The 144,179-nt window shown below is 30.7% G+C and overlaps 8 protein-coding genes, 1 long non-coding RNA gene and 1 other non-coding gene across 11 annotated transcripts; 6 read left to right on the forward strand and 4 right to left on the reverse strand.

Annotated features, from left to right (window-relative positions):
* The first annotated feature begins 9,622 nt into the window (after positions 1-9,622).
* On the forward strand, positions 9,623-12,051 carry LOC107616179 (putative N-acetyltransferase HLS1-like). Its single transcript, XM_016318176.3, has 2 exons — positions 9,623-10,130; positions 10,827-12,051. The coding sequence occupies exons 1-2, from the start codon at positions 9,957-9,959 to the stop codon at positions 11,850-11,852; spliced, it is 1,200 nt and encodes a 399-aa protein (XP_016173662.1). The 5' UTR covers positions 9,623-9,956; the 3' UTR covers positions 11,853-12,051.
* Positions 12,052-46,350: 34,299 nt separating this feature from the next.
* On the forward strand, positions 46,351-49,140 carry LOC107644676 (zinc transporter 6, chloroplastic). Its single transcript, XM_016348600.3, has 2 exons — positions 46,351-47,157; positions 48,726-49,140. The coding sequence occupies exons 1-2, from the start codon at positions 46,474-46,476 to the stop codon at positions 49,038-49,040; spliced, it is 999 nt and encodes a 332-aa protein (XP_016204086.2). The 5' UTR covers positions 46,351-46,473; the 3' UTR covers positions 49,041-49,140.
* A 5,303-nt stretch (positions 49,141-54,443) lies between these two features.
* On the forward strand, positions 54,444-54,517 carry TRNAI-UAU (transfer RNA isoleucine (anticodon UAU)). The gene has a single exon. It is a non-coding gene; the product is annotated as a tRNA-Ile (tRNA).
* A 12,848-nt stretch (positions 54,518-67,365) lies between these two features.
* On the forward strand, positions 67,366-67,785 carry LOC148575584 (uncharacterized). The gene has a single exon (XM_088502340.1). The coding sequence runs from the start codon at positions 67,366-67,368 to the stop codon at positions 67,783-67,785; it is 420 nt and encodes a 139-aa protein (XP_088358466.1).
* A 4,324-nt stretch (positions 67,786-72,109) lies between these two features.
* On the reverse strand, positions 72,110-73,408 carry LOC107605126 (uncharacterized). The gene has a single exon (XM_016306923.3). It carries the CDS (start codon positions 73,067-73,069, stop codon positions 72,164-72,166), a length of 906 nt encoding a protein of 301 aa, XP_016162409.1. The 5' UTR covers positions 73,070-73,408; the 3' UTR covers positions 72,110-72,163.
* A 7,116-nt stretch (positions 73,409-80,524) lies between these two features.
* On the reverse strand, positions 80,525-90,095 carry LOC107605209 (6-phosphofructo-2-kinase/fructose-2,6-bisphosphatase). Of its 2 annotated transcripts, none has more exons than XM_016307114.3 (22): positions 89,519-90,095; positions 88,693-88,988; positions 87,850-88,032; positions 87,411-87,620; positions 87,225-87,320; positions 86,885-86,983; positions 86,749-86,778; positions 86,070-86,123; positions 85,010-85,063; positions 84,852-84,929; positions 84,683-84,774; positions 84,535-84,592; positions 84,377-84,451; positions 83,745-83,792; positions 83,252-83,349; positions 82,943-83,018; positions 82,253-82,315; positions 82,053-82,144; positions 81,832-81,900; positions 81,651-81,714; positions 81,455-81,520; positions 80,525-80,850 (listed from the first exon to the last, which is right to left on the reverse strand). In XM_016307114.3, exons 1-22 carry the CDS (start codon positions 89,802-89,804, stop codon positions 80,773-80,775), a joined length of 2,265 nt encoding a protein of 754 aa, XP_016162600.1. In that variant the 5' UTR covers positions 89,805-90,095; the 3' UTR covers positions 80,525-80,772. The 2 variants fall into 2 exon arrangements, with proteins under 2 accessions (XP_016162600.1, XP_016162522.1); XM_016307036.3 differs by having other exon boundaries at positions 81,832-81,903.
* Positions 90,096-94,395: 4,300 nt separating this feature from the next.
* On the forward strand, positions 94,396-95,244 carry LOC107644693 (uncharacterized). Its single transcript, XM_016348624.1, has 2 exons — positions 94,396-94,884; positions 94,978-95,244. The coding sequence occupies exons 1-2, from the start codon at positions 94,396-94,398 to the stop codon at positions 95,242-95,244; spliced, it is 756 nt and encodes a 251-aa protein (XP_016204110.1).
* An 11,380-nt stretch (positions 95,245-106,624) lies between these two features.
* On the forward strand, positions 106,625-107,525 carry LOC107616188 (uncharacterized). The gene is made up of 2 exons (XM_088503277.1): positions 106,625-106,688; positions 106,812-107,525. The coding sequence occupies exons 1-2, from the start codon at positions 106,625-106,627 to the stop codon at positions 107,306-107,308; spliced, it is 561 nt and encodes a 186-aa protein (XP_088359403.1). The 3' UTR covers positions 107,309-107,525.
* A 517-nt stretch (positions 107,526-108,042) lies between these two features.
* Positions 108,043-112,554, reverse strand: LOC107644702 (potassium transporter 1). Its single transcript, XM_016348633.3, has 9 exons — positions 112,382-112,554; positions 111,540-111,783; positions 111,024-111,269; positions 110,877-110,927; positions 110,522-110,782; positions 110,272-110,324; positions 110,071-110,185; positions 109,553-109,807; positions 108,043-109,129 (listed from the first exon to the last, which is right to left on the reverse strand). The coding sequence occupies exons 1-9, from the start codon at positions 112,424-112,426 to the stop codon at positions 108,168-108,170; spliced, it is 2,232 nt and encodes a 743-aa protein (XP_016204119.1). The 5' UTR covers positions 112,427-112,554; the 3' UTR covers positions 108,043-108,167.
* Positions 112,555-119,435: 6,881 nt separating this feature from the next.
* On the reverse strand, positions 119,436-130,890 carry LOC110269007 (uncharacterized). The gene is made up of 2 exons (XR_002357858.2): positions 130,680-130,890; positions 119,436-119,833 (listed from the first exon to the last, which is right to left on the reverse strand). It is a non-coding gene; the product is annotated as an uncharacterized LOC110269007 (long non-coding RNA).
* Positions 130,891-144,179: the final 13,289 nt, after the last annotated feature.

The following is a 144,179-nucleotide window of genomic DNA, read 5'->3' on the forward strand; positions in this document are numbered from 1 at the left end:
AGTATTGAATAATCCTTGTGGATGTACTTAATTATTTTTTCTTTGGCTAGCATGCACACATCCTTTTACGACTTACACCAGTACATACTATGTACCTATCTTAGTGTAATTTAATCTATTTAATCACTTGTCGATTAAATAATTAAAGAACTAATAGGGCTTGTTAAATATGGTTAATTCATGATTAGATTCTCCTTTTGGTTTGTGTAAGGTATTTAATGCCCTGCCGACTTGTACGGATGAGTGCGGTGATTGCAAATTTTGAGTGGGTCACTTTGTAGTTTCTGTACTTTTTATTTCGATCACAATCATGCATGTCAAATATTTTATTCAATAAATATATTATAAATAATTTTTAATAAAAATATAAATTTAACATACGGTGAATATTACAGTGCCTAAAATATTTTAAGTATTTTATTTTTATTTTATACATTTTATTTTTTATTTATAAAAATAAATTAGACACCACAATAAAAGATACTATAAAATTCACCTTAACATATAATTTTTAAATTTTTTTATAGATTAAATATGTTATCGTAAGAACTAATTTTTTATTTCTTAATCAACTTTTAAAATACCTTTTTACAGTTTTTAATAAAAAGACTATATTAACAAAGATAATTACATTAATAAAATAAATCAAAACCTTAAGTGTCCACTTGTCTTAAATCAATTTTGTTTTATATTTGTCCAACTTATTTACATGTTAATCGTAGTATATACTAATTTTTTTATAAAATTTATCTAACACACGATTTAGCAACAAAACTTATGAAACTCACCTACTAAATCGTAGTAAAACCTAACTAAAGGCCACGATTTAGTATGAATTTATTAGTCCAAAAATCCAAAAACCGAATTAGCTTGGAGGCGAACAACATAATACATTAATACCCTTTCACTTTCCATAATTATATATACAAAGGAAAGGCTAATACGAAACAAATCCCACGATTTAGCTGGAAAGATATATAATAAAAGGTTTATTCTGTTGATCTCTTTTAATTTTATTAAATTTTTAATTATATATATATATATATATACCCCAATTTTCATTTTGGTCCTCGAAAGATAAAGTTAATCGAAATCGTCATCGAAAGATACACGATTAGTCACGTTAGTCCTTCCGTCAGTTGGATGATGACGTGTCACGTTAAGTGCCACGTGGCATATGATGACGTGGGGGCTAATGCCACGTGTTACAAGATAATTGGTTGACGTGTCAGCTCAGTGACACTTGGCATGCCACGTGTCAGGTCAGTGACACGTGGCATGCCACGTGGCACTTGACGTGTAAAATAGTTATTTATAATCAAAATAGTCCTTGAAAGTTTAGACGTTAGTCATTTTCATCCCTAAAATTTTAAAAATTAATTAAATTAGTCCTTATATAATTTTTTTATTTTTTCTTGATAATATTAAATTTAAAATATTTTTTGATACTACTAATTTTAATAGAAATGTAATTGACAATAAAAAAATTAGTAATTGTATCTTTTTTCTTAAAAATTTTTTCAATAAAATTATCTCTTTCCTTTAATTCTTGTCAAAATCTCTCTTATTCTTTTCTATTCTAAAACATTTTTCTTACATTATTACATTTTGCTGGAATATATATATATACTCAAAATTGAAATGTATGTATTTGTTAACCTAAACAAAGTTATATGCTCAAAATCAAAATTTATGTATGTTAACCTAAACAAAGTTAATAAAAATTTATACATCTTTTTTTTTTTATTATGGTATTACTTTCATTTAGGTTAACATACATAAATTTTGATTTTAAGCATATAACTTTGTTTAGGTTAACAAATACCTACATTTCAATTTTGAGTGTATATATATATATTCCAGCAAAATGTAATAATGTAAGAAAAAGATTTTAGAATAGAAAAGAATAAGAGAGATTTTGACAAGAATTAAAGGAGAGAGATAATTTTATTGAAAAAATTTTTAAGAAGAAAAGATACAATTACTAATTTTTTGATTCTCAATTACATTTCTATTAAAATTAGTAGTATCAAAAAATATTTTAAATTTAATATTATCAAGAAAAAATAAAAAAAATTATATAAGGACTAATTTGATTAATTTTTAAAATTTCAGGGATGAAAATGACTTACGTCTAAACTTTTAAGGACTATTTTGATTATAAATAACTTGTTTACATGTCAAGTGACATGTGGCATGACACATCAACCAAGCATCTTGTGATACGTGGCATTAGCCCTCCACGTCATCATATGCCACGTGGCACTTAACGTGACACGTCATTATCCAACTGACGGAAGGACTAACGTGACCAATCGTATATCTTTTGAGGACGATTTCGATTAACTTTATCTTTCGAAGACCAAAATGGAGATCGAGATATCTTTCAGGGACGATTTTAGCTATTTACTCTATATATATATATCAATTATATTTTTATATTATTTTTAATTTTGTAATTAGATCTTTTTAATGTTAAAAATATTAAAATTAATAAAATATTTTTTAAAAAATATGTGGTCAAATATCTAATTAAGTTTTTAATTATGAATACATATCTTTAATTTGCGAAGAAATATTAAGTGAATTTTAACATTTTTTATACTAAAAGAAACCTAATTATAAAATTAAAAATAATGTAGAGACTCAATTAAAATATATATATATAAGAATCTAATTACAAATTTAGTAAAACTATAAAGAACAAAATAATTAAACCATAATAAAATCATATGAAGGCATGATTTAGTATTCATCTCCAAAGAATTGAAGAAGACAACCACAACCACGAGAGAAAGAGAGCAAGGGTGTCCATGAGAAAATAGAGAAGAAAACAACGTGATGGATTATGCAGATCAATTGGTTAGATGATATTCCGCACGTGATGGAATTCATAAATGAAGAGGTTTGTCAAATATTTTCTTTTTTCCATTTTTTTACATTTCATTAGGTTCATAGAACAAATTAGATTATACTATATCTGTTGATAATGATGTTCTAATTTAGGACCGGGAGTTTATGTTAGATTATTAACAGAGTATATATGATTGATTGTGATTATAACTTAGGTTGAGAGATATAAAGTTGTTATCAATATAAATTGTGTCAATGAAACATGTGAAATTACTTTAAACATGCTAATGTGAATTAGGTATTATATGTTTGTAACTGATTTATTTCTTTTAGTTTTGTTGCAAGGTTGTATAATTTTATAAAATATTTTATTAAACTTATTGAATATTTTGTAGGTGTACATGTTCTAAATATAAAAATTTTATTTTTTTTTGTCAATAACTTATTGTATTTTTTATTTGAGAAGGAAACAAAAGGGTAATGTTAGGTAGACAAAAAAAAAATAGTCAAAACTTGCCTTATTTAGCATTAATTAATTATTGCAATAATTAATGAATGATAAATAAGATAAATTATGACTATTTTTTGCTGATTTTTTTTTATTACCAAACATTTCCGAAAACAAAAATATGTCTTTACATGATTACATCATTCTTTACCTTCAAATGACTGGATTAACCATGTTGCTAGGCTTAATATAACTACATCCTAGTAGTGCATTATTTGGATCCCAATGTCTTGACAATTCAATCTCTCTAAACTTGAACAATTGCCCAATGTCTTGATTTAATTGCTCATGGGAAGAGATGGAGTTTGGTCACTGATTATACCACACACTTTCATAAATCAAAGTATTGGTAGGATTACATGTCACTATATCCATCCAACCCCCAACCTAATCCGATACGAGAAAGTATTTCTAGCATGATTTCCTCATTCCTCTCTCAAGGTTCCGAGGAAATCTAATTATGAACAATTTTTTCGTCGAGATAATTGTTCAATTGAATGAAGATTGAAAGATTTCTAGCAAAATCAAGAGAAAAGACAGAAGAATGAAAACTAGTATTGATCCATTAAATAACAATAGAGCTCTTTGACCCAATGAAAAGATTTAATTGTTCATTGCTCTATTCTAACAGAAAAGAAAGAAATTGCAGAAAAATAAAGATGAAGATTAAGAATTAAAAAACTAAAATTGAAACTTCAAAGTTCATAAATGAAAATTACAAACTGAAACTAAACTACTACTAAGGAAGAAAAGAAAAGAAAAGGAAAAAAAGTGTATGAGGGGAGGGGTCCGAAGACCCACTCCCAGTGGTGTGTGCCAGGGGATGTGTTTGTGCTGATTCTGGACTCCCCCTCCAATCCAGAATGAATTCAAATGCAGAAGTTGAGGCCTTTATATAGGCTTACAAACTGAAATGAAAGAGCAGATTACAATTGAATTAAAATTCCTAATCTAGATGCTTCTTGTGCCTTGGATTGAGTGATATTGATGGGCTCAGCTTGCTTGAAAAGTGAATGCACGATCAGGGCCTTTAGTGATGTTGCCAATGTTAAAAATTGCTCCCAGACCTTTTTCAGCGTTTAAATCAACGTTGGCATGCAAACGTTCACTCCAACGCTCTTCCTCGTGTGCGCACGCACAAGGCAGTGTGCGTGTGCATACTGGCAAGAGAAAGTCTAGGGGGCCAGCACTTTTGTTAAAATTTGACCAGCACTTAACCATCAAAGAAAAAATGATTAATCCTACAGCATTAGATCTCATCTCACACCATTGAAAATATTGATGATGGCTAATTGATGGCTAAACATCACAAATTCTGCTGGCCCCCTAGCACTCTTCCACTGGCAAAATTTCCTTTTGTGCGTACGCACACTCACTTGTGCGTATGCACACTAGCAAAAATGTCCAATGCTAGCGTTTGTTGTGAGCGTTGGAGGCAGCGTTGGTGGGCTAACGTTCTTCCCACGCGTGCGGGTAGGCGACGCGCACGCGTGGCTTGTCAATTCTTCACATTTGACGCGTACGCGTAGTTGACGCGTACGCGTGGCTTGTCAATTTGTCCCTTCTGATGCGTACGCGTGGGTGACGCGTACGCGTGGCTACCAATTTTTCCATGCATCTTGTCGAGCATGTTGGAGGTAACGTTGCCAAACCAACGTTTCCTCCAACGTTGTTTCTTCATTTTTTCCATACCAGCGTTGGTTCATTGCCAACGTTCACCAACGTTGACACCAACGTTAGTTCTCCCTCCTTGCTTTTCTCTGCTTCTCTACTTCTACTTTGCCTATCATCAAACAAATAAGTGTATCAAAGTAATATACAAGACAATCTTTACTATACTGAGTGTGCTAATAATGCTCAAAATCATAACTTCATTTAGTGTGATCTATTTCATCATATTTACCCTGTATATTAACTAAAATTCACCTATGCTTGAGAGTTTGTTTCATGCAGAAATTTTTCATGCTTTTGCTCATTTATCAACAAAATTTGTATAAAAACTAAACTAAAATCTACTGAAATAACAACTAAAAACAGGCAATGATGCACCCGCATCACCCTCACGGCGAATTTGGGAAAGTATTTAGACGTGCCTTTAATACATGAGAAGTGAAATCAACAACATTTCCAGTTCATCCTTGACTGTATGCAAGCCAAGCTTTCTAGCTGGAATAAAAAATCTCTATCCCTTGCGGGGAGATGCACCCTTATCCAATCGGTGCTATCAACCATACTTAGCTATTGCATGCAAACTATGAAGATTCCTATGACAGTTTGTGCAAAAATGAACAAAATCTGTAGGAATTTCCTTTGGAGAAGTAGCGATGTAGAAAGAAAGGTTCTCCTCCTAAATTGGGAGAAAATCTGCAAATCGAAAGAGGAGGGTGGTATAAGAATACGAAGGCTGCAGGAGACAAATCAATTATTCCTTATGAAGTTAGCATGGGGGTTAATCCATAAAAGAGATGTCCTGTGGGGTTCAGGTGATGAGAGTAAAATATGGGAGAGGAGACAACACCATTTTAAAAATTTACAAGAAGGCCAGCAACTCAAATGTCTAGATTGGAATAACTAATGTCTGAGAGAAATTCCAAAAAAACCTTATTTGGAGGATAGGCGATAGGAAGAGCATCTCCTTTTGGGACGATCACTGGATCTCAGGAGTTCGGAAGCTTAGGGATCTAGCCACGTGTAACTTTGACGAGGCAAAGTTTGGAGAAAAGGTGAGTGACTATGTTAATATCCAAGGAATTTGGAATTGGGCTAAGCTTAGCCAGATCCTGTCTCAGAACATCTTAGAACATATAAGAATTTTAAAATTCTTCAACCCAAACATTTGTGCAGATACAGTAAAATGGCTATCAGCAGCAAATGACAATTTTTCTATTAAATCAACTTATGAAGTGTACTTTACAAAAAAAGAAAATAACAACTTATTGCTTTGAAAAATTAAATTACTTTAATGTTTAAAAGTCTTCAGTTGACTCCTTACACATAAAGTTCTGTTAACCAATAATAAGAGAAAATTTAAAAATTTCACAGAAAATGACGACTATCCAAAATACTGCAAAAAGGAAGAGACTTTGTTTCGTATACGTGCTTTTTTTTTTTCTTGTTTACCACTTAAAATTTTATATAATCATATTAGCTTATATTTAGGGATGGAGGCTAGTGTTGGAGAAGAGACAATAACCCCTCAAACTAAAAATTTTAAGGTATAAAGATTATTAATTTTTATATTAATTTTTTATTTTAATTTTTTAAATTATATTTTTATATTAATCCCTTCTTAAAAATGATTTTAGCTCCGCCACTCGTTTATATATATAATTAATGAATATTTATATGATAAATATCTCAAATAACTGATTACATAATGAATGATGGGTTATTAATAATGGTTTTTTCTACCGAAATGCTATTGTTTTAAAAATTATTTATTAAATTATCTTTTCTTTTTTTTTTTTATCACAGTGGCAACTTTTTTTTTTCATTTTTCGACTGAGTTTTATTGCACACTGATAATATCAGCATACGGATTTATACCTATTTAAAAATTCTACATGGAGTAGAATTCATGGAGGGACTTGAGATATAACGAACAGTTTGATTATCATCATACCAAGCTGTTTCTTATTATATTTAACACTTTTTTAAATATATTATATAACCATATATTATATTTTTTAATTAAATATATAAAAATTAAAATATTCAATTACATATTATTTTATATTTACTTATTTTTCATTTTATATTTATTCTTTTTAAATTAATTATATTTAATTGTATGAATTTATTAAAATGGACATTTTTTAATTTATAAAAAATAAAAAATACTTTTCAATTAAATATTCTTTGTATATTTATTTAATTTTTATTTTATATTCACTTTTTTTAAGTTAATTATTTTTTAGTTATACAAAATTATTAAAATAAACATTAAATTTTATTAAATATCTATAGAAAGTAAATAAAATTACTTTTATTAATCACAAAATATTTACTTTTTTAGTATACAGATATTTAATAAAATTTAATATTTATTTTAATAATTTTGTACAATTAAAAAATAATTAATTTAAAAAAGAGTAAATATAAAATAAAAAAATTATATAAATAAATAAAAGTTAATATTTAATTAAATATTTTAGATTATATATTAATTAAGAAATATAATATATGATTATGTAATTCATTAAAAAAAAGACATAATATATAATAAGAAGTAGCCTGGCCTAGTAGTAGTCAAGCTATTCTCCATCCCTTAAATTTTTTATTCGAATCCTACCATCACAGTCAACAACTGAAAAAAAAAATGGTTGTGTTGCCACAGTGGCAAAAAAAATATCTAAGTAATATATTGAGAAAATACTACTCTCTTTTCTTCCGATATATTAAAATGACACTTCTCTCTCCTCTATTTATAAAATGTATATTTCTTAATCTATTTTAAATTTTTTTGTGTTAACTAATGTTAATTTTATCTATTTTTAAGAAAAAATAAATTTTTTTTACAAAAAATACCATTTAACAAAAATTTTATTTTTTGTTATTAAATTTTGCTTAGCAAAATACTCTTTAATAAATTTTTTTTTTATTAATTAAATTGTATTTTTATAAAATATTTTTTTTAAAATTAATAATTAAATTATTTTTTTCTAAAATATCTTTCAATAATTTTTTAATTATTAAATTATAATTTTATCAAAATTTTTATTAACAATTATTTTTATATTTTATTATTAATTTTTCGATATCAATATATATTATTTTAACATTAAATAAAAAAACTTCACTATTGTTAATATGTATAATAATTAATATATATTTATATTAAAAAATAATCTTATTAAGATTTTTTATTTAATATTAAAATAATATATATTGATATCGAAATATTAATAGTAAAATATAAAAAGAATTGTTAACAAAAATTTTAGTAAAATTATAATTTAATAATTAAAAATTATTGAAGGGTATCTTAGAAAAAAATTAATTATTAAATTTTTTAAAAAATATTTTGATAAAAATACAATTTAATCAATAAAAAATAATTTATTAAAAAGTATTTTGGTAAGCAAAATTTAATGATAAAAAATAAAATTTTTGCTAAAGGATATTTTTATAAAAAATATTTTATTTTTCTTGAAAAATGAATAAAGTTAATATTAATTAATACAAAAAATTTAAAATGAATTAAAGAGGAAGTTTTTAAAAATTATAAGGGAGGGGAATATACATTTTATAAATAGAGGGGAATGGAGTGTCATTTTAGTATCTCGCAGGAGAGGGGAATGATATTTTCTCTAATATATTTAAAAGAATAATAATTTAATAAACGATTATATTATGTATACAATAAAATCAGTCGCTAAAATCAATCACTAGTATAAAATACATATTAAAATATTAATACACATTAAAAATAAATTAAATCACATATATATTTAAATACAAATATATTAATAGCTGATTTTGGTGTATGTTGTTTAGTAAATAATTTTGAAAGGATAATAATTCAGTAAAAAAACTTTAATAATGATCATAAAAGAAAAGACAAAAAAGAATGATAGGTAAATAGATAATAAAATAAAGGTATAATTTTGTTAATAATATTCTAAAAACATTTACTATTATCATTAAAATTATAATTTTCATAAATTAAAATTCTGAGTTTCTAACATATATATATATATATAATATTCCCGTACTCTACTTCAATTCACAACTTAAATTCTGGTATAAATGGTTTCGTTATATATTAGTATAAAAAAAATTAAAATTCAATTTTTGTTAATTACTTTTAGAAAAAGAAAAAATTTAGCATAAAAATCAAAAAATTCTTAAACATTAATTACTATAACTACTATATGAAAAATTAATTTATATATAACTATATACTATGAATAAGTATATTTTGTAATAATTTTTTAATATATTTTTAAAATTATCCCACATATACTTATTTATAATAATTATAAAAAAATTACTCATAAATTTATTATTCATATAGCATTTGTGATTAACTACTCTCTAACAAAATATATATATATATATATATTTTGAAAGAGTGGGAACAGAGAGAAAAAGACAAGGGAAAAAAAAAACACACACACATTCTATATATTATTAATCTAACTTTTGTCTACTATTATTATTCAAGCCTAGGTTATGATTCTGATAAAGAACATTCTCAAGTTACAATCTCTTTCCTTTTCTCTCTTTCTCTTCCTATTTCTGTTTCTATTTCTTTTCTTTTTTTTTTTTCTCTCTCCTCCCACCTCTCCATATAAATCATTATCACAATGAAAGTGTAGTATGCCAAACCATATTCTTCTTACTATCTAGCTAGTACATCTTGGCTTCACTCACTCACTCACTCATTCATTTGCTTGTGAAGCTTCTCTATATCTATCATCATTTCTATAGCTTTGAGAGTTAATAGTTTTCTCCTTTCACTTTTATCATCATCTATCACACATATAAATTAAATATATTGTTATTCAACTACTACTACTACTATATTAGAACCTTATCTTATTATTCTCCTCCTTACTATTCACAACTATAGTTCTTTCTTCTTATTTAATATATGGAAGAATTAAAGTTGAGAATAAGAAAGTATGAGGTTGAATCTGATGGAGCTAAAGTTGAAGAACTTGAGAGAAGATGTGAGGTAGGGCCTTCAGAAAGGGTCTTCCTCTTTACAGACACTATGGGTGACCCTATTTGTAGGATCAGGAACAGTCCCATGTACATCATGCTGGTATTGATCATATTCCATTTTATATAATAAATTAAACTATATATATACTATATAATTACTAATTAACACTACCATGTATATAATATACACCACTATAATAATTAATAATTACTTCATATGTTTTAAATTCAATTATACCCCTTTTCTTTTCTTTCTTTGCATGTATCATTCCAATTCAATTTATATCTTGTTTTTTTATCATCATGTTATCCTATATAGAATATATTGTTATTGTTATTCTACAATATCATCATTATTATATAATAAATTTATATTATTTATTTTATTCCATCTTTTTTTTATACATTATTCATGTTCTAATTCAATATTTTTTTTAGTTTTGTGTTTCTTTCTTCACCTTCTTTGATAATTATTTTATTCTATATTATAAAAAGTATTTCAAGTGTTGTAGTAATTTTAATTATTAACCTCAATTATAATATATATAATTAAAATCAATAGTTAAAATTACTAAAACATCCAAAATATTGAAATACTCAAAATATTTTTTATACGGTGATGAGTATATATGTAGTACTCAATACCATATAATATACCAATACATATACAAATTATTTCATATGGTTTTAGACTTTTAGACTTAGTTTGTTTTTAATACATGATTTATTTTAATTCGATTTTTTTTTATTCATGTCATATCCACTGCTAACTATAGTAATTAATTTTTGGTGTTAGGTAGCAGAAATGGACAAAGAATTAGTTGGAGTGATTCAAGGATCAATAAAAGTGGTAACAATTCATAACCACCCTCCAAAAGATTTGGCTAAGGTTGGTTATATTTTAGGCCTAAGGGTTTCACCAAACCATAGAAGAAGAGGGATTGGATCAAGCCTAGTGGTGAGGCTAGAAGAATGGTTCAATTCCAATGATGTTGACTATGCATACATGGCCACAGAGAAAGACAACATTGCCTCAAAAAGGATCTTCATGGAAAAGTTCACTTACACCAAGTTTAGGACACCATCAATATTAGTCAACCCTGTGAACCACTACGATCTCCAAATCTCATCCAACATTGAAATTTCAAGAGTCAAGATTGAACAAGCTGAGTACCTCTATAGAAGGTTCATGAGTTCCTTTGAGTTCTTCCCCAATGACATAGATAACATTTTAAGAAACAAATTAAGTTTGGGAACATTTGTGGCCAACTTCAAAGAAGATCATTTTTGGGGTGATTTTGGGTCAAATGGGCATCAGGTACCAAACTCTTGGGCCATGCTTAGTGTATGGAATAGTGGTGAAATATTCAAAATGAGGCTTGGAAAAGCAACTTTTAGTTGCTTGTTATACACAAAGAGTTGGTGCTTGATTGATAAGATTTTCCCATGTTTGAAATTGCCTACTTTGCCCGATTTCTTTAACCCTTTTGGATTCTATTTCATGCATGGTGTGTACCATGAAGGTCCATTCTCAGGTAAATTAGTAAGGGCTTTGTGCCAATTTGTGCATAACATGGCCTCAAAGTCAAAGGATGAGAATTGCAAGATCATTGTGACTGAGGTTGGAGGGGGGAAGGATAATAATAACAATGAGCTCAACCATTATATTCCACATTGGAAGTTGCTCTCTTGTCCTGAGGATTTGTGGTGCATAAAGGTTTTGAAAAATCATCAAGGGACTACAACAACAACAAACACTTTCCATGAGTTAACCAAATCCCCACCAAGAAGAGCACTTTTTGTAGACCCAAGAGAAGTTTAAATTAAAGTGTTATCTCAAAAGATAAGTCTATGATAAAAAAAAAGGAGTATAATAAAAGGGGTGGAGTAGGGGACCAGAACCAAAAAAACCCTACAAAATATTTTGACCATAAGCTTTTTCTTTCTTGTTTTGTTAAGTAATTTAATAAAACCTTTTGTTGAGGTATTAAAGAGAGAAAATTTTAATTAGTTGAAATAAAAAATGTTATCTCTCCTGTAAAAAAAATAGGGTATCATTGCTTTTCATTTATGTTTTATATTTTTAGAATTATATTTTATAAAAAAAAAAGAATTTTATTAATTTTTGTTTTCAATTAAAATTTCTTTAAAAATTTATTAAAATATATGTATAAATACTAAAAATAATAAAAATAAAAATTAATCAAAATCTAAAATTCATATATTTTAAAAAATGTTAATTTCTTCAAAATGAGTCGTACAGATTAAAAATAGAAATATGAACTTAATATTTTCTTCAAAGTTGCAAAAAATAACTTTTTTTTATTCTCTTTCATATTTCATAGGTTGATTTTTTTTATTTTTTCTATGCAAAAAGTAATGTGTTTTTTCTGTTGCGGATAGTTGTTTTTGCTTTAGTAAGTTGCGAAAAATAGACCAACTTATATTCTTATACATTATTTTAGACTTCTAATTTAATAAATTATACTACCTAAAGAGTTATTTAATAATTAATTTATGCTAATAAATTTTTTTTCATTTTTTTTCTTTTGTTTAGCAGCTTTGTTTGCATAAGAAACAAAACACACCCAATACCTCATCATGTGTTATTGTTGGGTTGGGATATGATGATATCCATCTTTAAGTGCTCAAGTTCTTTTCATATCTGTGACACAAAATCTAAAAAGATATCCATAATTAGGTGCCACCCTTTGGTGTCCTTTGTATTCTGCAACTCTTTTGAGTTATGAGGCCTCCCTCATATGACTCTGACTAATCATTAATGCATTGTTTGTGGTCCTCCCTTTGTCCCTTCCCTTCTCACTCAGCTAAACTTGACCCCTTTCCTTTGTCCCATCGCATCGATATATGTTTTCCTTTCTCATCTCTTCTTCCCTAACATGTTATCTCTGCAACAAAGACCACAGACAATTTAATTTCAGAGTTTTCTTCCTAAATAAATTAAAAAATTAATTATTTTTAAAAAAAAATAAAAACTATTTACTAAAATACTTTTTTTCTGGGAATCAAGTGAGTATATTCCGATGAAATATTTTTTGAAATAAATTTTAAAAAATAATCATTTGTCAAAACAAATTTTTTATTTTTATTTTTTTTGTTGGAGTAAGTTCTCCTACTATATCGATAAATTTGTAGATTTTGTTAAAGTTTGTCTGACGAACTTCATTAAAATTAGTAGGCAAATTTGCTCCTATTTCATACAATTTAGATCGTATTAATATATATTTTTTTAATTTAAAATTAATAGATATAATTTATATTAATAATTTAATTTAATTTAATAAAATAAACATAATTTTATTATTGTATTCGTATGATTAATTATGTTTATTCGGTTTCAAAAAATTAATTATTTATAATCGATAATTTTATATTAAAAATAATGTACTCGTATTATTTTTAAACTAAAAAATTATAAATAAAAACACTCTTATTATTTTAAAATTTTTTATTTATATAAACGTACTCATCTTATTTTTTGTATTATTTTTTTAAGAGGGACTTCGGGCATCAAATATGACTTTTAAGTATTTCAACAAAAAAATATAAATATATATAATCCTTCAAATTAATAACATATATGTAATTTTTTATATATATATATATACTCTAATGATCATTCATCGTTACAATGTATTGGAGTTTTTTATCATTTCAATTGATCTTTGTGAAAGAACGATACCTAGTGGTAGTATAAGCACAAATATCAAAAGAATGATGATTAATCTGAAGGTGGCATGGTCGAAGGTAGCATGGAGGGTTCAAACCCGGATCCAAATGTGCTGCCAGACAAGTTATTGCAAGCAGATTTAAAAAAGCATGAGAGGTCTGTTATTGGAGGAGATCCAATACCTCATTCTTATCAAATTAATACTATCTCTGATAGTAATAGAGGTAGAACTTGAAGATATACTTGATATAAGAAAGAAAAAATGAATTAGGGCAACTCATGACTCGCAACCGCACAACAATGATCCTGTTTACTTGGTCTCTTTAAATTTGGATACAATGAATTAAGAGTATTTTTGTTAGAACAAATAAGTTTATAGTTCAGATAATTTATATTAAATGATAAAAAATATAAATTTTATATAATGCGAAAGCATACCTATTGTATTTATAAAAGTGACTGAAAAGTTATTTCGGTTTTTTTTTTTATCAAAATCTTCTGTATTCTTTACATGACCAAATTATAACTCTTCTAGTAGAAAAAGAACTACGGGCGACTTTGATATATATGTTGGGAACTAAAATCTGAAGTTACTATTTTATATTTGAACGTGGTACCCATTAAACTCTAAATGCCAAATAATGGTTTTATTCTCATTTAATTTCAGATAAAAAATAATAATAACTTATTCAATTTACCATTTTATGATAATAAATGATATCACTGTTATAGAAGTCATTTAATGTGAAATAGCTTAATTTGTGATTATAGTTGATATATCTATTATTTATAAATAGATTAGAAAGTTAATTATTTCCTAAAATCTCCTATTTGTGTTATGCATATATATTTTTCTGAGATAATTAGATCTTACGAACTTTATGTGTGCATTTAAATATTATTTCGCTGATTACTTTAATAATCTGGTTCGTCTCATATATCAGTCACGGAATTACTGCAACTATTATCACATTAGTGCTATGACCGAACCACAATAGTCATCATACTAATATACTTAATGATATAGATCAAATTTGGATGAGTAACATAAAAATTACATACAAAGTGATCTTGTGCATGTCTATTTTCAATTGGTCTAACTTTAAAATTTGATTGAGATCATACAGAAAATAAGTATTGCAAAATAAATATTATAAATAACATGAAATAAATCTAACTTAATTTTGCAGAAAGATATTTTAATATATGACATAAAACTTATAGCATAAAATAAACTCCCAATGAATTAAAGCATCACATATATTGACATCTATTTAAGTAGTGTGCTTATGAAAGATTTTAAGGATCAATCTTTTAGTTGATGAGCTCTGCTAGCATATATTTATTACTATATGTTCTATAAAAATCTATTTTTTTTTAACTATCTCCTTAACAACCAAAAAATTGATGTTTATATGCTTCGATTTTGTCGTATTCTTATTGTTGTTAGAGTAAAATACTACTGACTTATTCTTATAAAATATCTTCAATGCCCTTCACTGTCATTTACTATAAGAAGTTTAGTGACAAAGTTTTGCAACCATATACCATGTATGGATGCTTCAAAGCAAGCAACATACTTTGTCTCCATTGTTGAAGAAGTTACAAGAGTTAGACTTTCATGCAATAGCTCCTCCAACCAACATTAAGATATAGCTTGAAATAAAGCGTCAATTATCTTGGTATGCCGCAAAATTTTGGATCTCAGATAAATAAGCATGTAATCCTTTGTTATTTTTAGATAACACATTGTAAATTTAATAGAGGTCCAATTATCCATGACAGGATTGCTAAGTATTTGTCTAACACTCCTACTATGAATGATATATCAAGTGCAGACTTAAGCATACATTAAACTCCTTAATAGTAACAGAATTTACCCACCATTCACAGGTGCATGACTTATATAGTTTTAGAATAAACAAAAGTAAGAATCACACCTTTACACTCCAAGTGGCTTCTTCATGTGTCTTACCTTATTGCAGAAGAAAGAGGTTGAAGTTTGATCCGTTCTTAGCATTTTTCTGCTAAGGAAGGTGCATTCGCAATAGTACTACGCTTTCCCTCTTCTTCTTACACATAGTGAGATATAAGCTCTTTTAAGGATTAAGTGTTGTTATAACTCACTTTAACTTGTCCAGAGTGCGGAAAAGAGAGATAAAAATGAAATATACTAGTAAATAATCCTCAAACAACTCTGATTTTAGTACTTTCAATTTGAAAGTAAGATGAGATTTTTTTATAATGTACTTCCTTGTATTCTCTTTACCTTTTATGCCTCTGCCTTTTTATTCTTAGCAAAGAATTTTTTTAACATTTTAAAAAAAATTTGGCATCTTTATTCTCAATAATTAAGTCCCAAAATACCTCAGAAATAAAGCATTTCATAATCATAATGCTCATTCGATTAGATCTCTCTCACTTCTCTATTTTAACTTTATTGAAAATTTCTACCATGAAAGTGAATTTTTTCTCAACTATATCCAAATTCATACAATTAAGGAAAATTTTTATGATATCCTTCTAAACTTTAAAGTTTGTACCATTTTGTATAGGTGTAACATCCTACCACACGGAGTTTTATGCTTAAGTCGTAAAATAGAGGTGGTGTGATATTACGACCTCTAAGATAAAACATATATAAGTATAATAATCAAAAGAATGTAGTATACTAGGAACCTTGAAGAATAGGTAAAACAAAAGCGCAAAATTAAAAGCGCAAGATTAAGGATTTCTTGCGTACGAAGAAAGCTAAGGTTCATAAACATATATCTATAGAAAGCAAAAGTAGAGGGTCAAGAGTATAAAATAACAAGTTCCTAACTCAACCTGCAAAGCTAAGACTGGTCGGAGAATATTTACATATATAAATATTAATCAATCTATTTCTCATATACAATTTTTTGTATATAATGATTTTACATAAATATAAAAAAATAACAAATAATAACTTAATAAAACCTAATAAAAAATTAATATATAAAATATACGTTATTTAAAAATAACTCTTAAAAAACAAATAAAATTTATTATTTATATATAAACTTTTATGTGTATATTTCATTGAATATCAAACTAAAAAAAAAAAGCAAGATTATGGGACAACCCACGCGAAGCGCGGGGAACACACTAGTGTGTGTGTATATATATATATATATCAAACCCATAACCTAGAATATACAGAAGACGTACAAAAGGCATTCTAGTTCTCCATACTTCTCTAAGAGGTACAAAATAAAACAAGCCATAAGGAGAGTTCTATACATATGGTCATATATAAACAGTATACAAAATAATGTCCCAAATATCCACTTCGCTACAAAACTCCAGATACTTAGCGAGGTGCCTCTCGACCTGCATCTGAAAAACACAAATATTCGTATGGAATGAGAATCGGGGGCTCTCAGCATGGTAAAGGTGCCACACACATAAGATATAAGGTCCTGGGAAAGTCGAAGGTAATGCTAGAATGCCGACACTCAGATTATAAAGTTTAAAGGACTAAACCAGAAACCATAAACGGGTGGTTCTTTAAGGATTCCTAAACTTAACCAAACCTAACTAAAACCCTTAATCTATATGCCTTTCTTCCGTTCCTCTAACTCCGGTGAAATTGCATAGACAAACAAGCAGACAATGACAAACACAGGTAGAATACAAATAATACAAATAGCAAGTATAACAATTAGTATATTAAAATCACTTAGGCATTTTCAATTAATGCACAAGCAAGCAATTCAAACAATATGCATATGATGTATGCCTGTCCTATGGCTGATGAGTCTCATTTGTCGGTTATAAAGCCAACCCGACAAGTCCGGTTGCTAAACCTTGGACTGTCCCCCGACGCGCATCCCCAAGAGTCTATGCATAGCTTTTTCTCATATATAAAATTTCTCAATGGGGGTATCCTTCCCGAAAATTTATAAGTGCCTGGTCACCCTTACGTCATAGGGTCAACAGAGTATCGAGTCTCAACCTGGAACACATGGTAGCAAGCCATGGTACTTTACCCAAAAAAACTCGTATCTCAGATAAAATTTAGTGCATAAGCCGCCTAAACATTCATAACCATTCATAATCATTGCACAACCATTCATCATAGCCATTGCATCACATATACTTCATGCATTCACATTTTCCATATATAAATCATCAATTTCCAACCTTACTTCACCCCAAGATACCTCATTTTTCCTAGCTTCATCCATTACTAGGCCTACTACTAAGATCTAGGGTTAAAAGAGTGAAAATAGAGGTTTAGAGGTTCGAAATTGGGTTTTAAAACACAAAAATTCACTTTGCTGAAAACTGGGGTCACATGTACGCGTGGGCGTGCATTTTTGCTTCCTCGCGTACACAAGCACCTTGCTCGCGTACGCGAGATGCCCAACCCGAAAAGGTTAGCCGCGTCGCGTGCAGGTGGTCGCGTACGCAACCCCTCAAAAACCACTACTCGCGTACGCCAGCACCCTGCTCACGTACGCAAGATGCCCAACCCGAAGAGGTTGGTCGCATCACGTAGTGGTCGCGTACGCAAGCAAGCTTTGCAGAATGGCAAAAATGATGAATGCTGCAGAATTTTTAGCTTTGGACTCTAAGGTTTCGACGCGCATAATTTTTTCGTTTTAAAATTTTTTCATCCGTTCTTTGAACGGCGTAAACTTCACGGACCCAATTTTCATATGAAATAAGTTTAAAATAATTTGGGAGTCCGGAAGTCGAGTTATAGCTCACCGAAGTTCGGCCAAAAATCGAATTTTTACAAAAATTCATAAACCTTTATTTTCACCAAATCAAACCCAATTCCAACATTCTATACTCATAATTATCACCAAAACATGCCATTTACAGTACTATAACCCCACATTTTACCACAATCAATCATACCTCAATTTTTACATACATTTTCTTCCAACATTTTCAATCATAACATCAAAATTATTAATCTTCACATATCCACAACTAACATTCTCATTTACCACCATCAAAGTCATCATTCATTAATCCTCTTACCACATCAAATATACTCATATAATAAAATCATTGAATCTATCATGCATTATCAATTCAACATACCATGTCAACTATACTACCAATCAATCTCCAAAATTCATAATCCAACTTATCCTATGGTCATCTAACCTAAGTTCTCACAAGACATTATATATTAAATACGAGAAACCTAAACCATATCTTGACCGATTTCCTCGTATAACCCAAGGACACCACCAAAAGGCACAAAACCCAGCCTCAAGGATCTAAAGCAATGACACCCAAAGCTCCACCAAGACTCTAATGTTGACAATCAAGCTCCAAAATATATATATATATATATACACCTAATACACATTACCACATATGTATACCCAAAATTCAATACCCAAACACACAAAATCAATGAATTAACTAGGGTTCTAGGATTCTCACCTTACAAAGTACCAATGAAGCAAGATTGAACGTTTTCCTCAAGTTAATCGGATCCTATAACATAAAAGAACCAAAATCTCAACACACACTCATATAATTTTTGAAAATTTGGGGAAAGTGAGCCTGAGAATAAGAATAAAGGTTCCTTACCAAATTATACACCGGGCATTGAAGAGCTCGTCACTGCGGATGAGTGACCGTAAACGGTGCGACGATCGGAACTCGGAGTGAAGAGTTATGGCAAGTTGATTAAGTGTGGCTGGGTTGGATTGGGCATCGGGCCCAATACGGGCTCGGTTTGTCTGGTTCGGCCCATTTTACCTAATCTTGGATCAAATTTTTTAAAATTAGTGTCAAAATTCTTATTTTAATTAGCTTTACCTCATTAAACTATAAAATTCACATTTTTAATTTCTTTTATTAAAAATTAATTATTAATTAATTATTTGCTAAATTTACGGAATTTACAATAAGAATGCTACTAATTTGTACAGAAATATTAGTAGATGAAACCGTAACAATTGGATTAGAATAGAAAAAATATACATTAAACATTAGTTAAAAATGGAAAAAAAAGTCTATATTGAGATTTTTAAAACAACATTAATTTTTAATCTTTTGATATAAAAATTAACTATAAGTGATATTCTCATTACAGTAATTAAATATTGTCAATAATTTTTGTCACATATTAAACCTTTCTTTAGATCGACTAAATGCACATTAAAAACTTAAATTTTATAACCTATTTATTATCGCATATATTTTTTATTCATTAACTAAATAATAATCTTTTTTGAGTCGATTATTAATTATATAATTAATAAAAAATAAATAAAAGAGTACATTACTTATTATTTTATCAAGCAATAAATTTTTTTGGGTCGACTATTATTTGCATAAATAATTAACATTAATTCACTCTTAATTTTCTATTATAAAAAAATAATTATGCGTATATATAACTTGGTCAAATATAAATTTTTTTTAGTTGATTAATATTTGTATAAATTATACAAACAACAACAAAGCCTTGTCCCACTAAGTGGGGTCGGCTACATGAATCAAACGACGCCATTATGCTCTGTCATGTATCATGTCTACAGAGAGACCGTTTACATGTAGGTCTTGTTTGACCACCTCATGGATGGTCTTCTTAGGTCTTCCTCCCTTTCGCCCTTTGTTCATCTTCCATCTCATCCACCCTCCTAACTGGATGTTCTATCGGTCTTCTTCTCACATGTCCAAACCACCTGAAACGCGATTCAACCATCTTTTCCACAATTGGTGCAACTCCAACTTTCTCCCTTATATCTTCATTCCTTATTTTATCCAATCGCGTATGACCACTCATCCATCTCAACATCTTCATCTCTGCCACACTCAGCTTATGTTCGTGCTCCCCTTTAGCCGCCCAACACTTCGTACCATACAACATAGCCGGTCTTATAGCGATGCGATAGAATTTACCTTTAAGTTTTAAAGGCACTTTTTTGTCGCATATAAAACCAGATGCACTCCGCCATTTTGACCAACCTGCTTGGATCCTATGATTTACATCCTGTTCAATCTCTCCATTGTCCTGTATAAATTATACAAACAATAATTTTTATATTTTAAAACATAATTAATTTTATATTAAATTAATAGCACACAAAACTAAATTCGAGACCATTGTGATTCAATAGTACCAAACATTACTCAATTAATATATTAATTGTGTTGCTTGACACGGCAAAAAGCTGAACAATGGATCAAGAAAAAGGAATTACCACTTGTTAGAACAAAAAAAATCCAGTACGTGCAGTATATTGCTTGAATTAAAATATTCTTAAACCTTGATAATTTTTAGTGACTTAAATATGGATGGTTCTAATATCACTTGTTAGAATAAATAATTTTATAATTTTAGATTATTGATATTAAATTATTAAAAATATATCATATATAATATGAAAGTATATTTTTATATTCATAAAAGTAATTGAAGAGTTATTTTAATTTTTTTCAACTAAAATTTTTTATATTTTTAATAGGATTAAATCACAATTTTTTTGATGGAAAAAGAACTATAGAAGCGATTTTGATATGTTAGGACCAAAATCTTAAAATTATTATTTATATTTGAGTGTGACACTCATTAAATTCTAAATACTAAATTATAAATTAAAAATAATAATGACTTATTCAATTAAACAATGAGATCACTACTATTATATAAATTATTTAATGTAAAACAACTTTAATTTCTGATTATAATTGATATATGTATTGTTCATAAATATAATTTTTTCAATCAAGAAGGAACATAAGATGATCTAACAAATAAATTCAAGATCAGTCAACAATTTGAGAATAAGAAAATTATTCTCATTGCAGTTAATATATATAACATCAGAAAGACCATAGAGTATAAGATATTATAGAGTAACCGTCTGAAATATTTGGTACAAAACACTCAATTTAGAATGGACTGCTAGTGAAAGATATGTGTGGCCTATCAACGCAAATAGAAAAATTGAAAAATGAGAAGATATATTGGCCTTGTTCTTGTCTCTCAGACCTTAATGGAGCAAGACCATCGATGGTTCGACTCCAAATTCATAACTCAGACGGTATTTACAATGATCACAGCAGATTTGACCATCAGTATAAAAATTCTGCAAAGATTTATTGAGAATCACTTTAGATACAAAGCATCTTATAAAAAGATTTGACTTACAAAAAAAATGAATAATTACTAAAATCTATGAAGATGGAAATGACTATTCATACAATGAGCTTTTGAGATGATCGTTTAAATAGAAATGTATTTTATTCGATATGTGTTTTTATATTCTCTGTAGTTTTAAGTGTAGTTTAAAATGAGATTATGTTTAAACCTATATTATATGTTAGGTATTTGGGTGCAACTTATAATTCAACTGTATTACAGTAATAAAGACAGTGTTATGTTTTATCTGATATTTTAGACTATTTCATTTTGTGTTAAAATTTTCAAGCACTATCGATAATTTCATCATATATATCCATTGAAAATGGATATTACTATTCTATTTTAATAATGTACCTTTTTTTATGAATTCATACAAATATATTATATAAAAAAATAAAAATATTATATGCATACTAAAATAAACTATCAAAATTAGTTATAAATATTTATGAATAAATACATGTGTAATTTAATTTATTTTTAATATATATTTTATATTTATCGTGTATTTTACATTGATAACTAATTTTAATAAACACCTAATATAGTTGATAAAAAAATCATGTGTAATCATATAAAGTGATATCATAAAAAATAGAAGTGACAATATTATTTTTCATGTTATAAATATTTAAAAATTGTTTCTTATAAGGGATAAGTATTGTTTTGGTCTCTAACGTTGAGGGTCAGAATCAAAATCGTCCCTCATCTAATTTTCGATTTAGAATCATCCTTAATGTTACATTTCATTTTAAAATCGTCCTTTTTAATAAATTTTTTGTAAATGACAAAATTACCCTTTTTTATAAATAGTTCTTTTAAATAAAAATATATAAAATTAAAAAAAAAAGACACGAAGGGGGAGAGGAAACACGGGGGGAAAGGGAAAGGACGCGGTGTGGGGGTGGGGGGAAGGAAAAGGGGAAAGGGAGAGGAGGAAGGGGAAGGGGGGAGGGAGACGGCGCCGGCAAAGCTTGGAGCTGCCGTCGCCGTCGCCGTCGCGAGTCAGGGAGAGAGCCTCGGCTTCTGCACCGCTGCGTTCTCGCCACTGCTCCTTGCCGCCTTGCCGCTTCTGCTTCTTGCTTCGATCTCTGTTTCTGCTTCGTCTTCTGCTTCTTCTGGGTTTGCTTGAGTGCTTCTGCTTCTGCATCTTCTGCTTCATTTTCTACTTTCTGCCTCTGTTTGAGTGCTTCTGCTTTTGCTTCTTCTGGGTTCTGCATCTTCTGGGTTCTTCTTCCTTTTCATTATTGTATGTTGATTTGTTGAATCTGGATTTGAATAATGAATTTGTTCATCATAATCCCTAATTTCCTAATATAGTTTTGTTGGTTTTGTTCTTATTATGATTTTTTGATTTCTACTTCTGCTTCTTGGTTTTGTGCTTGAGTTTTTGCATCTCTTTTGTATTGATTTTTTATGCTTTCTGCTTCTGCTTGTTCTTCTTCATCGATCTGCTTCTTCTTCTTTTGCATCTGCTTCTTCTGCATCTGTTTTGCTTCTGCTTGTGCTGATTTTTTCTGCTTTCTGCTTCTGCTTGGGTTGATTTAATTATTGAATTTGTTGAATTTGTGTTGATTTATTGAATTTTTTATTCTTTGATATGTTGAATTTGATTTCATTGATGTTGTTATTTTTGGTGTTGGCGTTGGTGTTGGTGTTGGTGGAGGTAAAGGTATTGGTAGTGGTGGGGGTATTTTTGTCCAAAAAATTTAAATGGACGATTTTAATCTAAAAAAAGCCTTAAGGATGATTTTAAATCGACAATTACGATGAAAACGATTTCGATTCTGACCCTCAACATTAGGAATCAAAACAGTAATTATCCCTTTCTTATAATAAGAAAATCACAAAACATCATGTATAATGCATATATTTTGTAAAGTTTAGTGAAAATGATTAATTAATTACTTTTACTCTTACTAACATGGAACTTTACAATTCACTTTCTAAACATTTATCTTAAGATACTGTCTGTTTTGACACCTTAGAACTCATAATTTTATTATTGATATAGGGACAAAAATCACTCAAGTATTAAAATACATGCACAATTATTTTTATAAGACATGTTTCATTCTCTTTTATAACTAATATGAAACTTTATATTATATTACTATACAAATGTGTATGCTGATGAGCTAGGTTGTCTTAATCATAAATACATAATAAGAGGAGTGCTAGGGGTCAGCAATTTTTGTGATTTATAGTCATTAAATAGTCATTAATGATGATTTTAATGGTATAAAATTGGTGTGAGATTTTATCCAATGGCTCACTTTTTTTTATTGGTTACATGCTGACCAAAATTTGATAAAGTTACTTGCCCCTAGACTTTTCCTACATAATAATTAATTTAAAGGTAAAGTATATTTTTTATCTTTGAAGTTTTACAAAAGTTTAAAAAATATCCCTAAATTTTATTTTATTTCAATTTTGTCCCAAAAATTTTCGATTTACATCAAATATACCTCTGACAGCTAATTTTTCAAAAAATTTAAGAACAATTCAACAACAATTTCATAAGAACAACCCTCAATACAAGCAAATCAAGCATAATTTTCATGCATTATTGTTAGATTGGTCTTAAATTTTTTTGAAAATTTAGCCGTCGAGGATATATTTGATGCAAATCGAAAACTTTTAGGACAAAATTGAAACAAAATAAAATTTAGGGGTATTTTTAAAATTTTTATTAAACTTTAGAGACAAAAAGTATACTTTACCCTTAATTTAATAGTTAATTTTTTATATATACATAAATTTTTTAAAGATGAATATGTAATGAATTTTTTATTTTAAATATTATATTTTTAAAATTTCGATATGTTATTTGACATCATAGCATTAGTTTTGACTCACCGCAATGGCGCAATACCAAAATTTAAAAAATTAAAAAATAATATTATATTTAATAAATTAATTATTAAATTAGTTATTATATATTTATATAAAAAATATATTATTTTATATATTTTAATATATATATTTTATACAGTTAATTAATTTAATGATTTATTTTTTTTACACGTAATATAATTAAAAAAAATTGTAACATCACAAATATTAGCCACAAGAGAGTTTGTTAGCCGTCAAGATAGACGATGCTTACTTATTAATTAGTTAATTTCGTTAATAAATGTACATGAATATGAACTCCGACCCTTCTATAACTAAACGGTGAAGACTTCATGAATTTAACGAATTAATAAATTAAAATTTATATAATAATACTAAAAAATTAATACAACAACAACCACAACAACAACAACAAAGCTTTGACCCACTAAGTGGGATCGGCTACATGAATCAAATAACGTCATTGTGCTCTGTCATGTATCATGTCTACAGAGAGACCGTTTACATGTAAATCTCGTTTGACCACCTCATGGATGGTCTTCTTAGGTCTTCCTCTACCTTTCACCCCTTGTCCATCTTCCATCTCATCCACCCTCCTGACTGGATGTTCTGTCGGTCTTCTTTTCACATGTCCAAACCACCTGAGATGCGATTCAACCATCTTTTTCACAATGGGTGCTACTCCAACTCTCTCCCTTATATCTTCGTTCCTTATTTTATCTAATCGCGTATGACCACTCATTCATCTCAACATCTTCATCTCTGGCACACTCAACTTATATTCGTGCTCTCCTTTAGCCGCCCAACACTCTGTACCATAAAGCATAGCCGGTCTTATAGCGGTGCGATAGAATTTACCTTTAAGTTTTAAAGGCATTTTTTTGTCGCATATAAAACCAGATGCACTCCACCATTTTGACCAACCTGCTTGGATCCTATGATTTACATCCTGTTCAATCTCTCCATTATCCTGTATGATGCACCCAAGATATTTAAAACTTTTAACTTTTCGTAGGATGTTTTCTCCAATCTTCACCTCTGTACTAGGGTTTTTCCTTCTCAGACTGAACTTACATTCCATATATTCTGTCTTGCTACGGCTTATGCGCAGGCCATACACTTCTGGAGCTTCTCTCCATAACTCCAACTTCTTATTTAGGTCTTCCCTTGACTCTCCCATAAGGACGATATCATCGGCAAAAAGCATGCACCATGGCACAGGCTCTTGGATGTGCTCTGTGAGTACTTCCAAGACTAATGTGAAAAGGAATGGACTTAAGGATGATCCCTGGTGTAATCCTATACCAATAGAAAATTCTTCTGTCACACCACCTTGAGTCTTCACACTAGTTGTGGCCCCATCATACATGTCTTTAATTGCACGAATATATGCGATCCTTACTCTACTCTTTTCTAAAACCTTCTATAAGACCTCTCTTGGTACTCTATCATATGCTTTTTCCAAATCAATAAACACCATGTGTAAATCCCTTTTATTACTACGATACCTCTCCATCATCCTTCTTAATAGGTATATCGCTTCAGTGGTAGACTTGTCTGGCATAAATCCAAATTGGTTCTCTGTTACTTGTGTCTCTTTTCTCAACCTCCGTTCTATCACCCTTTCCCATAACTTCATGGTATGACTCATAAGCTTGATCCCTCTATAGTTTCCGCAACTTTGTATATCCCCCTTATTCTTGTAGATAGGTACCAAGGTGCTCTTTCTCCACTCATCAGGCATCTTCTTTGACCTTAAAATCTCATTAAAAAACTTGGTTAACCAGTTGATACCTTTTTTCCCAAGACCCTTCCAAACCTCAATCGGGATATTATCAGGTCCTACTGCCCTGCCATTTTCTATCTACTTTAGAGCCTCTTTTACCTCGAAGTCTCTAATCCTTCGACAGTAGTCAAAGTTTTGATCTTCTTCCCTTGTGCATAACCGACCAAGGCTCGGAAGAGTCTTCTGTCCCTCATTGAATAACTCGTAGAAGTAGCTCTTCCACCTTTCATTAATCTTCTCCTCTTGAGCCAACACCTCTCCATCCTTATCCTTTATGCACTTAACCTGATCCAAATCTCTCGTTCTTCTTTCATGACTCTTTACGATTCTATATATACCTTTTTCTCCTTCTTTCGTGCCCAAAGACTGGTAGAGACCCTCATATGCTATTGTTCTTGCTTCACTTATAGCCAATTTTGTCTCTTTCTTAGCCGCCTTATATTTTTCCTAGTTATCTGCGTTGCGGCATAAAGACCACTCTTTAAAGCACTCCCTTTTTATCTTTATCTTTTCTTGTACACTCGCATTCCACCATCAGGACTCCTTGTCTCTTGGCCCTATTCCTTTAGATTCACCAAAGCTTTCTTTTGTTGTTCTTCTAATAACTTCTGCCATCTCCCTCCACATCTCTTCCGCGCTTCCATTCCCATCCCACTTTGCCTCTTCTCCTACCCGTCTTAGGAAGCTTCTTTATTCCTCACCTTTCATCCGCCACCACCTCGTCATTGGGTTCTTCGTATGATGTCTTTTCCTCAACTTTTGCTCAACGCGAAAATCTATGACGAGCACCCTATGTTGTATTGTCAAACTCTCTCCCGGGATAACTTTACAATTAATGCAAGATTTCTGGTCGACTCTCCTCAACAAGAAGAAGTCGATTTGAGAGCTTGTCATGCCACTTTTATAGGTTATAAGATGTTCGTCCCTCTTTTTAAAACATGTATTTGCGATGAGAATATCAAAGGTTGAGGAAAAGTCCAAAATAGTTTTACCCTCGGCATTGATCACTCTGAAACTATGGCCTCTGTGAATACTCCCATATCCAGTCACTTCTCTCCCAACATGGCCATTTAAATCTCCTCCTAAAAAAATCTTATCTCCCAAAGGTATGTCTTGAACCGAACTCTCTAGATCTTCCCAAAATCTTATCTTGTGTTGTTCGTTCGAACCCACTTGCGGTGCATAGGAGCTAATCACATGGAAAGCACCTCCCTCCACCACAAGTTTGATAGAGATGATCCGATCTCCCACCCTCTTGACATCCACTACGTCCTTCTTCCACTGCTTATCCACAATTATTCCAACCATATTCCTATTCTTCACCTTTCCTGTATACCAAAGTTTGAAACCAGAAGTATCCAACTCCCTAGCCTTCGCACCAACCCACTTTATTTTTTGTAGGCACATAATGTTAATCTTCCTCCTTTTCATGGTGTCCACCACCTCCATGGACTTTCCTGTTAGAGTGCCTATGTTCCATGTCCCAAATCTCAACATTCTGTCACTCCGACCTTTACCTTTTACTTTGTGAACTAGCTTATTTACCCTCGTCCGTTTCGCGAGAACCCTTACTCATTTAACACTACATCCGGGCACCGATGCAGCGGTTCTTGCTCATTTGACACCGTACTCGAGCCATACAGCGCGTTGCTTCCGGGCAATGACCTAGCTTTAGCGCAATAATGTCTTTGATTCATGTCATGGGGATTCGACTATATTTTTATGTTGGTTGTCGAAGACCTAACACAACCCTCCTCCTTTATTCAGGCTTGAGACCGACTATGTACCGCAAGTGTAACATAGGCGGAGTTAATACTAAAAAATTAATATTATATAATAATCAATTTTAGTCAATATTATATTAAATTACCAAATAAGTTTAGTATAAATACTATTAAATATAAATTTTTATTGAGTTTAAATTTCGAATATTTATTTTAATGATTATTCTTATTTTTAATAAAATTTTATTTTTTTATATTAAATGTTGACTATAATATTAATCGCGCAATATTAATTCCTAAATTCTTCTCAAATTGATATGAAGATAAAAATAACATTATTATTATTTAGACATTTACTTTCAAAGAATGCTGCACTTATTTGTCGTCTTGTTGATAATAATTTGCTGTATGTATTTTTCTAAAAACAAAGAAACATGTCAATATGATTTTTAAAATAGGACAAGAAAGTTTGACCCCCTTGACATACATATGAGCAGGCAGATCGAGAAAGACTAGTTTTGATTTCAGAGATTTTTCAAACCCCAATGCCATGCATGGTCCTTCCTCTTTTGTCTTCAAACACCATAGGGAGCTGAGACTCAGAGAGTAGTGTACTCATGATCAAATAAACTATAAAACCAACCATAGATAGGTGGAGACCACCTATTATTTTTGTAATGGTAGATAATATAGAGAGCATTTGATTTAGAATCGTGATAGATATATCTATCTGACCTTGAAAATGAAGTGTCTCTCTCAAACTAAGGGTGTTGAGTTGAGAGAGCAAACGTTGTATACTTGCATTTTTTCAGTCTTCAAAGATATTAGTTATAAAAGAAATAATAAAAAAATATATTTATGGCAGAATTAACTACATAGTGAATTGAATACCATTACGGTTAATGTTGCAAGTGTGAAGAATGTATGAAGTTAGTCTCACATCAAAGAAAGCAAAAAAGAGTGAAGAGATTATAAAATGAGAGATTCATAAACTTATTACTACCTTAAGATTTTAAGGAGTATTTAAGGTGGAGTATCGGCCCAACAATTACAATACTAGTAAAAGATTTAAAAATTATTTACAAAAGATATTATTTAGTTGTAAAAGAAATAATAAAAAATATACAGAAGAAGATAGCTAAGTGTTCTTTGGATTTATTTCGAATAATTACCAATAATCATTACTTAATTACCAATAATCATTACTCAAGTTGTGCTAGATAGCAACAGTTATGAGACGGGATAGCGAGAATTTAAAATTGCTGCAAAATAATCAACTTGGGTTGGTCGAGTAGTCAGCTCACTCGTCTGCTTAAATAAGTGTCGGGGGTTCAAATCCCGCCTTGTGCATGCAGCAACCCATTGCCCAACGGCAAACCCTTAAATAAAGTTCAGATTCGCGACGAATTAGTCCTTGACTTATCGAATTAGGAGATACCGTGGAAAACAAAAAAAAATTGCTGCAAAATATTTAGTAGCACTTTGCTAACCGCTCCAATATTGGAGTCACAAAATGGTTAACGGCAGTTTTAATAAACAACTGAAATAACTGTAGTAAAATAGAATTTTACTAAGAATCCCTTTGCAGAGGTTTGCACCACCGTATTATTTTTATTTTAAATTGTTTATAAATAGTGGCAGCTTTAGATCGTCACATAACCCATTCCTTAATTATAATAGTTGCTATATTCGATTATTACTATTATTGGATTTATTGTGATTATTATATGTTACAATATTTATTATGGATTATAATTATAATTTAGGTTGTGGTCAAATTACATCACATCACATCACAATTTTCATGGTGTATGTAAATTACAACATAAATACTGAAATGAAACTTGAATAGAACTTCGTACGATAAAAGACACGTTTCTTTTTCATTACATTGAACTTGAAAGACAGGTAGAGGACTGTAGCCTACTAGTGTTCATGGTCGGACGGGTCAAGTATAAGTAGATCTGAATTTGACTTTAAAATTTATTTTGACCAAATTTAAAAGTAATTTAAAATAAATCGAATTAAATTGAATTGATCCGATATAAAATTAGTATATATAAATTTGTAAATTTTATATATTAAAATAATAAAATTTTATTTTTAAAAAACAAATTTAACGAATACTATATCATATTTATATTAAAATAAATTATTTTAAAATAAAATAATATCATATAATATAAAAAATATTGATTGAAGTATAAAAAATTAAAAATATAATATAATATTATTAATATATTTTTTATTGTAAAAAAAATTTGAAACAGACGAGTGACTTGAAGCATAAATACAAACTAAATCCAAAAATAATATTAGATAAAAATAATAAATTTAAATTTGATAGAATATATCTCAGATTTGGATTACAGTTTGCAAATCAGAGTTTGCATAAAATTGATTTTGTAAAATTGATTTTGATGATAAGTTAGTTTGGGTTAACGTGATTTATGTTTGGTAATCTTTGTATTAAAATTGATTATAGTAAAATAAATGTTGTTTGGATTATACTACTCAAAATCACTTTTAGATGAAAAATTACTAAAATAGACATCAATTTTATATACCTGCAAAATCAGAATACTATAAAAAATATTTATCATATAAATAAAATAAATATAATAAAAAATAAAAATATAAAAGAGTACTATAAATTTTATAATGTCACACAAAAAGAAAATATTCTATAATTTTTTTTAGTATCGTCAGTACTCTTTAATTTAGTATTATTTTAGACTATAAATTTTTATTATTTATGACTCTATTGTTACTTATAATTAATTTTTTATTTATTTTGTCATTTTTTATAGGATCATAATATATATTATTCAAAATTTTGATAATAAACGTAGTATATAATAATTACAATTACAAATTTTATAAATTCAGAATAAAAAATAAAAAAAATTAATACAAAACAAAAATAGAGTACATCAAAGAATAGAAAAAAAATTATACAGATAAGAAATAATAAAAATTCCATAAAACCAACAACATATATCATATGAACAAAAAAAATATCATAAAACGTAAATAAAATTCATATGAATAAAATCAAATAAAAATAAAAAAATTTCAATTTGTTAGTGATTGAAATAAATCTGAACGATTTTGATGAAAAAAATGGAACTAAAAAATTATGAAGAAGTAAGAAGAACTATAAAGAATGACTGTGAAGATAATAGTTACTAGTATCATTCTTATAGAAGAAAATGAAGGGTATGGTTGGTAAAAAAGAAATATTTGAGCTTCTCCTAAACGTGAAACGTAAAACGTGAAACGCAGAAGCTACAAATTTGAGCTTCTTCTAAACGTGGGTTCAGAGGCAGAATCAATTCTGCGTTCACAAAGATAAAAATTGCCAAACATCAAAGTGAAACTTTCAAGAAGCTCAAACGGGCTTCTCCCCTCCCCAACATGTTTGCCAAACACACCTATAATTGCGTTAGGACCACTTAGATTAGTAATCAGTATACTATATATGACATTTAGCTGCCTAATTAGTGTGGGTTTAAGGCTTGGAATAAACACTTAAATTAATTTCTACAAATTTTAGATCGAATATTTTAATTTAAAATAAATTATTATTTAAAATTTTTAAAAAGTTATTAGATAAATTAATCTTTTTATTATTTTAAAAGTAATTAGTTTTATGATAATATATTTTGAACTTTTTTATTTATTTTATAATAAAATTTATTAAAAAAATTATTTTTTAACATATATATTAAAAATTTAATTTAAATTATATATACATTTTATTATTAAAATTAATTACTAGAATTATTAAAATACTTGAAATACTAACACATTTTTATTAAAAACTTTCCTTATTATATAATGGCTCAACTTGTAAAATATAGAGGAATTAAAATCAATAAATTATGCATTGCCGCCACGGTAAGGGAAAACAAAATAATCATAAACTAAATATATTGATTAATTTTACAGTAAATATCAAATTTGATATTTAAAGAATTTTAGAATTTTTGCTTTTTAGGAATTCTTGACATTTATTTTTATTAGACAAAATTATTTCTGTGTCACTTTTAATCAAATTTTTTATATTTATATTGATTAAATAAGTATTTAATAAATTTTATTATTTTAGATTAAAAATATCATTATAAAATAAATTTTAGTCCTCTTTTAAAATAATAGAGAGACTAGTTAGGGATGTCAATGGGGCAGGGTGGGGGCGGGGGATGCCTCCCTGCTCCCCATCCCCGCTCCCATTCCCCGCCGTGGGAGAATATTGCTCCCCATCCCCATCCCCATCCCCATTTCCCACGGGAACCCTATTCTCCATCTACATAATAGTTCTAACTAATTATTAATTTCCATATGAATAGAGCTGCAAGTATCTATCTTATACAAAAACTGCAAGATTTTATACAAAAAGTCTAAATGACACGATGGTGACTTCTTTCGAAATAACGCAATGGGGGGCGCAACGATGAGTCAAATGAAAAAGCAGTGGACGAGGTGGGAGATGCGGCAATAGAGAGGAGAATGGACACGACGGCAGAGTTACGAAAAGGAACGCCGTAAATAGAAATTACGACGCGGTAAGGGTGATGGCATGGTGAGGTGTGACGATGCGGTGAGAAGGGTGACGAGGGGGTGGCTGCAGAGAGGTTGGATGGAGTATGGACAGTCTTAGGGATCTCTGAATTGAAGAAGGGTTATGCAAATAAAGATTAGGAGGTTTTGGGTTTCTGTATATATATGTGTGTGTGAGAAATGACTAAAAAACATATATAAGAAATAAACTATTAAGGATAATTCAAGGAATTTATAAATTTCGGGGAATAGCGGGGACGGGGCGGGGATCCCCGCTCGGATCCCTGCGCCTGCTTCGGGGGAATTTTGTCCCCCATCCCCATCCCCACGGAAAAAATTCTCCACAATCGGATCCCCATTCGGGGCAGTCCCCACAGGGATCCCGGCGTCTCGAGAAATTTTGCCATCCCTAAGACTAGTACAACTTGTGAGAATAATTTTTAAAAATTTTAGAGAATAAAAATTTATTAGAAACCAAAATATCTCATCTAAAATTTTTTGAGAAACAATTTTAATATTTATTCTTAATTTTGTTATTGTTGTATTTTTAATTATATAATAATCTTCATATGTTGTCATCTCAAAAAAACTATTAGGTCATCTCTTCGTTAGGAACGAATTTTGTAGTCTTCTAAAAATTAAGACATTATTTTTAGGTTATAATATTTTAATTTTTAAAGATAATTATTTTTAAATTTTATTCTTCTTGAATAGTAACAAAAATAAACTACTAAAATGATATTTAAAAAATTTTACCATTAATAAAAATAACTTTGAGACCACGTTTGTTTTATATTCAAGTCTATCAAAAGACATGAACACGATAGCATGTATTTATTGTTTGGTTGTTGAGATACAAATTTTTTAAGAATAGAATGACACGTAAAGTTACGTTTGATTAGTGTATACCAAGAGACAAAGATAATGAGACATAAATTTAAAAGACATAGACACAAAATATATATGTACATGTTTTATGTTTGGCAAAGTAAATATACAAGATACAGAAAACACTAAAAAATCTATAATACCCTCATCGTTTATCTTCATTACCACCACCTAAATTTTTCATCTATCATCACCTATTTTTTTCATGACCAAAAATAAATAATTCAAATAATAAAAAATTTTAATAATTTCAACAACAAATTCATCCATTAATAACAGTAGAAACTCTATTTAATAATTAATTCAACAACTCTTAATTAAAAAAAGAGAAAAAACTGAAATAAATATGGCAGAAGAGAGGTAGCAATGACGAACTCGAAGAGAAAAAGAGATAGAAGCGACAGTGGCGGACTCGAAGACGAATGAAGGGAGAGAGGCAGCAGTGGTAGACTCGAAGAGGGAGAGAAAAAAAGACAGATCTGGAGGCAACAACGGTAGAGGCGACGACGACAATGATAAAATAGCCATAGAACAAAGAAAAAGAGAAAGAGAAAAGAGTGGAGAAAGAGAGGCGGCGGTTGTTTAGGTGGCAGAAATGGAGGAAAAGAAGTGACATATAGTGGTGGTTTGGGTGGGAGGGAGGAAAAGAAGAGAAGATCTGACGGAGGTGGTTTGGAATGGTGGTAGGAAGAGAGGTGAGAAATAGAAAAAAAGAGGAAGAAGGTCTTTCTGATGGCAGAAGAAAGAAGAAGATCTGAAAGGGTATAATTGAAAAATAAATTTAAAAAAGATTGTGTCTATGTCTAAAGTTTGTGTTCCACCTCCTACTACAGTATACAAATTTTATGTATTTGTGTGCTTCCGTGTCTACCCGTGTCCATACAAAATTTATGTTTCAACAAACAAACAATGAACATGTACTATTGTGTCTATGTTTCCGTGTATGTGTCTTACTAACTAAATGCTACCTAAGTAAAGACAAAATACATGTATTTAATGTATCTAAGACAGAATTTTTTACACTTTTATTCTTAATCATAATCTTGTCCTTAACTCCATCTTCCTTCTCGCTTATCTTTCTCCCTTTCGCTTTTCCTCTTTCAGATGCTCAACTTTACCCTCCCCTCTCCTTCTTCTTCCCTCCACCATTGCCCTTTTTTCCCTCTTCCGCTTTCTTTCTCCAATGTGGTCTCTTCTTCCTTTTTTTATCTCTTCTTTTTGTGTGTTATGTCTCCTTTCTCTGCCTTTTGACCTTTGCCCCTACCATGGTTCTTTCTACTTCGTGTTGCGTCGGGTCGTATTTTCCTTGATCAATGCATTGCCTCATATCTACCATAGCTTCTACTTCATATCAAGTATGTCTTCATTTCTTAGGTAGCTAGTTTCATATTCTGTCTTTCTCCCTATCTCTATCTATTTCCCTATCTTTCTCTCTCAATTTGCCTCCTCATCCACCTCTCTTACACGTTGTTGTCTTTCGTCTATCTCTAATGCCTCTATTTATCATCGCATCTTTTTCCTCTGGTTCTTTGCTTTCTTTTAAAGAAAAAGTGAAAACGAAATGATATATTTAATTTTTATTTTTGTAAATTTTGATTGATATTTGTTTGATCTTCTATTTTTGTTTGAACGAATTTTTTTTATCAGTTTAAGAGTTGTTAATAGTGGTACAAAAGTGGTAGTGTTGGTTGTTTGATTGGTTGTAGAGTAGTGCTGGTAGTGGGGTGATTTGTAATAGGAAAAGTCTAAAGGAACAACATTCCCACTAAACAGCAAAAATAACACCAACTAATAATTAGTAATTTTAATTTTTTTAAATTAAAATTTGAATAATTAACATTAAATACATTTTGAAAATAAGGATTAGCAAAACACCCATCCCATAATCAGGTTTTCTCCCTTCTCCGTCAACAACCACAAACCCTTTCCCCTACACCCACACCGCGCCCCACAACCCCCTCCCGGCCGGACACTCGTGAAACATCGCATGCATTCTGGCTCCCTCATGCGTCAGTAGCTGCCGCACGCATTTGTGTTTCGTCGTGCCTCCATCGTGCCACTGCGGACAGCCCAGCTTCGTCCTCCATCACGTCGTGGGGACTGTCTCTGCCCTCTATTGCTGCTGTTGTATCATCGGGCTTCACGTCGCTGCTGCAGGGATAAGTCGCGCCTATGACACGATCGTGCCATCCCTCGCATTGTTGTCCTCCATCGTGTCCCTCGCTGCCATCGGTCTTCTTCTTTTTCTCCTTCCGCGACGCAAGCGCTCTCCACCTTCCATCAATCACGTTGCACAGCCTCACGAATTTTTTCTTTTTATTGTACATGGATGTTTCTTTTAAGTTCGATGGATGTTACTTTTTATTGTACATTGTTGATGTTTCGTTTTATTGTACATGGATGTTTTGTTTTTATTGTACATAGATGTTTCTTTTAAGTTCGATAGATGTTACTTTTTATTGTACATGGATTTTTTTATTGTGGCACTAAGGTTCGGTGGCCGGCGACGTTGGGCGTAATAGGAGAGGGGAGAGTGGAGTGGCTGCGGTGAAAATAGGGTAATAGAAAAGGAGAAAGGTGTAATTGGGAGTAAGGATGGATAATTGTGGTGTAGCTCATTATTTACGTTGTTTATATTTTTCGTTATCTATTTAGTAGAACCGTTTGTAGTAAGGACAATATTGATTTTTTTTATAAGATAGTGATATGTGTTTCTATTTTGTGTTTAAATATTATACTAGTTGAAAAAAATGTGTCTTATTATGTTTATATTTTGAATGTCTATATTTCTGTGTATATTTTAAACCATACATAAATCAAACACAAAGTAAAAGATGCGAAAAACAAAAAAAAATCTTAAAATAATTTATAAAATATATGAAAATAATAAGTTTGAAAAAGATTAAAAGTTTGGAAATTTGTAGTATCAAAATATAAATAGAAGTACAAGAAAAGATGTTATAGTGAAAATTTATATTAAAGGGAAAACAAACAAAAAATTTCTTCTACTCAATGGCTAGTAACTAAAATCATGTTGGAAATAGATGACATTTGAGTATAATGATGAGTTTGGGGGTCCCAAAATCACATTTAGAATGGACAATAACACAAGACAATTAGTTGCCAATCAAATGTAATAATAGCCTAACCGATCTCACTTATGCTTCAATCTGACACAGATTGTGGTGCCTCATCATCATTCATGGATCACATACTGTCTACTCTCTTCTTTTTCCTAATTTGAATAATAATAATAATAATAATAATAAGAAGAATGTCATGTGATCATAATTATTAATTAGAGTACTTGTTTAAATTATCAAAATTTAGAGATAAAATTTCCTTTCTTGTCCAAAAAAACACAAAACAAAACAAAACAAAGATTGGACCGGCTCAAATAAAATTGCCTCATTTGAAGAAAAGAGATAGCTTACATTAAAAAAAAAAAAAAAAAAAAGAACAAGACTAGATCGATTAGGTATACGTTGATTAGCCCACTAGAAAAGATAAGACACCGTTCACAAAGTCTTTATATTAGTAACAAAAATCAATGTCTTAATACCTAATGCATTAAAAATTATAGCATTTTTTTATATGAACATTTTATTTTAATAATATGAGAAAATGACAAATAGGTCCTTAACCTTTTGGTCCGCGAACATTTAAATCCCCAACGATTTGAAAATATATTTAAGTCTCTGACCTTTTCAAAACCTGGACACATGGATCCTTCTGTTCACCTGGGTTTAGCAGACTCAACGAAAAAATCAAACATGACTTCCGTTGTACTGGCCTGGCCGATATACGGATGCACACGTGGAGAATTTTTAAAATGGGACAAATTAGATTCAGGGATCGATATGTCCAGATTTTGAGAAAGTCAGGGACTTAAATATATTTTCAAATTCTCAAGGATATAAATGTCTACAGGCCAAAATGTCAATAACCTATTTGTCCTTTTCTCTAATAATATCAACAAGTGCTCTTAAAAAAATTGGCTTGGGGGTTGTGGGAATTACTCCTTTGTTTCTTTAATAGTGAATGGGCTAGCCTACCAGTCCAGTACACTTGTGTTACAAACTCTAAGACTATTGAACCAAAGTAAATTAGGCATATATTTGAGTGTATTTGGAATGGGCTAAGCATAAGAAACCAAACTAACTAAACAAAAAAAAAATATAGAATGCCATCAAATTAAAAAGAATAATATTTATGTATAAAAATATAATTTTTTCAAAAAAAGTTATTTTTTTTATATTTTATTATTTTAAATTGATTAACTGCTAAAAAATCAAACGGATTTGATCGATTAACATTATTTGATTGACTTTCCTATTTTTAACTGATTCATTGCTAATCAATCTTTATTTTGAATGAGTCACCAAAAACAAATCTTTATTTTGAATCAAACCGATTTAGTGAACAGTTTTCGATTAACTGGACCAGGTTCCAATCCTGTTATGAGAACAAAAAACGTTTCACGCGTTACCAAGGTGAAATTGTCAAGGTTTACTTTGATTTAATCAATAGTTTGGAATTTTAATTTTTAGAATTAAAAAAAAGTTAATTATTCTGCCTGTTGTTATAATTTTACCGAATCTGTAATTAGATTTTTATATATTTTTTTAATTGAATCTCTATACTATTATTTTTTTTCAATTACATTCCTATTGATGTTAAGCTTTTAAAAAACCTTAGTGAAGTGTGAATTTACTTATTTACCCATACCCTACACTTATAATTTCCACCACTACAAGAAAATAAGCTTTTTGTCACGCTTTTAAAGTGTTTCGAAAAGTGCAAAAAAGCGTACCAATAGCTTTTCGCTACGCTTTTTGAGATATCGGCATGCTTTTGAAAGGGTCACATCCGCCAGCGTGCCGGTTGCTCTATCGCCACGCTTTTGTGGATCTATCGGCACGCTTTTTTGTTGGCACGCTTTCATCTCTTGACACGCTTAAAAAGCGTGGCCATAGATCTTAACCTATAGCTACGCTTGAGAAGCGTACCAAAAAGTGTACATATCGCCACGTTTTTAAAGCGTTCCAGAATGTTTGTTTTAGGTACTCTTTAAAAACGTGCCAATAGATGAAGATATGGATACATTTTTAAAACGTGCCGGTTGCCTAGCTATAGCCACGTTTATTAAGCGTGCCTGTTGAACCCAACATTAAGATATAGCCACCTTTTTTAAGCATGGCCATAAGTTTGGTCAGAAATTCCTTTTTTAATTAATCTTCCTAATATTTCGTACAAAATCCATATATAATTTTAAAATCATAGACCAAAATAATTATGTATATTAAACTAATCCAACATATACATAAACTTCCCCATAAAAAAAAAGACATATATATAAAACTTGTCACCACAAAAGTAGACTTTGAAGATAAAGTACCAAAAAGTAAAGTCATAACAAGTAAATAAAAATTGCAATTCCAACAAGTGTCATATATCTACTTCTTTTATAACTTGGTTACAAAATATCAAATTTCATGAGTAGTGTGATCATCCATTATGAGCTCCATTGTTTTTACCACTGCTCTGCAGAATTTTAAATAATCTTGTGTTAATGCATATTATAATGGCTACTTTAATTAAATCCAACAAATCCAATTCCAAATCCAAATTGATTAAAAATGAAAATGGTAAGGCAACTTTAATTAGGTCTCGCAATAATGCCTATTCAACCATTAGAACAAAAAAACAAATCAAAAAACAAATTTGTGACTCACTCAATTTCAATATGACTGCATCAGTGAATTACATACAAACAGATGTAGTAGTAATTGCATTTAACTGAGTTGCTATGGCTAACACAGATTTCAGACCCTACATAGTACTTACTCTACAAAGTAAAATACAAATAAGGATAAGGTATTCTTTGCAATTTGCAAATCAGCAAACTGTAATACTAGTATACAGAGTCTTCAATATTCAAAGAGGCAAATGCACTCAAGTGAAGGTAAATTTTAATACAATTGGACGTGGTGTTGATAAAGCAAACTAAAAGCAAAGTGTATGTCTTTGAATAACTTAAATTTTGTTGCAGTCTCAAACTAAAAGAAGTGAGAACTCACAGCTTAGAGCAGAAAATGAGAAGCTTAGAGCAGATAACATGAGGTTGGATCCTCATTCATCGAACTCTACCCTTCTTTTAGATCGAGGTTGTAACTTAAATATGCCTGAAAAAAATCTGCACACTGTAAGAATACTAGAACAAACATAATTGACATGATATTAAAAATTAAATCTAATACGGGTAAACCTTTTTTGAAAAGGAATGAAATGAAATATTAGAAAGACATGATCCTTCTCGGTGGTACATGCAGAAGCAGTAGTAACCTTAATTAGTAGTTATTAACCAAAATCAAACCTAATTTGACTCGTTGATTACACTAGTTAGGCAAAGAGAAAGAATAAAAAAAAAATAGAAACAGACAAATTAAAGGGGTTAAAAAAAGTTAGAAATGAAGAGGTAGCATTAGCGTGGAGCAGTGTTGATGATCATGATCATCATAATCAGATTAAACACAAAAAAGTTCTGAAATCTGCACACATCTGAGCTACAAAAGACTGTGATCTGTGATAACAAGACTGAAATCAGATTAAACGGGTGTATTCTATTATTTTCTAAACACTAATTTTGACTTTATGGTTAGATAGTGAATGTAACCCAAAAAATAAAGTAGTTTTTTCTGAAGAGCTGCTGGTACTGCTAGAATGCATATCATAACTAAGAATGCCATGGTAGATTATTAATAAAGCCAAAAGTGGACCAAAAATGTATAATAGCTAAATCATATAAGTAGATTTTCTAAAGTCACAACAATTTTTCTCTGTTGTCAGGGATTGTTTTAAAATTCAATACTTGTAACAGTAATTATTCAAGCTCATACTCAGAAAAAATAAATAATAATAATAAAGGGAAAAAAAGAACACACAGATGCACACACACTCTGACACCGTAGTTTCTCCCACTTTAACTGTAAAAATCATATTTGCTAACTCGAATTCCTGAGTAACACAGCTTCTTTCATCACTAGAAGTCTAGAACCCAATAAGCCATATACAAAAACTAAGGCCCGTTTTGTATTTCACTCAGCAGGATTACCTGATAACACATTTGACTCAATGCACAACTCAACCTACAATCAACAAAACCCTTTTCTGACAACTTAATACAGAATATGTATTTTATCTCCTAGTTGATAATATATAAGTTAATAAAAGTCATTCTTTGTAATTTGAATTAGAGCATCTCACCATCACCATAAACATGTAACAATAAACCACCCTAACAATTCATTCTTCGTAGTTACTGAATCATATAACCATTCCTTCCACTATACAAAACCACGTGCATCTTGGTCACATACACCTTACAAGCAATACCATCCATTTTCATTGCAAATTAAGCCATATCAATATTCTCTTTGTTGATCAATCTTCTTCAAACACAACCCATACCCATTTCATAAGGGGGTGTTTGGCAACCAGTAGGGGTGGGTAGGGTAGGGTAGGGTTTGGAGCCAACCCTAATCCTACCCGCAGGTTGAGATTTTTATATAAACTCAACCCTACCCTACCCGCGGGTTGATAATATCTCAACCCTAACCCTACCCGCTCTTAACCCGCGGGTACCCGACCCTACCTGCAGGTTACAAAAAAAAAACAACATTATTATATAACTTGATGATAATTTAAAATAGAACTGACTTTTATGTAAAAAAACTTTATTAAATTATCAATTAATGATCTTCTTTTAATGACTAAGGATTTTTTGCATTTAATAAGAGGTCTTTGGTTCAACATCCACTTAAAACATATTTTTATATAAGTATATAACATATGCATATATAGAGTGCGGGTTGGTCGGGTAGGGTTAAGGCTCAACCCGCACCCTACCCGACACACACGAGAACCCTACCCGCACCCTACCCTACTCGCTGCGGATCGGGTTGGCAACCCTACCCGACCGGGTGGGGTCGGATTGGGTACCCGCGAGTAGGGTACATGTTGCCACCCCTAGCAACCAGAACCCAGCTAGCTAGGTACATTGTGGCTTTGCTCTTTCTAAATTATTGTTTAGTAACGTTACAAATGAATGGAGCTAGTTTTCATTTGAAACAATTTAAGCCTACAACTAGTTCTTACAACAAACCAATTTCTCTCTAATATATTTTACCTCTTTATGCTACCTCCATCAACCATTGACTCCACACCACCAAATAACCAACACTGTTCATTGTCGGTAACCATTGATCATAATAATTTTGAATGAGTTTGAAGTTTTGGAATCAAACACCATATAACAAAGAAACCGGTTCAATTTTAACCTGCCTAACGTAACCAATTCCATCCGCACCTAATTAGTTCTCAAAGTTGCCAAACACTGCACTCTCGACCAAATTACCTCATCACATAGACATATCAAGTTTTATTTAATAAAACTACATTTCCATCCACACTTATTCGGGTCTTGAAGCAACAAAACCCAATTGAAACCAGATTCAGTTACACAAAAACCCTACTTCTATCCACAAGATATTTCTGCAATCACAAGAAACTCCTAAACTACAAACCATCACAATTCACTCTGCAAAATTACATGATCACGCATACCACATTTACAAGAACAAAAAGCATATAAATAAATAAACAAAATAAAAACCAAAACCAACATGAAGCAACGGAACCCTGGCCTCTTCAAACCTTAACATAATTTATATGTAATTACCCACCACACCATATTACTACAGAAATAGGAATATTGAATTCTTGACAGCAGTACCTTGTGAATGCCGTTAGATCGGAGGATGAGGACGGAGGCAGAGGCGGTGCTACCGACGAAGAGAGAAGCGACGGCAAAGGCCTTGACAGGTGAGCAAAACCGCGAAAGAGAGGCGAGCAGAACAGCAAGAAGGATGACAAGCAAAATAGCAAGAGGAATGGCGAGTTAGCTAACACAATGACGAACCTGGTTGCGATCTTGAGCGCGAAGGGTGGCGACGGTGAGATAGATGGCAGCATGATGGAGGTTAGGATTTTCTGAACCTTTCAAGGAAAAGCCATTCAAAACCCTTTCAAAGCAGCGTCGAGGAAGACAATGACTACTGACGGTGACGGCAAGCTCGAGGAAGACCACCGTAATGAACGATGAAGATGACGATGAAGGCGATAAAAGCTGGGTGTGATGAAGGGCAGTGATGAAGATGACGACAAAGGCAATGAAGGCTGGGTGCAATGAAGATGAACGATGTACGAAGGCGGGGGGCGAAAGAGAAGAGGAAGATGACGACGTGGTTTAGGGTTTAAAAGTGAATTTTAGGGTTAAAAGTGAATTTGGTAACAATGTAAAACTAGTTTATCACTTTTAGGGTTAAACTTGAAATCTTAGGAAAAAAAAAAAAGTAAAGTGTGGAAAAAAATAGGTGGAAAACTAAATTTTAGGGGAGGGAACTCTATCGGTACGTTTTTGTACAGTGCCAGATTAAACACAGGATAGCCACGCTTTTCAAGCGTGCTGGTTTTCCTCTATGGCCACGCTTTTTAAGCGTGGCCAAATATCAAATCAGTGGCACCCTCGTAAAAGCGTGCCGATTTCTCTCTATGGGTACGCTTTTCAAGCGTGGCAAAAAAAAGCGTGGCCAAATCACAAATAAGTGGCCACCCTCACAAAACCGTGGCCATAGACCACTTTTGGGCACGCTTTAAAAGCGTGGCAAGAAAAAACTATGCCGACAGGCCATTTTTCTTGTAGTGCACCCTCACCACCTTTCACCACTCCCTCCACTTCATTTACCATCTCCTCACCCTCCTTGCTCCTTCGTCACCACCCTTCAAATATCAACATGTTTCCCTAATCAGTTAAGTCCCTATTGTTATTCTGTAATCAACACAAATTCAAAATAGCATAATCAAAAATAGAATTTTTACCATAACATAATCAGTTAATTATAAGCAAAATAATTACAAACAAAATACATAATCAGAACTTATAATCAGTACAATCAAATTAAGAAAAAATAGAAACAGAATGAAGCAGAAGTAGCAGAATGAAGCAAAAGTAGAATAAATGAATAAATAGTTATACGAATTCCTCTTCGGCAACAACTGATTCATATAAAAAAAAAATCATCAACAAAATTACAATTAATAATTTCTGATCCAAAATTAACAATTCAATTATACAAATTCCAAATTCTAGATTCAGCAACAAAACCATGACAAATTTAAATCACAACAACAATTCCAGATCTGCAATTGGAGCTTCTGATTTAGGAACCGACCTACCTGAATGCGGAACACGAACTCTGAACGCTGGCAATCTTACGTGATGGGGAACAAAACCGGCTGAAGAAGACGACGATGTCCACAATGGCAGAACCACCCAACGCGATAATGGCGCACAATACATAGCCATAAATGGCGCCGTCATGAAGGGAAAGGTGGAGACGAAGGTGCGCAAGATAGCTAGTATGTGTGGCGATAGCAAGCGGTGGAGAGAGAGAGAGAGAGAGAGAGAGAGAGAGAGAGAGAGAGAGAGAGAGAGAGAGAGAGAGAGAGAGAGAGAGAGAGAGAGAGAGAGAGAGAGAGAGAGCACCCAGCGGCCCTCACGACAATTGTTTCTGCATCTTTGTCACTGAACCACTACCAGCTTTATACTTGTCACCGCTGGTCCACCGCTTGCGTCTGCTTTCCATAAATCTTCTTATCTCTGTTGGTTCTGCTCAGATCTGCAAAATTTTTTGTCAGTGTGTGTTTATCGTCGACTTCTTCAGACTCTGTAAAACGGGTAAAGTGGACTATTGGAAAGAGCGGAAGTGAGAGCGGGATGAGAGAGGAAGGGCAAAACACAGTGAGGCGACAGATTTGTTACTTGTGAGAGGAAAAAACAGGTTAGAAGCTAGAAAGAGTGAAGGTTTGAAGAAAGGTAAGGGTTTTCACACCCAGCAGCAGAGCTCAACAAAAATGCAGAAAGATCTGGAGTTTCTGAGTCTGGAGAGAATGATGTTTTTGAAATTTAGAAAATATTGAAGTGTTCTAGATTAAATTTTTTATCTTTAACTTTAGAATATTCGTTTTTTAAACAGAATATTCTGTTATCTCAGGCTTTTGTTTTATGGTAAAAATTTAATTAAAAAAAATAATATAGAGACTTAACTAAAAAAAAAGTATTGAAACTCAATTAAAAATTTAATAAAACCGTTCTTTCATTTTTTTTTTCATAGAACTTTCAGTGAGGTCTAACAAACTCAACTTTATGGAAATGAGATGGTGGATATAAGCATAGAACAGCACTAAGAGATCTAAAAAAGATGAAAGAACAGTACAATCTTAATATTTATGGGTTTCAGACGCAGCACACCTTAACCATACACCAATAGAAAATATGCTTTGTGCATGGCCACGTAAAGTTATGTGATTTGTGTCTACACAGAAGATATTACATGATGAAAAATAATACATTTGAAAGAGAGAGAAAAAATTCAAAATTTAACGGTAAATTAAGTGTAAAATAATATGTTAATTTTTACCTTCACTTATTATTACATAATTCACCTCTCATCAAATAGTAATGATATATATTGGAAAAACAATGCACATTCTATACTTTTAAAAAAAAATTGACAGTCAGAAAATTTGTTAAGGTTAGGTAGTAAAAATGTAAAATATTATTAGAAAACTTCCAATTTTTGAAGAGAGATTTGAGGAGAATCAAAATGATGTAACTTATAAAGATAGACACGAAATTGAAAAATTAATTAGACATGATTTTGTTTAAACTACTAAAGATCCGTACGAGTTATTACTAAGAGAAATATTAAAAAATTAGCCAAATTTATTGTTTATTGTCGATAGTTAGTTATCAATATTTAAAAATGAGAATAAAATATATTATTAAATTATTAAATTAAAAAAATTGAGTTAATAATTAAAAATAATGACAAAAAATAATAAATTATGCTGAAGCTCTAATATTTCTCTATTACTAATTGTTTCTAGCAAATTTTTTGTGAAAATAAAATGTAACTCGGTGTGTAAAATAAAAAGGTATACAATTAACATCTAACAAACGAACAAATAAATGTTATAACGTACGCATTTTAAAAAGACGTTAAAAATATCTTTTCATGAATATATTTGTTTGGTTATATTTTATAAGTGTGATTTATAAAAAATATAATAATTTAAAGAGAATAATAATATTTTTAAATAAAGATAATATTTTTATATCAAAATAATTATAAAATTTTTATTAGAGTATTAACTACATTATAAAATACAAAGATGTTAACACTTAATATAGAGAAAAAAATTTTTATTAAAATTAATTATAAAAATTAACCATCATATATTTATACACATAAATAATTACCTTAATTTTAATGTATATATATTTTAATATATACTTAACATCGTTAGAAGAAAATGAAATAATACAAGTAATATTCTTAGAATGAAATATTAAAAAGAAAAAAGTGAAATTTTAAGAGAAATGTTAAAATATTATTAGAATTTATTTTTTTGTTATTATTTAATTATTAATATTTAAAAATATGAGATAAAATATATTATTAAATTACTAAACTAAAAATATTAAACTAAAGAAATTAAGTTAGATAGCTAATAACTAACCTTAAAACTAGACTCTAGCGCCTAATCAGTCATCACTAACTAACCCACGCTTTTTAAGTGTCCCAAACACTTGAAACTCTCAAACTAAACTTAGAACAGAACACAAACACACAAACTACTTTCCTCTCTCTATCATCCTCCGATCCCATGTCGGCAGCGGCGGCGTGTGCAACTGCTGCAGATGCGGCTCGAGCCGCTACGTGTCGTGACAGCACAGCCGCAGCACACCTAAAATTCATTTCCATATTCACCATCTTCGTCACCAGCATGGTAGGGATGTCATCCCCGGTGCTGATGACACGTTTCTTTAAAGCTAATCGATCACTCTATGACAAAGCTCTTGTTATTATCAAGTGCTTCGCGGCCGGGGTCATCCTTGCCACTTCATTAGTCCACGTTATGCCTGATGCATTCGACGCGCTAGCTGACTGCCACGTAGCATCCAAGCATCCGTGGAAGGATTTTCCTTTCGCGGGCTTTGTGACGTTAGTTGGCGCCATCCTGGCACTCTTGGTTGACGTGGCAGCCAGCTCGCACATGGAGCATCACGTGAGCTATAAGGCTTTGGAGGGAGAAGAGGGGAAGGAGTTAGTTGGAGACAGTTACGACGGTTATGATGACGTGGAGAGAGTTGGGGTGGAAGAGGAAGTGGCGAGATTGAAACAGAGGTTGGTGTCTCAAGTGTTGGAAATTGGGATAATATTTCATTCGGTGATAATTGGAGTGACAATGGGAATGTCTCAGAATGTTTGCACAATAAGGCCACTCGTTGCTGCTTTGGCTTTTCATCAGATCTTTGAAGGAATGGGTCTTGGTGGCTGTGTTGCTCAGGTTAGTGTTGTGCTCTTATTGTTAGAAGTTTTTTCACATCAATCATATTTGAATAATTTCCCTTTCCAATACAAAAAGTATAGGTAACTAACAACATTTTTGAATAATATGTAAACAATATGAATTAATAGAGTTAAAAGAGTAAATTAATCTTAAATTTAATTAATAGCATTAAATTAGGATGTTGTGTATTTTTATTTGATTGGTGGTTGTTCATGTTGTTCAAGATGGTTATTGTTTACCTAGCACTCCCCTTTACAATAAACTACTGGTTTGGGCATCAAATGATTTTGGTGATGATAATATAGCTTTTGTAAAAAAGAAAGGCACGCAATTGTAAATTTTTAAAGAGTTTAATTTTAATATATTCATAATGTAAAATATTTTATATAATTATTTAATTACATCTATTTTTTTATATTATCATTTATATGATTAGTGTAAAAGTTAATTATTTTTATTAATATATTGTTATATAATTAGATGTACGTGTAAAACTGTTTTATATTGATAATTTATGAGATTTATTTTTAAAAATCATAAAAATTTAAGAAGTTTTACAAAATGTGATTGATTTAGAATGTTTAATAGTTGATTTCAGATTAGAATAAGTATAGAGAATTAATTTTTAATTAGTTAATATTAGTTAATTTTTTTTATTATAAAATTATTTTTTTAAATTATTTAACATTTAGAATTGATATTTATAATTGATAGTAAAAAAAATAATTTTAAAAAATTGACTCTTTAGCAGGGACGGACATAAGGGGGCGAGTGGCGGCCTCGGCCCCCCAACTTTTTTTAATAGTAATAAGTTATTATGTATAATTTAAATTTAAAAAAAAATATTTAGCATTTTGTCTAATATAAATAAAAGTTCAGTCTAATTTAAATATTAATAATTTTTAATATCTAAAAAATAAGTAACAATATTCAAAAAATCTGAAAAATATATTATTACTAATATTTTTTAATTAAATAAAATTTTTTAAATCTCATAAAGTGAATTCTTTTTCTTCTTGTGGCCTTTTTTTTATTCGTTTGGTATTAATTCTCTCTGTTTCAACTGCTACAATTAAGAGATATTTTTCAACTATGAATATTGTGAAAAATAACTTAGAAACAAAATAAAAGATGAATTTCTTACTAATTGTCTTTTAATTATATTGAAAAGAAAATTGTTGAAAATTTTGACACAAATTCTATTATCGGTGAATTTTATGATACGAAGAATCGACCACTTCGTTAGTAAAAAGTATACACATATTTTTTTACTTTAAAATATATTTTCTATTCGTATATTTTTATAATACATCTTATATTATATAATTTTTTTACATAATTTTTAATATTATATGTGTTATTGGCCCCCCCATAATATCATTTCTGGATCCGTCCCTGCTCTTTAGTTCACTGCTCTTTATCTTGAAATTTAAACAGTTTTAATCAATATTGAAGTGGTCTAAACTTTGGGAATAAAATTAAAACTTGTTACAAAAGTTGGAAGTATTTTTTTATAATTTCAAGAGTACAACAAGTATGATAACCCTGTTTAATTTATATTGCAGGCAGGGTTCAGCTTTGGAACAATGGCATACATGTGCCTCATGTTCTCAGTGACAACACCAATGGGAATAATCTTAGGGATGATTTTGTTCTCAGTGACTGGCTATGATGATAATAACCCTAATGCATTGATCATGGAAGGGTTACTTGGTTCAGTTTCTTCTGGGATTCTAATTTACATGGCTCTTGTTGATCTCATTGCAGTTGATTTCTTTCACAACAAGCTTATGAACTCAAATAGGAGGTTGAAAAAACTGTCTTTTCTTGCATTAACTCTTGGCTCTGCTTCAATGTCTCTTCTTGCTCTTTGGGCTTAAGCATTTTGCATGTGTTCAAATAATGTAATGTCTAATTGTAAATACAAGCTATGCTATAAGGTTAATATATATGTAGGCTAATTGTTTTCTTAATAATTTTGTTCTTATTAATGTTTCTACTCTTTAGTTTAATTAATGCCGTTCTTTCTTTGAATATTTTTTAACATGGACAGAAACCAATATACAACAACAACAACAACAAAGCCTTGTCCTACTAAATGGGGTCGGCTACATGAATCAAACGACGACATTATGCTCTGTCATGTATCATGTCTACAGAGAGACCGTTTACATGTAGATCTCGTTTGACCACCTCATGGATGGTCTTCTTAGGTCTTCCTCTGCCTTTCGCCCTTTGTCCATCTTCCATCTCATCCACCCTCCTGACTGGATGTTCTATCGGTCTTCTTCTCACATGTCCAAACCACCTGAGACGCGATTCAACCATCTTTTCCACAATGGGTGCTACTCCAACTCTCTCCCTTATATCTTCATTCCTTATTTTATCCAATCGCGTATGACCACTCATCCATCTCAACATCTTCATCTCTGCCACACTCAGCTTATGTTCGTGCTCCCCTTTAGCCGCCCAACACTCCGTACCATACAGCATAGCCGGTCTTATAGCGGTGCGATAGAATTTACCTTTAAGTTTTAAAGGCACTTTTTTGTCGCATATAAAACCAGATGCACTCCGCCATTTTGACCAACCTGCTTGGATCCTATGATTTACATCATGTTCAATCTCTCCATTATCCTGTATGATGCACCCAAGATACTTAAAACTTTTAACTTTTCGTAAGATGTTTTCTCCAATCTTCACCTCTATATTGGGGTTTTCCCTTCTCAGACTGAACTTACATTCCATATATTCCGTCTTGCTACGGCTTATGCGCAGACCATACACTTCTAGAGCTTCTCTCCATAACTCCAACTTCTTATTTAGGTCTTCCCTTGACTCTCTCATAAGGACGATATCATCGGCAAAAAGCATGCACCATGGCACAGGCTCTTGGATATGCTCTGTGAGTACTTTCAAAACTAATGTGAAGAGGTATGGACTTAGGAATGATCCCTGGTGTAATCCTATACCAATAGGGAATTCCTCTGTCACACCACCTTGAGTCTTCACACTAGTTGTGGCCCCATCATACATGTCTTTAATTACCCGAATATATGCGATCCTTACTCTCCTCTTTTCTAAAACCTTCCATAAGACCTCCCTTGATACCCTATCATACGCTTTTTCCAAATCAATAAACACCATATGTAGATCCATTTTATTACTACGATACCTCTCCATCATCCTTCTTAATAGGTATATCGCTTCAGTAGTAGATCTGTCTGGCATAAATCCAAATTGGTTCTCTGTTACTTGTGTCTCTTTTCTCAACCTCCGTTCTATCACCCTTTCCCATAACTTCATAGTATGACTCATAAGCTTAATCCCTCTATAGTTTCCGCAACTTTGTATATCCCCCTTATTCTTGTAGATAGGTACCAAGGTGCTCTTTCTCCACTCATCAGGCATCTTCTTTGACCTTAAAATCTCATTAAAAAGCATGGTTAACCAGTTGATGCCTTTTTCTCCAAGACTCTTCCAAACCTCAATCGGAATATTATCAGGTCCTACTGCCCTGCCATTTTTCATCTGCTTTAGAGCCTCTTTGACCTCGAAGTCTCGAATCCTTCGATAGTAGTCAAAGTTTTGATCTTCTTCCCTTGTGCATAATTGACCAAGGCTTGGAAGAGTCTTCTGTCCCTCATTAAATAACTCGTAGAAGTAGCTCTTCCACCTTTCATTAATCTTCTCCTCTAGAACCAATACCTCTCCATTCTTATCCTTTATGCACTTAACCTGATCCAAATCTCTCGTTCTTCTTTCCCGGCTCTTTGCGATTCTATATATACCTTTTTCTCCTTCTTTCGTGCCCAAAAACTGGTAGAGACCCTCATATGCTCTTATTCTTGCTTCACTTACAGCCACTTTTGTCTCTTTCTTAGCCGCCTTATATTTTTCCCAATTATCTGCATTGCGGCATAAAGACCACTTTTTAAAGCATTCTCTTTTTATCTTTATCTTTTCTTGTATACTCGCATTCCACCACCAGGACTCCTTGTCTCTTGGTCCTATTCCTTTAGATTCACCAAAACTTTCTTTTGCGGTTTTTCTAATAACTTCTGTCATCTCCCTCCACATCTCTTCCGCGCTTCCATTCCCATCCCACTTTGCCTCTTCTCCTACCCGTCTTAGGAAGCTTCTTTGTTCCTCACCTTTCATCCGCCACCACCTTGTCCTTGGGTTCTTCGTATGATGTCTTTTCCTCAACTTTTGCTTAACGCGAAAATCCATGACGAGCACCCTATGTTGTGTTGTCAAACTCTCTCCCGGGATAATTTTACAGTTAATGCAAAATTTTCGGTCGACTCTCCTCAACAAGAAGAAGTCGATTTGAGAGCTTGTCATGCCACTCTTATAGGTTATAAGATGTTCGTCTCTCTTTTTAAAACATGTATTTGCGATGAGAAGATCAAAGGTTGAGGAAAAGTCCAAAATAGTTTTACCCTCGGCATTGATCACCCCGAAACCATGGCCTCCATGAATACTCCCATATCCAGTCACTTCTCTCCCAACATGGCCATTTAAATCTCCTCCTAAGAAAATCTTATCTCCCAAAGGTATGCCTTGAACCAAACTCTCTAGATCCTCCCAAAACCTTATCTTGTGTTGTTCGTCTGAACCCACTTGCGGTGCATAGGCGCTAATCACATGGAAAGCACCTCCCTCCACCACAAGTTTGATAGAGATGATTCGATCTCCCACCCTCTTGACATCCACTACGTCCTTCTTCCACTGCTTATCCACAATTATTCCAACCCCATTCCTATTCTTCACCTTTCCTGTATACCAGAGTTTGAAACCAGAAGTGTCCAACTCCCTAGCCTTTGCACCAACCCATTTCGTTTCTTGTAGACACATAATCTTAATCTTCCTCCTTGTCATGGTGTCCACCACCTCCATGGACTTTCCTGTTATAGTGCCTATGTTGCATGTCCCAAATCTCAACCTTCTATCGCTTCGACCTTTACCTTTTACCTTGTGAACTAGCTTATTTACCCTCGTCCGTTCACGAAAACGCGAGAACCCTTGCTCATTTAACACTACATCCGGGCACCGATGCAGCGGCTCTTGCTTTGACACCGTACTCGAGCCATACGGCGCGTTGCTTCCGGGCAACGACCTAACTTTAGCGCAATAATGTCTTTGATTCATGTCATGGGGGTTCGGCTATATTTTTATGTTGGTTGCCGAAGACCTAACACAACCCTTCTCCTTTATCCGGGCTTGGGACCGGCTATGTACCACAAGTGTAACATAGGCGGAGTTGGACAGAAACCAATATAAATGTTTTTTTTTTTTTTTTTTTTGACAAAAATCGTCTTATCCTTATTTAGAATGGACGAAATTGAGTGTTCTTAAACAAATTCAGTCAAATTTTACTAACCTAAATGACAATATTATTTGTGAATTTTATTATTATTATTATTATTATTATTATTATTATTATTTTGCGTAACCACAGTGAAGTTTGAACCTAAGATCCCTTGTAAACTAGCAAATGCAATATGTGAAGGGCTGTTTTACTCTACTGTATCAGTGTATCTAATTAACCAATTCGTCTCAAACTTTCCTTCTTTTGAACTTTAATTTGTTGAAAGAAAATAAGAAGATTCCTGATTCCACTATGTAGATCACTAGATCCTTTTGATTTAGTGTGGAAAAATTATATATAATTTGGAGAGGTAATGAGTGATGGCCTTTTGTTCTTATATAAAAGTAATAAAGTGTGATTTTTTTATAATATAGAATAAATGGTAAATCACTAAAAATATACTTGAATTATTTTATTATTGATAAAAATATTTTGAATTTTATTATCGATAAAAATATTTTATATAATTTAAAAATGTGGCAAAAGTATATTTCTGTGAACTAAGATGTTCTACGTTAACAAAAAAAATAGAATTATTTTTGTCATATTTTTAAATAATTTAAAAATATTTTTGTCGATAATAAAATTTAAAAATATTGTTATTAGTATTACAATAATAATTTAATGCAGTTTTTGATAATTTACTCTTTATTAATATAATATATCTATTTCCTTCCTAACATGGGAAAATGTTGAATCTTATGAAGCACAAACATGGACCATGATACCGACACATGACATACAGACATACTAATTTTAATATTTTATAAAATATGGCGGCACAACATATATATAATATAAAGTAATTGCTATAGTATTTAAAGTATTTGTCTAATTTATTAAAAAAATTAAAAATTAATATTTAATTTTAAAAATATAAAAATAAATAATTATTAAATATTTAAAATTTATCACAAAAATAAATTAGACATTAAATTACAAGTACTATAAAATTTATCATAATATAAAATATTTTTTTTAAAAATTATAATAATTTTTTAATATTTTATTGAATTAAAATACAAACTAACACTGTTAAACATTTTATTATCTTTTTTTAATTGTATAAAATATTTTAATTATTTTATGTTTTAATAAATAATAATATATATTATTTTAAAATTTATTTTAATAATATAAATAAAGAACAAAGTTAAATATACTGATACGTGATGATATTTGTTAGATGAAATTAAATATATTTAAAAAAATATTTTTTATTTTTTATTAAAATATTATTAAATACGAAAGGCACTTGTTTGAATATCAAACAAATATCTTATTCGAAATATATCTAACAGCAAGATATAGATAAATCTAAATACTCAATAGGTTGAGTCCTACTAGGCTGCTACTTGCTACTTTATTTGCTTTAAGTCTTTTTTTTTTTTCAAAAAGATTTGCTTTAAGTCTTTACCAAAAAAGAAAATTCAGATTTTGATTCAATAGTGCGCGGGAGCAATTGAATGAACATAATCGAGAAAATGAAAGAAAGAAAGAAAAAAGAATTATCTTTCTTAGTTGAACCCACCTTTTTAATTGACGTGATTTTAAGAAAGTTTATGTTAGACAATCCACAAAATTATGATAAAGCTAATGTGATACAGCGTATATATATACCGACAATGACATTTTTTGTTAACTTCTTGCTATGTTAATGAAATAGATACTGTGATAATAATAATTATCTTACGAATTAATTACGATTGCATATATCAGTTCACAATTTTAATACCATAATCAGTAGCTTAAAAAGAAAAGGCAATAAAAATACTAGGCAAAGCATTAAAAGTTAAAAACAATAATGAATATTTGATAAATTCATATTGTTTATTGAACAGCTTTGATAAGGTCATATTGTATTTGAGAATTGACTAAATAATTAAAAATTTATCACTCAAATTAACTTGGTCCCGTAGCTCAGTTGGTTAGAGCGTTGGTCTTATGAGCCGAAGGTCGTGAGTTCGAGCCTCGCCGGGACCAATTTTAAATATGTATAATTACCTGAATATAGTATCCTGGTTTTACAACAACATCTCAGGTATGACTGCAAAATGTTATTAATTTTTAATGAAAATTGAACGCATATTTATTTTAAAATGAAAAAGAAAAAACAAAAATTAAATTAAAGCAAATAACCTCAAATCCTAAAAGATGGGGAGACAAATAAGTCATTTTAATAAATTCATCATATTAATCTAATTTTTAATGCATTTTAAATTTTTAGTTAAACAATAATAGTTTATCATAATAATAAAATTCTGAAAAAAAATTTAAATAAATAAATTAAATATTTTATTCACCAAAATATATTATTTTTAAAATATTTATTAATTTATATAATATTACTTATTCTATTTATAGTAAAAACAATATGTATATACTATATATATTTATTGTTTACATTATAAATAAGATAAACAAAATAATATAAACGAATTTTTAAAAAAAAAAGTCTATTAATGTCTGAAATAATAGTAATAAATATAAGATTAATTAAAAAATAAACATTTAATATTTTTATTATAAAATTATTAAAACATAAAATTTAGATAAATTATATAAATTTTATATTTTAAATTGATCTAAAATGAATTGTAAATACCATCTTTTTAGTTATCTAATAAAATTGAGAGCTAAATAGATATATATGTATTTTATTTATATTTTAAATAAAATTAACAAAAAAAAATTTAATACACATTTCGTTTACACTTTAAATATGACACCAAAAAATGTGATTCTATGAGAAATTAATACTTGACAGTTGATCTTGTATAAATTTTTTAGCTTGTTATTTATACAAATATAATATGAGTCTTTGTTTCATTTTTTTTATCATGAAAAATAATTAAACTTAAATAATTTGATTAATCACTATAAATTTTAATATAAAAAATTTAAGAATTGATATTTTAATTAATAAAATATATAAATTAATTTTATATTCATTAAAATTAAATTTTAAAAAATTATTGAAATAATTTAATAAATAATAATTTATTATTTTTTATTTATGATGAAGAATGCAGCAATCTCAACACTACTAAAAATCTTGCAATCGCAGAAGAACGTGATATATGTCTGACTTTCTTTAGGAGTTGAGGCCATTTGCTTTCTCACTACCATGAGCACGGAAGACGTCAGACCTATTTGCCTCTTTAATTTCTTCTTTTCAAATGCATTAGGCTTTTCAGTCTACAAAACAAATCATAAGCCCAGATCACTTTATACAAAAGGCACTACTTAATTATTTAGATTTTGGGTTAAGTACTGAAATCGTCCCTAATGTAAGTGGCGAAAATCAAATTCGTCCCCGACGTTTTTTTGCTATTAAAATCATCCCGAACGTTCACAAACACTTTAAAATCATCATTTCCCGAATTTTTGGACAAAAATACCTTTGACTATTAATAATAAAAAAAAAAAAACCCTATCCCCACCCTCACCCATCAGCATCTCTTCGCTTCTCTCTCCCCCCCAACCCCCCAATTTTCCTTCCTCCTACACCCACCCCCAAACCCCACCCCCAAATCCCATCCCATCCCATCCCATCCCATCATCATCATCATCATCATCATCATCATCATCATCATCATCATCAGTTCCCACTCCCTCACCCCATCACCGCCGCCGTCTCACCCCCTCACCGCCGCCGCCCCTGCGTCCAACCCGCCGCCGCTCCGCGTCCAACCCTCCTGCCGCACCGTGGGTCCAACCCCCCGCACCGCACCGCACCACCGCTTCTTCTTCTTCTTTTTCTTTTTCTTCTGTGAACTGAATTTGTTGAATCTGTGGACTGGATTTTTTGTAAAATTTGTTGTGCATGTTTGAATTTTCTGTTGATGATGATGATGATGATGAACATAAAGAGAGGGGCATGAGAAAGGGGGTGGGGGGAGGTATTACAGTGAGGGGGTGAGGGAGTGGGTGAGGGGGAGGTGGTGAGGGGTAGGGGGTGAGGGATGGGGGGTTACAGTGAAGGGGTGAGGGAGTGGGTGAGGGGGTGGAGGATTACAGTGAGGGGGTGAGGGAGTGGATGAAGGGGAGGCGGTGAGAGGTAGGGGGTGAGGGGGTGGAGGATTACAGTGAGGGGGTGAAGGAGTGGGTGAAGGGGAGGCGGTGAGAGGTAGGGGGTGAGGGGGTGGAGGGTTACAGTGAGAGGGTGAGGGAGTGGGTGAGGGGTAGGGGGTGAGAGGGTGGAGGATTACAGTGAGGGGGTGAGAGAGTGGGTGAGGGGGAGGCGGTGAGAGGTAGGGGGTGAGGGGGTGAGGGAGTGGGTGAGGGGTGGGGGTTTACGATGAGGGAGTGGGTGAGGGGGGGGAGGAGCGGTGAGGGGTGGGGGGTTACCGGAGTGGGGTTAAGGTGTTGGTGTTGGTGTTTGTGTTTGTGTCTGTGGTGGTGGTGGTAGTGGTAGTGGTGGTGATGATGGTGGGGTAATGAAGGTGAAGAGGAGAATGATGATGATGAGGGTATTTTGGTTCAAAAATTTGGGAAAGGATGATTTTAAAGTGTTTCTGAACGTTCGGGATGATTTTAATAGCAAAAAAACGTCGGGGACGAATTTGATTTTCGCCACTTACCTTAGGGACGATTTCAGTACTTAACCCTTAGATTTTTTACTGTCAATGATTAATTTGTTTTGTTGTTTGATTGAAATTTTATTTAAAATTTTTTTTATTAGATAATAAATTATTATATACAAAAAGTAGAATTTAATATTCTAACCCTTAATTAAATAGATTAATAAATAATTAACTATTAAATTAATCTAAATTAATTACAAAAGAATACTAATTATTAGATACATTTTAAGTGTATCACGAAATTAAATATTTTAATTAACCACTAATTTTAATTTTAAAATATATATTTGATTAAAATTAATAATTAAAATCAATTTTATAATTAAAATTATTAAAACATCTAAATCTATAATTAACTTAAAATGTTTCCCTAATTATTTACCTTGTTTGTAGTACCAGATAAACAAATAAATAAATAAATAAATAAAAGACATGGTTTGGTGGTAGTACCCTAGTGCTTTGGGTAGTTAGTATATATTTTATATTTTAATATGTATTTTATATAATAAATAATAAATTTAATAATTAATTTTGGTATACAGACATAACATGCATGATTTAATTTTAAAATGTTTATATTTAAACCAATCATGACAGAGAAGGATAAAAAGAAAAGGGAGGCCATTTTAATAAAGACATTAAAAATATCTTTTTTTTAAAGACGTTTACATGTGTCATGTTATTATTGGATATTTTTTATTAAACTGGTTAATAATTTATTTTTTAATAAATTAAAATAAAATCGATTTATTATAGCAATAATAATAAATCCAATTATTTGTATTATAATTATTAGATCCGGTTTGATCCGATCAAATTATACAATTTAAACTGAATATCTTTAAATTTTTTTATAAAAAGATAAATATATCCCTGATTTTTTATTTTATAGACATTTAAATCCATAAAAATTTAAAAATACAATTAAATCTCTAAAAAAAAAATTTATTGTTATGGTTATAAAAATCGGTTTTATTCTAATTTATTAAGAAATTTAAAATAACCAATTTATTAATAAGTCTAATAATAATACAAAATATAAATGTCTTTACAAAAAGACGTTTTAAACCTCTTTATGGACCACCCAAAAAAAATTACCATAATACTATATGTCGAACTAATTAGTAGGGTAAGAAATAGGAATTGGTAACAAATGCTCACAACCACCATGCACAAGATTAATGAACCATGATACCTACAATCTCTGATAATAACAACTATCTTATCCACTCTGGGTGTGTTCTTATTTATATCTTCTACCTATAAAGTTTTCCAATCTAACAAACTTAACAACCTCTTCACATTACATTACATATGTCTATCTATGTTTCATTGTCACCTTCAATTCAATTAAAAACTTAGCTATCACTCTAGCTATACACCAAAAATGGCCACTACTCAAAATCATCACTACCAAATCAATTTCATTCAGTTACACTTCCATAAGCTAAGAAATAATAATGATGCCTCAAACTACCAATCATTTAATCAACAAGGGCTAATCCTTTTGATATGTTCCATTTCCATTCTCATCCTTCTACCTACATTCTTCCTATGTATCCACTTCTGTTGCCGCCTCCATCGCGTCTTCCTCCTCTTTTCGCAGCAACAACAACCGGCGAACCCGGTTGTGGTGATAATCAACCCTACCCATGATGATTATCATTCATCTTCAATTATTACCAAGAGTCTTAGCTTTGTTGGTGATTATGAGAACAAAGAATGTTGCATATGTTTGAGTAGTTTCCAAGAGAATGAGAAGGTAAAAATTTTAAGTGAATGTGAACATGTTTATCATTCTGAGTGTTTGGATTTGTGGCTTAGGGCACATCCTAGTTGCCCTCTTTGCAGAGCATCCCTCCATTTTAGTAATTCTCTTGCCATGAAGAAATGTACAATTTAATTAATTTAAATTAATTAATTTCTTCTAATTCCTTTGTGTATATGTGTGCACATGTTAATGCTAAGCATATCATATATATAGCCATTTTAAATTTCATCTTTAATTTTTTGAATTGTTATATCATTTTTTTTAGGTGAATGCTATGGTGCCTAAGATATGGTGTCTAACTTACTAAAAAAGATAAAGAAATAATATTTAATAAATTTTAAATATTTTACATTTATTTTATATATTTTATTTTTTTACTTATAAAAACAAGTTAGACAATTTAAGCACCACAATAAAAGGCACCATAGAATTCACCTTTTTTTTATGGTATATTATTCTTCTAACTTTTCCCAGAATTTGGAAAGAGCTTGGAGAAAAGTATCTCTTAGAGTGCTTTATTGTTTGTATAATATTTTAAACTAATTACCCTTTTCTAAGTAATTTTTAAAGTAGGTAGAATAGTGCACAGTAATATATGATTAGATACTCAATTATATTAGGTGTAAAAAAATTAACTATATTTGATATTTTATAAGAAAAATTATTATATTATTATAAATAAGTTCAATTATTCTTATTATAGATTATTCTATTATCATAGATTATTCTACAAGTGGTTGATTATTTAATTAAAAATTTTATAAATTAATATATAAATAGAGTATATATTAATTTGATGGTTGATTTTTAGTATACATAAAATATTTGTTAGATATATATATAATTAAAAAAAATAAAATGAGTGAAACTAATTAAATAAAATTTAACATAGTATATAAGATAGAAAATGGTACTCATAAACTGTTTTTCTATCATCTCTATATCATTTTCTAAAATAATAAAAGATCACTTATTAATCAAATAAAAAGTGAAAGGGGTTTCTGAAGAAATTCTTAAATCTACTTCTATAAGGAAGGTATTCCCTTTTAAGGTATATCATATATGTACTATATAGTTGATGGTGGGAATATAGAGAGTTTAAAAAGGAAAATAAATTCAATTATTCTTTCAACTATTCTTTCTTTAAATTTCCCTCAAAATCTTAACTCATACATTATTGATACACATACATATTCTATCACATCCATTATTAAATGTTTTTTCCTTGTAAGAATAAATAATGAAAGTACAGATAACTATAAGTTTATAACTAGGGCCATAGTTAGTTGAACCATTTATTTTGTAATAAATGAAACAAAAAAATAAAGGAATCACGTCGAGGCCAATGTGCACGAAATACATAATAAACATATGGCTATTTCTTTGGTACTATATCATCAATTGCATTAATTTATTTCTTGTGACTTCTCAATTGAACATTATACGAAATGAAAGGATTATTGTTGCAGCATCATCTGGTGCACTAACTAATATATAATGTCACTTAGGCCGTGTTTGTTTATTAAAAAAAATACAAAGACACAATACAAAAAAATAACTTATTTTTTATTTATTATCACAATTAAATTTTTATATATATTTATATTTTTTATCTATTTTTTATTCTAATTTTTTGCGAAAAAAATAAAGATAAATTAGATTTTTTATTATTTGTTCTATCTTATATTCAATTTATCACTAAACAAAATACAAAAATACTAATTTTTATATCTCTATCATTTATATCTTATTTTTAATATCTTGTCTTATTTTATTCTTAAAATCAAACACAATCTTACATAACCTTAATTTTTTTTTGTAATATTTGCAAATTATCCATTATAAAAGTTGATTTCATATATATATAGACACATTATATTTTGTTTCTCCTTTTCTAATAAAGCATCCATTATATTTTCTTTTCTTAAGAATTATTGAGTGAGTGAAGTAAGGAGCAAGTGTTAATATCTTAAACGGCAAGGAAATATTTGGCAATAGACGTATGATACAGATAAAGTGTAACAAACTATATTATTAATACCTGGCTACATATTTTTTATACATAAAAGAAATTAAATGAAAATGAGACTAAAACCGACAGGGTGATTAGAGAAACAGTAGATAAACAACTAAAAGTGGCAATGTAAATAGAGTTGTTAACGATATTTACTTATTGTGAGTTTTGACTCTCTTTTATTTTAAATCTAAAATTTATTTCATGTGCCAGCCATCCTTGGAGTCGTTCATAGTGGATCATGTAGGGATGTCAATGGGGTAGGGTGGGGGTGGGGGATGTCTCCCTACTTCCCATCTCCACCCTTAGATTTGCTTTCCATCCCCGTCTCTATTCTCCACCGTGGAGGAATATTGCTCCCCATCCCCATTTTTCACAGGGACCCATTCTCCATCTACATAATAGTTCTAACTAATTATTAATTTCCATATGAATAGAATTGCAAGTATCTATCTTATACAAAAAGTGCAAGATTTTATACAAAAAGTCTAAATGACACGATGGTGACTTCTTTCGAGATAACGCAACGACGAGCCAAAGGAAAAAGCAGTGGACGAGGTGGGAGATGCGGCAATAGAGAGGAGAATGGACATGACGGCAGAGTTACGAAAAGGAACGCCGCAAATAGAAATTACGATGCGGTAAGGGTGATGGCATGGTGAGGTGTGACGATGCGATGAGAAGGGTGACGAGAGGGTGGCTGCAGAGAGGTTGGATGGAGTATGGACAGCCTTATGGATATCTGAATTGAAAAAGGGTTATGCAAATAAAGATTATGAGTTTTGAGTTTCTGTATATATATGTGTGTGTGAGAAATGACTAAAAAACATATATGAGAAATAAACTATTAAGGATAATTCAAGGAATTCATAAATTTCGGGGAATAGTGGGGATGGGATGGGGATCTCCGCGCCTGCTTCGGGAGAATTTTGTCCCCATTCCCATCCCCACGAGAAAAATTCTCCACAATCAGATCTCCATTCGGAGCAGTCCCCGCAAGGATCCCCGCGTCTTGGGGAATTTTGCCATCCCTAGAATCATGCAAAAGTAGATATATATTGAATAAGAAAAGTTTGTATTTAGAAAAGAAATTACACCAAAATTAGAGTTAATAGGTTACTAAGTAATAATACGAATTACAATATAGAGGAATCCTAGGGGCAGCAACTTTTGTGATTTGTAGCCATTAAATAGTCATTAATGATAGTTTTAATGGTGTGAGATTGGTGTGAGATTTCATCCAATAGCTCATTTTTTTTTTTGCTAGTTACATACTGACCAAAATTTAACAAAGTTGCTGGCTCTAAACTTTTCCTTACAGTATATTATATATTGAATGTTGAGCTTTTTTGTGAATGATATGTTGGTATCTCAAAATTTTGCACTAATATTGGTACATGAACAGGTTAACGGTTGGATCAAGGGAATATAGATATAATGTTTCTTAGTTAGTAGCATTTATTTTTTATAATCTAATAATCTTCTCAATATATTTTACTTATTTCCTTTATAACATAATGACCCAATTATGATGTAAAATTAATTTTAGTCTCACATTTTTTTTCTTTTCTGACTTCAATGCAACGGGTCATTTTTTTTTTTTTCCTTTTACACAAACCTAATTTTGTAAGATTTCTGGACATCATACTAAGTTAATCTTCGGCCCTCCATTAGAACAGGCCCAATATATTTGTTTTTTATTTAGCCCCTTTCAATCCAAATTCCAAGGTATTATTATTATTATTATTATTATTATTATTATTATTATTATTATTATTATTATTATTATTATTAATCAAATTTCAAATCCAATCAAATGCTTCTATTTATATATAATTTTTTTTTTTTTTTCAAGTTTAAGGAATGTATAAAGAAAGTAGAATGGGCAAAACAATACAATTAAGAAATTTATATACTAACCAAGTTGGGTTGGTCTAGTGGTTAGCTCACTAGTCCGCTTAAGCAAGTGTCGGGGGTTCGAATCCCGCCTTGTGCATGCAGCAACTCATTGGCCAGCGGCAAACCCTTAAATGGAGCTCAGTACCGCGACGGATTAGTCCTTGGCCTGTCGGGTTGGGGGATACCGTGGGAAACCAAAAAAAAAAAGAAATTTATATACTGCTAACTAATTAATCATCAATAATGACCTTTTTTTACTTTTGCATGAGGCATTGACCAAACCATGCAAGTGTCTACGGATGAGGCCAAGTTGTGCATTAAATATTGTAGCAAACATCGTTTTAGAATGGCCTCATTTGCAGTACTTTGTTCGTTTAATACATTTTTTTCAGGACCTATATAGACTCAGGTACATGAATTCAAATTCAGTTGACCAGAAATCATGGAAGATTTTGTCCTTGCCTCTTGCCTCTTGCCTCATTCATTACTTGCAACATTGTGACATTTTTTTTTACTATTTTATGTTATCATTTCAAACTGTATATTAAGACCAATAATATATTAGTCAATGGTAATTTAATTTCTTAACTAGAGATTTTTCAACCCGGCCTTTAGAATCGGTTTTTCAACCGTATATTTTAAGATTGTGTTTAAAAGAGAGACTGAAATTAAAAAACAGACAGAGGAATAAAGACGGAGAGACAAAAATTAAATTAAGTCTCTATATTATATTTGGTGTAAAATATACTAAACTGAGTTATGTCTTAGTTTAAGATAAATATAAAGATTGAACAGTAGATTTAAAATTTGAAAAGTTAAATGAGAGTATTTTTTAAAAGAAATATTATAAAAAAATTTGTCTCTATCTTTGAAAATTTTCAATCCTTGGGTTCTTATTTTTAGAAGTGATTTTGTGTTTGGAGACTAAAATTTTAGTTTTAGTCTCTGATCACTAAACACAATACTTAGGGGTCCTTTTGGGATGATTCAAAATTTACTTTTTTGAACTTTTGATTTATGAAAAGTAATAGTATTAATGTCTGGTGCAATTTTCAAAACCAAATTGTAGCTATCTAAGAAGCTATTTAAGTACTTATGGTTAAGTTAAAAAAAATGACTTTTCTCATAATAAAAAACTTTTTATCACATTTCTTTAAAATAAGCACTTTTTAAACTAAAATACCAAATACAAAATAACTTAATTATAAGCTACGTTTAATATAAGTATTTATTGCTTAAACTATTTTTTCAAAAGAAGCTTAATTAAGCTGTTTTTCCAAACTGAATCTTAGTCCCAATTCTTCAATCTCAGAAAATAAATGCAACCTAAGTAGATACATTTATGTTGTATGTATTTATTTTTGTATTATTTGATATAATAGAGATTTGATTATAATAAATAGGATAAAATATCAAAATGTTATAAAAAAAATCATATCACTAACAAAAATAAATTTAAAAAATATAAACCAGAAATTAATTTGGTTATGGATAAAAGATTGGTGCTAAACTTGTATATGGATGTATGGTGTGTTGTCCACAATTGTAGATCTGTGTTGATCAGAGGCTTGCAAAACACAGGTAACGTTTTGCAGGCGTTGGAATAAAAAATATGTAGGCCCTGCAAAACGCAGGCTGCGATTGGGCTGGAAAGGGAACTATTGGGCAAGAGGGACGCCTCCTTAGTGCCGCTGCTCCTACCGCCCGCCAAGCGGGCGGAGCGCTCGTTATCCTTACTGTTTTCTATCGGCTGGAATCGAAGCTGCGGATAGATCAGCAGATAGGTTGCTGCGGATAATTTATCCGCTGTTGATCAAATTAATCGTCTTCAAGATCGTCCGCCAAATTAAGGCCGACATGGAGCCATGCGCTGTATTGCGCTCGAACAGTTGAGCGGCCGCCGGCCTGCTACGCATCCTTATTAATTAATAGGTATAATGTAAGGTAGGTTTGGGTATAGCAGGACTTGAACGCCAACGACTTTCATTTTTTCTATCGTCGTCGTAGTTGAATAAGGTAAGGTGGACGTTGAAAACTTTCCAACAGATAATATGGAATAATTTCTCTTAATAGATCTCTTCTTGTTCCTCAATCTTCGGAGAATGCGGCGTTGTATTATTGTAAGTTCTCTCTTCCGAACCTTCCATACTTGTTTCTTAAGTAAGGACTGAAATGAACCATATCGAGCACTGGTCTCACTCTACAAGTTAAGTTCGATGAGCTCCTAGCGTGAATTGGGTTCGACTCCCGTTATACGCGATGTGGCGAATCAGACTGATTCAACGGAGATATGCCTGCATTAAGATTTAAAACTTGCAGCAAGCGAAACGTGCTCTGCATGCCGACAGGGGTAGGCGTTGAACAACTTGGGACTGCGCAAAACGCAGGATGCGTTTGTCAGCGTAGCAGAGTCAAACGCAGGTTGCGTTTTGCAAGCTTCTAGCTGCATGCGCGCCACGTGTTCTCCAAGGGTGTTCAGCTTGGTCCTTATAAGCGAAAAATGCAGATTGGAACGGGAGAAAAGTAAAAAACTAGTTACTGAAGCAAAATGAGAAAAAGTTGAAGGAGAGTGAGGAAGCAAGAGTTAACCGTGAAGGAGCTAAGTGTTGCTGAAGAAGAACTGCACGGTACAGAAAAAAAAAATTGGTGCGTGATTATACCAAACTGGAAGAACATATTATTGAGTATTTAGATCATCCTCAATTTGTAAATAATTTTTTTTAATATTTAACAATAAATATATAGATTAATTCGAATTTTATTTATTTGTCTTGTAATTAGTAGTATTGTGATTATTAATATTATTATAACTAATATTATGTTGTTATTTATTTCTCATTACGGTTTAATTTTTTTAATACTGTTATTATATTATTATTGTTATTATTAGGCAAATTAATTTCTGTATTGTTAGTGACGTTGTTATTATTATTATTATTATTATTATTATTATTATTATAGTGGGTATGTTAATGAGAAAAATTTATTAATAATTTTTAATAACAATAATGTGTGATAATTTATTATTATTTTTTAGTGATTTATTAATAATAATAATAATAATAATAATAATAATAATAATAATAATAATAATAATAATAATGTTAACAGTAAACGATTTTTTTAACAATGTTTAATTAAAAAAATGATTATGTTTAATACTTTAGTAATATTTTGTAATAATAAGTAATACTGTATGTTAATAACATACCGTTTAGGATATAGGTAATATAATAAATGGTTATTATTATTGTTATTATTGTTATATTTGAGTAATTATTATTATAATTAGAGTGTTATTATGATTATTTTATAATATTGGTTATGATAGAGAGAATAAATTATTATTAATTTTTAATAATTAATAATACTATTTAATAAATAATAGATAAATATTTGTGATTTTTAGAATTATTAACCGATATTATTTAGAATTTAATATTTATCATTTTTCTTTTTGCAGGCTATCAGAAATTTGTTGTCCAGAAAACTGGATCCGCCAGATATCTTTAACGAGGTAGCTGCAGGTCTGCAGTGATACTACATTGACTGGGTTTCAACACGTTTCGCGAGTAAGCGAAATGAGAAGTCATTCTGCACTACTGAGTGCTTTGGTGGAATGCTGGAGGCCGGAGACTCACACATTTCATCTTCTGGTCGGTGAAGTGACGGTGACGCTGGAAGATGTGAGCTATATTCTTGGTCTCCCGATTAATGGGAAGTACGGGTAGATCAGATAGCAGTCACCAGTTTTTGGTGGAGAACTGCATTACGTGTTTTGGTCGGGAGCCCGGTCCGGACGATCACGTGTTCGGGAAGGTTAATATTGCTTGGTCCGGCGGTGCAGAGACACCGAGCCGTGTGATACTCGGGAATCTCTTGAGCGGTACGTCCGGGCGCACATTTTCTGCGTGCTCGGAACAATTGTGTTTCCGGATAAATCGACCGTTTCACTGAACTCGAAGTTTCTACCGCTACTTCGGGCAGTCTGACACACCTATACAGATCGTTGTGTCGTGTCTCACGATACAACTGCAAGAAAATGGATGGCCCACTGATACTGCTTTTTGTTTGGGCGTGGGAGTGTATGCCATTCCTGGCACCTATACCCCGCGATCAACTCGGCGATATTGGTATTCCACTAGCGCGATGGTATTGGCTTTTATCGTTATTGTTATTGTTATTATTATTATTATTATTATTATTATTATTATTATTATTATTATTATTATTATTATTATTATTATTTTGTTCTTCTTATTAATTGTATTTAATTGTTAATTAGGTGCCAGCATATGAGCACTACTATCAGGTCCCGGCGTATGAGCACCAGGTTCAGATGCCGGCATATGCCTATTAGTTTCAGGACCCGGCATATGCCCAGCAGTGGCCGGCATATCAGTAGCAGGCAGCATATATACCGGAACCACAGCCGCCTCAGGCACCTGAGCCCTACATACCACATCTCGTAATTCCAGCCGAGGGTCACTTTAGTCCGTTGGATGGATCTGACACCATCAGCTTCTCTCAGGTCCTGAGAGATACAGATTTTCTATCCCCGATGTCACCGCAGGAAGGGCCTGCTACATCTCAGTATTCTGGTGGTTGTCGCGCCACTTCAGGTCATGCTAGTGACTTTGACTTTGATCAGTCAACGGGTCATGTAGATCCGCCCGGTCCATCCGCACCACCACGCGGCCAGTTGTTTGATTTGAATGAGTACCCGCAGCAGGAAGAGGGAGACTTGGGATACGACTTGCAGCACTGGTATGATATTGGTGGAGCGAGTGCTCCGGAGATGAGTGACAGCGGTTTGTATGATACTGGTGGTTCGAGCATGACAGATTTCGGTGGTACTGATGTCGGCAGTGGGCTGGACGCTGGTGTGTCTCAGGGTCATCCGTATAACTTACAGACACAGACTGCGCCTTCGGACAAATACACCCCATCCTTGTATTCGAAGAAGGCGTCGAGGAAGTAGTCTATTGCAGTTGATGTTGGATTCAGTGTTGTATCTTGTATTTAGATGATTCTGTTCAGTATTATTATTATTATGACATATTTAACTTTGTTCCCGTGTAACTCTGTTTGGATCAAAAATGTTTATTCTCTAAAAAATTGAATAACGAGGTTAAAAACTTTATTTATCATAAATTGTTAACTAGGTTAAAGTAAATGACGATGTTACAAAAAAAAGTAACATATAATTGTGAAGTAGGTCATAACAAAATTACATTGAAAAGCTTAACCACTAATGACCTCCAGCAGAGCTTGGACCTGCGCGCTGAGGACATCGGTTGCGGCTATGTCCCTCGCGTCCACATATAGTGCACCGGCGAGGACCACGCATCTCACGCGAATGTATCTCATTCAAGTAGCGGGTGGACTTCGGTCTTCCTTTCGTCGCGCGCCTCAAAGTCCAATTGACGATCACCTTCGCTCCTTCGTATCTATCCCACGTAGAGGGGTCACCCATCGGAACAAACTCGCCTCTGTACACCTTTCAAATTTCAGACATCTTGTGCACATCGTGCACGTACACTTACCAATCGAGACGCTGGTTGGCGCAACATGCAAGCACGTGGCGACATGGAAGTCGCTTGACCTGGAAATGGCCACAGTCGCAGTGTCGTTGCGCAAGGTTGACAGTGTAAATGGTACCATCTTGCATTTCGCGAACCTCAAACATCTCATTGCGCCTGTCAAACCGGTTGACCACAACGTTTCCTGCACGTTGGAAGCTTTCTTCAACTCTCTTCGTTGCAAATTCTGAATACATGAATCCGTTGCAGAGACGCTCATGAGCCTCGGTACTCTTCCGAGTGAACAACTCATTTAGCCGATAGAAAGTTGACCGGACCAGGGCAGTCACAGGAAGGTTGCGTGCACCCTTCAGGACAGAATTTATGCACTCTACTAAGTTTGTCGTCATATGTCCCCAATGATGACCACCATCGAATGCCAACACCCATCTCTCAACACCGATCTCATTGCATCATTGAGTATATGCTTCACCCCGCTCTTTAAGCTTTTGGCAGTTTTTGTTATACTCCTGCTCCGTCCTAGAATAGCCTGTTGAATAAATCATTTAGTCATTAGCAGATGCCACAAATTTACTATGAATAGAACCATAACAGCGAGTTGAAAATACCTGTGTTCACCACGAGTTTATGCAAATATGGAAACTTGAACCTCCTTAAGAAGTTGGATCCGATGTGCCTGATGCAGTACATGTGCCACGCCTTTGGTGGTGACCATGCACCGTTACTGCGAGCTATTGCAGCGTCGATGGAGGTATGGCCGTCAGAAATAATACCCACACCATCAATGGTAACAATATATCTCCGCAAATTCGTTAGGAAAAACTCCCATGCGTCTGCCGTCTCGCCCTCGACTATCGCAAATGCAATAGGCACAATATTTTGATTCCCATCTTATGCAACCGCTACCCAGAGTGCACCTTTATATTTTCTGTACAAGTGCGTGCCATCAACTTGCACAAGTGGCTTGCAGTGTCTAAATGCTACAATACACGGATAGAAGCTCCAAAAAACGCGGTGCAGAATTCTTACACCTTGAACCTCCTCACTCTCACGGTAAACGAGGAGCGTTTTGATTTGAACACGAGATCTTGGCATCTTTACCGTCATTGCTTTCAACCATACTGGCAGAGTCTGGTAAGAAACTTCCCAATCACCGAAAACCTTGGCAATCGTTTTCTTCTTTGCCAACCAAGCCTTGCGGTAACTCACAGTGTAGTTGAACCTGGATTGAACTTCTGCAATAACAGACTTCACCTTTATCGAGGGGTCTGATTCGACCAACGGCCTAATGGCATCTGCAATTGTGTCCGAGTCCTACTTGGCATGATCTTGTGATATCGTTCCCACGGTGCACGTGTGCTTGCCATTGTATCTCCTGATCTCCCAACAAGTTTTCTTTCGAATCAAGCTAGCTCGGATAAGCCAATCGCACCCTGAACCATACCCCTTGCATTTCGCATAGAATGTCTGCGGCTCAGACTCATACACAGTGTAATCAACTCCTTTAGAGATAGTGTAGCTTTTGATTGCAGATATCACCGACTCTTTCGAACCAATAAATTCTATTCCAACACTAAACTCGCCATCTTCCGCCGCAGCGTTGCCTTCACCTACAACATGCGCACCACCATCAGCCAGACAAGGCAAATAAAATAAACACTATAAGAAGCTTGAGTTAATAATCATAACATACCCGTATTCGCATACTCAGGAAATTTCGGGTCATGCATGGCTTTGAGATCTAGAGTCCGCATAAAAGACGGAACACCAAACGGGTGCTGCCTTACAATCGCATTCGCTTCATTTTGCACCTCCGGATTGCCTTCCAAGTCTCCGTCATCGTTTTCGTCATCGACTTCATAGTTAGCTTCGAACTCCTCTTCACTGTCATTATTATCTTCTTCCCAATCTATATCCCCGAGCTCATCAACATTGACTTCCTCGCCAACCGCGCCCGACCCTGACTGCTATTCAAACTCAACGTACAGCTCTATCATCGGCACGTGAAATCGGGTTTGTTGATAAATATAGAACATCTGCTGCATACTGGCATCGTCAGTGATGGGTATTAATTGAAACTGTATTAGCCCACCAAATACTTGCACAGGACTTCTATATAAAAGGTTGCTCACCCTTTTCAAAATGTGGCTTTGAATGTTATTATAAAGCCCATTTTGCAACTCGACGAAGCTCATGGTACATGGAATAGCAAATGACAACGGACATTCACAAACAAAAGTCACTCCTTCATGTGTGTTTGGTAAAACTTCACTGTTATAATATACTCGCAAATTTGCAATATTTTTCATAACTTCAACCTCACCTACTCCGATTTTTTTGACACACCTAACTGTCAAGAAAACTAAGAACTACAACATATGTATACGAAAGAAGAGTATGATTAGTAGAATGGGAGTGAGGCCGTTTGGGCGAGGAGTGCTTCGTATTTATAGGCAGGCCTCTTCATTAAAATATTTTTTTCACAAAACGCAACCTGCGTTTTTCATTTTCCAAAAAAATAATCTGACAACGCAAAAAACGCAGCCTGCGTTTTGCCTTTCCCAAAAAAAAAAGCTGACATTTAGCACAAAACGCAAGCTGCGTTTTGTTATTACGAAAAAAAAATTTTTTTAACCCATCACAAAACACAGGCTGCGTTTGGATTAAAACAAATAAAAAAAATTTTGAAAAGCCTGCAGAAAGCAAAATGCAGCCCACATTTGTTCCCTTTCTTGAAAAAAAAAAAAACAAAAACAGGCCAAAAATAAAACGTATCTTATGTTTTACACGTGACACCATTGCAGAGAAAAATTTATCCATGCGTCCATTACATTGAACAACACCAAACTTTGTTCCATAACAAAAAAAAATGAGCCGAAATAAACACTTAAAAGATTTTAAAAGCATGATAAAAATTAAATAACCAAAAAATATATTTGTTTTGTAAGAATGACCATATAGTGTAGAATCCAGAGCTGAAAACAATGATTGCCGTTAAAGTTGCATCATGATTCATGACAGATGGATCACCAATTACAGCACTGGTATCTTAAGTACAAACATACTATCTTTTGTCTTTTTCTTTGTCATGACATACACCTATACATACACCTATATAGTACTAGTGTACATGTTTATATAGTACACTACTAGCCAATGTTCAAATCAAGCAATAGAATAGTTCTTACTTTCCTCATTCTCGCTTCCTTGCTTTTAAGTTTTAACATCATTCAAAGAAATTCACTTGAGAGTGATTCTCATAAATTTGGATTATGCAACAGAAGATGATGATTCTCTAGCATTGTGAATTGTGATGTGAGCAGAGTGGCACAAAACACTGAATTAACCCAACACCATGTAATAAATTGGGATTCTCAATTGCACTCTTAGAAAATTTATTGTGGAAGAATATAAGAAATCAAGAATTTTTATTTTTTATTTTTTTTCCCCTAATAATTTCATATATGATATAAGAGAAGTTCTTGTATGAATGCAAATCTAACACCTTATATTAACACAATAAAAGTGAATTTTATCATTTTTATTATTCCTACCTGAAATCCCCAACTAGTATCCAAAATGGAGTATAAATCATATCTATGTCCAAAAATGATTTTCTTATTTATTTTGTAATTAAGGAACCTAATATAAAAACAGAGAAAAGAAAGAAAGAAAGAAAGAAAGAAATTTGACAACATTAGAGACCATAAACAATTTTCACATGAAAGATGCATAAACCAAGCCAAGAAATTAATAGTAATCTATACAGAAGAAGTGGTTGATTTTGCTCATTTTCATGACATCATATATAAATATCTAAGTTTGTAATTCATTTACATTTGCATTATTAGAAGATGGAAAAACTTTGCTCAACATTCTCTTCAAAGAACAACCAACAATTACCAAAGATGTTGAGGTTTCTGTTTCTGAGACAGAAGAATCACTGCTACTACTCACTCTTTCTCCATTTTCATTATTCTCTCTAATTTCAGAACTTTGACCAAAATCATCAACCACAATCTCAACTAAAGCAGAGGCACCACTACCATCATCAACATTATGAACATGAACATGATCATGATCATGATCATTATGATCACCCCCATCATCAATAACAGAACCTAATTGGGAATTGTCATTCTCAACAACAATCCCACTACTAATAATTATTGGAGCCCTGCAAATTGGACAATTTGAATGAGAATTCAGCCACATATCAATGCATTCAACATGAAAACCATGTCCACATTTTGGTAAACACCTTCCCATCTCTCCATCTTCAAAAGAACTCAAACAAATCACACACTCAAGCTCATCACTATTCTCAACTTCTTCACTACCTTTCAATACTTCTGAATTAGTAGTAGTATAAATGAAAAGAGGAATTCTTGCAATGATAGAAGAATCTAACCCTTTTGATGTATTGTGATGAGAACTTGATGATGATGGGAATATTGGTGAATCTTCTATGTTGAAGCTGTGGAAGTGGTGGAACCTTGCAGGGCCAAGAACATCAGAAACAGTTACTGTGGCTGCTCTGCGGCGGCGGCGACGACGGCGGCGAGCATTTGCCTGAGCCTGAGCCTGAGCTAGGAACCATTTAGCATAGAGATGGAGGAGAAGGACAAAGAGGATTACAAGGAGCAAAGATATTATGGCTGCAAGCATTATGTTGCTGTTGTCTGAGAACATGTTTTGGAATATTTGACTCAAAGTGTTCATGTTCTTGTTCTTGTTCTTGTTTGAATCAGATTGTGTTAGCAACTTAGCATTCTAATGTGAAAAATTTGTGGTCTTTTGTGTGGTTTTGGAATGAATGGCCAAAAGGGTATAATTTTTTTTATGAAAGATTTGGACTTGGAAGGGTTTTTTAGGACTTTGATATATGATGTGATTTTAGGTACATACATACATGCATAACCCCAAGTCCCTAAAAGAAGTTCTTTTTTTTGTGGATCTAAGAATCATTGGTGTGATTTTATTTTGGTCTTATTGTGTTATGTGAAAGTGGGTTACGTGAAAGTGAAGTTAGTGTGAATAAATTAGAAGGGATTGTTGCCTCTTGCATTTGGTACATTTGCGTGTAATGGTTAGCAACAAGTTTTGGTTTCTCTCATGCACTTGTATTATTGTATTTGCTTAAGGGGAGTCAGTGACCAAATTCTATTCTATTCTACGTATAATTATATATCCCCTTTCTTTTTTATTATAAAATTAAAAGAGAGTAATTTCCTTTTACCATATAATCAATTTTATTATATGAGTTTAATTTTGATGCACGCCAGTATAAAATATTTTATACAGACATTTAATGATATCTGTTTTTTCAGATGAATATTCACGCAATCAATGTTAAAGATAATTGTTTTTGTTGACATAGATTTGATTTGGTAAACTTTTTTAAAGAGATGTTGGTGCTTTTCAAAAGCACAAAATTTTTATTTTGTGTTTGATAAATTAAAAAGATTATGTATTTGTCCTTACAGTTTTTAAATATAGGAGTATTTTTAAAAATACCTAAGGTGGAGTTTTTCAAGAATATGTATACTTATCAAAATTAAAAGTTCTAATATAACTTTATATATTAATTAATTTTTAAATTTAACTCTTATATTTATATTTATTATAATATTTTCAAATTTTAAAAAATTATTTTATCAAACACAATTATTAGTATTTATGTTTATTAAAAATAATTTTTAATTTAATTTACCAAATATAAATACTACAATTTTTTAGAAATTGTCTTTTAAAAACTAACTTTTATAAATTATTTTTGAAAAGTAAAAATTTTAATAAACCAAATCATAGTATTCCAGATATCAAAATTAAATTCTTATTACATATGATCTCGAAATATATAAATATTTCAGAAATTAGAATGTAGATTTTGTCTCTTCCATTTTAACAATGCTATTTCCCTTTTATTGAAGCAAGAACTCTAATATGAAGTGTGCGCATATACTGTTATACTAAAATTCCGATAGTGATGCTTAATTAGTAACATGTTTTGCATTTACTGAAATTAGATATACTTAGTTTTGGGAATGTAAGTAAAATAATAAGAATAATAATAATGAAATACTTAAATTAGTAGTGTGAGGTGATGGACTTAAAGTCAAAGGGGGAATCCATTATAATTGAGATCCCTATGTCCAAAGAGGTAAAAAATGCATAGAAGGGTGAAGAGTAGTGGGGAAAAAAGGGTGGCAGAAATGAAGGACTCGTGAAGGCGACGGCAGCATGAGAGTTGTTAAAGACTTTGATTGGATTCATGTGAACCTCTTTTTAGTCTTTCACACCTTTGTTTATACATTGTTGTTGTTGTTGTTGATAAGGAGTGGTTTAACTCAATTCTTAATATTTTAATTTTAATAGATATAAAATTTCAATCTCATAACACATAATAAAAAAAATTATGTATTCTCTTAATTATTTAAAAAATTGATTACTTTATAACTTTGAAATATTTTTTATGGGAAAGTATGAGGAACCAATAGAATATTTGTATAATGCGTATAATGGAGGTTTAGGGAGTATTAGAGATATAATTATTAGTATTACCTTTTCTCATCAGCTGAAATTTTTGGGATGAGTGGTATCATGACATGATATTAGAACTTTAGATCCGAAAGGTCAAGAGTTCCATTATCTCCCTAACAGAATCCATTTTTTATTTATCAATTCAAAAAGATGATTGAGAGAGTTTTAAAGATTTTATCAATTAGAATTTTGCCGATAAATATTCTAAGTATATTTACTTACTTAGGAGATCAACATAAAAAATATAAATAAATAAAAAATAAAATTAGAGAAAGGTCAAATGTATTTAACTGTTTAATATAAAAGTCACCAAAAAAACTGTTTAATATAAAAATTATTAAAAATCTAAAAATTTAAAGTTTGCAATACTTTTATAATGTATTTACTGAATGAAAAATTTAAGAATATCTATTCTAACTAAATAATTGCTTTGTTAGAAATACCTTTACTTTTAAAACACTCTTTCAAAAGGATAAAAAAAAAAAAAAAAGAAATGTTCCATTTTAATTATTTATTAATTCTGCAAAACTGAGAAACTGGGTAGAGAGGATCCCTAGGCAAAGGGTTCTATCATTCTGAGTCAACACTCAACAGCCATGACTCGATATAGGAGTATTCTTTTTCTTTTGGGTAAAGGATTGCACCAAACCCAAAGCAAATAAATGAAAAGTGAGAATAATGGAAAACACCCGTCACCTCATCATTTTTTGCACTTGAATGAATAAATTAAAAAAAACTATAAAATTGGTATTCGAAAAATTCGTGACACTGAAAAAAATAATCCTAAAAAATGCAAAAAATAAAAGAAGAAAATTTAAAATAATCCCGATAATTATCTCGAAAGATAACGAGGCTTTTGAAAAAAAAATTTCAATTCGGCTCCTAACAATTACTTCGAAAACACAACGAAGTTCGTGTGCCAAAAAAAATCAATGTTATTTTTTTGGCACAGAGGTTAATCAATTCAAAAAAAAATATCAGAGACCGGATTAAATATTTTTTTTCTTGGAGGCCTCATTGTCCTGTCCTTTCGAGATAATTGTCAGGACCGAATAGGGTATTCAATCAAAATAAAATGGCTTTTGCAAGATTTTAAATTTTGATAAAAATATCCAACGTAAATCGATGATTACCTGGCTAACACATACAGTGCAGTTAGGTGGCATTTTGAATTATTTTTAATCAGTTCCAAGCTAGAAATTCGTATAATTCCTAAATCCAACTTATTTAAAATTAAAATTCCTAATTCAAAATAAATTTTCTGAATGGCAAACTCGGTTTAAGGTGATGGTGTTTGGTGTTGAAGCACTTGACAAGAACGATGTTGATCCTGCTTTCATGGCTAAGCTTGCTAAGATTGTTAGTTTCCTCTACGATTTGGAGAATTTTCTTTTGATCATTATGGTTACCTCTTCTGTTCTGGTAGAGAATTTCTCCAACAATTCAAATAAAAAAAATTAATTGAATGAGTTTAATTGATTTTAAAAATTTCATTGATTTTTTAAAAATTAGTACAAGAAAAGTTGTTATAAGTTTTATGGTTTAGTTTGTAAAAAATTAATGTATTACAAGTGGTTACAAATTTTACAGTGATAAGTATGTCGACTTCACGTGAAGTTAATAACTGACAGTTGTTAGATGATTTGACTGATTTGACTAAATTTTCATCTAACGGCTCTCAACTATCAACTTCACGTGAAGTCGACTACACCTGAGATTTCACCAATAAAAGTGGTTCTTTAAAAATAGAAAATATGATTAATTAAAAAATTAAAATAATAAAATATTAAATTTAAAGGCTGAATTTTGTTGTATAGGTAACATTTTTCTTAAAAATTATATGAATTTTCATGTTGGAACTCATTAAAAATAATTCAAAATGCCATTTAATTGTGCTATTATCCAGGAAATCATTTCGGATAGCCACCATGGAAGAGTTTTCCGGCAACACATACGTTATCAACTACATTTTTGTCAAATATTAAAATTTTTTTAGAGGTTATTTTTGTCTTTTACGTTATTTAGGTTGTTTTCATTGGCATTAGAATTTTTAGAAACGGTTTAATAATTTACTTTAAAAAAATTCATTTCCTCATTTAAGTATTTAACGTTTTTTAAAATTTTTTACTGTTTTAAACATTCTCTAACTATTTTGCAACAGTTTATAGTGCAGGTAAAGATTGCGAAATAAACTAACAATGCTATTATGCAGCTTATGGCAGCGAAATCGTGAGACAAAACTATAGCACATATGCTGCATGTAAAATTATATGTGAAATTATCATAAAAGATGGCTACATATATCTCAGATCTTCCCAATAATTTTTATTTTTTATTTATTATTATTTTTTTCTCACAAAGACAAATTCACCAAATAGCTAGTGAGTATATAGTTATTATTGTTTATCTTAATACAATAATATCACATAAAGATGATAGTGTACATTTTAAATATAGTAATTCTGATGTTATGCATACTTGATAGTTATATTCGTTGACAGAATTTAAAAATTTAATTTTAGTCAACATAAAATGTTTGAAATTAAATACGTTTAAAAAATTACATATCGGTGCATTTCATTAGTAGATACCGTGTGAAATATTTAGTATAAAGTATTTTGTCAAAAGAATGATAAACAAGTGATGAAATTTTGCATGTTAGCAATAATTTTTTTTTCCTCACATACAGTTTTATCAGATTGTACAACAGTAAAACCTAATTAGGTGAAAAGAACCAAATCTCTCACAATATTTTAATTTTATCACTTAAAAATTAAAATTTTTGTAGAATTACAAATTTTTTTATGTATTTATTATCACGGATGAAAACTTCAAATCTTGTGTTTTTTATTTTTTGTTTTATTTACGAAAACAAGTGTTTTAAGTTACACTTGTTAGCAAAATCTAACACTTTACTTAGACAATTGATGTATAAAAAGTTCACCATCTACATAATTTTAAAATGGAAAACATGCAACACTTCTCAATTTATGTACCTTCTCTTGTAAAAAATTTATATTCTCTTATCGGCTTATCCTATATAAGTATAACTATATAAGTTTATATTTATGATTGATATTTCTCCTAAAATTCCACATTTGTCTTTACTTTCATAATTGATGAATCAAAGTGAGTGTATAGTAATAGTATTATATAAAATTTTAACATGCATGATATAATTTATTCAGATACAACGAGACATGCCTTGGAGATGAAAAAGGCATTATTTCACAAGTGATGCTGAATCACATTTTTTTTTTCAAGCTATTCATTATGCATTATTAATCATATACGGAAATCAATTTTGACAAACTCATAAAATATATATGTTATATTAATTAGCCATCTCTTTTTATATATAGTTTTTAAAGTTGTCATGGAAAAATTCACTTCTATTAGCAATGTAACTTCAGTGATTAATATATATAGACACCTATAATATAGGGTATTATCATGGATAGGAAACATGCAAACACATAAATTTAAAATTTTTATAAGATATAGAAATACGATATATATATATATATATATATATATATATATATATATATATATATATAATATTTTTTAGATAAATTATAATAATATTTTAATATTTTATTGATATTAAAATATAAATTATTTTTTTAATTATTTTTAATATTTTTTTTAATTATATAAACTATTTAAAATATTTTTATTTTAATAATTAATAATATATACTATTTCTAAACTCATTTCAAGAATATATGTTGAAAATAAAGTTGAACATGCTGACACGTTATGTATTTAAGTGTGTTTTAGTATATCTGAAGATTTTTTTTTTATTTTTTTATTAAGACACAATTAAACACAAAATACATGTATCGGGTAAGTATCAATGAATGTCATCAATGTATCCGAAATGCAGATACGACCAATAAAAAAAAGGGGTTAATAGTCAAATTAGTCCCTTAAAGATAAGACATTTTTTAAATTTATCCTAAAATAATTTTTTTAATCAAATTGGTCCTTAAAAAATTACGAATTAATCATATTTGTCCTCCAATAACTCCATTTACAATTTTCTTCAAGGATTGATGTTGTAAAACGTTAATTGATAACATATATAATACCTGATATGTCTAATTGGGTATTGACTAAATATGTTTATGAAAATTTATTAATTTAGTCATTTTTTCCAATTACAAAAATCATATTCCTAATATGACCTAGTGACTAAATTGATAGATTTTCGTAAATATATTTAGTCAACGTCTAATTGAACATGTTATGTGTCATATATGCTATCAGTTAACATTTCACATCATCAATCGTTGACAAAAATTGTGAGTGGAGTAATTGAAGGACAGATGTAATTAATTCGTAATTTTTGAATAACCAATTTGATTGAAAAAATCTTTTAAAGACAAATTTAAAAAATATCTTATCTTTTAGAGACTAATTTGAGTATTAAAAAAAAAAAAAAAAAGTGTCCGGACCGCATAGAGAGACACCAAGAGGGATTATTGTAAGATAAACTTGTGATGATTTTTTGTAAATGGAGAAATATTGAAAATTATTATACAGCTGTAAAATATTACTATGAGTTATTTTTTATACATTTGTTTACTTTGTCAATATTAGAGGGATGGTAACAATTTGGTTGGACTAGACAGAAGTGGGGGACCTCATTACTACAGTTATAAAAAGATCAAAGGATATGTTCAGAGGACCCCATGTGACTTTATCAGTCTTTATTTTTTTTTGTTTTCTTTTCTTTTTTAAAGAAAGTTGATAAAACATTTCCTCTACTATTTCTTGTCACTCTACAATGCAATGCAAGTTCTGTTTCAATACAAATAGGAACAGTAGATATTTGTAATTGTTGTGAATAGATTCGATTCCAACACACTTTGATTTGATGCAATTTGCAATGAAATTATGCAATGCATGCTTCCGGCCATGGAATTTATTCCTTTTTAAGAGGAGACATATAAATTTCATATTCATACATCATCGCATGCTGTTTGGTGTTATAGCCTCGTGAACTCTGACGCAACTACTCCTTCCCCAACTATTTAGTTTTGCTAGAGATGAAACTACATTTGATAATTAACATTTTATTTGATAATCAGTTTCATTTTGAAGTTTAATTGTACTCACTTTGGTTATTGAATTTTATAACCGTGAATCAAATTAATCCTTGTAACACAAATTTAGTTAACAAAATGTTTATATATGTAACTAACTCTCATTTTGATAGTTTAACAACTAATTTAACGGTTGAAGTGTGACTCAATTTTGATCTCTCTTTTAGTCTATTAAAAAAACTACATTAAACCTCACACCTTTACTTAAATTAGACTTGGTCCCGCACAATATGCAAAAAACCTAAAAGTATAAACTTTTCTGTACATATTTTTAGATAACTAAAAATAATAAAGTTGTTTTTGGTTTTATAATTTGTTATAAAATAATTTGTAATTTTGTATAACTCTTAAAACAAAGAACTATATCATAATAAATTCTATAATATAATAAAACCAAACATGGTACACTTTTTCCAATTTTCTAAAGATGTAATTGTTGAAATTAGAATTTTGGGAACTATTTTAATACCTCAGAAACCATTTGGAACTTAGCTCATAAAAAAGTCTGTTTCTAAAATCCAGATGAAAGAAACTTGGTGGAATTTGTATTAGCCATGAAGTATAATGTAATGTCTTACAAAGAGAACATCATTTACACTTGAAATGAAACAAATGTTGAGTTTGAAGAGCATGACTTCCCTTCTTTATGATAATAATGTAATCCACTTGTGGGAATAATACATTTTTAACAAATTGAAAGAAGAAGGAGAATGCATAATTTGTCTATACAAGACACAACATAAGCAAGAGAGCTTCTCATCAGTTCATTTTTCAGTCCATTAGTTTGTATCTTTTCTCTTGGACACCAGTAACTCCCATTTGTATCTCTATTATTGTATGAAGAGGCACCTGCAATGCAATTGACAAATTCCATCTTAGATATCTTGTGCATATTTTATAATATTAGATAAATTAGTCCCCAATAAAATAACATAACAAATTTCTCTTTTATTTTTGAAAATTTTAGACAATCTAATCCCTTACCTATACTATATTTTTTATATAAAAAATTAAAGACTAATTTGGCACTTTTAAAAAACATTTTAAAAATATTTGGAACTGATTTGTCTTTTTTATTTTATAGAGATTAATTTGTCTAATCTGCACTCCTAATTTGTGTCCTCTAAAACTTAGAAGACTTCATATAACCTTAAGCTTCAATAAGAATTTGATTTTATCCTTCCATTTAAGGGTTACTAAACTACTAAGTTTTCTTTTTTTTATAAAAAAAATCTAGTATTTATATTTTATCCATTATAGAAATTTTAAAAGCAACTTTATCATATAGTTGATTTTGTAGTCTCTAGAGATCTTCTCAGAAAGCCATATCACCAACAAAATTTGACTAGAAAAAACTTGAAGTTTTAACCATCAAATCAAGTTTCAAATGGACTCAATCTAGTAAAAGAAAAAAGGGACAACAGAGCTCAACTACTATGAATCCACTGATTACCTCTATATGTGGAATTTCTTGCAAAGGCCTGTCAGCAAAATAAGCATATAATGCCCTCAAAACTGCCTGCAATGAGAAAAACAAGGAACCACATGTCCACATTCAGAGATTAAACCAATCAAACAAGAAAATAAAACAAAAAAAAAAATACAACATTTGTAAGGACTATGTTAGTCTAATTGCCAAAAAGCAAAACCTGGTGAGATATCACAACCACTGGTGCTCGTTGTCGCTCAAGCTCAATAATTACAGGTTCTAACCTGCATTGTTTAGGGAAGAAAAACCAAAACCAAAACCAAAACCTGAAGTTAGATATCAAACAAGCTGAAAGAAGGAATGAAATAATGCTTAACAGATAAAAAAATGTATGTTTCAACCTTTGAATGACATCCAAATAAGACTCTCCGCGAGGATAACGATACCTAAGCTTGTCCTTCTTGCGAGATCTGCTATAAGTGAAAAAAAAAAAAATCATGTCTGTTCAGATAGCATTTTCTCCACAAGCCTAACCATTTTATTTTTTTAGTTTTATGTAATACACTACTTGCATTCAACTTGAAAGGAAAAGAGTCGTAGAGGTTACGAGTCTGCGACATACTCATACTCCTCTGGCATGTTTTTCTTTATCTCTTCATATGTCATACCATCACACACCCCGGCATTTATCTCATCAAGTGCTCGCCATTGTATCTAAGATAATAAGTGCAGGAATACCATAATGTTCAAGTTTGTCATCCATATCTCTCGACATTAACATGACTTCATGCATCCGTAAGCTTTACGGATGATAACACTAACCTTGGGGAATCCAACAATTGGACTTGCTGTCAGGATTGTTCTCTGTAGAGTACTGGTCCATATCTGAACCAGTGGTTACAAACATCACAAATCATTCATCATTTCAATATTTGCTTATATTAGTTCATGCAGCAAGCTCATATGAGCTCTGATTCAGCATTAAATTGTTTCAATTTCCACAATAGCCTACATAGCGAGAGACAACTCTTTTATAGTGGACTGGCGACAGAAATGGAAATTCATGACATGATTAAGTGATACAAACATTATTATTGACAATAGGCTGCAGTTAAACACAGTTGTCAAGCGAACAAAATCATGGATTTCTGTTAAAAGAACAGATAACATATACCAATGTCTCTATCTTATCTCAGTATCAGAGTAATTTTACACCATATGACATATGTTACAAACTTACAATATCAGTATCTTAAGATGATCCCTTAAAATGATTTTCATATTAACTTTTATTTCATGAATTGTTTCCTAGTTCTTTTAGGACTACTAGTCTTAAAATTATTATTATAGGGATTCGTTTTTCTATATGATATGATATCAGATCACACTATATATCAATATTACCTTTTTGTTCTTAGTCTTGTGTTTTCTTTTTTCTTCTCTACCAAAAACCCATAAAAGGTTCAAAGGACAAAAGGAAGACATTGAATCTATATAAATGAAAAATCTTACAGAAGCAGCCCGCTCTGATTTGAGACGCTTTCCAACAAAGTTGGCAAGCTTCTTTTTATAAAGTTCTCCAGCCTCACTGTCATAACAAATTGCATTGTGCTCTAGTTAGTCACCCCAAGAAAAGAAAAGGAAAAACAGAAAAGGATAATGGTTCTAAAAATGATAGACATCACATTAAAAAATAGAGGAAGCAACATAACTAAGATAGAGGAGCCATTTAATTTTAACTATCTGTTGATTAATTAGAAAGCAACCAGACTTTCTTTTACATTCATATCTCTTCATTTTCCTTTTCTACATCGTATTTACCTTAATGCGGCATCTCCTCCAATTCTGCCTCTTACATTATCCTGACTTTCTCCATGCCGAGTAAGTAATATTGGGCGAGGTGTAAGGTGTGTATTTACCTACAGTAGATATATTGAGGTTCACAGCAATGTACAAATATGACGAAAAAGAAAATGGCGGGTTTACTCATATTATCAGACACTTACCAGCAATATGACTGTACATATAGACATAGGTAATAGTTTTATGAATGTAACATTTCATGAAATGTAAAAGGTTGAACAAATTTGGTGTTCAATATTGAGATGGATGAAAGAACTTACGTAGGACTATCTTTTCACTGGAAGACAGAGAAGGGGGGGGGGGGGGGGGGCACAGAGTGATAACTAGCTTCCTTTTTGTTTCCACCAAATTTTGGTAGTATCTTATTGAATTTTATCATTTTTTTGCCTGTGTTCGTGTCAAACGCTGATTGTAATTGAAGTATTTAACCACATTTTTCAAAAATGCTTACCAAGAAAAAGACAATTCGGCCAGGAAGGTAGCCACTGATATTGTTCACCTACGGCAAAAGATAGAAGATGTGATCAAATAACAAATCAAAAACACTTAAACAAAATAGGCCAAGAAATAGGGAATGCCAATGAATTCTAAGAAAAGTGAGAAATTGTGAAGTCAGTGCTTAACTAGTCAATAATCAGGAGTCCAAACAATCTAGAGCAATAATGACTCTATCTCTTCTGCCTCCTACTTTGCCGTATAGTTTTGATATCGGTGAGATAGTAGGCATACCAATATTGCTGCAACAACAACTAAATCTAGTTTCCATGTGGATATGATTATAATTTTAATAGCCTAACCTAAGCCATTTAGTTACTGAACTGGTTCTTAAACCAATTACATCCATGTGAAGAACTAAATTAATAAGAGGAAAATAGCATGCTCAATATGCTCAACGATGAAAACTTTTTAACATTTTTGCAACTTCGTACTGATCACATCAAGAATTTCTTGTTTGATGTTAAATCATGCTACCAAATTTCATATGCGGATTCTGACACGAACTATCAAGATGATCAACTGTACCGAAAGGTTATGTTCTATGCATAATAGGATCAATAGAAACAATGAAGTAACCGAACTTACTTGTATTTGCCCACCATGTCCACTGACCATATCAATCATTTTTATGTAAGATCCTTCTTCTACTGGCTCATAAACCTAATAATATGAAAATAAACATTATTTAAGGGAAAAAAAAGCTCACACAAAACAATCATTAAAAGTACTTTGTAATCACTTGCCTTCTCATAATTGGCCAGACGGTTTTTGAAGTCTTGCAATCCAGCCTGAAAATCCGGCCTGCAAGATGAAGTTAATTGTATATTTATCCACATCAACACTAAGGTAAATCTTCCATTTTAAGATGCAAAATTATAAATGAAACATTACTCTTCTGCATAGTCAGGACTTTGCTGAATTTTAAGACGTATATTCCTTTCGATTATGCTTACATCATTACATATCGTTTCCAGGAAGATAATCTGCAATGAAAACATAAATGAATCAGGATAAGCATATAACTCTGCATAATTATAATTACAACACTGTCTGTGACTACCTTGCATCTTCCTTCAGCTAATTTCATTAGCATGTTTCTTCGCCTCTTGTTACTATTTGTGGCATCAAATATCCCCACCTAAACCGAAGTTAAACTTTATGCAAATAGATGAAAGAAAGCATAATTAGTAACCAAAAGATGCAGCAAAATGATCTTACCTGACCACCTTCGTGCATCCAAGATACCATATCTTCAAATGCCAGCGCTGCTACCTAGTGGCACGTGATATATTAAAACTATTTACACAGAGAAAGGTCAACATGGTGTCAACATCGCCAGTATCATCCATTATAAATGAAATATCAGAATAGCATTAGCATTATGTTAAAAGGGTAAGATAGTTGTAACAGATTAACATCTATCACCATGAACTTTCCTTTTTTATCTCACTCTACATTTGTGCCGTGGTGTTGCTTCTAATATAGTAGCTCAATAAGCAAAATGTCAGAAGTAGCACTTTAAATAAGAGTAACAAGATCTTAACATTGTAATGCATGATTTTGTTTCAACTTTTTATCAATCAAAATGATGTTACCCTATTAGATTGTGACATTATCCATGTGGAGAGGCCCAAGGATTACACTATGTTAGAACTAGGAACTCGTACCAGAAATAGGATGAATTGCAAAGTAAATGTTTATTGAATGATATAGAAGTGATTTTACTATCTCCAAGGATACTTTAGAGTCCCCTTCTCTCCCAAACTATTCCAAATGACTGGACATCCTTTGTTCAACCCTGTTCCTTCTATTTATACTAATCACTAAGGCACTAACTCACCAATTGTAACTAACTAACTATAACTAGCTACCTAAGGGTATCCTAAGACTCCAAAGTCCTAACACACTATTTCAACCTATCTCACACTTTACTTCTCAATCCTGGCTGAGTTCCTGAACCATTCTGTACTTAGGAATCACTTAGATCAACAAACTCTGATTAATTTATTCGACACATGATGTTGTGTGTGATTCAGAACAACAACATTTAATAAGTTTTCTTGAAATAATACATAATTAAAAGTTTTAAGAAATAAGACAGTTAATTGGAACTAAATTCAACAAATTATAGAAGCAATAATGTCATAATTCCAACTAAAAATTAAAAAGTTATAATGCAATGTATAAGCTATAGGTTTTACTGGCTCACAGTTAGTTTACAACTCTACTCCAATAGTCCAATAATAATAATAATAATAATTAAAGAAATCCGCAGTACCTCATTACGTGCTTCCACACCTTCAGGATTATCAGCTGCAAAGAAATCTGCGGACTGCAAAATAATATCACGTGAACTAAACGGTTAAACTATAAAATATGATGGGCTAGTGCAACATCATGATTTCGAGGGAAAGAAAATCAAGTTTTCACTGTCCCATTATAACCACATGATGTGGTGATACTGAGAATCTTACGACCCTCAAAAGTACAAGGGAATGTAATAAAGTATCAATGTTCAGACTTTATAGTTAAAAAACTTCATTCTTATGGTTTTGGCCCACCTTCAGAATTTAGTTGACTGCTATACAGTTCATTCAATGCTTTCCAATTTCATCTTATTTATAAACTTGTTGGAATAATCTCCAAGCCTACTGCATCACCATAATCCTCTAAGAGCTCAATTCACTTATTGAATTTTTTAAAGACAAATATGTGATTAAATCATTAAAAGCATCAGATATTGAATTCTAGGATACTGCTTTGGAATAATTTTCAACTGCAAATTCTTCATTCTAGCATGAACCACATTGATCTCATGATAATTGGTTTACAATGCAATGAGGGATATAACTACCAGTAGAAAAACATGCGGTGCATAATAAAGTTCTGAAGATAATCTTTATATCAGAAGCATAGACTATTTAATAGTTGCAACTATGCAAATAAATAAAGTATACCTGATTAGCTCCATGCTTAAGGCGACGATACTGCAACATCCAAAAGTAAGTATGTTAACTATCTTCACATGTTTCCAAATTTCCACATGGTAAATGTTATATCAATGTTAAAAGGTGATTTTAAGAATGTAACAACCTTTCCAACATTGAAGTGTTTGGTATTATGACCTAACCAACGAAGATATCTTGTAAGTTTAGCTGCAGTGAATGTTTTACCTCGCGCTGGCAGGCCTACCTATGCAAAAGAAAGAAGATAGAAATTATTGTCACAATTTTAATTTACTAGTTAGATTAACTAAAGGGAAATATGACCATTTTTCCAGGTATTTCTAACTTCCAACTTTCAATGTATATACTTGACTTAGTCTCAATTAATTTACAACTATGAAATAAAAATGAAAAGTAGTGACAAAGAACAACTACGAATATAAAAATTAGTGAGTAATAACTTATCATGACAGAGTATTAGAGTATACCAGGATAATCGCCAAATGTCTATCCTCCTTGGGACCCAGCATCTGGTCAGCAACAGCCGCAGCTGCAACAGCTCCAGCAGCGGCTGGCATTGAATTCTATCAATGAACAAGAAAGGGTGAACATGCAATATAAGTTGGTTCACATCAAACAAGTTTGAATAATAAGTGGAAGTTATTTATACAAACCTTGGTATCATTATCTAAATTAAGATCATGAGTGAAGATATTAGAACTAGAAGATTTTATGAGTCTTGGGGATCCAACACCCCTATCAACAAAAAGCCCCCTCTGACTCTCTTGCCTTTGCAGAGGCGAATACGATCCCACTGACTTGGACTCAACCATTCCAGAAGTTGGAAAGGCCTTAGAAGAATCAGGCACGATAACCTCCATCTCCTGGTTAGAACATCAACACAACCAATCAGATTTAACATTTAATATGTTGAGTATCAAGAATCAAGATAGCATGTTAGCTTAATTTCTTATATGTTTCCCTCTTAGACTCAGAAAGTGGCATTTTGTCTTGTAAGTCTCCTATGAAATGTTTTCTACTACTATTAAATAATAAATAGTCCATTTAGAAAGTATAAACAACACTTAAAAGATGTGAGTTTGAACGATAAACCTTTATGGTTGTAGGGCGATCAGCAGAAGCACCACCATCCTTGAAGGAATATGAACCACTAGTTAGTGACCTTGGAGTCTCTGTCATGTTAGCTGCATATACAAAGGCTGAATTTGCCGAAGTTGAGGGTGCCGGAACAACATAATGCTCAAGATCAAGGTCCAAACCGGCCGAAGAGCAATTCTGGAGAGTAGTAAGTAAAGCAAGCTTAAAATTTTTAGTAATGATAAGACAACAAGGCAACCTTTACTTCATAGAGATCCAAGCCACAGGGTGAAATAAGAGAAGAAAAGAAGAGAGACACATTTGATAGCAACCAATTTAAATATGGCATCCTAAATATTTATATGTTTTTTCAACTGTTGAAGTATATGAAGCAACAATAGTGCTTTGGATTTCAAGATCGCCTATCAGAAGAACTAAAGGGAAATTTAAATGCACTATCAAAACGACCATTGTATTTGCACCAACAGTTGACATTTATTTACTAGACCAAGGTGTGTTTAGAAATATAAGACAACATCTAAATACTTAACATCAGCGTTACATATTTTACATTGGAAACCATGGCGACTTGTATCGCATCCATCATTGGATAGGATTCCATCCTCACTTTAGACTCCATCCAATGATAGATAGAGTGTAAGTTAGTACAACGTCCAAAGCAAAACATGTTCACCTAATTCAATATCTTAAGGCTTGGGGGCAAATTAACACTGTTCTTCAGATAACACAGCAATAGAAACTACAAATTAAAAATAAAGGTGATTCTATTTTAATGTCACTGACCAAGTATTCCAAGGGTTAAAAATACATAAACAAAACCAGAAGTTGACGTCTAACCTCACCACCTGGCTGAGGTGCCGAATTTATGCTGACATCAGGCATCCAACGTACAGACGACGGACGAAAATTCTCCTGGTAAGCCCTCCAGCTAGCTGCAAGGTCAAAAGGAGAGACCCTGTCTGCTTTTACAAATACTTTATACTCAAGAACTTCATCATTTTCAAGCCTGAACAAAGCAAGCTTGGCGTCCTCTTTCAGCGCTCCCCCAATGAGTTGGCGGCTTGGACCCTCCTCAACAAAACAAGGCGCATTGCTGTACTTAGGCTTCAACAGGAACTTGAAGTCCAAAGTTTCTAGAAATCCCAAACAAAAACAAGAGTCAAAACATCAGGTTCATAAACTAACACCAACCATCCTCTTCCAACAACACAATTTCCAAAATTGCAACACATTCACATATCGAATTCTCTGCCTGTAGTAAAACCAATAATGCTTTTGCTCAGATCAAGAGTTCACCTTATAATACACTACCAATTTGGTCCTCTTATAATAAGTCCTCCAAACATTTTACCACGAATGAGTCCTCACATAATTATGCAACATCGAACTACTCCTACTATAGTGGAAAATAAAGATTTATTTTATTTTCTGGAATTTTATAAAAAATAAAAAGAAAAAATATTGAAAACAATCAAATCATGTTCTGTTCATCTAAAATTGGATAAGAGTGAGCCAGCTAGGGTGGGCTCGATTTACGAGAAAAAAGAGTACAGGAATAATTTCTCCCTAGAAAAGAAGAAACCACCAACTAACTAACCTACCTAAACTTATTTTCAAAAAAGAAAAATAATAATAATAAATTAAGAGCAGGAAGGTAGGTAACCGTGATTAGGTGGAACAACAAAGCTGAGCTCCCACATTGAAACAGATTCTCGTTCCATGGAAAGTGCCTTGGAAGGGTCCCAAGAGCCGATGAGAGGAACCGAGCCGAACACGTGAGGAACCAGGTCGGCGGTAAGGGTGTGGTTCTTGTCCATCTTAAGTGAGACGTAGAGCTGGCCTCCGTCGTGATGAGCGGAGGCGTGTCCTTGGCCATCGGGTGTATCATCTTGGCCGTCTGGGTTGGTCGCTCCTCCTTCTTCCCCTTCCTTGGAGGCACCGCTTCCCATTGGCTATGGTGTTTGTGGCAATTGAGGGAGCATGCAGATGTGGATATGGAGGCCTGGTTTTCTGGTGAGAGTGGCTTTGGAGTTATCGATGGATAAGGAAGAGATGATGATTGATTGATGACTTGGTTTAGAATTTGGAAGTCAGGGAGTGGTGTTGGTGTTGGTGGGACTCGCTGGGTGACTCACTCACTCTTACTAGTTACTACTGTTACTGCTCCGTCTTCTCTCTTATGTTTATCTACTTTCTTCTTTCTTTCTTTCATACTAGTGGTTACTGCTTGACTTGGCAAAGATACCAATGGCTTAACAACTCAAATTTATAGTATTACACTATTACTAATTGGTAATTACTAATTGAGAAATACATCTGTAATTTTATAATTCCAAACACATATAAATTCTTGATTAATTAATAAAAAATAATTTTTTAGAATACGAGATATTTAAATTTAAGATTCAATTTTTTCATTTTTTTTAATTTAAAGAGTAAAATATAATCTTTTATTATATATTTTATTAGTGAGATTAAATAAAAGAGAAAATATTAAAAAATTAGACATTATATTTTACTTAATCAATTAAAAAAATTGAGAGAATTTATTTTCATTTAAATCTTTTTTTTAAAATATATATAAGGACAAGTAGGTCATTCACATAGATTTAATTATTTTGCGATTTAGAAAATAAATAATATTTTTATATTTTTAATTAGTCGAGAACTTATTTGTCTTCAAGATAAAAAGTCAAACACCTATTTATTATTTTCTCTTACTAATTTTATACGCCGTATCAATAAAAATAATTTTTTTTATATTAACATCGTGAATAATAAATCAAAAGAATGAACACGGTTGAATTACTGTATAAAAGATTTCAATTAATTTTTACATACAAGTCATTTGATCAAACAAATTTAACCAAATTATTTACACTCACGTACACACATTGTTCTTCGCACGTTTGCTGCACGTTCTTCTTTTTTTTCTTATAGAAAAGTTTAGGGGCCAACAACTTTTTCAAATTCTGACCAGCATGTAACCAGTAAGAAAAAGTGAGCCATTGGATGAAATCTCACACCAATCTCATACCATTAAAATCATCATTGATGGTTATTTGATGGCTACAAATTCCAAAAGTTGCTGCCCCTAACACTCCTCTTTTTCTTATTCTTCTTTTTCATCACCCCTGATATTTTTTCTTCTTTTCCTTCTTTTTTATTATTTTTCCTCCTCCTCCTTCTTTTTCATTGGAATTTCTTTTCCTTTTTCCTTTTCCATCTTCTCCTCCATCATTTTCATCATCATGATCATCATTATTAAAGTCATTGTCGTCTTCTTCTTATACGTATCGTCGTTATCGTTATTGTAGAATTTTTACTATATTGATGAGTTGCCTGATCCAAAATTGATTTTGATGTGTTTTTGTTGATAATTCAATCATTTTTGTGTGTCGCAATTATTAAGTAATTTTGGTACATTTCTGAGTTAATTGAGGTTTGTAGAAAAATTTTGGTGTAAAAATTAAGAAATTTATGTTATTGTTAAGAAATTTTAGTATATTTTTATTCTGATAAATTCTGCATAATTCAAAACACGTCTTCCTCCTTCTCATCTTTTGCTGTTTTTTCTTTTTCATCATCATCATCATTTTTTTTCTTATTCATTTTTTCCTTCTTGTTTTACCTTTTCAAGTTTCTTCTTGTTTTACTTTCTTAACAAGAATAAAAACAAAAAAAAATCAAACAAAGAAAAAAAGAAGAAACACATAATGCTGCAAAATTACTAGAAAAATGATGAATCTACATTCATTCAACTAAAAGAAAGAAAGAAATAAGGAAAAGAAGAAGAAGAAAAAAATGCAACATTAAAGAAAATATATTTGTGTATTTGTAGCAAAATTTCGATGTAAAAACTAAGACATTTATGTGTTATTATTAAGACATTTCAATGTATTTGTATTCTGATAAGTTCTGTATAATTCAAAATTTTTCCTCCTCATCCTCCTCATCTTTTGCTGCTTCTTCTTCTTTTTTTTCATCATCATTATCTTTGTTTTCTTATTCATCTTTTTTTATTGTTTTACCTTCTCAAGTTTCTTCTTGTTTTACTTTCTTAACAAGAATAAAAAAAATCAAACAAAAAAAAAGAAACATATAATACTGCAAAATTACTTGGAAGAGGATGAACCTACATTCATTCAACTAAAAGAAAGAAAAAAAAAGACAAAATTTTATGCATGCTTCATTGATTTGCATGTCTTTTTGAACTCATATTGTATGATGTAATTAAAAAATAATAGTAGTGTATTTTAATTTGTATTTCGGTATATTTTGTATGTCTTTCAGTGTATTTCGTGTGAATTGAGGTGTACTTATTGCTGTTATCCTCTTTATGCTGTAACTAGACAATAGAATATTATTATTGTGCTTCTGATGTTATTTTGTATATATTTGAGTAATTTGTAACTGTTATGTTCATTTTTCAAAAATTTTGTTCATCGATTTATTGTAACAAACTATAAAATTTTGTTCTAGTACGTCTAGTATCATTTTATTTATGTTTCATTGAGTTGCATGTCTTTTTAAACTCACATTATATGATGCAATAAAATAATAATTGCAATGTATTTTGGTTTGTGTTTCAGTATATGTTGTTTGTCTTTCGATATATTTTGTGTGAATTATGGTGTACTTATTGCTGTTGTCTTCATTATGCTGTAACTAGACAATAGAATATTGTTATTGTGTTTCTGATGTTATTTTGTACATATTTGAGTGATTTACAACTGTGTTTGTCAATTTATCAGGAATTTTATTCATTGATTTATTGTAACAAACTATAAAATTTTATTCTAGTGCTTCTGGTATCATTTTATACATGTTTCATTAAGTTGCATGCCTTTTTGAACTCATATTGTATGATGTAATAAAAAAATAATAGTGTTATATTTTGGTTTGTGTTTTGGTATATTTTGTTTGTCTTTCGGTGTATTTCATGTGAATTGAGGTGTACTTATTGCTGTTGTCCTCTTCATGCTGTAACTAGATAATAAAATATTGTTATTGTGCTTCTGGTGTTATTTTGTACGTATTTGAGTGATTTGCAACTGTTTTTGTCTATTTATCAGAAATTTTGTTCATCGGTTTCTTGTAACAAACCATTGAATTTTGTTCTAGTATTTTTTGGTATCATTTATGCATGTCTTTTTTAGCTCACATTGTTTTACTCTCTTAATAAGAATAAAAAACAAACAAACAAAAAAAAAAGAAGAAACACATAATACTACAAAATTATTTGAAAAAAGATTAACATACATTCATTTAACCAAAAGAAAGAAGAAATAAAGAAAAAAAATACATTAAAAAAATATTTTTGTGTATTTGTAGCAAAATTTCGGTGTAAAAACTAAGAAATTTTGGTATATTTTTATTCTGATAAGTTTTGCATAATTCAAAATTATTATTCTTCCTCCTTATCTTTTACGGCTTTTTCTTCTTTATCTTCTTATTTCATTTTCTTATAATTCTTTTTGGGGGGAAAAATTAAACAAAAAACAAAAAATACATAATATTGCAAAATCAATAGAAAGAAGAGGAAAAAAATGCAGCAGTAACAACAACAACAATAAAAAGAACGACAAAAAGGATGAAACAAGTGAAGAAAAAGGAGGAGGAACGCAAAGAAAAAGGAGAAGAAGAGGGAGGAGAATGGGGAGGAAAGAAACGCGGGATACAAACGTTGGAAAAGAAACGCGAAAAAGAAGAAGAAGAAGTACATAGAATGTTAGAAGAGGCAGTGAGGAATGGCCGCTTATCACCACTATTGGTTGGAAGGGATCATGTTCAGCTGTCGCACCTACAGTTCGCTGACGACACTATCTTGTTCTGCCCTCCTGAAGATGAGACTATCAAGAACTATAAGAGGTTACTTCGGTGCTTTGAGTTGATGTCAGGCTTAAGCATCAATTTTGAGAAGTCAAGTTTAATCCCTATTAACTGTGATGAGCAGTGGGTACGCCGTATGTGTCATGTGTTAGGTTGCAAACAAGAATCCCTTCCAGTTAAATACCTGGGTATCTCATTAGGTGCGAACCCAAGACTGGTTAAGACATGGAAGCCAATAATAGACAAAGTGGAGGAGAAGCTTAGCCTTTGGAAAGCCAAGGTGCTCAACAAAGCTGGTAAGTTGGTGCTTATTAAATCTGTGTTGAATAGCCTGCCAGTTTATTACTTGAGCCTGTATAAGATGCCAAAGGCTGTTGCTGAGAAACTAATTTCTTTACAAAGAAGATTCTTTTGGAGTAGGGAGGATGGGAGTTCGGGTATGGCCATGGTGAAGTGGGAAGTGGTTCAGGCTCCTAAGAGGCTAGGAGGTTTGGGAGTTGGTGATGCTTTGTTACGCAATACAGCCCTTCTGTTTAAGTGGTGGTGGCGGTTTTCTGAGGAAGAGTGCCCGTTGTGGAAGAGGGTGGTTTGCTCTTGTAATAACTTGAACCCAACTGTGCTTCTATCCTCTCAGAGATTACCTAATAGGGGGGTCCGTGGAAGGACATTTGTCATCTACAGTTCAAAGATCAAGAAGTTAGGCAGAAGATGATTACTGGATTGGCTATGGAAGTGGGTGATGGAAGACGTACTCGGTTCTGGGAGGATGTCTGGATTATGGGAGGGTCTTTAAAGGATCGATATCCAAGGCTTTTCTCTGTTTCAAACCAAAGAGGATCAGTGATTGGGGATTGTGGGTTTTGGGATGGGTTAACTTGGATATGGAACTTTCAATGGAGGCGTGAGCTATTCCAATGGGAGTTGGAACTAGTGAACCAGCTTCACAACACCTTGAGAATAGTCAAACTTGCACTTGGGAGAGAGGATAGAGTTGTGTGGAAATATGATAAGAAGGGAATTTTTTCTACTAACTCATTTGTGCAGATGTTGCAGGTAGAAATGGCTCCGGAGGATATCTCAAGCTACAACTTTACTAGGTCAATTTGGAAAGGCCTTGTCCCTCCTAGGGTGGAGTTATTTGTTTGGTTTGGCTTGATTGGCAGGGTCAATACAAAGGAGAGATTGCGTCGGTTCGGGGTTATTAGCCAAGAAGATTCTTTATGTGTCTTATGTAAAATATGCAATGAAAATGATTACCACCTGTTTCTTGGCTGTAATTTCTCTTGGCAGGTTTGGTGTGCTTGGATATCTCATGTTGGTTTGCAATGGATATACCCGGGTACAGTCAAGGAACACTTCCAGAGTTGGACCGAGGCATCAATTAATAAGGAGGAGCGCAAGAGTTTGATGGTGTGCTTCTGTGCCATTATGTGGAACATTTGGTTGGAACGAAATCGGAGAATTTTTCAGAATAAAGAAAAAGGTGTTGAGGAGATTATCAACTTGTCTGTTCAGAGTTACACTGAGTGGTTAGGTGCTGACCCCTTTAGTTGTTGATGGCAATGTCGGAGATGACAGAGGGGTAAATCAGTAGGTTTAGTTGTTTTTCTGCATTTTATTTTATTTTAGTTATGTTTTTGCTCCACTTTGTGTTGAGCTCTTTCTTTCAAAAAAAAAAAAAAGAAGAAGAAGAAGAAAAAAAAATACGAAAAAGAACGACGTGATTTCATGCACATGTTATATAAGTGGGTTTTGTTAGATTAAGACTAATTTGTTTGGATTTATTTGTCAAAAAATCTTGTATGTGTAGAAGAATTCAAAATATTTTATAATATAAATGTATCAAATTTAAACTTAAAACTAATAAGATGGGATTTTTATATAAAAGATTTAATTTGAATATGTTGTGATAAGAATGAATGAGGTAGATGTCCACATTTAATAAAGGTTGAAAATGAGGACCTATACATGTATAAATATGGGTATGATATGAGGTAATAAACAACAACAATAACAAGCATTTCTCTCCCTCTTTATACACTACATAAACTCTTTCTCTTTCCTATATCTCTTCGTGAGTTTGAGTTACAATATATATATATATATAAAATATTTTATTTGGGATAAGTACTTTTTTTTGTCCCCAAGGTCTAGGGTCAAAATCAAAATCGTCTCCGACATTTTTTTTTATTAAAATCATCCTCAATGTTACAAAACGTTATAAAATCGTCCTTTTCTACTTAAATTTTATTTTTTTTATTAAATTACCCTTCATTATTAAAAAATTATAAAATAAAATAAATAGAAAATAAATAGAAAAAAAAAAGAAGAAAAGGGGGTGGGACTGGGGAGAGAAAGAAAGATGGGGAGGCCGCGAGAAAATGGGGGGAGGAGGGAGGAGAGAAGGGGGACCGTCGCCCTGCCGTTCTGCCGCACCGCACCGCACCACTGCACGACTTCTTCTCCATTGCCGTCCTGCCGCACCGCACCACCGCTTCTTCTTCTTCTTTTTCTTTTTTTTCTTTTGTGAATTGGATTTTTTGTGAAATTTCTGAATTTTTGATGAAATTTGTTGTGGAATATTGTTGTTGCTGAAATTTGGATTTAAAATATTGTTATTGCTGAATTTGTTGATTATTATTCAAAGTGCATGTTGCTTGAATTTTCTGTTGATGATGATGATGACCATGAATAGTTTTTTTTTTTTGTTTTTAGGGTGGGATCAATAATTTTTCTATGGCTTTAAGTCGGTTTTGATTGTTGGTTTGAATTCAATTGAGGAAAAGAACTTCTGCTTGGGTTTTGAATTTCCATGAGGATCTGTTGCAAGTGATTACTTTTTTTTGTGATTTTTTTTTGCCAAAGAGGGTTCTTTGATTTCGGTTGATCATGGTTAGCGGCAACATTTTTCCATGACAATTTTGTGTCTTGCAGCTTTTGATTTTTTCAATAATTTTCGTTCCTGGTGAATTGGCATCTTAGTATTCTGATAATTTAGCATGAGTTTGCCTGAAAATTTGAATTCTGGTTACAATGAGGGGGTGGGAGTTACGGTGAGGGGGTGAGGGGTGGAGGGTTACGGTGAGGGGGTGAGGGGGTGAGGGGGTGAGGGGAGATGAAGAGATGCTGGGTGTGGGTGGGGTGGGGTTTTATTTTTTTAATATTATTTTTATTAATAGTTAAGGGTAATTTGGTCCAAAAAATAGAAAAAGACGATTTTATAACGTTTTGTAACGTTAAGGATGATTTTAATAAGAAAAAAAAGTTGGGGACGATTTTGATTTCGACCCCAGACCTTGGGGACGAAAAAAGTACTTATCCCTATTAATAAATATATGAATCACTTCTATTATAGTATTATAGTGAGATAATAGTATAGGTGAATATTAATACTAGAGTTTTCTATCTACACTTCTTTATTTTATATCTATTTTCTCTTCCTTATTTATTTATTTTACAACACATTATCAACACGAGACTCTGATCAAAATTTAGGAAGGCTCAGGTAATAAATTTTTATTATGTCAAAACTCTCTAATCTTGAATTTAATGCTCTTAATATATGTGGAAACAACTACTTATCATTGATACTAGATGTTGAAATCCATCTTGATTTAATGGATCTTGGAGATATCATTAAGGCTGAAAATAATGCATCCTAGAAGGGTAAAACCAAACCCATGATCTTCCTTCGTCGTTATTTTGACGAAAGATTGAAAAATAAATATCTCACACTAAAAGATCATGTAGATCTGTGGAAAAACCTTGAAGAAAGGTATAATAATCAAAAGACAGCGATACTTCTTCAAGCCCGATATGAGTGGACACACTTACGTCTACAGGATTTTAAATCCAAAAATAAATATAATTCAGCAATATTTCGAATTACCTCACGAATGAAATTATGTGGGAGAAAAATAACTGATAATGACATGTAGTGGTGGAAACAGGCCAGGTCAAGCCAGACTTTGCTCTTAGCAGGCTTGGCCTGTCATGTAATTAATTGGCCTGAGCGTGACCTGTAGCTTGCGATAGGCTCTTTATAAAGTATTAGGCCTGACCTATTATTCGGCCTGACTTGGCTTGAAGCCTATTAAAGGCTTCATAATTTTTCTTTTACAAAAATAAAAATATTATTTAAAAAAATAATTTTTTAATAAAAATATTTATAAGAATATTTAATCTTTTAAAGTATTTAAAATATACAAAAATATTTATAATAAAATATAATAAATTTAAAATATCTCATAATTTTGTTAATAATAAAAAATTATTTATATATTTAATTATGTTTTAACAAGCTCAGACAGGCCTGATAGGCCAATAAGGCTAATTAGTGAGCCTGTAGCTGACCTATTAACATATTAAGGCTTTTAAAAGAGCCTAAGACTGTACCTATTTTATAACAGGTCAGGCCAAACACAGGCCAGGTTGCAGGTCCCTGGTAGGTCGCTTGACTTTTTTCCACCCCTAATGACATGTTAGAGAAAACTTTCTCGACCTTCCATGCTTCGAATGTGCTCTTACAGCAGCAACATCGAGAAAAAGAATTTAAAAAATATTCTGAACTAATTTCTTGCCTTCTCGTTATTGAGCGTAACAATGAATTGCTTTTAAAAAATTATGAAGCGCACCCAGCTGGCGCTGCCCCATTTTCTGAAGCAAATGCGGCAAATCATAACTCCAGAAGATGTAAATGGCAAGGTTTTGGTAACAAGAAAAATTATGAAAGGAAGAAAAAATTTGTTTACAAGAAAGGATCTCACCCGAAAGTGGGATAAAAAAAGAAATAATAGGCAAAATAAACCAATAAAGGATAAATATTTTCGTTTTGGTGGAAAGGACCATTGGTCACGTACCTGTCGTACCCCAAAGCAGTTAGTTGATTTTTATCAAACATCTTTGAAAAAGGATGACAAAGGAAAGGGGACAAATTTTGTTTTAAAAGATGTTGAAAATTACACCACTCATTATGAAATATCTGATTTCTTTGAAGATCTTGAAGGAAATATTGGTCATTTGATCAATGATGGAAAAGTTTATTATGTGGATTTGTTAAAGTACTCATATAAATAAATAATGTAAAAAATTTCTTGTTAAGTTTTATTTCTAATGTATTTAAATTTTAAGTATGATGTATATATATAATGTTTAATAAAATATTCATGTTTATAAATTTCAAAATTACTAAATGTGTCAAGTTCTAAAATAATAATAATAATAATAATAATAAAATTTTTAGTATATGATACTATGTACAGTATTTTTAGAAAAATAATTTCAATCAAAAAAATAATTTTACTGTGCATATACTTTTACTTATTATTATTATTATTATTATGTGTCTTTGAAGAAAATGACAAGGACATATAGTGAAGATGTTTGCCTTGCAGATAGTACAAGTTTGCATACCATTCTCAAAATCAATATATATTTTACATATCTTATACCAAAAGAAGAATATGTTAATAATATTATTGGCTCAGACGATATGATAAAAGGCTCCGGAAGAGCTATAATTTTGTTTTTCGGAGAAATAAAATTCATAATAAATAATGCACTATTGTCTACTAAGTCTCTAAGAAACTTATTGAGTTTCAAAGATATTCGCCAAAATGGATATTATATTAAAACAATGAATTGAATGAGGAAAATCATTAATACTTATATATCACAACTCATGATTCAAATAAAAATGTTATATTAGAAAAGTTACCTTCATTTTCATCTGGGTTATATTATACTAAAATTAGTGTAATTGAATCACATGTCATTGTAAATCCAAAGTTTACTAGTTCAAATGAATTTATAATTTGGCATGATTAATTGGGTCATCTGGAAACAACCATGATGCAGAGAATTATTGAAAATTTCCTTGGACATTCACTAAAGAACCAGAAAATTCTTAAATCTAGTGAATTTTGTTGTGCTGCATATTCTCAAGGAAAGCTAATTTAAGGCCATCACCAGTAAAGATTGGATTTGAGTCTCCTGAATTCCTAGAAAGAATTCAAGACGATATATGTGGACCTATTCATCCATCACGTGGATCTTTTAGATATTTTATGATCCTAATATATGCATCTTCGAGATGATCACATGTGTGTTTATTGTCATCTCGCAACTTGGCGTTTGCGAAAATACTTGCTCAAATTATTCGATTAAAAGCACAGTTTTCATATATCCAATCAAAGCAATTCGTCTTAATAATGCTGGTGAATTTACTTCCCAAGCCTTTGATGCTTATTATATGGCTAACAAAATAAGCGTTGAACATCAAGTACGTAGCTCATGTTCACATACAAAATGGGTTAGCAGAATCATTTATTAAACGCTTCCAATTAATTGCTAGACCCTTACTTATGAGAACAAATTTCCCAACTCGGCTTGGGGCATGCTATTTTACATGTCGTAGCACTTATTCGTTTGAGACCAACAAGTTACCATCAGTTCTCTCCTATGTAATTAGCTTTTGGCCAACAGCCAAATATTTTCCATTTAAAAATATTCAGGTGTGCGATATATGTTCCCATTGCACCACCTTCTCGTATCAAAATGGAACTCCAAAGAAAATTGGGGATATATGTTGGATATGATTCTCCCTCTATAGTGAGGTATTTTGAGATACAAACTGGAGATGTATTTAAAGCCTGATTTGCAGATTGTCATTTTGATGAATCAAAATTTTCAACACTAGGAGAGAGAATAAGCTTCTTGAAAAGGAACTTAATTAGAATGTATCATCCTTGATGCATTTAGATCCTCGATCAGGGCAATGTGAATTAGAAGTTCAAAAGATTATACAGTTGCAAAGAATAGCAAATGAATTGTTTGATACATTTTCTAATATGAAAGGGATAACTAAATCCTATATACCAGCTAAAAATGCTCCAATTCGAATTGATGTCCCAGTTAGAAAAATGACTAACGAAACAAATTCACGTCAAAAGTGTGGTAAACCTATCGATTCCAAAGACAAAAATCCTCGAAAAAGAAAAGAGGTAAATACTATTCCTGTTGAAAATGATAAAGACATAGTAAAGACACATGCAGTTGTCCAAAACTCTAATATAGTTTTGACCCCAGAAGATGTTCAGGTACTTGAAAATACTGAAAATTGTGAAAATGATGAGATCGCGATAAATTATGTCTTTACAGGAGAAAAATGGGACCGAAATAAGACAATTGTCAATGAAATATTTGCATATAATGTGGCATTAAATATCATGCATGAAAGTAAGGATCTTGAGCCAAGAACAGTCGAAGAATGTCGACAAAGAAATGATTGGCCAAAATGGGAAGAAGCTTTGAAGGATGAGTTAGACTCACTTGCAAAACGTGAAGTCTTTGGACATGTAGTCCATACACCAAAAGATATAAAACTTGTTGGATTACATATGAGTATTTGTGAGAAAACGAAATGAGAAAAATGAAGTTGTACGCTACAAAGCTCGACTTGTGGCAAAAGGTTTTTCACAAAGGTTCGGTATAGATTTATAAAAAAACATATTTTCCTGTAGTGAATGCAATAACATTGCATTATTTGGTCAGTTTGTCCGCATACTATAAACTACATATGCATTTAATGGATGTGGTAAGAACCTATTTATACGGATCATTAGATAGTAATATCTATATGAAAGTTCCTGAATGATTAAAGATATCTAAATCATCCAATGAATATTCACAGGGGTTATACTCAGTCAAATTGCAAAGATCTTTATATGATCTTCAGCAATTTGGACGAATGTAGTATAATCGTCTTACTGAGTATCTGGCCAAAAATGGATTCAAGAATGATGATATCTGCCTATGTATTTTCATAAAGAAATCTGCATCTGAATTCATTATAATTGTTGTGTACGTTGATTATTTAAATATCATTGGAACCCTTGAAAAGATTCCAACGATTATAAAAGCTCTAAAAGAAGAGTTTAAGATGAAAGATATTGAAAAGACTAAATTTTGTCTTGGCCTGCAGATCGAGCATACAAAAAATGGAATCTTTATTCATCAAACAACATACATAGAAAAGATCTTGAAAATATTTTATATGGATAAGTCACATCCATTAAGTATCCCAATGATCGTAAGGTCTTTGGATGTGAAAAATGACAATTCTATCCTAAAGAAGAAAATGAAGATATTCTTGGTCCTGAAGTACCATATCTCAGTGCCATTGAGGCACTAATGTATCTTGCTAATAATACACGACCCGATATATCATTTGCTGTGAATTTACTAACAAGGTATAGTTTCTCTCCAACCAGAAGACATTAAAATGAAATCAAACAAATTTTTCGATATCTTCACGGAACAGTAGATATGGGTTTGTTTTATCCATATGAATCCAAGTCACAATTAGTTGGCTATGCAGATACTGGATACTTGTCTGATCCACACAAAAGGAGATCTCAAACAGGATACCTGTTCACATATGGTGGTACAACTATATCATGGAGGTCCACGAAACAGATGATTGCAGCAACATCCTCTAATCATGTTGAAATACTAGCAATACATGAAGCTAGTCGCGAGTGTGTTTGGCTTGGGAGTTTGATCCAATATATTCTGTCATCATGTGGACTGATTGATCATAGGATAGCTCTAACTGTTCTGTTTGAAGATAATAGAGCATGCATTACTCAACTTAAAGGTGGATACATCAAAGGTGATAGAACAAAACATATTTCTCCCAAATTCTTCTTCATTCATGATCTTCAAAATCAAGGGACAATTGATGTCCAACAGATCCGCTCAAGTGATAATCTAACAGATTTATTTACAAAGTTACTCCAAAAATCCTCATTTAAAAGATTGGTACATCAGATTGAGATGCGCCGATTTCAAGATATTAAATAATGTCGACAAGAGGGGGAGACTGTATTCTTTTTTCCTTAGTCAGGTTTTTTTTCACGAGGTTTTTCTTGACAAGATTTTTAATGAGGCAGTCTCCAAGGATATTGTAATCTTTTTCCTTCACTAAGTTTTTTTCATTGAGTTTTTCTTTAATAAGGTTTTAACGAGACATAATTCTAAATGGTCATCTAAAGGGAGTGTTTTGATAAGAATGAATGAGGTGGATGCCCATTAATAACATGGGTGGCTCAATTTTTCCTTGGTAGAATACTCATATTACGAAGAGAATTTACATTTAATAAAGGTTGAAAATAAGGACCTATACATATATAAATAGGAATATGATACGAGACAATAGACAACAATAATAAAAATATTTCTCTCTTTCTTTATAATTTATACACTACATAAACTCTTCTCTTTTCTCTACCTCGCTATCTCTCCATAAATTTGAGTTATATATATATATATATATATATATCACTTTTATTATAATATTATAATGAGATAATAGTATTGATAAATATTAATACTAAAATTTTTTATTTATATTTTTTTTATTTTATATCTATTTTTTCTTCTTTATTTATTTATTTTACAACAGAATACGCACCAATCTGTTTCTATTAACGCATCAGTTTTTAATTTATTATAGTCAATTCTCTCTTATGCACGGCTTGAATTTGAATATTTGATAAATAGATAATGTTACATACTTACATTATCAATATCAATAAATGCTAAGTAAAGTCTTATATAAGAAGTTGAAAACAGATTTATACTTGAATTTGGCCCAATTTTTCAATTTTTTTTTTCTTTTTAGTAGGACATAAAATTGATTGATAATAATATGAAGTGTTTTAAATTATAAAAAGTCATTAACAAAGAGTAATATTGTTGGTTAATGACACACTTAAAGATGTGAATTATGCTTATAGATGTAAGAATTTTGTTGATAGGGCGCCATGAAAATCTTCCCAGATATTTAGAAAGGTTAGGATGTCTTCTCTAATTTTAGTTGAATAATTTTATCTACCCCCTAAACTTTATATATATTGTTGTGCTTTCATCTATCCTCACTCAGTCCTCTGTCCTCGCATAATCATCATGAGTTCTTTTTTTTTTTTTTTGGTCATAAATCATCAACATGAATTGATTCTCGACTAAATCCCTATAATGGTCCCTGAGATTGACGCCGTGCACCAAAATCGTCTCTGAGATTCCAATTGTACTAATTACGTCTTTGAGATTGGAAAAATTGCACCATAGTAGTCCCTGACCCATTTTCCGTTAACGACGCGCTGACGTGGCTTGATGACGTGGACCTTTGGTGACACGTGTCACCTTATGGTTTGGTCACGTGTAACAGTATGATGATGTGTCGGTCAATGACACGTGGCATGCTGACGTGGATGAGTATGCCACGTGTCACAATACTATTGTACCACGTGTCAGATTATGCCACGTGTCGCGATGCTATTTGTCCACGTGTCATCCACTATGTCATCGTTACATGTGCACCAAATTAGTCCCTTACTTTGCATCAAATGACTCATTTTAGTCCCTGAAATTGAATGTCGTGCACCAAATTAGTCCCTTCATCAGTTTTTTCTCATTTTTTTATAACTTTAAAATTCTCATCATATATTTGAATATACTAATTTTAGTTTTATCTTTTCACAAATTATTTAAATACAAGTGTTTTTATAAAATATTTTTCAAATATTAGTTTTAATTATACAATTTTTTTCTTCAATATTTTATTAAAAGAATTATGTAAGATATTGATTTAATAAAAAGTGTAACTTAAGAGTATAATAATATTCCTTAATACAATTTTTTTAATATTTAACACTTTAATAAATATTTTAGAAATACTTGATAAGACACTTATTAACTAATATAAATTCATTATTATCATCCATTTTAAGAATGTCTGATTTTCCATATAATTAAATTCTCACTAAATTAATAAGATAGATTTATACTATCGATTATAATAATTCATTTTATCTATAACTTAGTTAGGCGGCTTTTTCATATATTACACTATTAATCAATACAAGTACTTATTGTAACCATGACTTGAACAGTATTAAAACAGATACAAATAAATACAAGAGACAATAATAAAGTTTTGGTTTTAGTTAACATATACTCTAATGATACAAGTTAACATTATTAATTAAAAAATTTATTATAAAATATGTATAATAAAAAATATAATTAAAATTAGTGTATAAAAAAATATTGAGAATTTTAAATTTATAAAAAAAATGAGAAAAAACTGATGAAGGGACTAATTTGGTGCACGACATTCAATTTCAGGGACTAAAATGAGTCATTTGATGCAAAGTAAGGGACTAATTTGGTGCACATGTAACGATGACATAGTGGATGACACGTGGACAAATAGCATCGCGACACGTGGCATAATCTGACACGTGGCAAAATAGTATTGTGACACATGACATACCCATCCACGTCAACATGCCACATATCGTTGACCGACACATCATCATACTGTTACACGTGGCCAAACCATGAGGTGACACGTGTCACCAAAGGCCCACGTCATCAAGCCACGTCAGCACGTCGTTAACGAAAAATGGGTCAGGGACTACTATGGTATAAATTTTCCAATCTCAGGGACGTAATTGGTGCAATTGGAATCTCAGAGACGATTTTAGTGCACGCCGCCAATCTCAGGACCATTATGAGAATTTACTCATTGATTCTCCATTGTCCATACACGACATACGTTTGAACTCTTTTGGGCTTGAATGCCTGACTCTTTATGCTGTTTGTATCCTATTTTGTTTTTGGACTGGCCATTTTTGTTTTATTTAGTTGAACTTTTTGTTTTCTCAATATTAGTCTTGCATTATTCTTTTGCCCAACTAATAATACTTTCAATTAGAGCAAGTCTTATGACAAAAAAAGCAATCTCAAACCCAAAAAAAAATTGTAGGGCTAAGCCCAATACCAAAAAATTTGAATCAAGTGATTAGATTACTAATCCATTTAAGTAACTGTCAGAAGTCCAAATATATATTAAAAGTCTATGCAATAATTTATTGGTCAGAAGATTCGATCTACGATAAATTAGTCTTTAGCCTGCTAAGCTGGAGAATACCGTAAAAAAAAAAAATTAACATTTTATATTTATTTGACTAATGTTATATTTTGGGACAATAAACCTGAAAGCTAATACTATTCTTTTCTATATAGCTAAATTTTTTGTCTTAAACTTTTCAAATACTATTGAATGTTATTTTCATCTTTAACTCATTAAAATTATTAACAATGAATGTATATCTTCTTAAATACTAAGTCTGCTTTTTTTCTTTTTTTACAATTTAGTAAAGAAAAAAAAAGGACTAATGTCCTCAATCTTTTATCATCAAAGAAGTCAACAGTTTCTGCAGTTTTAATTTTATTGTTCTTAAATTTTTCAAATAAAAAAAATTTATTTACAACGTTTATATTTAGTATTTGTTGCATGTGATATTTAGGGTAAACACCTAAATTAGAAGAAATTTTAAATCGAATATTTTTTTTAATAAAATTTTACTCTCTTAAAAGTTTTTGATAATTATTTTTGATAGACATATAAGTCTCTAACAAATTTTATTATAAAATAATTAAGTCTCAAAATATAATACTATAAGATAAATTAATCCCCTTTTAAAATAATAGTAAAACTTACCTGATAGAAATTTTTTTTAAAGATTTATAGAGAATACGAATTTATTAAAATCAAAATATTTGTATTATGAAATTACTTTTTCAAGAAAATTTAAGTTAACAACATAAATAAGTATATCTCTTACAATTTGATACAAAATTCTTTAAGTATTAATTTGAATATTTAATCTGATGTTTATTATACGAATTTGATTATCATGTGTCTTAAAACTACGTATTAAAATTATTACTAGTAAAATTTTATCTTAATAAATACACAAGAAGTTTACTAAAAACTAAATTTTATATTTTTTTCTATAAAATATTTTGAAATCTGACCGTATATGTAAATCAGCTTTGTTGTTAATTATTTGTAAACGTGGCTCTTAAAATGTGGTGGATGAACAACGGTCAAATATTTGAAAAAGGCAAAAAGAACGAAAGAAAGAAAGAAGGTCCAGCCGTCCCCGTTAATGAACTCTACCGTTTCTATTATTTAATATCTTGTTATTACATTTTTCATTATTTCAAAGCATTTTATTCAGAATGTTAATGTCTCTCTGTTAATTTGATGAAAGGCGTGATGATAAAAGCTGCCAAGAAACTCAACAAGCTTTGGTCCAAAAAGAGAAAGAAGAGGCATCAAATTGAGCATCATTACTATTACCCTCCTCCTCAACGGCCGCCACCACCACCACCACCACCACCATTTATCGGCGAGTGTCGGCATTGCTGTTATTGCTCCAGCTCCACTCAGCCATCAGCTCCACCTTTACCTGAATCGTCATCGTCTTTGTGGCTTGAAGCTGAGCGCAACAACAACTATGGCACATTCTTCGCACAACCACAAGAACAAGAAGAAGAGGCTTATTACGCAAGTGAAACGCAAATACAAGAAGAAGTAGCCATGGCAGCTTCGGAACCTGTTTATGGTGTTCCGGTGCTGCCACTACTACCTCAAACAGATACAAGAAGAAGAGACAGATCTCGCCGTGTTTATGGCTTTGGCGCTTACCTGTTTCAATGCCTCTGTCCATGTTTTCGCATCAGAGAAAGTGATAGTAGTTTGAATTGAAGTCGGTTACGCTTTTGTAGATTCCAATTTACCATGTCAAGCATAGACTCTTCGTGTTCCTGTAATTGGAATGATAATGGTAGAGATCTATGCTTGACATAGTCAATTGGAGTCGATCGAAGTTTCTAGTAGAGTTAATTCGAATAATCTCATACAATGCTTGTTCTTTTGTATTAGTGTACCCAAATAGTTATACAAATAAATATTATTGTTGAAATAGCATCTTTAATAGCATTTCATCAAACAAATTAGTCTAGTTAAAAATGAACAAATATATAATAACTAATTTTTATTTAGTCAATGTTAGAATATAATTAGGATCAATTAGAAATATTTAGTATATTTGAATATTTATTATAGAATATTACGTCTTTATTATTACGATTTTCTTAGCACCTATAAATACCCTTCTATATTGTATAATTCTAGATAACTTGAATATACTCAATAATACACAAATCTTTCCTCTAGTTTAGTCTCTTGTTTCTAACCGTCAATATTAACTAATTTTTTTAAATATTTTTCTTAACCTTCATATCTTGGAGGATTTAGAGTTTAAAGTTAAAATTTAGGATACAAAAATAATTAAAAAAAAAGAAACTGATATTTATTGAAAAATAATTGGTTTTCTAATTGAATTTGTTAAATACTACAACCAGAAATTAGTCATGTTAGAAATATAATGCACCATATATGTAACTACAAGAAAATTTGTAAATGATAGCATGGACACATAGATGAATGATGAAAATTCTATTATATTGATCTTGAATCTTGATCACTAAGAGTTCACTATAACTATAACTGTGTCTATGATTTTTACAGGTCTGACTAATCTTCATTATCTGTATTGAGAATTTCAGACATAGTAAACCATACCAACCTCAAGCAATGAAGAATGGGCTATATTCAAAACAACATCAGGCTCTCTACAATTCTTGCTCAGAAAAGCAAAAACAACATCTATTGCAATTTTCTTTACTATGGAAGATGATTTCTTTGCCTTTGCATAGGAATGTCCAAGCATATATGTAACACCAGATTCTTTAGCATTCAAAATCTGCATAGACTCATTCTTCAAGGGATTCTCTTCATCACCATCATGATTCTCTTCAGCATTATGCATCACTTGCAAAATACTTGAAGATTGGAACTCTTGTTCTACATTTGTGGAAATTTCATATGTTGATTCTGTATTATTGTTCTGTTCTTCCTCAGTTTCTACAAATTGTACTATAGTTGATACCAATCTGTTCTCAAAATTATAATTCTCCTGTTGTATGTCCTTGTAACCATACCTCACAATGCAGCGAAACATGGCGAACTCCTTAGGACCAACCCTACTAACAATCAACCGTTCATCCTCGCCGACATAAGGGACCGGAACAGATTTTACACAGACAAAAACTAGCACCTGATGGAATGCAGGCAAGTTTGTGACAAAATGGCCAAACATGGCAGGGAAACCAGAAGCAAGATTTGTGTACATTAGTCCTATTCCCGGCACGCGAACCATGCCGAGGGACGGCCCCATAGACAGTATCCTGTTGAGTGAAACCTTGTTTTCCACATCAAATTGGTGTTTCTTCATTGTTCCATAGTTCCATGTGTACATTATACACATGAAAGTGAAAGATAGAACAAGTGGAATCCAACCTCCTTCATGAACCTTGCAGATGCAAGCTGAGATGTAAAGTAGTTCAATTGATCCAAACACTACCAAACATGCAATGGCTTTTATTATTCCTTGCTTCCAAACAATCACTATTACTAGTGTCATCAAGCATGTTGTTACAAACATAACCGTCGTAACTGCCAGCCCTACAGATCAAGCAATACAGTTACATTTTTAGTTACCAATACTGAAAATCATCGAAGTTTAGCTCATCAAAAATGCTATGTGCACCCCAAAATCAGCCACCATGCATTTCTGTATAAATACATTTGTAGTTTAACTCAATTTTAATGTGTATTTCAACATGTATTTTATACTGGTGGCTAATTTCATATGTGCTTTAAGGTGTCCAATTGCATATTTTGAAAATTTATTGTGTAAAGTGCATTTTTTCCCTGGCGATTAATTTTGATATATTGACAGTGTAATATATTTCAACACTGTGATCCAATCATGTATTGTCACATAAGCAAATATCTTCGACTCTAATGCCTGACTCTTTGAGAGTCAGGCATAAGTGCGTCAAAATTAAATTCATTATCATAATCAATGTGGAAAAAGAAGTGTACCATATGCATGTCCCATCCTATTAGTATCCCTTAGGCCAATTGTAACAGATAAACAAAGGCACATCAATATCCAATTGATTTCTGGGATGTATATCTGCCCATATATTCTGCTTGAAGTATGAACAATCTTCACCCAAGGAAAACAATTCAATGCACAACACTGGCTTATAATGGAAAAGGTAGCAGAAATTACTGCTTGGCTTCCTACAATGGCTGCCATAGTTGCCACTATGAACACTGGCCAAAACACACCTTCTGCAAGGAAATAAGGTAAGGGATATTATTACATAAGATTAAAAAAAACAGGGTAAATTACATTGATCTCTCCTGAAGTTAAGTGACATTATCACACGTGATAATTACACAAGTGATTGTTTCCACGGCTTGAACGCCATGATCTTGAAATCACACGAAGACAACTGAACCATTACTCCAAGGCTCCCCATTCTTAAGAGAGGTCAATGTAATTTATACAAAATAAATTGAAAATTTGGGGTAAACTGAAAATGAATACTTGCCTGGTATGGCTTTGTAGAAACTTCTCTGAATGTCATCATGATGCTTAGAAAGGAATGCAGCCTCACCCATATATGCCAGAATGAGGCAGGGATATACTAGACATGTGAAAGCTATCTGAAGATTAAACTCATACCGTTTTAGAAGAATTCCTTTTGGTGTTACTACATCAAGTTAGTTAGAATCTCTACTTTCAATTTTACCTTTATTGATAAAGCCGAAAAATGACCCAAGTCGGCGAACATGGTCTCGACACCTGAGAGAGTTTCAAGGAGGAATATCACTTCCATAACTCGAATTGTCACTGAGTAAATAACTTAAGACCTAAGGAATTGTCTTTGGAAAAAGAGACAGATACCAGAAAAGGAAAAAATGTCTATCTTAGGAAAAAAAAAGACACCTATTTCTATGTTTTCTGTCCTTAGACACCAAACATAACTGTGCTATAGGTACCTGTGATTGATAGCACCACGCCACCTAACGACAACCATCCTTCAACGCCGGTTGCTCGAATGAACCTTAACATGTAGAAAGGAGAAAGTGCAAGATATATTTTTGGGTTCCAGTGGTATATATTGTATATACCAATGCCACTGATACATAAAAGCCATGCTGCAACAATTGGTGCAAACAAGAAAGCGACTCTATGTGTGCCGTGATGCTGAATGGAGAAAAGTCCCACTAAGATGATGCATGAGATCACAACAACATAATCTGCAAGACAAGACATAAACCATGTCTAGTTTAATAGATTGTGAAGGGATAATGTAGTGGTGGATTTGAAATTAAAGAAGATTCATGAACTTACTATCATGGAGGTGGCTGATTTTAACTTTAACACCTGATACTGCTGAAAGAACTGAAAGGATGTTTATAGAATTGAATTCAATGTTGAAGTGTGATAAAAATCACTTCATGAATTTAAGTATGTGATAGCATATTTCAGATCAACTACCTGAAATCGCCGGAGTTATGACACCATCACCGATTGCCATACATGTTCCAAGAAGAACAAAGATCAGCAGCCCTCTCTGGAACCTCGGATGCTTTTCGAAGAACAACTTCAAAAGTGAAGACTGCCATGTGTCTGCAGAATCTTGTGTGGCATAAGTGGACAACTTCTCATCTGTTGGTTGTTGATTAGGCAAAATACTTAGCCTCGCGTTTCGGCAGAGAAGTGAGTACAATGCAAAGGTACCTCCTACACATAATGAACAATTCTTGCTTACAATTTCAGCCTCAAAAAGTAAAAGCAATCACATAAACATGAAATCTTCTATTGTGATTCCATGAAACATGTATGACTCTGTTTGGAAATTTCAAATACTTGACACACAAGGCAAACCATAAAGTGAGACTTCACAAATCACACTTGAAATTCCAAACACAGACAAATATACAGAAGCTAGAAGAGTGATTTTTGCCTGCACAAGAACTTGGCTTCGCTAGAATTGTGTTGCAAGGTTTCTACCTTCCCCATTGTCATCAGCAGACATCACAATGAAGACATATTTGAAGAGCGCGATAATGGTAAATGTCCAGAAGATAAACGAGAGAACGCCGAAAATCTCCTCATCATCTTCTTTGAGACTCAATTTCCCTGAGAATGTAGTCTTGTAAACATATAGAGGTGAGGTACTGAGGTCACCATAAACTACTCCAAGACTCTGGTAAGCCAGAGTAAGCACGGTTGCACAACACCCCCTCTTTAGATTCTGATGCAGCCAACCAAACACAACAATTTGCACAATTCAAATTAGCCCCAAATGCTATGTCTCAAAATTTTGCACATAACTTTCATTGGAATGTTAATGAACAAAATTCCTAAAGTGAAACATATGACTTTTGAGGAGGTCAAATGAAACATTTGGAAACAGCAAGGTGAATACATTAACCATCTCATAATACACAATGTCTTAGATAAATTCAAAAGGAAACAAACCCCCTATAGAATCCCAATTCAGAACTCAAAAAATTCCCCTGTTTAAACCCCGCAACAGCAATCAATATATGAAAAGTTGCAACAATGAATCTACTCAATACCCTCATTAGTAATCACTAATTAATACTCCCATATAGACACCCCATTATCCATTAAGCTCAAAGTTTCAAACTTTGTTCATGGGAAGTTCAGAAACTCTCAGAAAGGAAGCACATTACACTGCAAAACATTCACATAACACGATAACAATAACTATGTATATATATAAATATAATGTAAGTTGACAAGAGACTCTACATTATGAGCACTAAACTTTATCAAAACCAGTAACAACAACATTAACAACAACAATAATAAAAAAAGTGGGGTACCTGCTGTGATGTTCCTTGTTCCATAACTTGGTGAGATGGGTTCATGGCTTAGAGAGAGAAGCTATGAGATCAGTAACTGAGGAAGTGATGATAGTCAGAGAATGAAAATTTATATATAATATTTTGAGAGAGAGAGAGAGAGAATGAATGAATGTAAGGAATGAATAGTAGCAGCAAAAAAGAGAAGTAGTAGAATGGCAATGCAAGTGTTGTGTGTTTGTTGAGTCCTAAGAAGAAGTTGAAAAATGCATTCAATGCTGTCTTTGACTTTGGTGAATTTTCATTAACCAACCTACCATACAATTTTCCTTTGCCATATCAAGTTGTCAACGATAATAAGTAATAGTACTTCTACAGTTCTACTTCCTCTTGGTAAATTTGTGATAATCACAATAAGATTGGAAATAATTTAAGAGCTATAATGATTATTTTTAAGTTAAAAAAGCAATTGTGTATTTTTTTTTCCTTGGAAATAATATGAGAGAAATTACCTATTAACTAATGAATATTGTGATGTTTTTGTTCCCAGACAAAAATTTTTGTTCGGTTTCAATTCGATTTTTGTCAATAAAAAAAAGGACAATTTATTCATTTAAATTGTTTGGAGAAAAACGTTATCAAATTACTTTTTAAATATGCAGACGTAAATGTAATTTTCGTATTATATATAAATTTTAAAATTACGAAAGTTGTATTTGCATTTGCATCTTTAAAAAATTGTAACCTGATATCATTTTTTTTTAAACAATTTAAATGAGTAAATTGCCCATAAAAAATTATGACGATGTAATTTTAAGGTTTTGAAACTATTATTTTAAAAGATTTCAATAAAATTGGCATAATTTTTTTAAGGCTTGAAATAAATATGAGTATTACTTTAGTATAGGTATAAAAATATTCCAATAAAATAATAATAAAGACTTGGATCAAAAAGTTTTAAGACATACTTGGCCTTAAGAAAGAAAAGAAAAAAAAAGGTAAGATATTACTTACAAAAAAAATTAGAAAGAAAGCATTTTTAATTTACCCTAAAATTATTAATGTTTTATACTGAAATGCACTTATCAAAATTTAAAGAAAACAAAATTTTAAGGACAAAATTATTAATGTTTTATACCAAAATAAAAAAATTAAAGGGAAATTTTATGTTGCCTAACACATGGGTGTTTAATTTGTTTAAAAATTTTAAAAAAAATAAAATGAACTCCACTCTTTATTTTTGTATGAAATAGTTAAAAAAAATTAAATACTATATATAGAACACACCAAATTTAAATTAGGACATTGTAATAAGATGGATCCCCTGCTCAATAATGATTAGGATTATTTAGTCAACTTTAATTAATTAATATGATTGAGATATAACTTGAAAATCTTTATCATAAGTCATATCATGCATGCATAGAGTATAATATATAGTACGGAAGGATAAGTTTATTCTCAAATATATATATTATTTATGTCCAATTTAATTTTATCAAATCAAATATTAGGAGTTAGAAAAACAACCAAATAATAAGAATAAGAATAAATAGGTAAAAGATATTGAAAGAGAGATGCATGTGAGGTTTGTAATATTAGAATTAAGTGGGTGAAATTCATCTTAAAAGATAGTTTAAGAATAGAGATTTATTTATCTCATACTTATAATATTATAGAGCAGTAATTCTCTCCCGAAACATAAAATTTGAATACAAACATAAATACTAATTAAATTAGATCAGATAAAATTTAATATCATATTAGAATAATAAAATAGCTCAAAAGAATGATAAAAATGATCTCACACACTTATAAACACATAGAATTATAGGGACCTTATCTCTAATAATAACAGTACATACTTATTCAACAATTTCTAACAATAATTAACAATTTCATCTAATTAAGTTTACCACACCCCCACAAAAAGAAGAAAAGAGAAGGTCTTTCATGTGCAAGTGTGCAACTAGCTCACTTTAATTTGCATGAAATAAATGACATCAGAGAATGCAAACCAACTAAACAATTAGAAATAAGAAGGTAACAATTCTATAGAGGGGGTGCATGGTGATGATGTGTTAGCACAAGAATACAAGCTAAGGGACAAGGGACTTTGCTATTAAAAAACTACAACCATTCACTTTCTCAAACTATATTTAGATATCCCACAATGATATGAATTATTAGTACTTTTTTCATCATTATTAGGAGATAATCCAATAGATCTCTTTGGCTTTAATGAAAATTCCAAATTAAAAGCAGTTGCTATCACAACTTGTGTATATATGGTAGTTCTATAATATTATATTTGCAAGACAAATGTCTTTAGATATGATGTAACAACTTACCAATGTTTATTTCAACTGTTTCTGTGATATAATATGTATCTTTACAAAAGATGAATGAGCTCACTATTTGATCAATTTAAATTGGTTATCTTTATTAATATTTCTTTTATCGTTCACGTCAAAGACTAATTCATCGCGAAAGTTCCATTTAAAGGTATGTTACTGGCCAATAAGTTACTGCATGCACAAGACAAAATTCAAAACCCTAACATTTACTTAAGGAGACGAGTGAACTAACTACTCGACCAACCCATGATTATGTTTACCAATGTTTCATTCCAACTAATTGTTTCCCATTTAGAGGTTTATGGTCATGTACAAGTTTCAATCAGCAGCCCGAACCAGAATTAAGTAAAAACCAAAAAAAAAAAGGAAATTACTCAATCTTCCATTCTTTCCTTCTCCTAAATTCTCAACCTTCTGACTACACTTTATATCTTTGTTCTCATAGAGCTCCACCTTAGAAGACTTAGCTCAACCCTAAATCAAGAAAAATATTCCCTATCAGTTTTTTTTTTTTTTTTTAATGTTTGTCTAATAAATGGGCCTCAATTATTATATATGTAATTATGTACAATACATTCTGGAATCTCCGACATGATTACTTTTATTGTTGAATATAGATAATATTGACAATGAAATCAAACTTTGATTCTCCTTACAAATAATCATTGCTTTCAGTGTCACATATTATTATGGGCAAAATAATAGTCAAGAACTTCTAATTCTCACCAATCACTCTCTTAGTTAACAACCAAATCAATTCTTATTTGTTATATCTGAGAAGTATAACTGGGGTCCTACCGTACATGAATTGCAAATTCTCGTACATTGCATGTCATAAGATCGATATAAGAACTTTTCAAAACTCTAGAACATTTGAAACTAGATTTTTATATACCTAAATTTTTATATTATAAATATTTATTAGTCATAAATTCTAATTTGACCCATATTTATTTTAGCATCTAAACTTTAACAAAAGAATTTGACATCTACTTTTTTGTTTGTCTTTTTACTATTGGATTGAATTTGATGTCTATAAGTATATATAATGCTTTATCTCGTTTTAACAAATGAAGATAGGTTGAGTTATGAAGAGTTTGGTAAGGTTTCTATGTCAAATATTAATGAGTTTGTCCTCCCATTTGGAATGTGGCGGCGCATGTATGAGTGAAGTTCATAGAACCTTATCTTTTTAGTCTCTTTCATGGACCCAAAAAGGTTTTGTGTTTTCTCCAATATCTGTCTTCCAGCTAAGTTTTGATGCCCTCTCACTTCTCTTGATTTTTTATTTTTGGCCCCCATGCCCTTTAGTTTAATTTCCTCTCCATTCTTCTTGCTTCATTTACCAAGAAAAAGAAACTACTCAACTCAACTAACTAAAGTGAGATAGCATATTAGTATGTTTTTTAATATCCGTATTCGAATTTGAATTTTGAAAATATCAAATGGTGATTAAGAACTCTTAAAAATGTCGAGTGTATAAGTTTGTGATGTAATACTTAAAATTGACAAATTATCTAATTCATTTGACCAAAAAACAAAAAATAAAATGGAAAAGTCTAGGGAGCCAGTAGTTTTGTTGAATTTTGGCCAGCATGTAACCAGCAGAAAAAGGTGAGTCATTGGATGAAATTTCACATCAATCTCACACCATTAGATCATCATTGATGGCTATTTGATGGCTACTAATCACAAAAGTTGCTGGCCCCTAGCATTGCTCAAATAAAATTAACTAACTAGATTAAAAGTAAAAATAGTGCATTACAATTTTCTTTTTTTTTTTTTCTTTAAACTTATACTTTTATTAGTGTTTTGCCTGGATTTTTGTTTTTAGTCTTTTAGAAGTGCATAACAATCTTATTTTTTTTATGGGGTATCTACAAAATTTGTATCACAATTTCAGTTTAGGAAATAGATACGAGCATTAATGCCATAAAATAATTGTGAAAAGTGATAAGTTTTTAATTAACATGAAAGTTTTACAAATGATAGATGGCAATGAGCCAATGACAATTACTTAAGACCATTTCTTTGCAGAAAAAACAAGATCTACAATACGACTTAGAAGTAAAAGCTAGTAACTGAAAGACTAAAATTGCATAATAAAATGAATTGAAAATAAAAACATAAAAAAAATGAAGTAAACATGAAAATAAATCAAGAGAATTGGCTCTCAACTAATCACATGCACTTTTACTCCATCACTTCCTTTTGCACAAGTGTCCCTCTTTAGTTTTTTAAAAATACTATTCATGCACTAAAATCAACCAATAAAATTAATCACCAATAATATATTTGTGTATAAATACATGTGTAGTTTAATTTATTTTCAATATTTATATTTATATTCTAACATATATTTTATACTAATAACTGATTTTAGTGACTTATTTTAATGTACACGTAGCATAGTCGTTAATTTTTAGATCGTCTATTCATAGAAAAGCTTCTAAGCTCAAATAAATCTTATTTGATGATCAACGTTCCTATATATCCATATTATGGAGAAACAATTATCCTTCCACTACCTTTGTTTTCCTTTGTACTCAACTTTTAGATTTAAACATGTTTTTTTTTTCAAAACATTTTTTTTCCAATTTTATTTTACAAAACTCTTCGAATCTTGTTTGAAATCTTTATGAATTTTTCAAGAAAGGTTTCTTACCTTCTAGTCTTTAATTCTTTATATAAGATAATTGAACAAAATCTTTTATTATAAAAATTCAATCGAATTACATCTAAAATAACACAAAATAAGTTAGAATAGATATTGATTTAAAAAATTACTTTAAAGCATATATTATATTACTAGACAATAAATATTAATTATAATATATTTTAAATTGAATTATGCAAGCCGCAGCACGAGTGCACAACTGTGCAATCTTCAACTACTAAATATGGTCCCATTTCATTTCTTAAGTCACAAAAAAGAGCAACACTTGTGTATACAAGTCTATTCTGTCCAATAATATCTGATGTAATCTAATGTAATCTAATCAATTCTCTAACCAACTTGGGAAGCGTACGTGTGATGCATACAATGAAGAAGTGATAAATTGACAATACTATCCGACCTAACTTGATGATGAAATGCATGATACTACGTTATCCAAACTGTATATATGTCGGTTAAAACCTCTAATCACATTTCAACAATTAATATCATGTCTTTTCAAACTTTTTTGAAATAACCAAATTAGTCTTAAAAAAATTACATGGACATTTCTAGTTATCTTTTTTTTGTCATTACTTCATTAATATTATATTCTTATTTGTGGGGCTACTGACATTCTGATTTTGCAGCTAACTACAATTGAATTATGTAAGTTAAATTGATATTTAAAAGTTGTTAGATAATTTGATTAATTTGACTAAATTTTTATTAACGACTTTTAGGTATCAATTTCACGTGAAGTCGACTTCATATGAGTTTTCACCACTAAATTATTGCATTACTTTTGTTAACAAGAGTAGACATGATTGGCTAAAATTTGACATATAATCCCCAAGAAACCAAGAGCGTAAGTACATCTATTATTGTGCATCACCGAGCTTGCAACTTAATTGCACTTCTTTAATTTTGCCAAGAAAAGTCAATAAAATAAGTTAAAAATTGACTTATATTCATGACGTTAAAAATCGAATTGAATTGACCGGTTTAATTAGTTTAATAAAAAATTGATTATCTGGTTAAAACAGTTTAATTCAAAAAATCGATTGTTAAAAATCAGTCAAAAATTGATAAAAAATTGATAAATTAGTTGAATAAATATAGTTTTTATGAAAAAATAGTTAAGAATTATTTTTAAAAAATATTTTTTTAAAATATATATTTTATATAAAAAATATATTGTTTTATTATATTTGGTCACACTTCAATTAAACTTAAGTAAAATCTTTAAATATTTGAATATCTATCTTTATCAATTTAATGGCCGATTCAATTTTTAAAATTTTATTTATATTCTGTTGTTGGTACGAAGTATTTTTGACTTAGTAAAGAGTAAAAAAATTGTGAGTAAAGTCAAAGAAGTAAGAAAGCTTTTCTCTATCCTGTGACTAAATGAATGTAAAGTCATGGAATCAAAATAAACAACCTATCTAAAAGAAGCATGCAAGGTGGAAAATATAGTCAAAAGATGGCTAGATCTCACAAAGAAAAAGAAGAAAAATATAGTGAAGTCACTTTTTAATTTAGATATAAAAAGAAAAGTGGTATAGGATATAGTTGTGAAGTGTATGGGTGCACAATTGTGGTGTTAAGAGTAAATTAGACTCTCTGATTTGTGTTTAAAAAATTAAAAAAATTTGCAGTACACAAATCGGACTGTCCGATTTGTGTTTTAGACAATTAAAAAAAATTTAATATTAAAATCGGACCATCCAATTTTTGTTTTCAAAATAAAAAAAATTAAAAGTACAAATCGGACCCTCTGATTTTTCCTCCCACACAAATCGGACCATTCGATTTGTGTTCTTAAATTTTTTAATAAAGAAATCAGACAGTCGATTTTTTTCACTCTATAGTTCAGAAAAAAACTGTCCCTACATTCATGTCTAATACCACCCACTTCCATAACCATGCACAACACACACAAAATTTACATATCCAAAAAATTGAGTCCACGAAGCATAAAAAAATATAGAATACATTTAGCCAAATTCTTTATCTATATCTTTTAAACTGAGAAAGTAGAATCGAAAAAACGGCTAAAAACTAGAAGAAAACATGTTTAAATCTAAAAGTTGAGCACAAACAAAAGCATAGACCTGGTAATCTATGCTTGACATGGTAAATTGGAATCTATGCTTGACATAGTAAATTTTATCGAGGAAATTGAACTAACACTTTACCACCTGACACATATGTTACATCACAGTGATCACAAAAATGACTCACAAAACTTATCATTTTTCATAGTCCTTGAGCATCAATCGACAATAAAATGTCAACCTCAATAATTGTAGAATTTCTACCAATCTTCTATGTCATCATCATCTTCTTGGGCATCTAAATTCATTTTGTCAAAATCAATATCTTCCATATCCAAGTCTTGCACTGAATCCTGATAACATGCCCTATCTTCAAGAAATTTTTGCATAGGCATATACTCTGTGGCCATAACAGATGTATTATAAGAACTCAATTTTCAATCAGAAATCCTCAACCTAAACAACTCATCTTGCATTTTTGAATGATTATATTTTGATATTTGGGACTTTTTAAAACTTTCTCTATTCATTATCATAAATATTTTTTAACTATTGGTGATGATTTTGGTCGGTTCACTTGGATTGTTTTATTAAAATCTAAAAATGAGGTTTCACAACATATTAAAAAACTTATAACTTTAGTGGAAACTCAATTTAATTAAAAAATTAAGATTATTCGTTCTAGTAATAGTCATTAATTTTTTCTTAATGAATTTTACTCGTCCAAAAAGATCATTTATCAACAAAATTGTATTGAAATACGAATACCTCAACAAAATAAAAGAGTTGAGAGAAAATATTAACATATTTTAAATATTATAAGAACTATCATGTTTTAATCTAATTTACCTTTTAACTTTTGGTCTTATACTGTCAATCATGCTATTTATTTAATAAATCGAGTTCCATCATCTATTTTAAAATTTAAAACTCCTTTTAAAGTTTTATATAATAAATCACTTGATTACAATAATTTAAAGATTTTTAGATGTTTATGTTTTATTTCTACTCTTATTAATACCCATTCAAAATTTGATCTGCGAGCACACAAAGCAATTTTTTTTTTTGGCTACCCAAATAATTTAAAAAGATATATTATTTATACTTTACATAATAAAATGATTTTGGTATGTTCTTTTTCATAAATTAACCCTTCCATTAATTACAAAAAAGCCCAAATCCTCATAAGCTCACCACACTTATTTTTTATCCAAATTCTCACTCTCATCACCTCCTGTACAACACACACCAATTCATGACAAAAAAAAAAAAAAAAAACACACGCACCAATTCATTCCCATTGAACACCCCCTCCAGGATGAGTAGAATCTATAAAAAATACTTATCGAAAAAAGTGATCCATTGAGTCATACTAAGTATATTTGAATTCTATTGATTATAGACTATCTTTATAACAATATAAAAAAAAAATGCGATATATAAATTAAATATTCTATAATTAATAATTATATATAGCAGGTACAAATATTAAATCGAGGTACCCATTCTATGATAAACTTACCTTCTATTTTTGTGTCTTTAGTGGGCCTAGTATTTCCGGCACTTGCAATGGCTTCTTTATTTCTTTATGTTCAAAAGAACAAAATCTTTTAGATACGGACAATAGGCACAAATCAAGTATATTTTTTTAGCACCTTCAACCCCCTTCATTAGCACCAACCCCCTTCTCCCTTTTTTACCAAAGTATCCTCCATTCCTTCATCGATTTGCATGTTTTCTCTTCGATCCTTCTCTTCCACCGCCACCTCATCACAGCCAACGTTCAACTAAGCCGCCCATTTACCTCTCCAATTATCTGTGAAATACTTTTTTTACTTTCCAAACCTCTCCATCTTTAAGTCAAGATATCTAATTTTTTTTTTTTTTTTGCTCTCTTTTCTGTCTCCTTCTCACATATCATATCTCTTATCTTTGTATTCTGCATAGTTAGCAAAACCGGAACGAACCGATCAAACCCGTACTAAACCGGCGAAAACCGGTCAAACCGAACCGCTCGGTCGCAATTGAAGGAGAACCTACGGCGCACCAGCGTTCCGCAACTCCACCGTGCTCCATATGCTCATTCACTGCCAAGTGTCATCCTTTGATTTTGGAAAAATCCAAAATGGGATGACTGGGGTTCGAACCCCTTACCTAAAGATAGCAAAGACGCTAGCATGACCACCAGGCTACAATGCTTCTTGTCATTATATGTACAAATTATAATACATATAGAATGTTTTAGTTTACTTATATTCAATTTATTTTCATTTTAATGTCACTCATTTTTAAATAATTTATATTTTATTTAACTATACTTTTATATTTAATATAAATTTAAAAGATAAATAAATAAATTTTATTAATCACAATTTATTTATTTTTTCATGATTATACGATATCTATTAATATTATTTTTTCAACAAATATTTATAGTATATAATAATAGGTAAAGACTCACATACATTTGTCTTCATATGAAGTTGATAATTGAAAATCGTTAAATGATAATTTAGTCAAACTTGTCAAATCATCTAACGATTCTTAAATATAAACTTCACATGAAAACAACTGTACAGGAACAATGACAGAGACAGAGACAGAAATTGACAAGGATCAACTCCTGATTAGGAATTTAGGATGGCTTCATCAAATACTGATCATGCATGGGGCCATTTGTTCAATGCGGTTAATTCAGCTTATTTTCATTGTGTTAAATTGAGTTGTTTATGTAATAGACTAATAGTACTAACAAATTTTATGTTTATTTTGGTATTACTACTTATTTTTAGGATTTGAGACTTAATGTTTATTAAAATGTTATTGGAGATATGTTTTTTAACTGTTAATTTTTAAGTTTTTAGCTATTTTATACGTTTTATTTATGCGGGACCGGGTTAACCGGTTCAACCAGTGACCCACCGGTTGAACCAGTGACCCAGTGACCCAATAGCCTGACCGGTTCGATCACCGGTTCGGTTCTGACAACTATGGTATTCTGAGCATGAACTAAAGACGTTTCAAAAAATTAACGAAATTTTTTATTGGTCTCTAGCCATGCAGGAGGAACTTGCTGTGTTGGAATCAAACCGGACTTGTTTAGTTGCCAAGGGTTTCACTCAGACAGAGGGAGTGAATTTTTTGGAAATATTCTCTCCCGTTGTCAAGCTTGCGATTATCCGCATTGTTCTCACTCTAGCTTCCATTCGGCAGTAGCCTATACAGTAGCTAGACGTTAACAACGCCTTTTCGCACGGCGATTTGTGTAAAGTTGAACATATGAAATTCCCTCATGGTCTCTCCTCTGACCGATTCAATCAGTACTACTGGCTTCTCAAGTCTTTGTATAGTTTACGACAATCAAATCGTATGTGGTATGCAAAGCTTTATGTTCTCCTTATTTAATTTCTCGTGGGTATCAACAAATCATTTTTTGTTCTAGTTTATTCATTAAAGTTAAGGGGAATGAAGTTTGCATCTTGTTGATTTATGTTGACGACATTGTATTTATTGGTAATTTTCTGAAATGGCAACAATCAAGAAAATTCTAAATGATAATTTTAAAATTAAGAATTTGAAAGTTTTAAAGTATTTTTTGGGTATTGAAGTAGCTCATTTCATTTCAGTTCAGGCATTTTCTTCTCACAGCATAAATACTGTTTAGACTTGTTATTGGATTGTGGATATTTGGGAGCCAAGCCTGTTGGGGTTCCTATGGACAATACTACTAAGTTTTCACAAGATGATAGTTCCTTGTTGTAAGATCTTTTTATTTATCGATGTTTAGTTGGTCGACTCATCTATTTAACTACTACTCGCCATATATTACTTATGCTACCCAGCAATTAAGTTAGTTCATGACTACCCCAACTCAGAACCACTATAAGGCAGCCTCCGTGTTCTTCGATATCTCAAGAATAGTCTGGGGAGGGGGCTTTTCTTTCTTAGGAGTTCAACACTTCAGTTTTCTGGTTTTAGCGATTATGATTGGGACGGGTGTTCAAATATACGTCGATCTTTGACTAGTTACTGCTTTTTTTTGGGAGAATCCCTTATTTTCTGGAAAACAAAGAAACAGACCACTATTGCACGCTCATCAACTGAAGTAGAGTACCGGGCTCTTACTAATACCACCCGTAAACTCTTATGGATATTGAATTTGTTGAATTTTCTTCATGTTTCTTGTGATAGACCTCCTATTTTATTTTGTGATAATCAGAGTGCTCTTTATATAGCCGTCAATCCAATTTTTCACGAGCACACTAAGTATTTGGATATTGATTGTTATCTGGGTACTGAAGTTGTTGCCCGTCCTTTCCTATGGTCAACTTGCATATATTTTTACCAAGCCACTTTCAACTAAACCAACTTATCCAAGATGAAAATTCTCGACGAACACCATCCTCCAACTTGCGGGGGCATATTGAACCAACCACCATCAGCCCAACATAGCAACAACACTTAAGAGAATCAGACCCAAATTCAAAATTCAGAATAAGTAACTTTTTTTCTCTATTATTTTTCTTTTACTCGTGTTTTTTCTCTTTTGTTCTAGAATGTGGTGACTCACCTTGTTTGTTAGGATAAGATTCTTTTCTAGATTTGATAGTTGTTATAAAAATTTGTTGAGCTGTGTATTTTTCTTCTTGTATATATACAATTTTTGTCTAATACACATTTCATTCATTTTTATGCTTCTCTGTCTAATTATTGTTTACTATACTATGGGTTTGTATGGCTATGTTTAAGGGTATTCGCAGTATGGTTTGGATCGGTTTTAAGTAAAAAAACTCATCTGATACGAATACTAATTTTATTTACGGTGCAATTTGAATTGGGTGATTTTTTCTAGACAGTCCAATCTAATTCGATGCAATTTCAAGTGGTTTAGATTGCATTTGATTTGTGGTTTTGTAAATTAAAAAAAATTAAATATATATTAAGTCTCAATATTAAATCTTAAATAACTAACAGTGACATAACAAATCTAAATCGTATCTTAAAAATTCAATAAAAATATGACAGTAGAAAATAAATTATAAATTGATTAAAATAAATAAATAAATCTCATTTTGAATTCACAAAATAATCAATAAATAATAATAATACACGAATAAGATAAAAATGTATAATAAATTAAATATATTACAAGTAAAATTTTAAATATAATAATACTAATAATAATAATAATAATAATAATAATAATAATAATAATAATAATAATAATAATAATACATCATGCGATTTGAATTAGATTAGATTGAATTGATTTTGAGAAATAGATTCAAAATCTAATTTAAATCATGCGGTTTGTCATCATTAAAATTCAATCAAATATAAATTAATATGATTTTATTGATTTTTGGTTTGAATTAGATTAGATGATAATTTTAATTTAAATTGGTTTGAATTTAAACAAGATTAAACTTAGGTCCAAATCCTGCTGTAATTTGATGGGAGGCTAACAAAAGTTCAGTTTTTGGTTAGGGGCTAACAAATTTTTAATGTGCCAAGAAAAAAGACTAGATTTTTTTAGGGCCTGGAAAGAAACCTCATTTCTTACCAATTTTTTTTGGGCCATAATTTCTTTCCACTTGAATTTGCAGCTAGATCGGTAGGTCCCCTTTGGGCTTTTGTTTTCTCACCTACGTCCCTTTTAGTTTAGAGAGAAAAAATCTCAAAGAAACTCTGGGTTTGAATTTATGAAGCCTCATCTAAGAGGGGGCATGGACTGATTCTTAAGGTATAGCCCAATCCCGCTGCAGTAAACCCAATCAAGAGAAATAAAAAATATCAAATAGAAAAAGAAAAAAGAAAGAAAATTTTCACCTTAAACATGCACACTAGTCTTTAACACGTGTTATGACCAAAAGACAAAAAAAAAAAAAAAAAACGTGTTAACTTATGACCAAAGAGAAAAATTTGGAGGGAGCCGTTTTTATTTATATTGGGTAATAATTTTGGTTATTATACATAGTATTTAATTTTGATATACTGTTAATATACATATATCTAATTACGTAATATCACATCAATAAAAATAACTACCATTTATATTGATTATGTGAATGGTCATCTAAACAAACGAATATTTATATGACTGTATAAAATGTTTTATACTATTAAATATTAATGTATCAAAATTAAACTATTTTACATATTCTACTAGTGTATTTAGATTTTTTTTTAACATCAGTTTGCAAAAATATATTAATGGTTAAGTACTGATCAAAAGGATTATATTGTGTTGATTTGATAATATTTTTTATGACAAAATATGTATATATTCAAATTAAAATTTAACTCTCATCCCAAAAAAGTCAATTGAAAATTTGATAAAATTCTAACAACATTGTTTGAGGAAGTCATCAAAAGAAACGAATAAGCCAACAAAAGTGGTTTCATTTTGACCTTATCCTCTAAGCAAAAATGTATGTATGCACTATATTTGAGCAAGTTCAAGATCTATGAAATGAATGTTCCGGAACTGACTCAGAATCTAGTAGATTGGTTACTCTGCAATTTAACTTATATTGTTGAATTCAGACTCTTCTGAAAATCAACTTCATATCTCACTTGACCTGTATATATCAAATACATCAGAATGTACTTATCCAAACATTATATCATATTTTGACTCTAATTTTTGTGTATCGTCACTTATCAATGTGGCAAAGGGTTTTATATTAATATCTAATTACATGTTATCATATATAAGTAAACTGATTTTTCTTATTTAACATAATAACCAACCATTTTACAATATAAAAGTACATAATAATTAGATATTATTAATTAGTATAAAACTGAAAATTCTAAAATTTAAATATCTTTCTAACCAAATGAAAGATAAAAAAATTTATTATTTTTTTAGATTTTAAGATGCCTAAAATTATCTACTTTCATAACAATTCTGCTAGAAAACTAAGAGGGGTTCAGCCAACTCCTGCCAACTTTTTAATGGGCTGGACCTCGAAACTTATCTTAATAAAAATAAGTTAATATACATGAATGTATCTTAATAAAAATAAGTTAATATACATAGATGTTTCTTCTGCTAAGTATCAGAATGTTTCTTTTTTATACCGAATGGATGTTCTTTTATATATTTTTTGAATTTTTTTGTATTGCAAATGTGAATGTCTCGATTTCTTTAAGAATTTCATATTTTTTTTAAATTTTATAAATATCTAATTATTTTTGTCAAAATATAACTGGATATTTCTTTTGTTAAACATTAGGATTTTTTTTCCTATTAAATGAATATTTTTTTTATATTTTTGTACTTGTTCCAGGACAATTCGTGCTCCACCACTGCTTCCTTAAACAATTCCTAAAGTTGAACCAAGTGCAAGGCAGAGACCGATTTTAAGGGTATCTACGTGATCTCTTTGACACGCAGCTTCCCTATGGGCGAAGCTTCATATTCTTCGCTACACAGGCCTTCGGTTCGGGATCTCCCATCTGATTCAACGGGGACCTTCAATTTTGCGACTGTAACAAAGCTAAAGAAGTTTACATGCATGGCATCCGAACTTTTATACATATTCCAACCACCGATGGCGTTCTTGAAATGGGTTCCTACGATCTCATCACTGAAAACTGGGCTCTACTCCTTCAATAAACCAAGTCTCTCTTTGGATCGCAATATCATCAACTCAATGCATTTCGTCACTTTCAGTCTGAGAAGTTGCAGAATCTTGGATAAGGGCATAGACGGAGAGAACCTGACGGTGAGAGAGAGAGGTCTGTATGTGGTTGTTGGAGGTGGGTAGGTTAATGTAAGAGAAAAGAAGAAGATTTTTATAAGTTTTAATTAGGTTTACTTAATCAATTTTAAATTTTTTAAATTTTAAATTTAAAAAATTATAAAATTTAAAAAATTTAAAATTAATTATTAATATAATTATAATTAATTAAGTTGTTCCATTCTTGGTTGATTAGAAGTTGGTTCATATACTTTTCCATAATAATTATATTTAAGAGAATGTTTTAAAACATTTACATGATATTTAATATTTATACTACCATTGCATTATTTCACAAATTATATATGGTGCCTCAGCTCTGTGGAAAACATGATGTATGCAATGTTGTGATTAATTAATTAATGTCTTCATTTTCATTGATGAAATCACGGATTAATAATCTATTAATTAACAAACATTATTTCCTGCTTAGCTAATCCTAATAATAATAATGTAATATATATCCATGGAGTGGCCAATAATTTCACCTGCAATAAGTTAATCAAATTAAACTAAATAAAATAAATCCCACTCATCAAAGTTGAAAATTTTAATCATGATCACGCGCTATTGAATATTATTATCTTAACCATAATTATATTGTACTAACCATGATTATCCACTATATATATTCATAGTCCAAAGTCATTTTCTAAAGAATATTATTATACACGCAACTGCTTCGTGTCGCCGCACGTTATATTATTCGAGGCTTTTCAGCTTAGCTTGCGTTTTTTAAGTGATGACGATTTTATTATTATTACTTTTTTTTTTTTGGATAATAAAATGACAATGATTCTTTCGGAGCTTACCATATACCAATACCCAAATGAATTTAAATACTTTAAAAAATATTATTGGACGAATTTATTTGTGAGTAATGAAAACTCTAATTGATATATATGGTCTCTAGAAAAATTAATTGAAATATGAGAGTAATATAATAAGCTCATTTAAAAAAAACTAATATTATTTTTTAGTTATATTTTAATATTAATTTTATACTTTGATAATGTGCAAGTGATATATATAGAAATTGATCAAGCATGCGTTATTACAATAGATAAAATATTTTATTTAATTATTCATTATTTAGAAGTTTTATATATCAAAATAAACAATTACATGACATGTAGTGGAGTAAAAATCTTATATTAATATTATAAAAAAAATTGATCTATTTCACTTTTTAGAAAAAAATATTTTATATATATATATATATATATATATATATATATATATATATATATATATATAAAAGAGAATTCTAGTATGTCTATATTTACAATGATTACAAACTGTTGTTAAAATTAAAATTATATATTTTTTTATAATTTGGTAATATTTGTTTAGCAACACGTTTTAAAAAGCGTCACTAAATAATTAAAAAATATTATTTTAATTTTAATAATACTTTTTAAAATACTATAGTCATTTGATAGCTATATATATATATATTAACCGAAGAATTTGTTCTTAGAAAATTACTACTCTAGTGATTATTATTCTTGTTAAATTATTATAATAATAGAATGGAATTGTGCGAGGAATTATGAAATAGTCTATATGATAGAAGTCTAAGCCACACGCCATCCAGAAGAAAAAGAGGGAGAGAGGAGGAATTTAACAAGTAATCATCCAGCATAAAATATTAAAATTTACCACGAATTTTTAATAAAAAATTATATTTTTTAATGATATAGTGACAAGAGGGCATAATTTACTATTAACATTATTATCTATACATCAACAAACGAATCAGGATTATGTTCATATGCTCCATTATTGGAGTTCGGCACACGGTATAAAATCATCATAACAACTTGATCTTGTTCATACTAAGTCTCTTCTTTACAATTTCATTTTTGTTATTAGTTTATAGTATATGTTTAGTGGGAGATATTACCTATTTAATTATTATATGTAGTATATACGATAAGAAAGAATGGAATCTTTTTCTCTTCTGATCTGCTAACTATATAATAATGACAAGGTATTCCTAGAATTGATAATATTAGTTAGAGTAAAGGATATTTTTTATTTTTAATTTTTGTGATTGTTTTTTTAAATATTTTTAACGTTTAGTTTTATTTTTTTAATATTTTTTATTTATTTAATTTTGTACATAATATTTTTTTATTTGTATTAAAATTATTTCTAAAAATTTTCAAATTTTATCTCTAACATTTCATATGTAATTAATGTCTAGAAATAATTTTCATATGTATAAACGTTATATTTTACTTCTATGAAGTACGGACACTTTGCTGATTTGTCGTGTCCTCGTGTCGAATACATTTTAGACACGACATTTATTGATACTCGTTCGACACTCGTGTCTGTTGTGTCCAACCATATCTTACTAAAAAATAAAAAATTTTTCTTTGGACACATTTAGACGCACCCAAATACCATCATGTATCAGTATGTTCAATCTTATTTTTAACATATATTTTTGAAATAAATTTAGATATAGTATATATTATTATTTATTAAAATAAAAAATATTTTAAATACTTAATATAAATAAAATAATATATTAAAAATAATTAAAAATAATTAATTTATATTTTAATATTATCATTACGATTTATCTAAAAAATACTTTATATTTTATATGTATATATATCTTCATGTTTTATAAAATTTTAAAATTTACATATTAATATATTTCGTATTGTGTCGTATGTAATGTCTATGTGAGTGTCCGTCCATCATAACTTTACCCTATTAGTTATAAAATTTACTATATTCGAAGTAATTGAGTCTTATTTAATTTTTGGCTTCCAAGCCATTTTCATGCTTTATTTATTCAAACAAAGAGTGATGTGATGTCACTTTTATTTGGAATTTCGGCAACTTCAAGTTGGGAATACATAATAACCACTATCACTAAAATTTAATATTTATTCACGTGAATATGCGTTCGATATATAATTATTTATGTTATTTTTTTATTAATTTTAATTTTAATTTTAAAATAAATTATATTATAATATGTTATCAGAATTTTATATTTTAAATATCTAAAGTTGGATCCTATAAATAAAAAGAAAAAAATCTATATAAAAATTAAATAAATTTAAAAAGATATTAGAAATATAATAATTTATATTATCTCTTTCTACTCAATTTAACTTTTGAGATTAGTAATAAAATAACAATATAATTTAATCTACTCCACCATATTATTATAAAATTTAGACTATTATGTAATAAGATTTTAGAGACTATTGTATATATTATAGGAGAGAGGACTTAAAATTAAGTCATATTAAGAGTAGAAATTAAGGAACTAATAAGTAATTTACTTTAGCATGCATATATCTCTTTTGTGTTGGGGCACACAGTAGACCATATCCTTTCGTGATTCACATGAGCTCAATAATGTTCCAAGAAAGTATGTATAGTTTGATTTTAAATTGGAGACATCCGAAAAAAGTTTAGTTCCACAAGACAAAAAAGATAAGTTCAAATAATTATATGTGAAACACATACCTTTAACATATGCACACGTGGGTTATTCTTCATTCTTTGATCTTCAATTTAATTTCCTTCTTTTTCTCAAAGCTTAGATGAAAGAAGGGAACAAAGATTGTGTCCCGTTTAGTCTTATCAAAATGTACCAGATGTCCATACTCTATCTCTTATTGATGATGATACAATAGTGAATTGAATCGACAAGACATGCATGGTGGTAGTTATAGAATTTTGCTAATTATTTTTTCTATATAAAAAGGTGATGATTGAATAGCTATGTATAAGTACATGTAAGGGATAAGGATGGTCATGCCAAAACCAAACATACATATTACACAGGATAAGGATGAGACTTTTGATGTTAGACATTTAATTTGAAATCTAAAGAATTTCAAAAGGTAGTAGCTTTTTTAAGGAAAATAACTACATGATTTTTTAGGATGAAAAGTTTTAATAGGTAAAAACTATGAGTGGATATATCTAAAAATTGTCATGCTTTATGTGATTGACACATGTGAGAGCAAATAAACGAAACATTCTTTTTTGTAGGGGTGCGTATGATTCGGTCCGATTCTGAATATGTTAAAGATTAATTTGGTGTAAATTTACTGAGTCTAAGATCGAATAAGAGTCTCAAAAATAGACCCAATTATTATTTCGGGCCGGATCTAGGTTAAGATGAACCTAATTTCACCCGATCTATGTGCACCCTAAGAGAACTAAAAAATATATGTACGTTTAAATTAATTTTAATATTATGTTATATTAATTATAAGTTTATTGTTTTATTTTTAATCACACTTGTTGAATTAGAAAATAGATCAAAGAAGCATCAAATTAGAATTTATGGACAAATTTAAATTCAAATATGGATATCAACTTTTCGATAACAAGTTTCTTCTTTATAAATAAGTGCATCATAAATAAATTTTTTTATAAATAAGTTTCTTTATAAATTATTGTTAAAGTTTTAAAAACCCGATTTTTACCTGGTTTAGATTCGATATAGTTGTGACTCGAAAATGTTTAAGTTTCATTGGGTTTAGGGCCGGGTTAGGGTCTAAAAAATAGACCCGATATATGTTTAAAGTCGGATCTGGATCAAGACAAACTCGATTTCACTCGACCCATGAACACCCCTTACTTTTTAGGTCGGAGTGAAAAACAGAGTCAACAATAATAAAGTTAATAAGTTGGGTAAAGTATATTTTTATTTTAAAAAATTTAAAATAATTTAAAAATATTTTTAAATTTTATTTTATTTTAAAAATTTTTAATTTGTATCAAATATATCTTTAACAACTAAATTTTTAAAATATTTAGAATTAACAACAATTTTTAATTTGTATTAATGGTTATTCTTATAAAATTATTGTTATTGAATTGGTCTTAAATTGTTAAAAAATTAGCTATTAAAAATTTATTTGATGCAAATCAAAAATTTTTAGAATAAAATTAAAACAAAATAAAATTAAAAATTATTTTTAAAATTTTTAATAAATTTTAAGAACAAAAAATATATTTTATTTTAATATTTTTTTATTAAAATTGTTTTTGTCTCTATTCTCAATGTCCATATATTTGTATTACACTATTTTGTTCCACCTTTTTGTAAAATATCATTTTTTGTCCATTTTAAAAATTAGTTGTGTGAAAGCATCATCAGATGAAGTTAGTGTTCGTGTATCACATAGCAAATTAATAAGATGGAGAGAAACAATGAAGTCATATATATATAAAGGTTAATGCACCACTTAATTAGTTTTTCTGAGTTAGGCTGAAATAATGGTGTTAGGTTTCAAATTGGTGGACTTAGGAGATGAATATATGACATGGTGGACTACTACAACATAAGTTTTTTTTTTGTTAAGATAGAAAAACTCAAACTCGTCACTCCTAAATGAATATAGGAAAATTATGTCATTTGAATTATAATTTATTGGCAAATTAGACTGGTTATTGAATCTTTAAAACTTAAAAATATAACTAAAGTTGAATGATAACTAATATTTTAAAAATTGAATTAGTCATGGAATCAATTGAATTAGAAATTTTAATTTTTATCGAAATTTTAACTAAAATTAAATCGAATATAACTTTTTAAAAAATTACTTTTTTATTTATTATTTTAAACTAGTTAATTACTAAAAATTCTACCAATTTGATCGATTAACTAATTTTTGACCAATTTGTTTGGTTTTTAATCGATTCATTGTCATGCGAGTTTTGCTTAATTATAGGACTAGTTTGATAGCTGGTTTCTGATTAATTAGACCGAACCAACTAATTCGGTTCAATTCTTAAAACTATGACAATTACAATAAAATAATATATTTATGTATAATTAAAATATTTTAGTTTTTATTGATACTTTAACTAATTAGTTACTAAAATTTCATACTGACTCGATGAATCCACTAATTTTTTACTAATTTGTTTTTACATAATTTTTCGTTCTAAATTAAATAAAATTAGTGATTTTTTTAATTAGTCTAATTAAACCGACTGATTCAATCTAATTCTTAGAACCAAATATACGTGTTTTTATTATAAATGGAGAAGAAAAAATAAATAAATAAATAAAATGGGAAAATTTGAAAGAAAGAAAGAAGATCTCAATTTGGTTTTTAAGTTTTTATCTGATTACAAGTTTTGTTAATTTATTAGAAACTACTATTTTAGAAGTTTAACAGTTAACTTAATAATAATATTAATGTTCCGTTTTAAAATTTTAAAACTCAAGGTTCAAATTATCTAGTAAATTTTCAGGAGTTAAATTCAGAAGTTGTTAACGTTTTTGAGTCTGCAATTGTGCATGCATCCCATCATAAGCTGTGGTTGTGTGCTCTAGTAATCATAAGTGCTATTTCATACCACAAAAATTTGAACGCTGAATGTTCTAAGTAAAAGAATATAAAGTAATTTAATATTTATAAAAAATTAGAATAATTTGATAAAATTATTTAAAATGAGTAGTTTATTGAGTAATTTTATTGAAAATTTTGGAGTATTGAATAAAAAAATTATTAGGGTTTTAAATAAAGGTAAAGTTAAGAATAGATTAAAATTATAAAAGTATATAAAATATAAATAAAAGTATAATTTAATTTTAAAAAGTGTTTTGGGGGGAGGGAGATGATATCATATATGAGCAATATTTAGGGCCAGCAACTTTAGTATTTTGTAATTATCAATTGGCTATTAATAATGTTTTTAATGGTGTGAGATTACATTCAATGATAAGAAATTACTCACTTTTCTTTTGATAGTTAAATATTGACCAAAAAATACAAAAATTGCTGGCCCTAGACTTTTCGTATCACATATATATGGGGCTAAAAGGAAATAAAACAAAAATGGGACCATACTGCAACTGCAAGTTAGGGAGCATGTTTCACATGGAGTGTTGTCATCTATCAATTGTTGGGGTTTTCCCAGCCATCATCACCATCTATTTATTTTATTTTATTTATTTATTTTTGTATATATATATATATATATTTCTTGTTCGGTTGTGTTGTGTATATCACTTATATGTGTGTTATATTTATAGTGTAGATAAAAAAATATGCTTTCGTTTACACAGCTTGCATTATGAATATGTCGTTATTATATATTTTATATATTCTCTATTATATATTATTAATTTTATAATAAAAATATATCACATATTATTTTTTATTATTATTAAAATAAATTTTTTTAAATAAAATTTTTTTTCTTATTTTTTCCTTTTTATATCTTTTCTATTTTTTATTCATTCTATTTTTTTATATATCATTATTAATAACTAATTATAAAATTGATAATTAAAATATGTAACATAATATTTTTAATGGTAATTAAAATTAAAAATAAAATATAACTATATTATATTACTAATTTGACAAACAATATATTACATGATACTCTTTAATTAAAATTGAGATGAAGTATTTTTTTTCTAAAATTAATAAATTTCCTTCTTTCAACTTTCCTTCTCTATTTCTCTATATTTTTTCTACTCTATATTCAACTATAATTTAATTTTATATTACTAATTTAAAAAACAAAAATGTATTACAATATATTCTTTAATTACAATTAAAATAAAATATTTTTCATTAATTTAAAATTAACAAATTCCTTCTTTTCTTTTTCTTTTTCTTTATCTTTCTCTTTTCTCTCTCATTTTCTATCTCTATATTTCTGTTATACAAAAAATTAAAATTAATAAAATAATATAATTTAAATAAACTCATAAAATTATAAAGAATATATTTAATTTATAATTAAATATTATTAAAAAATAATTTTGTAGTATTATTTACATAAAAATTTATTATTATTATTATATACATATTTTTTTAGTTTTTATTTATTTTTAAATTTTTATTGATTATTTTTTAATTTATATTTGTATTTCTCTTTTCTTAAATATTCATTACATATAATTTGAAGAAAATATTAATATTGTGATTAATAATTAAAATCAAGATTTAATTAATTTAAAAAAAATAATTTTATGTTAATTTTATAACTATCAATATAAAATTTTTATACTAATATCTAATTATATTTTTATATATATAAAAAAATATTATTAAATAACAAATATAAAAATTAATTATTTTTATTTGTATAATAAATTTTATATCTAATTAAATATAAAAATATACACATTAAATTTTTTTAAGATTTAGATAATAATTATTAAAACTAATTACTAATAAAAAATTAAATTCTTTCACATAAAAAAAATTAATAATTTTTTTATCTATAGAAATATTTATCTTCTTACCTAATAAAAACTTTTATTTCTTACAATTTTTTTTATAAAAATAATTTAATTTTATAAAATTTTTTTTATTATAATCTATAATATTAAGATAAAACTAACGTAATTTAAAAAAATATATATTCTGAACACCAATTAGTTATTCTAAAGTTGACTTAGTTTTGTTAAATCACCAGAACATACATTATTAGCAAACATTATCTATTTGTCTTATTCATTAAAAATAAATAAAAAAAGAACTCCCTTTGCCTTTAATTTTGGATTCAATAATTAAAATGTTCGTCGGATAATAATTTTAATTGTATTCACACAACGAGGCAATAATTTATTGTTGGTCCCATGTGCAACTACCAACAACTAATTTCTTCAGTATTATCCCATTTTTCGTTAGAATCTAATCGTATATTCAAATTTTCAATAAAACAATATTAAGAGTCACAATCATATATACGTATTAACATGGAAAAAGAAATCCTGCTAAAAGACTTCGTTAGAGAAAATATGTTTAATAAATATATATATATATATATATATATATATATATATATATATATATATATATATATATATAACAGTTTTAAGATATATAGTAAATGATCTTAAAAAAACTGTGTACGTTGATGTGCTAATATATATTATTGGATGTCTATGTACCTATATAATCTTTTAATCAATGTTTTCATTAATAGCCACACTATTTAATACATTAAAAAAATTATTCCAGAAAGTAAGATTTTTATATATAATGAGTTTACGTTTTATGAAATTCATTTCTTTTAGACATTTTTATTCTTATTCGTATAAATAGATTGAATCCACCATAAGGAAAACAATGAAATATTGAAAATCACAAATAATTAAATTAGAACATCATACATTACACTAATATGCAAGTAGATTAAAAAAATCAATTCAACTACAAAATCAATCTTTTTTTACCCAATATTGACCAATATTTTTTAAATTATCGTTTTATTTTCATTTATTTCTTTCTTCTTCCTATTTCTTCGGACACCACAATTTCGCCACCGTTAGCTGCCCACCACTGTCAACCACTCTAAATTTTTGGTGATTGAACATAATATAAAGAAAAATGATCTAAAAAAAAGAATAACACTCTTTTCTAATAATAATGTCTAAATTATTAGGGGACAGTAACCACTCTAAGTACATCTGCTTGTTTAAAGCAGTCTTAGCCATTAAATCAGTCGCTTTGTTTGCTGTGCGCTGGATGAGCACTAAAGTAGCTGTCTAATTGCGCTGAAGCATCTCTTTGATTTTGTCAAGTAGATCAGAGTCATTCTTAATCATGCTGGTTGTGCCTCGCGAAACAAGAAGAAACGCATCAAGATTATCAGTTTTACATATGACCTCTTTGCACTCGCAATCCCAAGTCATAACAAGCCCTCTCCATATAGCATGAAGCTCACAACAGAGAACACTAGGAAGAGGTATACTGGCAGAACAACCTTTTATCCAAATTCCCATGCTATCTCTAATAATACATCCAAAGACAGCTAATTGCTCATTTTCAAAAACGCTTGCATTGCAGTTCACTTTACAGGCATTCATCGGAGGTGGTTCCCAGTTATATTGCAAAGAGGAAGGAATAATATGTTTTTGGTTGGTAACAACATTAGAGAAATCTCGAGCAGCATGTTTAACTAAGTGAACAATTTTCTCCTTACTCCATGGATCATCTTGATGGAAGATGTCATTGTTCCTATCCCTCCAAATCCACCAAAAGGCCGCTGCAAAGAGAAACTCATTTTTGTTGAGGTTAGAACGAATCCAAGACACAAAATCCAAACTAGAGTCCTCAGCAGTCATTCTCAAATTCAAGCTAATCCAAATCTGGCGAGCTTTTTGGCAAGTCCTAAAGCAGTGGTTAATATCCTCTAGAGCAAGATAACATCTCTGACAAAAATCAGAAGTAGCAAGACCTCTTTGAAATCGGTAACTAGTTGTGGGAACTTCGTTGTTGAGACAAAGCCAGAGCAGACCCTTTATCTTCTCCGGTATTCTCAAGCGCCAAAGTCAAAGCCAATTTTCATTATCATTCCAGCCAAATTTATTCTTCAATAGCCATTCATAACCGCTTTTAGTCGAGTAGGTGAGAGTATTTGAGTTTGTCCAAAACCAACCTGTTTTATCTCCTGCCTGCTTGATAGGATCAAAGAGCATCAAATCAAGTTTAACTTCTTCCGAAATCATTGTACAAAGAATATCCCACCGCCAATGTCCATGGTGCCAGACATCTTCTAGTTTCAAGTGAGAATCAGAGATATGCACAAAAGGAACCAAAGGAGCTAGCGTTCCACATGGTCGCCAAGCATGATACCAAAAGGATTGAGACATCCTGCCTGTACACCAATCAAAACCACCACGAAACTTTTCTATTGTCTTATAAATTGCTCGCCAAGTGCTTGAAACATTATTATAAAAATTGGGTGAAAAACAAGAACTTCCAGACAAATATTTTGCCAACATAATTCTTATCCAAAGCTTATCTTTATTATGTAGTAATTGTCAAACAAGCTTTCTTAATAAAGCAAAATTTACACATTGGGTATCTTTAATTCCCAAGCCTCCATATTTTCTTTGAGTGACAACTTTGCTCCACTTGACATAATTTAAGCATCACTCCCCCACCTTTCCCTTCCACAAGAATTGTCTAAGCACATAATCAATCTTTTGACAAACCGAAGTATGAAAAAGAGTCACTTGCATCTGATAAATAGGAAGAGAAGAAACAACAGATTTAATTAAGCAAAGCCTGTCTGCTCTGTTAAGGATCCGACATTTCCAACTAGCCAGCCTATTCTTGATTTTCTCTAAATAGTTCGAAAAAATAGACCTAGCAGCTCGAGGATGATTAAGGTTCACCCCCAAGTATTTGCCTAGGTCATTAGTAAAAGGAATATGAGAAACACCAGACAACATCTCCTTCCTTCTATTAGAGATATTATTAGAACAAATAGCTTTATATTTTTCAATGTTAACCTTCATACCTGAAGCTTTGCAGAACAACTCCAAGGTGTGCACAATATTCTGAACTTGATTTTTTCTTCGCTTTACAAAAAAGGAGGAGGTCATCTGCAAACATCAAGTGAGAAACTCTAGGTCACCCTCTAGAAACAGCCACACCATCCCAAATACCCTTGTCAACTTGTTCGGAAATGAAGCACGCCAATCTCTCCATGCACAAAACAAATGATAAGGAGAAATTGGATCTCCTTGCCTGGGCCCTCTGCGAGGTTGGAAGCTGTCCAATCTATTCCCATTCCAAAGGATGGAAAGATTTAAGGCCTGAACACAATTCATTACAAGCCGAATAATTAGAGAAGGAAAACCAAAAGATTCAAGAGTGTGCTCAAGAAAATTCCAATCAACTCTGCCATAAGCCTTTTCTAAATCAATCTTAAAAGTCATAGCTCCTTTTCTAGACTTTGTCCACTTAAGAAAGTGAAGAACTTTTTGGTCGACAATAATATTATCAGGCGCTCCTCTACCATGAATAAACCCTCTCTGAGTTGGGCTAACAATCTCATCCAAAAATGGTCGTAATCTATTAACCAACACTTTAGTCACTAACTTATAAATTACATTACAAAGGCTTATTGGCCAAAAATCCTTCAATCTAGTTGGAGGGTCGCACTTAGGATAAGAATAATAAAAGTTTCCAATGAAGAATGGCTTAACGTCTCTCCTAAGAATGCTTTCTGAACAGTACGCCACATCTCATGACCCACCACATCCCAATATTCCTTGAAGAAAAAAACTTGAAAACCATCCGGCCCAGAAGCTTTGAACGAGCTCATATTATCCAGAGCTTCTTTAACCTCCAACATTGTTACTGGTTTAGACAAATTATCACAAGCAACTTGGCTAAAAGATGGCATAGGAATTTCTCCCATACAATTAACCTCAACAGGCTCACTAGAGCAAAAAATATTTTCGAAGAAATGAACAACCTCTCTTTGCAAAACTTCTGGATCATCAGACCAGGACCCATCACTGATCAGCAACCCATGAACCTTGTTAGATTTTCTTCTAAGGATGGTTTGCATATGGAAAAAGCTAGTATTTCTATCACCATACCGAACCCATTAATTTCTTAACTTCTGGTACCAAAGCAATTCTTCCTGGGCCAAAACTAGATTATACTCAACTCTCAGTTCTTCCTCTTTGTGCTTCAAAATCGGATCATCGTCGGCTTCCATTTTCCATTGAATACAATTCAAATTAGCCTCCAATTCCCTCTTTTTAATAAAAATATTGTCGAAGACCGTAGAGTTGAATTCCAACGAAGCTTCTTGAATCCCCAACAACTTCCTATGAATGCCAAAGTTTCTACTATTCCAAGATTTCTGAACAATGGCCTTATAATCAGGATGCGTTGCCCATGCCGCTTGGAATCTAAAAGGCCCGTTTCCTTTCTTAATAGGAACTCCTTGACATCGGATAAGCAGGGGACAATGATCAGAGTAAGAACGGCTGAGAACTTCAACAAAAGCTTCTGGAAAAAGAAGACGTCATTCTGTAGTACAGCAAGCTCTATCCAATCTCTTTGCAATTTCTTTGTTTTCTTGAATTTTACGGAACCAAGTAAACTGTCTTCCAGAGGTTTTCAGATCAAAAAGACCACAAGAATCTAGAGTACTTGCAAAGATACTACTGTGATTCGAATAGAAATTACCCCCTTCACCTCATGAACACTTAAAATATCATTAAAATCCCCAACCACCACCCACGGGTCCTGAATGCGCAAACCAATATCAAGCAGATGACTCCATAATTCTACTCTATTAGTGGCTTGAGGGCTGCCATAAACCGCACTGCAGATCCATCTTCGTCCACCACCATCAATTTCCAAAGTTACACATTGATTCATAGCCCAAAGAATTTTACAAGAAAATTTTAAATTAGTAGAGAAGAACCAAATTCCTCCCTTGTGTCCAACAACATCTACAATCCCTACAGGATAATAGCCTAATCTCCCCCAAAATTCTTTTATAGTTTCAAACCCAATATGAGTTTCTACCAAAATAAAAAAAAGTTGGTTGAAATTTTTGTACCAACTCCTTACAGTGCACCCGAGACATCTTATTTGACGCCCCCTTACATTTCAACTAATAATATTTAAATGATCACAATCCATAAAAATAAATTAAATAATTGGAATAGTGTTTAATCATTCTACCTCACGTTGATGGACCCCTGTCTCCGGCCAAGTGTCTTCTCGTGGACTTGCGCCGCAGAACCATCATTCTTCTGTTGAGGTTGGTTCTCCAAATTTGTTGTTGTACTAGCTTTATCAAGCTCTTTTTGTACTCGAGAATCCATTGACAATGCTTCAATAGATGAGTTTTGAAGCGAAATAGGACGCTGCCTTTTGTGCCCTACTTTAAAAAAAGGAGTACTCTGATCCTTGAAAGTTACCTAAGTTGTTCCCAAAGAGCCAAGCGTGGATGGAAGATCCTTCTTTTCCTTAGGCCCCACCTTTACATTTTGAATATTAATTTAAAAATTTTAAATCTTAAATTTTAAATTTTAAATCCTCAATTCTAAATTTTTCAAAAGTGAGAGTTTAAAAAAAAAAGTAATTTTACAATAAAAATAGACTAATGTTAAATAATTAAAAATTAATTCCTTATAATTATTCTAAAAAAAATCATTAGTCAATATCAAGAAAGCTTTTGGCTAATGAGTATCAGGGAACACCAAAAGAATTCAAAAGAAAAAAAATAAATTAAAATAAATGAAAGGAAGCTTGGCTTAACGGAGATATCAAAAGTCATGTATGTATAAAGCTTAGTTGAAAGGGCGTAAAACAACGAACAACAATTTTGTCACTAAATACAAAAGGTAATAACTCTATGTAGCCTCTAAAAGTCACAAAGATTTGGATGCAAAAGAACGACATTCTTTTTCTGAAGCGATGTTTTCCACTTAAGATTGATTATAAATTTTGATCTTTTAAAATAACGAAGTTTATAAATTTAGAAATAAGTGAAGGACTATAAATTCATCACTATTAAATCAATAACTTTTATTATTATTAAAAAACATTTTACCAAATAATTAAATGAATAGTAATTTAGTATTTTCTTGGCCAGAAAAAATAAAAAAAGATATGATATTGAGTCTTTATTGTGATTTTGACACACAATTTAATGTATAAATAAGTAGAAATTTCAGTTTTCTTATCAGAAAATATATATGATAAAAATAGTTTTTTAAAAACAAAATTATGTGTTAAAAACTAGGAATCTGCTAAGTTATTTTTCAGGTACATTCGACAAAAATTCTCTCATACGTAAATTATTCTCTAATAATACAACTAATTAAATACTACTAGAAAAATCATTTTTAGCGACTATTTATTTTATTTTTAACAGTAATACAAATAGCTGCTAATATATTTATCGGTAATTAAATATTAATCGTCTTGTGCTTCGTTATTAAAAAGTTTTAGCGACAATTATACAATTGTCGAAAAAACTTTTTTAATGACCGTAAAAAGTATATAATTGTCATTATAATATATAAAAATAATAAAAATATATAATAATTATTACAAAAATATAAATTAAATAAGACATATAGTAGTTATTGTGTTATTGTTATTAAAAATGTGTAGCTAAAAACGATTTTTGTTATAGCGAAAATGTTCGCTTACTAGTTACTATATGAATGAATCTCAAATTCTTATACCATCTATATTCCAAAAGAAACACAACTAGTTAATAAATAATAACCAAAGCCTCCCAATTAGCCAAGAGTCACTACTGTATCTAAATTATAAACAAGCTAGAGCGCCAAATACATACATATATAGAGCAACCAAATGCATATATAGATAGAGAATGATCCCTAAGAGATGTCTAAAAGCCATTTGAAACTAATCAATGCAAATTCAATTGGTTAAGTAATGGTTCACAAAGAGTTAAGTTAAGAAGACAATAATTTTATTTTATTTTATTTAATATTTATAATTTTATGTATGCTATATTTATAATTACATATTTATTATATTTAATATTACTTAATTATTCTAGCAGTAATAAAAAAATTTAAAATAAGATAAATGGTTATTAAAAAAATACAAAATAAGATAATAAGTTTGGATTATTTGGACTGATTTTTTATTATTTTCTAAATATTTTTACTTAAATTATATATTGAAGTTATAAGTTTTTTTTATTTGGTAAATAAAAAAAATTGTAGTACTTGTTAAATATACATAAATTTAAATGGTTCAAATTGTTAGCTCCATGACAATTCAGATTGAGTTTTGATAATTAACAAAATTAAAGATAATTTAACAATTTTATTAACATGTTATTATCTAACGTTTACTCAACTGTGTCAATAATGTATTAAGAACTTCACCTTAAGTAATAAAAGAAAACTTGATACCTTTTAAATTTGAGTAAGTTGAAACTTAAATAAAAAGAATATCATAAGCTGAGCTAAGCAACATGCATGATTACATCAAAGTTGTTTAGTTGTCTAAAAAATATGACTACATATCTTAGAAGTACGTTATCCCTATTTAAGTTTGAAATAGCTTTTTTTTTTTTTTTGTTTCCCACGGTATTTCCAATTTGAGAGGCCAAGGATTAATTTGCTGCGGTACTGAACTCCATTTAAGGGTTTACCGCTGGCCAATGAGTTACTGCATGCATAAGGCGGGATTCGAATTCCCAACACTTGCTTAAACGGACTAGTGAGCTAACTACTAGACCAACCCAACTTAATTTTACGTTTGAAATAGCTGAAGGTGCGAAAAGTGTTTACTTTAGAAAGCTCGTGATGAGATGACTCATTTTGGCTCCATCTTTTGAATTTGAGCAAGTCAAATAGTTCAAAAAAATTTCTCTTTTTTACTGCTAAGTACACTTCAAAGCTTTGAAATACGAAAGCTAACACAAGCTAAAGGCACATCACCGTATTCCTTTAAAGAAACACTAAGACAACAACCATAAAGAAATTTCAACGTTTTTTTCTCATCTCAAGACTATATAAGAAAAGCATTCAATTCTTTACAAGCGATGAAGATTTTGGAGAAGAATATTCACTGAAAGATCAGTTTGTAGATAATCTTCTTCTCTTTACCCATAAATTTTAAAGGAAAAGTCTAGGGGGCTAGCAACTTTGTTAAATTCTGGCTAGCATATAACCAGCAAAGAAAAATGAGTCATTGGATGAAATCTCACACTAATCTCATACCATTAAAATCATCATTGATGACTATTTGATGACTACAAATCACAAAAGTTGCTGGACCCCTAGCATTCCTCAATTTTAAATTCATATAAGTTTAAGAAAGTTTAGAAAACACCTTGGTAATCTAGATTGAAATTGTACATCCATTTACTGGAGATTACTAATATGTAGATTTGAGAAAGAAGAAGAGGAGGGTATATAGAGTTGAGAATTTCGACAAGAGGAGTGCTAGGAGGCCAGCACTTTTGTTAAATTCTGGCCAGCACTTAACCATCAAAAGAAAATTGAATGATTCTACACCATTAGATGCAATCTTACACCATTAAAAACATCATTGATGGCTAAAAACCACAAAATCTGTTGACCCCCTAAACTTTTTCTTTCGACAATGTCCCTGCAATATTGTGGGTACTAGTACTACTCTTCAGTACCAAAGTACATTTGAGATATGTTGGTCTTTCTAAACGATATCCTTGAACTATCTCAGAACCAGGACATGCTTGAGAATT

This window comes from Arachis ipaensis, chromosome B1, assembly GCF_059453495.1.
Source record: "Arachis ipaensis isolate K30076 ecotype BB chromosome B1, ASM5945349v1, whole genome shotgun sequence".
NCBI classification, from domain to species: domain Eukaryota; kingdom Viridiplantae; phylum Streptophyta; class Magnoliopsida; order Fabales; family Fabaceae; genus Arachis; species Arachis ipaensis.

Bases quoted from the DNA above. Each gene is read 5' to 3' on its own strand.
- LOC107616179 (XM_016318176.3), top strand. From the start codon at position 9,957: ATGGAAGAATTAAAGTTGAGAATAAGAAAGTATGAGGTTGAATCTGAT. The intron at 10,131-10,826 runs GTATTGATCATA...TTTTGGTGTTAG, and splicing joins GTCCCATGTACATCATGCTG to GTAGCAGAAATGGACAAAGA.
- LOC107644676 (XM_016348600.3), top strand. From the start codon at position 46,474: ATGTCGGCAGCGGCGGCGTGTGCAACTGCTGCAGATGCGGCTCGAGCC. The intron at 47,158-48,725 runs GTTAGTGTTGTG...TTTATATTGCAG, and splicing joins TTGGTGGCTGTGTTGCTCAG to GCAGGGTTCAGCTTTGGAAC.
- LOC148575584 (XM_088502340.1), top strand. From the start codon at position 67,366: ATGTCACCGCAGGAAGGGCCTGCTACATCTCAGTATTCTGGTGGTTGT.
- LOC107605126 (XM_016306923.3), bottom strand. From the start codon at position 73,069: ATGAACACTTTGAGTCAAATATTCCAAAACATGTTCTCAGACAACAGC.
- LOC107605209 (XM_016307036.3), bottom strand. From the start codon at position 89,804: ATGGGAAGCGGTGCCTCCAAGGAAGGGGAAGAAGGAGGAGCGACCAAC. The intron at 88,989-89,518 runs GTTACCTACCTT...TGGGATTTCTAG, and splicing joins TGTTGTTCCACCTAATCACG to AAACTTTGGACTTCAAGTTC. The intron at 81,521-81,650 runs GTTTTGCTTTTT...TTCTCATTGCAG, and splicing joins TGGTTGTGATATCTCACCAG to GCAGTTTTGAGGGCATTATA.
- LOC107644693 (XM_016348624.1), top strand. From the start codon at position 94,396: ATGATTACTGGATTGGCTATGGAAGTGGGTGATGGAAGACGTACTCGG. The intron at 94,885-94,977 runs GTTATTAGCCAA...TTCTCTTGGCAG, and splicing joins AGAGATTGCGTCGGTTCGGG to GTTTGGTGTGCTTGGATATC.
- LOC107616188 (XM_088503277.1), top strand. From the start codon at position 106,625: ATGTGGTGGATGAACAACGGTCAAATATTTGAAAAAGGCAAAAAGAAC. The intron at 106,689-106,811 runs GTCCAGCCGTCC...ATTTGATGAAAG, and splicing joins GAACGAAAGAAAGAAAGAAG to GCGTGATGATAAAAGCTGCC.
- LOC107644702 (XM_016348633.3), bottom strand. From the start codon at position 112,426: ATGAACCCATCTCACCAAGTTATGGAACAAGGAACATCACAGCAG. The intron at 111,784-112,381 runs GTACCCCACTTT...TGGCTGCATCAG, and splicing joins AACAAGGAACATCACAGCAG to AATCTAAAGAGGGGGTGTTG. The intron at 110,783-110,876 runs GTAAGTTCATGA...CTTGTCTTGCAG, and splicing joins AATCAGCCACCTCCATGATA to ATTATGTTGTTGTGATCTCA.